The sequence below is a fragment of the Amphichorda felina genome, assembly GCF_050947745.1.
Source record: "Amphichorda felina strain 45539 chromosome Unknown scaffold_8, whole genome shotgun sequence".
Lineage (NCBI taxonomy): Eukaryota > Fungi > Ascomycota > Sordariomycetes > Hypocreales > Bionectriaceae > Amphichorda > Amphichorda felina.
The window spans coordinates 2,715,091-2,816,847 of record NW_028145042.1 but is presented as its reverse complement, the minus strand read 5'-3'; the positions used below and the strand labels follow the sequence as shown (position 1 = coordinate 2,816,847).

General features: G+C 50.5%; 19 protein-coding genes across 19 annotated transcripts; 9 read left to right on the top strand and 10 right to left on the bottom strand.

The window, feature by feature from the left end:
• Window positions 1-15,556: 15,556 nt before the first annotated feature.
• On the top strand, window positions 15,557-17,357 carry ACO1O0_008533 (acyclic terpene utilization AtuA family protein; the record flags this gene model as incomplete). The annotated part of the gene is given in 6 exon segments (XM_083197897.1): window positions 15,557-15,630; window positions 15,664-15,845; window positions 15,902-16,385; window positions 16,439-17,196; window positions 17,210-17,312; window positions 17,342-17,357. 6 exon segments carry the CDS (start codon window positions 15,557-15,559, stop codon window positions 17,355-17,357), a joined length of 1,617 nt encoding a protein of 538 aa, XP_083047365.1.
• Window positions 17,358-18,048: 691 nt separating this feature from the next.
• ACO1O0_008532 (flavin-containing monooxygenase) lies at window positions 18,049-19,710 on the bottom strand (the record flags this gene model as incomplete). The annotated part of the gene is made up of 4 exons (XM_083197896.1): window positions 18,049-18,529; window positions 18,598-19,516; window positions 19,575-19,669; window positions 19,706-19,710. 4 exons carry the CDS (start codon window positions 19,708-19,710, stop codon window positions 18,049-18,051), a joined length of 1,500 nt encoding a protein of 499 aa, XP_083047364.1.
• Window positions 19,711-29,786: 10,076 nt separating this feature from the next.
• ACO1O0_008531 (GNAT family N-acetyltransferase) lies at window positions 29,787-30,563 on the top strand (the record flags this gene model as incomplete). The annotated part of the gene is made up of 2 exons (XM_083197895.1): window positions 29,787-30,216; window positions 30,286-30,563. The coding sequence occupies 2 exons, from the start codon at window positions 29,787-29,789 to the stop codon at window positions 30,561-30,563; spliced, it is 708 nt and encodes a 235-aa protein (XP_083047363.1).
• An 851-nt stretch (window positions 30,564-31,414) lies between these two features.
• ACO1O0_008530 (uncharacterized protein) lies at window positions 31,415-34,199 on the top strand (the record flags this gene model as incomplete). Its single annotated transcript, XM_083197894.1, has 4 exons — window positions 31,415-33,211; window positions 33,290-33,796; window positions 33,904-33,943; window positions 34,138-34,199. The coding sequence occupies 4 exons, from the start codon at window positions 31,415-31,417 to the stop codon at window positions 34,197-34,199; spliced, it is 2,406 nt and encodes an 801-aa protein (XP_083047362.1).
• A 186-nt stretch (window positions 34,200-34,385) lies between these two features.
• ACO1O0_008529 (uncharacterized protein) lies at window positions 34,386-35,692 on the bottom strand (the record flags this gene model as incomplete). Its single annotated transcript, XM_083197893.1, has 2 exons — window positions 34,386-35,381; window positions 35,435-35,692. 2 exons carry the CDS (start codon window positions 35,690-35,692, stop codon window positions 34,386-34,388), a joined length of 1,254 nt encoding a protein of 417 aa, XP_083047361.1.
• A 4,651-nt stretch (window positions 35,693-40,343) lies between these two features.
• On the top strand, window positions 40,344-41,155 carry ACO1O0_008528 (cytochrome b5-like heme/steroid binding domain-containing protein; the record flags this gene model as incomplete). Its single annotated transcript, XM_083197892.1, is given in 2 exon segments — window positions 40,344-40,352; window positions 40,364-41,155. 2 exon segments carry the CDS (start codon window positions 40,344-40,346, stop codon window positions 41,153-41,155), a joined length of 801 nt encoding a protein of 266 aa, XP_083047360.1.
• Window positions 41,156-46,243: 5,088 nt separating this feature from the next.
• ACO1O0_008527 (type I polyketide synthase) lies at window positions 46,244-54,317 on the bottom strand (the record flags this gene model as incomplete). The annotated part of the gene is made up of 9 exons (XM_083197891.1): window positions 46,244-47,660; window positions 47,733-48,073; window positions 48,312-52,252; window positions 52,327-52,765; window positions 52,825-52,937; window positions 52,995-53,118; window positions 53,347-53,686; window positions 53,851-54,287; window positions 54,312-54,317. The coding sequence occupies 9 exons, from the start codon at window positions 54,315-54,317 to the stop codon at window positions 46,244-46,246; spliced, it is 7,158 nt and encodes a 2,385-aa protein (XP_083047359.1).
• A 2,165-nt stretch (window positions 54,318-56,482) lies between these two features.
• On the bottom strand, window positions 56,483-56,907 carry ACO1O0_008526 (uncharacterized protein; the record flags this gene model as incomplete). Its single annotated transcript, XM_083197890.1, has 2 exons — window positions 56,483-56,754; window positions 56,874-56,907. 2 exons carry the CDS (start codon window positions 56,905-56,907, stop codon window positions 56,483-56,485), a joined length of 306 nt encoding a protein of 101 aa, XP_083047358.1.
• Window positions 56,908-59,971: 3,064 nt separating this feature from the next.
• On the bottom strand, window positions 59,972-60,636 carry ACO1O0_008525 (FAD binding domain-containing protein; the record flags this gene model as incomplete). Its single annotated transcript, XM_083197889.1, has 2 exons — window positions 59,972-60,332; window positions 60,551-60,636. 2 exons carry the CDS (start codon window positions 60,634-60,636, stop codon window positions 59,972-59,974), a joined length of 447 nt encoding a protein of 148 aa, XP_083047357.1.
• A 54-nt stretch (window positions 60,637-60,690) lies between these two features.
• Window positions 60,691-61,159, top strand: ACO1O0_008524 (uncharacterized protein; the record flags this gene model as incomplete). Its single annotated transcript, XM_083197888.1, has 2 exons — window positions 60,691-60,963; window positions 61,034-61,159. 2 exons carry the CDS (start codon window positions 60,691-60,693, stop codon window positions 61,157-61,159), a joined length of 399 nt encoding a protein of 132 aa, XP_083047356.1.
• Window positions 61,160-61,705: 546 nt separating this feature from the next.
• ACO1O0_008523 (major facilitator superfamily domain-containing protein) lies at window positions 61,706-63,239 on the top strand (the record flags this gene model as incomplete). Its single annotated transcript, XM_083197887.1, has 2 exons — window positions 61,706-62,009; window positions 62,095-63,239. 2 exons carry the CDS (start codon window positions 61,706-61,708, stop codon window positions 63,237-63,239), a joined length of 1,449 nt encoding a protein of 482 aa, XP_083047355.1.
• A 3,759-nt stretch (window positions 63,240-66,998) lies between these two features.
• ACO1O0_008522 (cytochrome P450) lies at window positions 66,999-68,244 on the bottom strand (the record flags this gene model as incomplete). Its single annotated transcript, XM_083197886.1, has 3 exons — window positions 66,999-67,040; window positions 67,193-67,676; window positions 67,757-68,244. 3 exons carry the CDS (start codon window positions 68,242-68,244, stop codon window positions 66,999-67,001), a joined length of 1,014 nt encoding a protein of 337 aa, XP_083047354.1.
• Window positions 68,245-74,289: 6,045 nt separating this feature from the next.
• ACO1O0_008521 (amino acid permease-domain-containing protein) lies at window positions 74,290-76,349 on the bottom strand (the record flags this gene model as incomplete). Its single annotated transcript, XM_083197885.1, has 2 exons — window positions 74,290-75,410; window positions 75,743-76,349. 2 exons carry the CDS (start codon window positions 76,347-76,349, stop codon window positions 74,290-74,292), a joined length of 1,728 nt encoding a protein of 575 aa, XP_083047353.1.
• A 1,518-nt stretch (window positions 76,350-77,867) lies between these two features.
• On the top strand, window positions 77,868-78,271 carry ACO1O0_008520 (uncharacterized protein; the record flags this gene model as incomplete). Its single annotated transcript, XM_083197884.1, has 2 exons — window positions 77,868-77,874; window positions 77,934-78,271. 2 exons carry the CDS (start codon window positions 77,868-77,870, stop codon window positions 78,269-78,271), a joined length of 345 nt encoding a protein of 114 aa, XP_083047352.1.
• A 3,053-nt stretch (window positions 78,272-81,324) lies between these two features.
• Window positions 81,325-82,063, top strand: ACO1O0_008519 (uncharacterized protein; the record flags this gene model as incomplete). The annotated part of the gene is made up of 2 exons (XM_083197883.1): window positions 81,325-81,578; window positions 81,652-82,063. The coding sequence occupies 2 exons, from the start codon at window positions 81,325-81,327 to the stop codon at window positions 82,061-82,063; spliced, it is 666 nt and encodes a 221-aa protein (XP_083047351.1).
• Window positions 82,064-82,385: 322 nt separating this feature from the next.
• On the bottom strand, window positions 82,386-83,521 carry ACO1O0_008518 (SDR family NAD(P)-dependent oxidoreductase; the record flags this gene model as incomplete). Its single annotated transcript, XM_083197882.1, has 4 exons — window positions 82,386-82,597; window positions 82,655-83,156; window positions 83,260-83,363; window positions 83,518-83,521. The coding sequence occupies 4 exons, from the start codon at window positions 83,519-83,521 to the stop codon at window positions 82,386-82,388; spliced, it is 822 nt and encodes a 273-aa protein (XP_083047350.1).
• A 6,146-nt stretch (window positions 83,522-89,667) lies between these two features.
• ACO1O0_008517 (cytochrome P450) lies at window positions 89,668-91,000 on the top strand (the record flags this gene model as incomplete). The annotated part of the gene is made up of 3 exons (XM_083197881.1): window positions 89,668-89,672; window positions 89,770-90,001; window positions 90,167-91,000. 3 exons carry the CDS (start codon window positions 89,668-89,670, stop codon window positions 90,998-91,000), a joined length of 1,071 nt encoding a protein of 356 aa, XP_083047349.1.
• A 360-nt stretch (window positions 91,001-91,360) lies between these two features.
• ACO1O0_008516 (uncharacterized protein) lies at window positions 91,361-92,836 on the bottom strand (the record flags this gene model as incomplete). Its single annotated transcript, XM_083197880.1, has 3 exons — window positions 91,361-91,432; window positions 91,461-92,525; window positions 92,588-92,836. 3 exons carry the CDS (start codon window positions 92,834-92,836, stop codon window positions 91,361-91,363), a joined length of 1,386 nt encoding a protein of 461 aa, XP_083047348.1.
• A 667-nt stretch (window positions 92,837-93,503) lies between these two features.
• On the bottom strand, window positions 93,504-98,414 carry ACO1O0_008515 (putative NRPS-like protein biosynthetic cluster; the record flags this gene model as incomplete). Its single annotated transcript, XM_083197879.1, has 3 exons — window positions 93,504-94,505; window positions 94,869-97,666; window positions 98,156-98,414. 3 exons carry the CDS (start codon window positions 98,412-98,414, stop codon window positions 93,504-93,506), a joined length of 4,059 nt encoding a protein of 1,352 aa, XP_083047347.1.
• Between the last annotated feature and the right edge of the window lie 3,343 nt (window positions 98,415-101,757).

Here is a 101,757-nt window from a genome sequence, read left to right as displayed (position 1 = left end):
CCTAACCCTAACCCTAACCCTAACCCTAACCCTAACCCTAACCCTAACCCTAACCCTAACCCTAACCCTAACCCTAACCCTAACCCTAACCCTAACCCTAACCCTAACCCTAACCCTAACCCTAACCCTAACTATACCGCTCGTGGTTATGCCGTCTAGGGATAGGATTCTAGATTAAAGGCGCTAGAATTTTAATATATTTAATCTAGAATAGGCGCTCTCGTAACTACTAACCGATAGGAGTTAGGTCAGGTTAGGTTTATTTTTTAGACTAATCAATAGTAGAGGCTAACTAGAAAAGAACTTAACTAGAACGCACGGACCACGTACTAATTTCGCACTTTAGGGTCATAGGAATTCTAATCGAAAACCCGCCGAATAGAGAGCTAGGGTTATGGGAATTCTAGTCGAAAACCCGCCGAATAGAGAGCTAGGTTTATATAGATATCGCTACTTATATTTTACTTAATTAAGTAAGTTAGGAATATAAATACGGCTTAGTTTAATATACCTCTATCTAGGCTACTATCGTTACCCGTAGCCTCCTTATCCTTATCCTCCTCCTCTTCTATATTAACCTCCTAATCGCTAAAGAAGCCGCTATCTTAGCTACTACTCTTATTATCTAGCTTATACGCTATATCGCTTAATAAGCTCTACTACTTATCGGTAAATTATATAGCTAGCTACTCCTATGCCTCCTTTTACTTTAATCGGTAGGCTTATAGGTAGAATCCTAGGTAGCGGTAGCCGATAAATTAGTACTTACTTATCGATTACTTTATACTTTTACGCCCGAATAATATCTTAGCGAGCGCCGTAATCGATATACTACTAAGAAGCTATAACGTCTTAATAGGTATATTATCTAGCTACTAATAGTAGCGCTCTATCTTATAATCGAAGCTCTAGCCTAGCCAGATTAGTAATACCGCCTCCTCGGCCGCTATATTATCTAGCGGCTAATTATATACTTACTAATTCCTCTTAGCGCTTCTTATTTACTCGGCTACCTCTATAATCCTTAGCTTATTATATAAGCCGAAATATTATACCTATTATATCCTCTTAACCTACGATAAATCTTAGTTAATACCCTCCTTTATATCCCCCTTCTAGAGCTACTTAGTATCCTTAGTATCGATCTTAGTAATATACTTAGCTAATATAATATTAAATATATTATCGCTAGGTATATACTTAGTATCCTTATCCCTCCTTATACTATAACTATTATCGATAATCTAATACCGTGTAAACTTATTCCGGAGCTATATCTAGAGATATACTTCGCCGTCGTTTTAGCTAGGGCTAGCTAACGTATATTAAGCCTCTTAGTAGTATCGCTATAAGCTTTTCCGGGATATTATTAGAAAGCGGTAGCTTAGATACCTAAACCTATATAATACTAATAGCTAGGCGATTAACGATAACCTATCTTAAGGTAGCGGGCTATCGGATAGGTTTTAGAGCTTTATTAAGCTAGTATAATCCTTAATATTAGCTAGAAGCTACCCTTTTACCTTATAGCTATAGAAGTAATACTTAATACTATTATCGGGCCTAATACTATTATTATATAGCTAATATACTAGTATCTAATACTCTTCTACTAAGTATATATACTTTTCTATAGTTATTTCCTTAATCGCTATTACCTATACCTTAGCTATTAGGCTAATTAATAAGTACGTTAATTAATTAATAGTAAGGTCGTTATTAGATATACGCGCTATAACCTATTATACCGCTTATAGTTATATTATCTAAGGATAGGATTCTAGATTAAAGGCGCTAGAATTTTAATATATTTAATCTAGAATAGGCGCTCTTATAATTATTAACCGATAGGAGTTAAGTTAGGTTAGGTTTATTTTTTAGATTAATTAATAGTAGAGGCTAACTAGAAAAAAACTTAACTAGAATATATAGATTATATACTAATTTCGTACTTTAGGGTTATAGGAATTTTAATCGAAAACCCGCCGAATAAAGAGCTAGGGTTATAGGAATTCTAATCGAAAACCCGCCGAATAAAGAGCTAGGGTTATAGGAATTCTAGTTAAAAACCCGCTAAATAAAGAGCTAGGGTTATAGGAATTCTAATCGAAAACCCGCCGAATAAAGAGCTAGGCGCTCTTATAACTATTAACCGATAAGAGTTAAGTTAAGTTAGGTTTATTTTTTAGATTAATTAATAATAGAGGCTAATTAAAAAAGAACTTAACTAGAACGTATAGATTATATACTAATTTTATATTTTAGGGTTATAGGAATTCTAGTTAAAAACCCACTAAATAAAGAGCTAGGGTTATAGGAATTTTAATCGAAAACCCGCTAAATAAAGAGCTAAGCCTCTTAGTAATATCGCTATAAGCTTTTCCGGGATATCGTTAAAAAGCGGTAGCTTAGATACTTAAACCTATATAATATTAGTAGCTAGGCGATCGGCGATAACCTATCCTAAGGTAGCAGGCTATTAGATAAGTCTTAGAGCTTTATTAAGCTAATATAATCCTTAATATTAGCTAGAAGCCGCCCTTTTACCTTATAGCTATAGAAATAATACTCGATACTATTATTAGGCCTAATACTATTATTATATAGCTAATATACTAGTATCTAATACTCCTCTACTAAATATATATACTCTTTTATAGTTATTTCCTTAGTCGCTATTACCTATACCTTAGCTATTAGGCTAATTAATAGGTATATTAATTAATTAATAGTAAAGTCATTATCGGATATATATACTATAACCTATTATACCGCTTATAGTTATACTATCTAGGGATAGGATTCTAGATTAAAGGCGCTAGAATTTTAATATATTTAATCTAGAATAGGCGCTCTTATAACTATTAACCGATAGGAGTTAGGTTAGGTTAGGTTTATTTTTTAGACTAATTAGTAGTAGAGGCTAATTAGAAAAGAACTTAACTAGAATATATAGATTATATACTAATTTTATACTTTAGGGTTATAGGAATTCTAATCGAAAACCCGCTAAATAGAGAGCTAGGGTTATAAAAATTCTAGTTAAAAACCCGCTAAATAGAGAGCTAAGGTTATAGGAATTCTAATCGAAAACCCGCTAAATAGAGAGCTAGGCTACCTAAACCGCTACTATCGCCGCCCTTAGATACTATTGCGGGTAGCTTTACTTATACTATAACGCCTATAATAGCCCCGAACCTACGGGATAACGTAGGCGCGCTAGCTACCTTATAGCCCCGCTAACCTATAGCCGGCTTACGGGCGCCCTATAGTAGGTATATAACGCGACCTATAAGGCCCTTATATACGTAAACTATAAGGGTAGGGCGGCCCGGTCTATTTATAAGATTACTATAATCTTAACGTTAAATTATATACCTAAAGGAGGCTATATATTATAGGCCTTATAAGTATATCCGGGTTAGCTATATTAAGAGGGGGTATCCTATTAGAGGTAGAATAATAATATCGTATTAATCTACCTATAAGGGAATAAGGTTATATATAATAGATAATTAGGAGAGGTTATATAAAAGGAACTTATAAGAATAACCTTATACGATAATACCTTATTATCGTTAGAGATTAATATAGTTATTATATACCCCCTAACTATAATATCACCGTTATATAGTAGTTATCTTACCCTATTATACTTTATTATTCTCCTCCGTATATCTAATCCTAATAATTTTATCTATAAAATATTTAGCTAATTAACCTTATATCTATATTACTTATTATATATTTTTATAAAAGATAAGATAAATTTAAGCCTTAGATAAAATTATTATTAGTTAATATAAACGATCTAATTAAATTATCGCTTTAATTAATATAGCTAATTTAGATAGATTATATAAATAAAAAATCTAATTTTAATATAATTAATTAATTAATCTTTTACCTTTTATATACCTAGACTATAATATTATCTAATCTTATATTATATAAGCTATCTTATCTATTATAATAAATAATTATCCTTTAACCTATTATATTACCTTTTTAGTTATTTATCTAGCTTCTTTATATTTATAATAATCTCTTTATCTTATAAATACCTTATACTTATTAATTATAAGGGTAAGGTAACTTATTTTATTTATAAGATTTTTAATTTAAAATACTTTTCTTTTTTTATTTACTTTTTATTATATATATTTCTCTATTTAATTATAATAATACTTCGAGAATAAGATTTTAGTTAATAAAATAGCTTTTTAAGATAATAAGCCCTAATCTAGCTATAACCCTAAGTCTACCTTATTTAATAGCTACTTATAGCTTTGCCTCGTCTTTTACGAATCGTCTAGCTCCTCTTAAAAGGCTAAAGGCTTCGCTGACCATTTCTAAGATAATCTCATTAGCCGTCTGATTCTCCTTAGTAATCATTGCCGCGCAGCATCCCATCGGCCTATCGTCTCGTTAGAACGTGGAATACTTTCAGGTCAGGAATAGATAAATATACCGTTGCGTCGTTTGCTCCTCAATCTCTTCGGTTAGTAAACCCTCTTTGTCAAGCCTGTCTAATTCGTAGTCCAGCACAATCCGCCCTTGGTCTTGCAGCTTCTCAATCTCCTGACGGCGGTGAAGCTCCCAGTGGCGAATATAGGGCGTGGCGAGGGCCCGCAAGGGTCGACCAGTCCACATCGTACTCCTCATTGTCGAGTCGAACCCAGCATCAATAATTCTATGAAGGTAGCGAATGTCAGATTTGGCCAGGCAGAGCGAGCTGGGGGTATACATACGCCTTCTTACCCAATGTCGGAGCTGCTGATTCACGCGCTGTAACAAAGCGCGTACCCACCCATACAGCATCTGCCCCCATCATAAGGGCGGATGCAATGCCTCGCCCGTCGAAAATTCCTCCCGCCGCGACGAGCCGAACTGGTGCCCCTGTTAGGGGAGACTTGTACTGTCGACAGATATCGGCGCAAGCCGGCACGAGAATACTTGACGGGATTTCTCCCGTGTGACCGCCAGCCTCTCCGCCTTGAGCGCAAATGAGATCAGCGCCTATTTCGCAGGCTTTATGAACATGCTATCGACAAACGGGTCAGGTATTCAGCCCAGTAGTGAGCGGATGGGATGGGGGGATGAGGCCGTAGTTTTGCTCGGATGAACATACCTTTGGATGTCCGACCATGTTCTGAGACGCCAGATGATTAGCTTTGACATCAATTGACATAATCCGGCAAGATGCGGCGAGGGGCTCTGACTGACGTACCATGTACAAAATCCCAGCATTATGCAAACGGTCCACCACATGCTTTGGGGGAGTTCCCACCGCCGATACAAAGAGTGCTACCTTTTCATCGATAATTATATCAATAAGTTTATCGAGCGCACCCTTTGTGTAATCGGTATTGGTTTTGCGAGCGGAATTCCCCAGCTGGGGAAGAAGGAGATCTACCCCAAATGGCAGGGAGGGGGAACGGAGCTTCTGCTTAACCTCGTGGATGGCTTCGCGCAGCATCTCTGGAGTGTAACCAAGTCCGCCAAGCACCCCAAGGCCTCCAGCATTGGAAACGGCAGCCACGAGTTCAGACCCAGCTGTGTGCCCCATGCCCGCCAGGAGCACGGGGTGCTGGATGTTAAACAGCTGGGTGACGGCGGTTGAGACAAGAGCCATTGTATCGGTGTGGTATCTTCACGCAAAAAAGGTTCGACATTGCTTACGACTCGATATAAGTATTGATGGAACTTTCTTGAATTTAAGTCCCATAGTAACCGCGTACCGATGGACAACTATCGAATTCCGTCCAGGCGGGTACATGGTACCCTTGGCGTGGACAGGTGTCCGTCCTCGGTTTCTCCACCTCGGCATCTTCCATCCTTCTCCGCACACGGGGCCCCGGTCGCCAAGAGAGGGGATGCTGGCCTAGAAAACCGGCCGGAATCAAATGCCGGACAATCGGTCTAGACAACCGGCCGGACAACTGACCGGGTAATTGGCTGGACGCCCGAGATCGTGAACCCAGCCGAGGCCAGGAATTCCTCCCCGACATGACAAAAGATTGTATGAAGGACATAACAATCACATACACGCGAATCCATTTTAGACTCTAAGTCACAAATATTACAACCTGAGACTTGGTTATTTCCAGGACTCTAGGGATTGACCATGGCCGTTTACAAGGAGCCAGTCATTATTGGAGTTGGCGAGGTGAAGAACCCGTCACGTTCGATGGAAGATGCGATTGAGCCATTACACTTGATGATCTCCGCTATCAAAGCAGCAGCACAAGACGCGCTCCCAGACTGCCCGATGAAAATTATCAAGGGGGTGGATGGAGTCAGCGTCGTGGCCAGCTCGACATGGCCGTATCAGGACCTCCCCAAATCCATATCGGACGAGCTAGGGATCTTCCCGTCCCATCAAACGTATAGCGATTTATCCGGTAACTCACCGGTACAACTTCTCGACAACACGGCCCGTCTTATTGCAAAGGGTGAAATAGAAATGGGTATCATCACAGGTGGAGAGGCGCTGGCATCATGTATGTTATCCTGTATTTCTTACAGGTTTCGCAGCGGCATTTTACCTACGAATGTGAGCTTCAACACTGACCCTCGGATAGTAAAGACATATATGAAGACGGACAACTACCCTCCTCCGTGGACCGCGCCGCGTGAACACGACAGAGTATACTACGCCAATGATACCGATATGCTAGATGGTGCGTACCACTAGTGCTTTTGTTGTGACTATCCATATCTGACTGCGGTAGGGATTGGACGCGCGCATCGAGTTGGTGTTCCGATGCAAGTGTATGCCATGTACGAGAATGGCCTGCGTGCTCATCGACACCAGACGCCGACGCAGAATCTGCAAGAGTCTGCGGCACTATATGGACAGTGGGCGAAGGTTGCAGCCCGGCATCCTGTTGCATGGACCTCCGGCCGGCAGCCTGAGACGGCCGAGACCATTGGGACCATTACAAATCGCAATCGCATGATTTGCTTTCCCTGTTCGTCAACAACTCATCAACGGCTAACCCAATGATACAACGATCACTAACTGTTTACTTGTTACAGATCCCTTGTTGATGAATGCCTTCAATGACGTTAATCTCGCCGGGGCCTGCATCGTCACATCGACGGAATGTGCGCGGCGAATCGGAATCAAGCCCGAGAAATGGATATATCCATTGGGAGGTGGGAGGGGTAACGATTCTGCAGATTGTATGTCCTCTTCCAGACACACATGTGTTGTGTTAGCTAACCAGGCCGCCCTCATTCAGTTTGGAACCGCCCCAGTTTCCACACAAGCCGTGCCATTGCCACTGCCTTGGACATGTGTCTAAAGTCATCGGGCTTACGTTCCAGTGAGATCAACATGTTCGACCTCTATTCGTAAGCCGCTCCCTATCCGTCTCAATAAGATGCTACTTAGCAAATGCTAATCTAATTCGTGGTTGCAACAAAAGATGCTTCCCTGTTGTACCTAAACTAGCCTGCCGTCATCTTGGCATTCCGCTTCATAATCCTCCTGTGCCCATCACTCTTCTCGGTGGCTTGACCTCCTTTGGCGGTGCGGGGGCCAATTATTCAATGCATGTAAGGTGTCCGGAACCTTCGACAAGCTTTTCTTGTTATTTAGCTCTCATCTAATGTTATTGTCGCAGGCCATAGCAGAGATGGTGCGGCAGCTTAGGATGCGGCACCATGGTAGGAGCCCAGCGAGAGGCCTTATTCTAGCAAACGGGGGGACCTTGACGTGTGAGAATGCCATCTGCCTCTCTACTGAGCCACGGGAATCCCATACGGTATATCCTCTACTGGATATTCTCCCTGACACTAGCATTGAGCAACCTCCGCAGGTTGAGGCCGAAGCCGAGGGTGAGGCAGTGATAGAGGTATGTTTCTTGAAGGACCTGGGGATATCTAATGGCCATTTTGGCAAGTCGGAACTAACAGATATAGACATACACCGTGGAATATGAAAGAGAGAATAAGCCCCGTCTGGGTCACATTGTCTGTCGATTGAAATCTAACGGGCACCGCGTCATTGCGAACCATGGCGACCTGGCCACGCTGGAGCAGCTGGTCAGCTGGGTGCAGGAGCCCATTGGGCGCGCCGGCTACGTCCACAGGTCCTCGGTGGTAGACAAACAGAATTTATTTAGTTTTTCAAAGCCTTCTAAGCTATAACAATTTCAAAGAGAAGTTTTCGAATAAGAAGTGTACCAATTAGTCTATCAGACGATGTGTATTTATAAGAAAATATATGTGATTATTTACGTATAAGTTCCATGAATACTAGTACCTAGCTTCTAGAGTTTAGGGATATCTTCAAGTAATACACCCCGGGCATATGGAAAGGTGGCTGAGTGCCCGCGAGAGAGGATGAGGTATCAGCTGGCGGAAGGGTCTATGTATAGAGTTTTGCAACAATGCATAGCGTAATCAAATCAATATCTAGGCATAAATAGTCGCCTTTTACGATTTGTTAGAAAGGTAACTTCCCGCTTAATATAAAAATATAACAGGATGGCTCTATATCTATAAGACAGACTTGGTTACGGCTGGCACAAGCAAGGCTCTTCCATTGCCTAGGACAGTCTTCCCCATCCCATTGCTCGTCGAGAATCGCACCTCCTCTAGACCATCCACCATACCCATGCGCCACATCTGCGTAATGAGCTTGTCGCCTGGGAGAACGGGAGATGTGAATCTGGCTTGGAACTCTTTGAGCCTGCTGGCGTCGCTGTCGGCGATTTTTCGCAGGAGGCCATGGCACGCAGAGCTATACGTGAAGAGCCCATGCACAATGACACCCCCCATGCCCATTTCCCGGCCAACTTCTGGACTGGCATGCAAGGGATTGTAGTCGCCGTTGAGTCTGGTATGTGGGTCAGCAAGAACATGATCCTCAAGTTCTCGTGGCAAGCCGGCCAACGCACCGATAAAGGAACACTGTATTATCAGTGGTCTGCTCTTCGTAGACCTCGTCCGGGGTTCTATGCGGAGTGGGGTAGCTAGGGGATTTGGGACCTTCGAACTCGCCCAGTCAGTCCATAAATTCCGCCTTGTTATGATAGAGCACGCAGAGACTCACCACGCGGGCCGCCCCAGTTCCCTTGGCCGGGGACGAAATTCATTGTTCTCGTAGTTGCGTACACCTTTCCGGTGTCGGCATCTACAATCTGCTGTTCGGTATCAAAGGAGCTTCCTGAGCTTCCCTTATCGTATATGCCTATAAGCCGATTGCGGAGCTCAAATCGCTTCCCCGCACTCGTCGTGGGAAGGGGCTCGTGGATGGTGAGGCGCCGCTGCCCGTCAACTGCATGGCGTAGGTCTAATGCTGGTGCACCGGGGATAGTGTTGGCGGCATTCCGGCCGTAAAACTCGATGACCTCTTGGTCGGTTAATTTGAATGCTGCGTGAATGTAAGTCTATGCCTCTGACTCTCATTTGCTCAAAGAAACGCACGCAGAATCAGAGGATACGTCGGAAAGACCATGAACTTTGGGTGAAGCTCCTGAACAGGGGCCAAGTCAGAAACCGTCAATTTGGGGGGAAATAGTGATCACGCGCATAAAGAAAGTGGATCTCGTCCGCCCGAACCCCTATACTGTTGGCAAAGAGCAAGACGTCCCTCTTTAGCCAAGAGACCTCCTGAGAGGGGTAGGTATATCCATCTGCGGCAGACATGAGAAAGAATTTTTTTAGGTACGGAACGGGTGGTGACGGGAAACGTTGAGGTCACATAGGTACCCTGGTTCGGCGTTCCTATCTTGTATAACACCGTCCTTTGAGTACAGTCGCAGATACGTTGTTCTCGAGGCAGGCCTCGGTGCATCCCACTTCCTCCGCGGACGCTATTCCCGCACGATATCTATCGGGGCTGAGTACCAGAGGGGTTGCATGTTTTGCAGCTCCTCGGCGGTTACCGAGTTCTTTGTGCCGAGGGAGCTGTCCAAAAACAAAAACTCAGATCTGTCCGAAGGCCGGGGGTAGTCCACCCCACAGTAAGCGGGATTCGAACTCCGCACATCTCTCCACCGGCTCTCTTGGCACCTCGGCGGTGTGTCGCCGACTTCTAGTCCGGTCTTTTTTTGTGGGGCCGACCGTTCCCCCGAACTATCCTCTCACTTCTTAATACATGCACATGGACTTCGGCACTACGCCAGTCCTGCTGTGTTGTGACACCTGGCCTGCTGCGCGACAGTAATAGGGCCTTTTCCATGATGCATTACCTCCCAGAAATTGACTGCGACCTCCCGTCGCTGGACCTCCTTAGCTTGGTCTTCGGTATGTCTCTCTCCCACTACCCTAGACACACTGTGGCTTGAAAAACAATGAATGCTAAGCATGAAAGACTCGCCCTATCCTTGGGCGCACGGCGACACAGTAGTATACGCCGACGCGGGCAACCCAGACAACAGCTTGACTAGGGCGCAATTAGCCACAATCGTTAAGAGACTAGCATATAGCCTCCGGCATGAACTGTCGGTCGGGGCTTCCGGCCCCGAGAAGGATGTTGTCACTTGTTTCACCTCGAATCATCTTCTCCTTCCTGCCATCTTTTACTCCGTCATTGGGGCTGGGGGCATATATTCTGCTGCCTCTGTGGCGTTGACCGTCCCGGAACTAGCCCGTCAGATCCAGGGCAGCAACAGCACTCTTATTATCGCCAGCGAAGATGTTGCGGAGAAAGCTCTGGAAGCCGCCAAATTGTGCAAAATTTCGCCAGACAGGATCTTGATCCTTCGCTCCATGGGTCATAACCAAGCCCTGACTCCCTCGATTGACTCGAGTCGAGACTACTTCGCGCAAACCATGGAGCTCCCTTGGGAGAAAATTACAGACACACAGACCTTGGAGACAAGAGTCGTCGCTCTCCTCTTCTCGAGCGGTACCACAGGTGTCCCTAAAGGAGTGTGTCTGTCGCACAAAAACTTCGTCGCAGAAGCCATAATCACTCAGGCAGCCATTGGGACGTATCTCGATCGAGCAGGTCGCCGGATCCATGCTGATTTTGAATATCGCGCACTTGCCCATCTACCTGCTGCACATATCTCTGGCCTTCAAGGCTATTTCATCAACGGAATCATGGCCGGAGGGACCGTGTTCTGGATGGCCAAGTTCGTCTTCGAGGATCTTGTCCGCGCTGCGAAAGTACATCGCCCGACTTTTATCTCGACTGTTCCCTCCGTGTTTCTGCGCATCGCCAAGGACAATGCTGTTACCAATGAATTCGACAGCCTGGAGCATGCCCAGTCAGGAGCTGCACCCATGGGGCCTGAGCTTCAGAGGCTGGCAGAGTCCAAGCTGCGATGCAAAATCAGCCAAGCATGGGGCATGACGGAGACAACAGGAGCTGCGACCTGGCTTCCCTGGGATCGCGTCGACAACACAGGAAGTATCAGCCAACTGTTACCAAATATGCGTCTCAAAATTGTCGATGATGAGGGCAACGTTGTCCCCGATGGTCATCAAGGCGAGATTCTGATCCGAGGCCCAAACATCACCCAAGGATACTGGAATAACCCGAGCGCCACAGCTGAGGCAATTACTGCTGACGGTTGGCTGCGGACGGGGGACATTGGACTACACAGAGATGGCAAGTTTTACATTGTAGACCGCAAGAAGGTATGTCATTGGCTTAGAAGGCGTACTTGATATTGAGCTCACCGGAGGTACAGGAGTTGATAAAGTACAAGGGGCTCCAAATTTCCCCAGCGGAACTGGAGGCAGTTCTTGTGGCACATGAGCGGATTCACGATGCCGCGGTCGTTGGAGTGCCAGACCCCAAGATACCTGGCAACGAGCTTCCCAAAGCGTTCGTTGTTCCAGGCCCTGGAAGGGGCGGCATTACGGCTGATGAGGTGAGGGACCATGTTCAAAAGCACCTCGCTTCCCATAAACAGCTACGCGGTGGTGTCGAGTTCATCGAGCTCATCCCACGTAACCCATCTGGGAAGATTCTAAGGCGCATGCTGAGCAAAAAGGCGCCACCGCAGCGATTGGAGAGACTGTAAAAAAGAGAAGACTAGTTCATTATAGATTTTAATGAAGGTATCGCAGCCTAAATATCAGTGAAATCGTGATACCTGATCTCGGTCTGCCATTCAGGAACCTACGACTCGCACCCTGGGCCTATAAGTTTATCAAGATACACATATAGCCAGAGTTCACATTTCAAGTAAATAAAAGTTCCAGCCCGTGAACGCGGGGCTATAGTTGTCCTGGACTATACAATTGCATCAACACTCTTGCATTGCTCATAGATAATTATGTAGTTGATCCTTGAATAACTGCATGTCTCACCAGTGCTATATTTGCATCTCCTCGAAGGCAATGTACCCATGATATGGCATTTTAACTTATGCTTAAGCCAAAGAATCACATGATTTGTAGAGACCCGACCAAATGTCCTGGTGCGTAGACAAGGCAACACTTCCCAAGCCAACCACGATGTTTGACGCACTGAACACGGGAACCCGTATCGCTCTCCCCTCTCTGGCGTTTCGAGTGGTGGCCACGTGGGGTTCCAGACTGCCCAAAATCTAGACCAAGGATATGGCTCCTACCTGGGGTTTGGCGCCTCCCCGCATTATTGAGAATCTGGGGACCCCAGATGCTTGCCGAACCAGTGGGCCGGGTCGGTTCATTGCCATGCTTGGTCCTCTTTTCCACGGGATTTGGAATTCCGAGCTCGGAGACTGGTGCGGGGGAGGGCCCGATCCCTGACTTTTAGAGGCTGTGCCTTCATTTAAAACTTATTTTAGTGCTCTGTCCCCGTGACGCAGTGTTCGTGTACTCATCAGAGAGCAGTTTCCTAGTGATCACGAACCACAATGGCTGACTCTAATCAGAAATGGATAGTGGGAGACAGCTCTGAAGAGCCAGAAAAGACTGACCTTGCAATGCAAGAGGAGACTGTCGAGGTTAGTATCCTAACATCCTGCAGCCTCAGATGATAGAGAATGAAGAGCTAAAACACCTCGCAGAATGCATATGTTGAGCCTGATAGTCAGGAAGCTAAGAGGATCGCGCGAAAGATTGATTATAGGCTTTTGCCTGTACTCACAATTCTATATATCCTCTCCTTTGTCGATCGATCTAACATTGGGAATGCCAAAGTTGCTGGGATGAACGAGGATCTGGGTCTTACTGGACCACAGTATAACATGGCTTTGACCGTCTTCTTCTTCCCCTATGCGTTCTTCGAAATTCCTAGCAACGTGGTTCTCAAGCTTACCCGACCTTCACGATGGATGTGTGTCTTGGTCATATCGTGGGGAACAGTATGGCCCGTTCATTCACCATCGAATCCGGCGACAATGCTAATAGTTGGCCAGGTTGTAACACTCCAGGGACTTATCAAATCATACAAGCATCTCCTCGTTACCCGTGTCCTCTTGGGCGTGACCGAGGCAGGCTTCTTTCCGGCCGCAACCTTTCTCCTTACCACCTGGTACAGCCGTTGGCAACTACAAACCCGAATGTCGATCTTTTACTCGGCCGCATCTCTGGCAGGGAGCTTTTCCGGTCTGCTAGCCTTCGGAATTCAGCACATGGAAGGGGTAGCCGGTCTCGGCGGCTGGCGCTGGATATTCATACTCGAGGGCATCGTCACTGTTCTGGCTGGTTGTGCAATCCCCTGGGCCCTTCCGGATTCTCCGGAGCGCGCATCATTTTTAACTCCCACGGAGAAGGAGTTTATCAAGCGCCAACTTCAACGTGATCAGGGAGTTTCCGGAACAGAGGCAGCAGATGGCAAAGACGGATTCCGCTGGCAACACTTAAAAGAGACACTGGTCGACTGGAAAATCTATCTAGCAATTGTGATGTTTTGGGGAAACAGGTATGTGTCCTTGTTTTGTATACTCCCTAGGCGGTTCAGCTAATTTGCCATGGCTGTGTAGCATCAGCACGTATGCCTTCAACTTTGCTGCTCCAACTATTATCCGAAATCTTGGATACACAGCAGCTCAAGCCCAGCTAATGACAATCCCACCCTACTTTGCCGGAGCCTGTTCTACCATCTTTTTTGCCTGGTTATCCGATAGGTATAAGCGCCGCTGGGTCTTCATTGTTATTCCCTTCAGCATCGCGTTGATTGGGTACATAGCGATGCTCTCCATCCCGCACCCAAGGCTGCCCGGCTTAACCTACTTCTTCCTATTCTTTGTGACATCCGGCCTCTACGCGTCTATTATCGGCACAGTCTCCTGGGTCGGAAACAATCTTGCCCCCTCCTTCAAACGTGCCTTAGGGATGGCCTTCCTTATGGCCGTCGGCAATCTGGGCGGTACAGTTGGTTCAAATATCTTCCTGGAGGAGCAGGCTCCGCGCTACTGGCTGGGCTACGGAATCTCGATAGGCACTATTACAGCTGCGATACTGTCCACAGTTCTGATGAAACTTCTAACGCAAAGAATCAACAGACAGCGAGACAGACTGTCTGAGGATGACGTAAGGGCTCAGTACAGCGAAGGTCAGTACCGATGGAGATTCCTGCAGTCGTCCGGGAGAGCTACAAGCTAATACACTCAACAGAGCAGCTGCTTAGTATGGGTGACAAATCACCTCTTTTCCGCTATGCGTCCTGAGACGGCATGCCTCAGAGCCGGCTCAAGATAACTCTTGCCCTGCTATAGTCGGCTTTAGAGGTGGGAGCTTTGAGGCAAACGGTGTCTGGGGTTTTTTTTTGGCGGACTATAGTTGTTTGGCCACTAAAGTTAGCACGTTTAGTTTTATTGATGTGTTCGTGAAACTATTTCTCTTTCCCTACGCGCCATTCGTCCTTGCGCATAGCCCTTTGATAGGACACTCCAATGCTCTGTTCGATGAAAAATACTAAATGACCAATCTTAACATAATAGTTTACTATATGGTATTCATAAAAACGCCTTTTCCCCTACCCGGATTTACCATGAAGAATAGAGATTTAGGTAGATTCCGTGAGAAAACACCCGAGGCAATGATCTGTGTCAGCCATGAAGTCAGTATTGCAGTCATCAGCTATCGACTCTTGCTTGAAGATGAACTCGAATGAAACTCAGGTTGGCAGAAGTGATGGCTATCCTGCATCGCCACAAGAATCAACTAGCGGCTATTCGACACGCTAACTTCTTACTAGGACGGCCATCTTCATTCTTCTCCTTAACCAACTTCCCGCCTGTGAATCTCCGCGGATCTTGGATCCAAATGCATGAGCCCGAGTTAGTTGCGGAATCAATTTCCGTGGGCCCGCATCGACTTATTGGGATCTAGTGGCACTAGTGCTAGGCCAAGATTGCGGGAACAGCAGTGATAAAAACGTGAAGACGTTCGGGCAAGACTCATGGAACAAAGTAATGCACGAACCAAATAGGGTCACTCGGGCATTCAATTATCATTCCCACCACGAAGAACAAAGAAACAAAGAACACAGCTTATTATCCCGCTTCGACGAAGCTATCAAATTTTCGGCATGGTGGAGCACGTTCGCATCGCATCCGCCTCCGGCTCGGTGACGGATAGACGGCATGGCCTGGCTAATCTAGCAAAAAATGAAGACATCAAATTCATCGTCGGTGATTGGATGTCAGAGTACAACATGACGACAAGAGGCGGTGGCAAAGTGGACAGCCTCGGCTCCTCGGACGAGTTTGAGCATTCATTCCTAGAAGCGTTGGAGCCAGCCCTCCCCGACCTAGCAACCAGGGCCATCAAGATTGTTGTCAATGCAGGGGCCAGCGATACTAAAAAGTTGCACCAAGTCGTGTCTGAAAAGATCAAGGCGGCAGGACTCCACTTGCAAGTGGCCTGGGTCGGGGGAGACGAGGTGTTCGACACATTCCAGAGGTCCATCAAGAACGGGCAAGAATATAAGAGTCTCACTACCGGTAAGATAATACGATGTAGGGTGAGTCTATGGTTCAGAATTCTAATTTTATCTCAGGCAAGAATATTTCCGACTGGGGTTTCCAGCCTATTTACGCGCAGTGCTATCTGGGAGCCTGGGGCATTGTCGAAGCGCTCAACCATGGTGCCGACATAGTCCTCTGCGGGAGAGTAGCTGACGCCTGTCCTACCATGGCCTGTTCTGCTTACACCTTTGGCTGGGGTCGGCAAGATTACCATCAACTGGCAGCATCATTCGTTGCGGGTCACTTTATCGAATGCTCGACATATGTCACAGGAGGCAACTTCAGTGGCTTCAAAAGTTTGCCGGGCTCTAGTTTAGACCTTGGATTCCCAATCATTGAGATGCAGGCCAACGGGCAATTTATTGTCACTAAACAGAAGTCCGGCGACGGGGTGGTCACTATTGACACCTGCAGGGCTCAGCTGCTCTATGAGATACAGGGACCTCTGTACTATAACTCGGACGTGGTTGCCAAGTTGGACCAGATTAAGCTTGAACCCGCGGGAGAGAACCGGGTGTAAGTCCTCAGAATCCACCGTCCTTCTTTAGCTCAACTGACGCTGCACGCAGACTCGTGACCAACATCGGGGCCCTTAGGCCTCCGCCCACCACAAAGGTTGGTCTCACGGCCAAAGGCGGCTACCAGGCAGAAGTGCACTACTTTCTCTGCGGCCTTGACATTGAAGAGAAAGCAGCCCTCTTGGAACGTCAAGTGCGTGCCAGTCTTGACGTGTCCAAGTACCACTGCCTCAAGTTTCGCGTCAACGGCCGTTGCCCCAAAAACCCAGCCAACCAGGACGCTGCCACTGTCGACTTACGAATCTTTGCACAAGCGAGGAATGAAAAGGATCTGTCAACGGCGAAGTTCTTGCGGCCCGTGACTGACACCATTATGCAGTCCTACCCCGGAGCGACGTTTGCAGTGGACACTCGACAAGCTGAGTCAAAACCTTACTACGAGTATTGGGTCACAATCATTCCCCAGGAAAGCGCCAAGCATGTTTGCCATATTCCATGGAAGGACCTTGAAATTCCAATCTCGGCGCCCACTGACACTGAAGATTTTATTTTTGACCAAGAATCGCACGAGACGAGTTGTCCCATAGATATCTCTGGCCTCGGAGACACCACCAAGGCTCCGTTGGGCTACATCGTTCATGCTCGCTCAGGGGACAAGGGCTCAGATTGTAATGTGGGTTTCTTTGTCCGCAACCCCGATGAGTGGGATTGGTTGCGGAGCTTTCTCACAGTGGCAAAAATCCGAGAACTCCTCGGCGAAGACGATACGGGTAAGCCCATATTCCGCTTCGAGCTCCCGAATATCGCAGGTAAGCGCTCTAGGTCCCAAACGATTGGTCATAAGAGTGGAATCCTCACTGACGGTGCTAGCTGTGCACTTTCTGCTAAAGGACCACTTGGACCGCGGTGTTTCATCTAGCTCAACGTATGATGTGCTTGGCAAGAATCTTGCAGAATATCTGCGTTGTAAGTTAGTGGATATTCCCAATGCATTCCTCGAACGTGGGCGGATCTAGATTTTGTTATTTAGCCAATGCAGAAACCTATCTACATACCTAATCCTACGTCGTACATCAGGACTGGGGGGTCTTATTACTTGAGAAATGATAATTCTTGGTCGTTCCGCTCATCTTTCTAATGACTTTCGAGTCTGTCCTCTGTCGCCTCGCAAGCAACTATTGCGTGAAGTGGTTTATCAAAATATGAGACTTAAAACAAAGTCTAAGGTTTTGAATGAGAGGGTTTTATCTCATACTACGAAGTAGCTCTTGTTTAGAAACGACTATTTAAAGTTGGAATTGACAGGAATTGTTATAAGCCGCCAGGGGCTATACCCACAGTCATATTGTCCACAAGCACAAGAGCGAAGCCTGCGTGTTTTTATTGACATATTGCCTCGCATTAAAGAGGACATAGTATAATTCAAAACCTATGATGGCATTTGCGGTGTAGCCGCGTGATGACAGTCATGTAAACCGAAACAACTGTATCGGAGTGTTCGACTATATTGAGCTCTTATGGAAGTATTTAAATAGATTAGGATTTTAATCCAAAGCTTCCACACGCAAGAGCCTTCGAACTTACTGTATATCCATCCCAGCATATGTGCATCGGACCCGGTGTGCAAATCTCAAATGTATCTATCCCAATGGGCAGGTGGCTCACTGTCTTAGGAGCTCCAGGGTCTTGGAGATGTACTCCCTACCCAAAGATAAATCCGCTTCACCGGGAATTTGAGATAGGGCGATGGCGCCCAAAGCTAGGGCAACAGTGAGGGACCTAGCGGATCCATATCCTGCTAACCAGCGGAGCGGCCAAAGGTAGGACCCATCAGAAAACTCAAAGTCCTTCCACTTAGGCCAAAATGTTGCCTGCCAGTATGAGCTAGCCAACCCAGGCCAGGCCGCAGCATTTCGGCCGGCCTTGTTAATGTACCAGTTGCTGCACCCAGCTGAGAAAACGGTCTCATCAAGGACGCCATCCAGGTCTCTCACAAACTGTTCTTCCGCATCTGCCTTAACTTCCATAATACGGCCGCGGCCATTCATTATGGGCTCAACCAGGGCGTTTGCTATGTAGGCAACCTGAACCTCGATGGCGTAAATAACGGAGTTAAAGGCAGGAAAGGTGTTTGGTCCAAAGCTATTGTTGCTATGTTAGTATCATGGCAACGAGAGAGTGTGTAATTGTAGAGGGAGATGCAGACTTACAGGATAGCGAAGTTCGGAAGGTCATGGACAAAACTGCCCATGTATGCCTGTGCTCCTCGATGTCCATCCCACTGATCCTGCAAATCCCTGCCATTCTTGCCAATAATCTTTATGGATTTCAGAAAAGACGCCACTTCAAACCCAGTGGCAAAGATAATGGCATCAAAGTCTGCCTCTGCTCCACTCTCGCTAACAATTCCGGTTTCCGTCAGCCGCTGAATGCCCTCGGGGCGCAGCTCAACGTTATCGCGATGCAGAGATGCCAGATATCCCGGGTCATAGATTCGTCTCTTACATCCCAGAGGAAAGTCGGGTACAATGAACCCATGATACTTCTTGGGGGCCTCGCTGTATATGTACTGTCTCGCCTCCTCCTCTATGGCAAGCCTCTTACTCACCTGGCTCTCGTTGGGTCCATAGACAGAGGCCAGCTGATCTGTTTTGAGAAACAGGTCAAGCCGATGGTACCTCTGCCAGAAGGGAAAGTAGCGGAAGCAAAACTTGTCGAAGCGGGAGAAAATTTTGTTGGGTCGTGGGTGGTACCATTGGGCGCTCCGGGCGTACTGCGTCAACTGGTCAACGTCTGGAGCTATCGAGGGCACGACCTGTGCAGCGCTGCAGCCGTTTCCAATGACTGCAACCCTTTTTTTGGTGTAGTCAAAAGAGTGATCCCACTCGGCGGTATGAAAGACTCTGCCCTGGTAGTCGTCCATGCCTGGGAACCTGGGCCATCTTGGTTGTGAGAAACCGCCGACAGCTGACAGGAGAATATCGCAAGACTCGGTAAAGACCTTGTTGGATCCATCGGTAGTTGAGAATTGGACCTCCCAATGATCCTTTACCCACCGGGCCTCGCGACACTCTGAGTGGAACACAAAGTGCGGACGTATCTCGAACTTGTCAACGGTGGATTCGATGTCTTCAGCGCACTCTTGTTAGAAAAGAAAGGCAAGAGGATCAACGGAAAAGAGGTTTACATTCCAGGATCTCCTTCTGATCAGCCAGAGCCTGTGTCCAGTTGGGATTGAGGTTGAAGCTGAAGGAGTATAGATGGATCGGCACATCGGATCCGCTAGAAAGGTACCGTAGTCAATACCTATGGGTTAACGGCATGCATTTGGAGCTTGCCTACCATCCAGGATATGTGTTTGCCCTCCACGTCCCGCCCAGCCCTTCTCGCTTATCATAAATCTTCGAACCAGTCAGATTGGGGACGCGTGTCATTTTGTTCCGACCAAGGCCGAGAACCTACCACAAAGTTATGATGCCCAAGTTTCCATTTGAGAGTGTGGGCCATGGCAATGGCAGCCACGCCGCCCCCGACAATTATTATCTTTGGCTGAGGCATTGTGGACTTCCGGGGGTTCGAATTGTGAGGCAAGGGGTCCGCAATACGCGGAGCTAGGATGGTCTATAATCTACATGGAGGCACGAGTGACTTGGACGCATTGAAATATCGACATTGATTCAATCCCCTGTCCAACTTTGTCCAGCCCGAGTCGGCGAATGCCTTTCAAGCCGCGGAACGAGATCGTTACCGAATACAAGGACGTTGCGGGTCAATTGGTAGATGGATCGCGGAGCTGTGCGCCGGTAGCTCCGGCGCCGAGTTCCACGGAATTAAATTCCGGAGACAGGGGTGGGACAGGAGGCCACCCACGAGAAGAATTTGGGCCTGAGTGCAGATGACGCTATTATCAAGAGCTGATAAACCTTGTAGGACGAGGGTGTAATATATCAATTTATCGCCGTCGACGGCAGTGGTCTCGATTAACCCCATATCCAACAAAGTGAGCCGAAACGTCAGAACCTTTTAGCCAAACATTAGAAAAATAGTAGGCATGAAAATGTCAACTGAAAATTCAATGCAGTTAAAACGTTAGGCTTTAATACCTCTCTAAACTAGGGGACTATTGATATCGTACAACGGCGGGTTTAATTAGCTTTATCGTCCTGTTGACATAGCCAACAGCTATCTGGGAGAGCGGTGTCGGGTACGTAAGTAAAGGTGTGTTGGCCCCTGAGTACCTAGAGATACGTTGAGTCCTACTGGCCCCACTGTATGAACAGCGCCCCCATGGGGGGAATGCGGGGTAATACGTAGCGGAGTCTTGGCCACACAGGTTTGGACGAAAAAAAGGGTCGGAGAGAGGTCCGGCTCCGGAGCGCCAGCCCAGCGTTCAATGCTCCCCCCAACCAACTCCCGCGTCTTATGCTCCGTCACACCGGGATAGCAACTCACCCATCAATCTATTTCTGGTACCGTATCGTATGACTTTGGATGCTCCACGTAAAGCGTAGAGTCTACAAGGCCAGCAAAATGGCTCCCGCTAAGCATGTTACGACTGCATGCCTTAACTGCAGGCGACGCAAGGTCAAAGTAAGTTTACCGTTGGGGCTCTTTTGATTCCCAAATTCTTTCCCATTCATCTTCTCCGCGGCGATACCCATATCTTTAATGAAATATTATTCGCTCATTACTCATGTGTTCCCGCAGTGCGACGGCAACGAACCCTGTGCCAACTGCTCCACCTCAAGCTTGACTTGCGAGTACAATGCGGAGGGTGACTTGAGGAAGTAAGCCATCTTATCTTGACGCGAAGCTGCCATCTCTTCTCGGCTGACTGGAAGGGGGTCTAGGTATTCACCAAAGAAGATAATCTCCAGCCTGGAAGCCCGTGTGGCTCAATTAGAGAGTATGCTCCGTGATAACAACATCGAGCAGCTCCCTACAGGAGGCGACGTGCTCCAGGCCACACTCACCACGACTCCTCCGATAGATGATGAAGGGGGTGAGTCAAGGCAAAGTTCGACAGACTTGAACAGAATATTGTCTGCTGAGTCTGACTTCACTGAGCCAACTCCAACTTCAAGCCAAAGCCCACCAAGAAACACATCTCCCGCCGGGACCACCGAAGCTCCAGCACTCCATCCTTTACCCAGCAGCAAACCAACGGCGCCAGATGATGGAAACCTTCAGGAACCGGATTCAATAGCATCTGTGCGCTCTGGCAGCCGCCAACCCTCGCTAGGTGGCGCTCAGTCCCCAGGGTTGTGGCCCAGCTCTCCAATCCCAGCCGCCCCAGGCTCCGTATCGACGGATAGACAAAGTCAATCAGAAATCTCTGACGAGGGAAGTGATGTAACCAGTCAGTTGGCTGCGCGCATGGGCTCCTTGCGTATTGCAGAAGATGGACAGCTACGCTACTACGGATCAACCTCCAACCTACACCTGCATCCCAACGGCTATCCATCCTTGTCTCGCCCCTCCATACGCCACGTATCCACCGAAGGGGACGATGTGTTGAGACGCATGGGGCTGGACCGTGCTGTTCCTCTTGTGCTGCAGATACACCTGGCGAAGCTCTATTTCGCCTGGGAGGATCCCGCAATCCATGCCGTTGACGAAAAGGCCTACTTCCAAGAGAAACGAAAATGGGACGCGGATCGGGAGATGACCCCCTACTACTCCGAAACTCTGAACAATGCAGTGTGAGACGTCCAGCACTTGTATCGATACATGGAAAGAGTTCTTGGCTGATTCCCTGAGCAGATGCGCAATGGGTGCCTGCCTGGCTGACCGTGAGGATGCCGACCCTGAGCTATTAGATCCTGAGTTCTACTCGTCTAGGGCAAAAGCACTTCTAGATATCGAGATGGACAGTCCGACTGTTGCTACAGTACAGGCCCTTGTCATCATGAGCGCAACCGAGGCCGCATTTACACGGGACTCTCGCGGATGGCTTTACAGCGGTGGGTTAACGTTGCACGCCATTGGTTTTCTTCTAGTTGTGGGTTAATACTGATTTTCTCCGGTATCAAAGGGATGGCAGCACGGCTAAGCGCAGACCTTGGCCTTCACTTAGACATTGCCGAGCAAGCTCGGCATGGGCTTTTGAGTCCCCGAGACCTGCACATAAGACAAACAGCGTATCAGGGAGTCTACATTCATGAAAGGTTTTAACCCAATCCACCTAAAACCCTACCTGCAACTTTCCCCATGCTAATCTTCTAAATGAAGTATGTGGGGCTTGTATGTTGGACGGCCAGGATGGATAGGAACGGTCACGGTCCCCCGACCAACCCCCCAGTTTGACGCCATGGCGGAGAAGATCTGGACACCGTACAGTCTTGGGGTTGAGGGCCAAGCCACCAAAGTCCATAAGATCCCTTTCCAGGTCGAAGATTGTGCAGACGCCAATGTATCACTATGCGTCTTCATGCGCCGCATCAGTGCCGCGCTGTGAGTTCAAAGCCCCTTACTTCAGACCTAGACCCCCGACTACTAACACAGGCATAGATACTCAGGATCAAATGCGACCAACGCTTCGCTTGTCAACTTCCTCGGCGAAATATCCCAAGAGCTGCAGAATTGGCACGATGCGCTTTCGCCCTCGCTGCGTGTTGATCATCCCGAAGCCGTAGCAAAAAGATGTGCTCCTGCTGTCTTTCAGCTCCAGTAAGCAGTCTTGCAAGAAACCGTTTGTGATATCCAGCTATTGACAGACATTTAGTATGCAATATGAATCCATGATAATCACTCTTTTTCGGCCATTCATGTCCAGCTCCATTGCTCATGACGGGTTGTCCTCTACATCGACACATGCTCGCGATGCTGTGCACCAAGACGCTGGTAGTCGTTGCGTGTCTGCCGCCCTGCAAATAGCCAAGCTTCTTCGCCGTTACAAAATGCAGCATTCCCTGAAGAGGATCAATTTGCAGGCCGTTCACATCATATTCACTGCGGCGTTGGTACTCATTCATGATGTATGCGTTCGCCCACATGTGGAATCGAGGCAATCCCTCCAAGAATTACAATTTTGCTGCCACGCGCTCGGGGAGATTGGTCAGTATTATGGAAGCGCTACCAGGGCACTCGAGACAATCATCCTTGTCAAGAGTGAGTGGCAACGACTAGCCTCCGCCAGACGCATTGAGCAATCCAGGTTGAAAAGGGCGAGTGTGAGCGTTTCCGAATCGCAGCCCGGGACCACCAATGGCCACGGGATCCAGAGAAAGAGACGGAACACAAACACTATTTTGCGAGAGGGACATCTTGACATGGCTATGTTCTCGACGCCCACCTTGTACTCCCCGGTCTTTGACGCTGGCTATTACCTAGGCTCGCAAGGCGGTCTCTCTGCACCGGCCGAAGATCTTTTGGCGTTTAATACTTTGCCTGGGATTGCCGGGCCAAGCCCTGGATTTGACGATCTGGTCAATGGTTCCTGGTTTGATTTACAGCAAAGCATATCTAATGGGGACATTAACCTGGACCTAGATGAGGACGACCAAAACCCTCCAGGTCTCAACCAGGGCAAATTTTCACTTCTCTAAGAGCCATGGAGTTCATTCTCAGGAATAAACAATAACAAGATAGAAAAGGGGAATTTGTGTATAATAATCTAATAAAAATATTCCCGCGCCTTATATTTGCTGGCTCCTAGGGTCTTAAGTAGTATCTCATTTATAATTACCCACTATCATTTCATATACCTGCTAGACAGCCCCGGAGTCCATCCCCGCGGGCCTCGGCTAGTCCACTGACGGGCTCCTTATCCCATCCCCCATCCACCAGCTCTGTTGGCTCCTCCCGAGCCGCCTGCTGCGTCCTAAGTATCTACTACGCCATCACGACCAGTGCGATTGCGGCCACGCCGCCGATAGAACTTCCCATGGCCCTCTTCGGCACGCCGATTGAACTGCTGGCGTCGGTGGCACCGTGGGTCGCTGTCGCTTGTGTCGAGGACAGGCTTGTGTCATCATGGTTGCTTATAGATGGCGTCGGGGTGGACGTGTACGGTCGCACATTATACAAGGTCCACAAAGGATACATTTATGGAACATCACCGCATCACCGCACGGCGATATGTACTTGGGATTGGAGTAGATAGCAACTTACGAAAGGCAACCAAGGATCGGTGCTTATTGGTATAAGCATAAACGGCAGCCACGTTTAAAACGGAATAAACATCGCCTTTCATATTCCTTATAAGGGTCGACTTAGAACTCTTAACTTACTAATTAAGGAGTCTATTTTAAATATAATAGTGTGCAGACTACTTACATCTATAGGGAGATGATATTTGACCGAAAAATGTAATGTATAAATAACACACTATCACGCTTAACCTTGTTTTTAGTAGAGCTACCAGATAGCTAGTTCTTTCATCCTCCGTCAAAGAATAACAAATATCTAGCGCTTGAAATTGAGTAGAAGAAGTTGGTGCATAGTCTGTCTTAATTATACATCGAAAGGGACCGCATGAGTTTCCGAAGCACGCTTGGCTAATTAGACCATGGTGCGGAAGAAACAAAGATAATGAAATATGCGGGTACCCGGACTTTTCAGTATTCATTTTTATGCGAGAGTAAACATTAGTGGGCCGTGGTAGTGATAGCGAAATATGGGAACAACCCGGCCGTCATGTCTCGGGATTCGACTTCCGCCGCGCCATACACACAGGGAATATTTAGAACCTCGGCCCATCACACCACAACTTGCCAATCCGGCACTTGTGGTGTTATGATGCCGTGCTAATTTATGCCAAGCACAAGAATGGTAGACAAACTCGCAGACAGACCCGCCAGGGCCGGAGTCCGGAGAGCGGCCTGGGCATGCCTCAACTGCCGCCGCCGCAAGGTTAGGTGCGACGTGACAAGGACAGGCGAGGACCGGCCTTGCACAAATTGCCGACTCGACAAGGTGGCATGCAAAGTTATATGTCGTTCAAGACACCGGTAAGTATATGGCTATGTTCTTGCCCCGTACTGTCGTATCATTGACATGTAGGCCGTCTTACTTAGGAGCCTCAATGGAGATGATTTGGCTAGCCCGGCTGCTGAACCTGAAGTAATCCAACATTCGACGGTTACATCCATACCCCGGGGAGCCAGCGAGAAGTACAGGAGGATCGGGGCCGGGGAAGGTCATGGAACTCATGAGTTGATGAGAAAACGGCGTCCCACAGTTGCTAGTCGAAAGCCGGGCACAAGAGGGGCAACTCAACGTTCTACGAATAGGTCCTCAGGCTCTTCGTTTACGGCCAAAACGCAGGCATGGACTGAGCTGAGCCCGCCTGCAGCATGGCTGACTTCTAACAACGACGGTGCCATCACTATGCTTCGGTCGGAAGGATGCTTTAGTATTCCCAGTGCCCCGCTGCTGGCCGAGTTTCTGAAACAGTATCCTATTCACGTCCACCCAATGCTTCCAATATTAGATGAATCCACGTTCAGGAAATTGAAAGAGTCACACGATTCTTGTACATATCAGGATGACTTGGCGCTTCTCCTTCTCCAGGCATTGCTGCATGCCACGAGCACGGTAAGTACTTCATACTTCCACATGCTTTATGATATGTTAGACTTACACTCTGCATTAGTATGTTTCTACGAAAACACTCGACGTTCTGGGGTTTGGGAGTGCTCGCGCTGCAAGCGCGGCGTTCTACACAAGGGCCAAGGTTAGTTTGAACCTACAGCAGCATCCATGATCTCACGACTTACCCATTCATTGCCACAGATGCTCTACAATTATTCATCCACAGAGAACCATTTGCTTTTGTCACAAGCAGCGTTACTCCTGACCCACGGGTGCCCAGACGTCATCCCGGACCAGGAGAAACCTACCAATACCGCTTGGCTCCAGGTCGCCATCGGGCATGCCCGGGCAATTAGTGCAGACGCCTATGATGACGCTAGCAGTGAAGAAGGAGAAACGACTCGAGATGAGGAAGTATACCACGATAGCTTGTGCCTCAAGCGTCTGTGGTGGTGTTGCATAATTCGGGATCGAATCATCACTTTGTGTTTTCGACAACCCATCCAGATCTGTCAGGCTGACTTCGACTTCGTAAAGAAGAATCCTCTTGGATTAGCTGATTTGAAAGGTGATATGGACGGTGTAGAAGCCTATTCTGCCCAGTCCAAGAATGTTATTGTTGGCATTACTACCTTGCTCGCGGAATTATGCGTCCGTCTCACAGATACGCATGAGCTCGTATATGGCTACAGCGGAGAAGACGCATTATCAAACGCCTATGGAAATGTCTCCAAACGCATCGGTGCTGCCAAAATTCATCTGAGGAATTGGTACAAGACGGCGAGTTTGACTTTGTCAGGATGGGAAGATGAGATTCCGGGGATTCCAGAGGAGCAGCGCAATATGATCAGTCTATGGACCAACCTACTGTGGGTCTATTACGAGTAGGTCTCCCATGTTCCTTCTAATTAGCAAAGAAATAGGCTAATAAAACTGTACAGATCTGGACAATTGGCACTATGCAACTTCAGCCTTTGTTTGGCCGCCTCGCGAGCACCCACACCGGGCGCCTTGTCAACTCCTTTCGATTTGACCATCGGCCGAGATCATAATGATCTCTACGGTTCTATGGAACATATTATTTCCTGCTTGCGGAAGATATTGGAACGCCCCGTGTCCCACTGTCTCCCGAGTAGTGTTGTTTGGTGCTCAGCATTTCCCTTGGCTTTGCACATGCTCGCTGTAAAGCGACCCAAATCCGAGAAGGCCAACCACCCAACTCCAGGCTTGGCTACAACCGCGGCCAGTGTGCAAAGCCAACTTGACGTCCTCCTTCAAGTAATGAAGGTCTGTCGACCAATGCACGAGGGAGTCGACTGGATTTCGAGAACGATCATGTACTTTATGGAATGCACGTACTTTGACGATACCTTTTCCACCTCAGACAGTCTATCCCCCACCAGGACTGTGCCGTGCAGACCATTTGATACAAACAAAACACCCGTCGACATTTTTCTTAACAACCCTACCTACTATATTCGCATGGTATTGACCATCGACCTCAGCATCCGAGAGAATCGACTTCCCGAAGAAACGGACTTCCCAGCCAGCCTAAGGAGCCTCATATGCTCAACGGGATGTTTCATGCCAATAATTTTTGAGCAAAATGATGCGTCGTCAGGCGAGGAAGAAAGCTTGATGTCCCTAGATGGACAGGGCTCACAGGAGGTTGATGGCGAACAACTGCCTCCCGACAAGCACGTGGACTGGTGGGTGCAGCAGGACAGGGCGCTATTCTTTGGTTTTCAGATGGGATTAGGACATTGAAAGGCGCTCGCTGCAATAAATTCACTAGTTAAACATTCTTTTCTCAATTCTTCGTATTGACTCTTACTTGTTGGTGTTCCCAATTCCTCCGCAGAGCGCGTGGGTACGGAGCCACCATCGGAAATCAAATCCGAAAGCCAAACGCCTCATCCCAAAAGACATTGATATAATGAGGCCAACGCCATTTCACTGTACACATCTGCTTTTTCCCCGGGTAGGACCTCGAAATATTGAAACCATCACAGCGCAATAATGGACGAAGAAATCAAGCCATTGGAAGCCCCAGGCGTTCACCTTCCTCAGGGCTCAATATCATGCTCTGTCGCCGCCGTCAATACCACGTGCTATCTCACCGTACCAGGGAATACCCTCGTCGAGCCGGCAATCCGTGGCCATGAGTTCATGAATTTCCCGACCATTGCATTTCTCATCACACATTCTCCCACTGGCAGACGCCTCATGTTCGACCTCGGTTGTCGGAAAGATTTCTGGAACCTCCCGTCCATCATCTCGACTACTATTGATGAAAAGGTCCCTGGAATCAAGGTGGAAAAGAATGTTTCCGATGTCCTCCGTGATGGCGGCATCAGCCTGGAGTCCCTGGAGGCTGCCATCATCAGTCACCACCACTATGACCACATCGGCGATGTCACAGCCTTTCCCAAAAGCATGAATCTCGTGGTGGGGCCAGGTTTCCGAGACGCATTTCTCCCTGGATACCCAACGGCACAGCAGAGCCCTGTTTTTGAGGGAGCATTCGACGGACGCATTGTCCAGGAACTCGACTTTTCCAACTCGCCGAATGTGGCAGGATATCATGCCCACGACTACTTTGGCGACGGCAGTCTCTGGATTCTCAATACCCCAGGGCATGCCATAGGTCACATTTCCGCCTTAGTGAGAACGGATAGTGAACGGTTCATCTTTCTCGGAGGTGACATTTGCCACTTTGGCGGCTCTTTCAGACCGACGCCCTATGTTCCGATGCCGGCTGTTCTTCACCCGGATGATCTTGGCCTTTCCCTTACCAGCTCGTCCGGTTGCTTGTGCTCGGAATTCCTCGCATGCCATCCCCAGAATTCCAGAATTAAGCCATACTATCGGCCCTGCGGTCGCGAAGACTCATGGTATCATGACCCCCCTGCCGCCTCCCGCAGTATCGAGCACTTAAAGGCTCTTGATGCAAATGACAAGGTCTTTGTCTTGATTGCACACGACCCAGCAGCCTTGGACGTACTGCCATTTTTCCCGAATGGGAATCTGGATAACTGGTATCAAATGGGATGGAATAAACGTCTGCGCTGGAGGTTTTTGCTTGAGCTACCTATAGGCGGCAAGCCTCAGGAGTTCCTTGTCGCAGGTACCTTCAAAGATGGGAATCTAGTTAAACTAATTCAGCGAGCTGATTAATTGTATAATCACTATGAGGGATTATACTTTTTTTTTTTTAATACTAGACCGTATAAACGACCACTACCGACACTATAGGGGTACCTAGTAGGCAGAGCTGCGCAGGGTAGGCTGCACCGTCAGGTATATTTGTATGAAAATGCCTCGGCTGTGGCTAAGGGGTCTTAATCAAACCAACGAAAATCTACTAGAAATACTTTTTGCAGCCATACATCGATCAAGCTTTCAGATATAGGCTCTCGGATTGCCGAGCAGGTAGAAGATTACTAGTGCACTGTTAGGGAGTGGTGGGAGGCAGATCTAACATCGTAGTCTTTGCCGCCGCGATGACTATCACCTACCTAGGTATTGAAACAAATATACTAAGTTAGTCTAAGCTTCCCCTTTACGCTGAATCATTAGTTAAAGTATATTATTATACTAATATCTTCCTATATTTCTATATTATTATTATATATATATAACCACCTAAGTAAATCACTTTTATATTATCTATTATTGGGGTTTTGTAGAAGGTAGTCAGGTATATATTGTTAGCCTGGTCATTATGAGGCGGCACGTGACGCGGGCTACGGCCCCCTTACCCCGCCTTAATAATACCGGCCCTCTGGGATGCGACGGCCGGCCCGTATCTGTTTTAATATCGCTGCCCTAATTTTATACTTACGAAAGACTCGCAACTGCCAATATGCCATCGTATGAGGTACGCCCTCACTGCACCGTCGAGGATGGCAGGGCTGTGGCTGCCTGCAACGCCGCCGCCTTCTGGGGCGAGATATGGTGGAGACTCCTATGGCCTGGCCAGACGCTCGAGTCGGTGACTGCTGCTATTGCCGACCGCACCCCGCGCAATCTTCTCCAGATGCGAGGTGTCCGTCGGCATCAAACTGTCGTGGATACGGAATCTGGAGACATTGTAGGTTATGCACGATGGGTCCTACCGGACTCGCATAATGGGAGGTGGCTGGAGGCTCAGACCCCCGACGTGGACGCTACGGCAAAAGATGGGTTCAAGAAGGCTTTTGACGATGCTGCTTATGAGCCGCGGGATGATATGGATGATATGGATGATCACTTATGGGAGTGGCGAAGCAAATACGACCGCGAGGATTGTCTCGGTATGTAGGCATCTTTGACTTGACACTTGTATGAATTGGCATTGCTGATTAGACCTTGTCTCCTCACAGAACTTGATTATCTCGCTGTTCATCCTGATCATCACCGGAAAGGCATTGCTACGATGCTTGTGGAATCCGGCGCCAAGGTAGCAGCAGATCTCGGGCTTGATATCGTGGCCATAGCCATGGGCAAATCGGCTCACGACTTGTGTCTGAAGCTCGGTTTTGAGCAACTTGAACATGAGAGCCAAGATCTCTCGACGTATGGGGAAGAGGGCGTATATGATACCTATTATCTGCTGAAGCGCGCAACGAAGGAGGTCAAGGCTAGTGATTCCGAGCCGTAGCCTCGCAGGTACATGAATTCCGAGACAATCTGCTGCCAAGGTTCTTGTTTCATCTCACTGGTATCTGCTCTTGACTTGGCACGCCGGTTACCCGTAAAAGGGTGCAGCAAAACAGGGGTCTTATCTTCTTACCAGGATGAACGGCTCTCGCTGTTGGTTTTATCTCGAACTCGTTGGTAGGACCCCGGGTCCCCGGCTGTGATATTATGACATATCATTCTGGTATACTATTAGTCCATAGTAGTGCTGACGGCCTCAATTGGGTTTCCCAGGTGAAGCAGCATCGGGACCCTGGAAGCTTACGGCAATGTCCACCAATCTGGATGTTCCCATACCGAACTGCCAATATAACGCGCACATGGGCATAGTTTGCGGGGAAGTCTCGAAGGACTAGGGCGAGCCAACCAATACCAAGCCTGCCGGCCTTCCCAGCTTAAGGGTTCATCAGGTTTCGGGCGCATCCATTCATAGGCCACGCACCTTACCCCGCCTACTGGCAACACCATTATCTCGTTATCAATCAGGAGGTCAAGACCCCTTCTCTGCCTGATGTGTAACGTTTCTGGCTGGATCTTTTGCTAGCCCCTGCAATCTGCTGATTGCCTTGGTCTGGACTCTTGACCTGGTCTTTCGTCCGTCACGGGACCAAGCTGCGTACCCGTACAGCATAATATACCTATGCGCCCCACCGACAGAGCGCAGCCCAACTACAAGTAGTACGAGTACTCTGTACACCACGGACGTTGCTTGGGTCAACATTCTGTCTGTGCTTGAACAGGGGATGTACAACTTAATATACCCTGCTGCCCATTGAATATTTTTGTTCGCCACCTGGAACAGAGGCTGCAGAGATGGCTTCCGACAGCGTCGAGGCCGCGCCAGCGGAGAGACCAGCAGCCATTGACCAATCTCTGGAGAAGATGCAACACGACGTCGAGAAGCTCCGTGCAGCCCACCGATGGGATCCTAATCTGCCGCAGGAGAAGGCGGATGAGATTACGGCAGCAATCCAGACCGGCGAGCCGGAGACGATTGCCGAAGTCGAGAAGGACTTCGCAACCAAGTCGCCCTACGAGGAAGTCCGCGCCGCTGTCCGCGAAATTGACAACGAGGAGTACGCCAACACGCTCAGGGCATGGGTTATCGGCCTGCTCTTTGTCACCGGCGTTTCTGGCGTCAACATGTTTCTGAGCATGAGGAGCCCGGCCATCTCGATTCCGGCCGTCGTAGTTATTCTCGTCACGTACCCCGTCGGCCTTATCTGGGCCAAGGTGATGCCGACGCACAAGTTCAAGGTCTTTGGTCGCGAGTGGACTCTCAATCCGGGGCCCTTCAGCGTCAAGGAGCATGCAGTCATCACTCTCATGGCCAAGATCACGGCTGATTACCCCTACTCAACCAACGCGCTAGAAGCCCTACAGGCCCCATCCCTATACAATCACAGCCTTGGCTGGGGCTTCGCCCTCATGTTCACCCTCAGCAGCCAGATTATCGGCATTTCCATGTCGGGAATGTTCAGACGGTTCCTTGTCTGGCCGTCGGCCATGCTGTGGCCCGGGCAGTTTGCCACCACTTCGCTGCTCTACACGATGCACGACAAGACCAAGGCCGACAGCCCGAATGATGTAAACGGATGGAAGATGTCGCGCTATCGCTGGTTCTGCTACATTGCTCTGGGCTCTTTTGCCTACTACTGGCTACCTGGTGTTCTCTGGCAAGGTCTTTCTGTATTTGCATTCATCACCTGGATCAAGCCCAATAGCGTCGTCGTCAATCAGCTGTTTGGAGGAGTGACGGGACTGTCCCTACTGCCAATCACATTTGACTGGACTTACATCTCGGCCTATCTCGTCAACCCGCTGCTCTCGCCGTGGCACTCTCATTTCAACTGCATCATCGGGCTCGGCATCTTTGTTATTATCCCCACTATCGGCTTGGCCTACACCGGGGCTCTCTACTCGGATTACCTACCTATTAACACCTCACGAACTTTCGACAATACGGGCCAAAGGTATAACGTCTCGAGGATCCTCACGCCCGAATTTACGCTCGATGAGGAAGCTTACCGTGAGTATTCCCCCATGTTCCTCGCGCCGACCTTCTTCCTCAACTATGGCCTCTCCTTTGCAACACTGCTGGCCGCGCTTGTCCACACGTTTCTCAACCATAGCGGGGAAATCTGGTACCGTTTCAAGGCAGCCCGCAACCAGGAGCCGGACGTGCACATGACCATGATGAAGAAGTACAAGGAGGCACCCGACTGGTGGTACGCCTGCGTCTGGCTCTGCGCCATGGCCCTTGGTCTGGCCACCGTCCTCGCTTACCCGTCGCAGCTCCCCTGGTGGGGTTTCATCGTTTCGTGCATTATTGCCTTTGTTTTTATTATTCCCTTGAGCATGATCTACGGCATGACCAACATCATGATCTCTCTCAATGTCTTGTCCCCTTTCCTAGGAGGATATATCCTGCCGGGGCGTCCCATCGCCAATATGCTCTTCAAGGTCTTCAGCACCATTGTCCTGGGCCAGGCTCAGACTTTCAGTAGCGACCTCAAGTTTGCGCACTATATGAAGATTCCTCCGCGTACTACTTTCTTCTGCCAGATTGCCGCTGCCATCTGGTCAGTCTTTGTACAGATCTCTGTTATGGTAGGCTCTCCCCCTTCTTCTATATGTGACCCCCGAAACAACTCCGTGTATACTAATCCTCCTCTTCTTTGGAAATAGAACTGGGCCCTTGGGAACATCCCTGGAATCTGCGAAGCCGACCAACCTAGCAATTTTACCTGCCCTAACGGCAGCACCTTCTTCTCCTCAAGTATCGTCTGGGGAGTCATTGGGCCCGCCAAATTCCTCGGCGCGGGTACCATCTACGAGTCAATTCACTACTTCTGGATTCTCGGCGCCGCACTGCCCCTCATCTTCTACTTTGCCTCGCGGCGGTTCCCCAAGTCTATTGCGCGCTTCCTGCACGCGCCAGTCATGCTGGGATCCATGGCATGGCTCCCGCCCGCGACACCGCTCAACTTCTCAACATGGGCCTTTGTCGGGCTCACGTTCAACTGGTGGATCCGCCGCCGCTGGAACGGATGGTGGAAGACGTACAACTACATCACGGCTGCAGGCATCGACGTCGGATTGATTGTCTGCACTCTAATTATCTTCTTTGCGTTTACGCTCCCGGGGATAAGTGTGCCACAGTGGTGGGGCAATGTCAAGGTGTTCGAGACTTTGGTGAGTTGCCCAATCTTCCATTCCTCAATAAGTTTCTTGCAGTGGATTGTGAATGTGTCTGTGTGTCAGTCCCTGAAGGTTTCCCTAACTGAACGGTATGCATATAGGATGCCCTCGGAATTGCTATAAAGAAGGTTGTCCCAGAAGGTGAGACTTTTGGTCCAAAGAGCTGGTAGGAGTCTACTCAAGAGGACGATGAAGGTCTTCTTTATAATTACTGACTAACCGCCTATGGCTGCTCGCCTGTTCAATGTTCTTACAATTTCAGATAAGTGTTTTGTAAGGAAGCTTTCTAGTTAATGAAACATAATCATGTATGATTAAGGGTAATATTCTCGTAGGTCCAAAGACAGCCTACGTGTTCTACAAGGAGGCCCTCGAGAATCTCCACCCCCAAGTATGAGCTCTAATAGGAATTTTCTCAGTGATGTCGTGTCTCCACCCCATCTTGACTATGGAGGATGCTGCGAAGATGCAGACTGAGCTCTGTCTAAAGGTTCTCTACGAAGGAGCCAACGGGGTCAACATTGCTCTCAGTGATTTGGTAGGAGACGTCTTGTTTAGTATAGTTTGTCTCCTGGACTAGTTACTACAAATAAATGAAGGAGAGAAAAGCACTCCCGCTAGCAAATTCCAGAGTAAGTAATCCATCCGAGCCCTTATCGACAAGGTGTTTCCACTCATCTAGGCTCCGCTCTTTTGCGTTCAGCGCCGTCATCATATGTATATCGATTGACCGCCGACTACGCTGATCTACTATAGAGCCTTCATTGGGAGGCAGGAGAATGGTGTCGTTGATAACTAGACGGGCACCTTTTTTCATTGACGGGACGAGGTTAGCGAGGATCTTCACGCAGCTCTCGTCACTCCAGTCATGGAAGATGCGGGCAAAGAAAAACACATCGGCCGTGGTCTGAGGCTGCGGGGTGAAGAAATCATAGACCTGGAATGTGAAACGATCGCAGACATCCTGTGGCAGGGCCGGGGCTGATTTGATAGTCCCTTCGAGATCCTGCACAACACATCGTAGCTGTGGAGCAGTGCGAGCGATGCTAACCGCCTTATGGCCGTAGCCTCCGCCTACGTCGACGAGTATAGCGGGACCGAGTGAGTTCCAATCAAAGTCCAGAACTTCCTGCTCGTGCAGGCTTGAGTAGAACTTCATGGCGTTCCCGAAGCGCGCGACCAGTGATGGATGGTACGTCTCGAACCATTCAAAAAGACCCAAATCAGTCTTGTTCATGAGGTGAAATCCCGTGTGGTTTGGCGCATCGCTCCCCGGCCACTTCTGGAAGCCATCGACCATATGCGCACTGATCGGGAACATGTCCTCCATGATATGGCCCATCCAGTCTCTTTTCATATCATCCGACGCCAGGGCTCTGGAGAGGCTGGTATGGGCAACACCGTCCTCGGTTTCTTGGAATATATATATCGTCATGGCGTAGCGCAGCACGCGCTGAAGCCGACCGTGGTCGAGCCCGCACCTTTGCGATAGCTCTGCATAGGAGATGGCCCTGTCGATGGGGACATGCTCGGGCACATTGTACGTAGAAATGACACGGAGGACATTGGCGTCGTGTTGCTACAAACTTGTCATCAGCCTCCTGGCACCAAATCCCGGATAATCACGCTTACCGAGAGCATGCTGAGTTCGAACAGCGCCCGGTCCGTGCCGGCAGTCAGCAGATGCAGTTGGTTGGTAGCATCTCGGAGTTCAAGGCGGGCCTGCTGCATCTCCTTGTTTCCAGCTGGCAGAAAGTCGCTGGTTGTGCCGCCGCTCGCTCCTAGAGACGGTTGCGGGAGATTCTCCCTTGAGAGAAAGTCATTGATGTACTGTGTCCTTGAACTGATGATCTGCGACAGCTCAACCATCGATGCTGGTTTGTTGGTCATTTTGCGGGTGTTGAAAGCGGACGCTGCCCGTCATGCGCATACTCACCGCAGCTGAGTCTGTCTGTATCGGAGCCTGCATCGAAGCCGCATTCATCGACATTATAGGCACAGCTTGCGCGCGTTGGACCTCCATGGTCGAGACCGCCTTGTGCTTTCTCGGCGTCTTAAGCCCCCAGGGGGCCTCCGCCACTCCCCCACTCCTCCTCACCCATGCTAACTCCAGGGTCCTAAATAGCGCAGTTTGATGCGATTACTATCACACATTTCCGGACTAAGAGGCAGCATCTCGGAGGAAGGGGCGTGTGCATGATCGGCTCCCTATCCTTGCATTTGATGCACAGATTTCCCCCTTTTCAGCAATCTATGAGTATTGTATGATGATCCGCTAATCCTAATACGTATACGGATGCTACGGATGCTGCGCCTCAAGCGCCATGCCCCATCACATTTACCAGGATTACGCTCCATTGCACACTATTAGATCGCCAGGCGTCCGATCACTGCATGCACCTTTTTGGCGCCAGGCCTCTCTCGCGGCACAAAACGATCCATCCAGATCCCAACACTCTCCGGACCAACCCCCTCTGCTATGGCTATTCTTCCAGCAAACCGTCGCATCAGAGTAGCGAGCCCGATGTAGATCTCAGCGTCCGCAAGATGCATCCCGACACAGTTGCGCGGGCCCCGCGCAAAAGGGACCAGATACCGCGAAAGCAGCTTTCCTGAAGGTGCACGCGGTTGGTACGGCTGCTTAAGAGGGCAGCCATCGGGAACAAAGCCAGCAGGCAGCCATCGCGTCGGGAGGAATTCGTGAGGATTCGGGAAGATCAGGGGGTCGAAGTGGACGTCCCGAATAGACATGCTGAAAGCCTGGTTGAGCACCAGGGGATTGGCAGGGAAATGAGGCGTTGTAGATCGGAATACCCGGGGAGAACGTTGACTCGTGCCAATGCCAATACGCTCAACTGGGCGGAAATCCTTAGTCCTCGAACACGATAACTTCGTCACATAACAAAAGCCGGAGTATGAAGTTCGACTTACCCTCCTTGACACACGCCGAGAGGTACGGGAGCTGCATCAGAAATTCATAGCTCGGCATCTGGGATGGATTGGGGATTGCAGCCTTGAGCTCGAGCTCCAACTGCTGTTGGACAGAGCTGTCGGCGAGAATATGGTAGCTTCCAACGGTGAGAGCGCGATATATTGTTTCGACACCTGCTGCAACAACACCTATGGCTTCCTCGCGGAGCCTGTCGAGAGTAAGGTCGGCGGGAGGTAGGCCCGACTGGAGAATAGTGCTAAGCAGGGTATCGGGGAGGTCAGTTTTTGGGGTATCCAGAGGTTTCTCAGCAGCTTTCTTTATTTCCCGAACTTGGTCTGTAACTGCCTACCCCGTAATTGTTAGAGGAAGAGCATTCGAATTGGTATCAAAACCTACTGATTTAAAAAGTATGACGGCCTCCATCTCTGGTTGCAGCCTTATGTTCAGCCAGTCTGGTAAATGCATCAACAGGCTGCCGATCAATGGGAACTGAGTGACAATGTGAAGAGGCTCAAGGAGGTTTGCCATGCCTGTGACGAACATGGACTGGAAGTTTTCCGTCTCGATGAAGCTGAATGAAATCCCAAGAGCATACTTTGACACCACGTCGGAGGCAACACAACCCCACATCGCATTCAGGTTCAGAGTATTGCCGGTTCCGCCATACCTCGCGTCAATGATATCGCATACACGATCTATGGCCGCCTGGATTGATTCACTGGATGCAGCGACCTTTCGTTTGGAGAATACTGGGTTCATGGCCGCTCGACGTCTGCGGTGGGTGTGGTGATCACTAGTGAAATGAGAAGATTGAGGAATGCCGAAGCGGTTGGCAAGGACCGAGCGACGATCAGCAACATGAGTGCTCGAGTAGAATGCTTCATAAAGCTCAGAATCCCTAATATGCACCTCATGTGGGCTGATTCGTACAGCAGGGCCTTTAGTTGTTAGTTGGACAATGCCCCAGTTGGTCTCATAGGGTCATACTTGCCGTATTTCTCATGCCATTCATCGATTCTGAATATAAACTGACCGCCGTCTCCTCGTAGTTCGTAGTAGGTCTCGACCCATTGCGTGAGTGCTGCGAGCTTTGGCCCGGGGTACTGGCTCAGAGGGCTTAGCCAGAGGCGGTAGATGACAAGAGAGCCCAGGTATAAGCAGGATAGGCCGAGTGCAACCACTAAGCCGCTTGGCAGCGTTATGTCCATAGGCCGCGTGGCGCATCGGGTCGACCATATCTCGATCATGGTTAAAACTGGTGTTTAACAGAGTTCAGTGATGAACGCTGACGGCATGTGAGCCATGACTTTATCTTGGTGCCGTCAAGGGTAGCATCCGTATAACTCGGACATCTGGGACCGTGGGCCCTAGCAAATGTGGCGTAACCGATATCGGCAAGTGGGTAAGCGAGGGCCCAGAGCACCACATTTACCCGAGACAACAGTCAGCCCTAACCATTCTGGGCCTCCACCTGGATGTGACGAGAATCCCCTGCATCATACTAGCCATCCCTTACCCTGCACCCTCTACTCATACCAAGTTAGATCAAAGTTACCCGAGCAGAGCGAACTCTGGCCCTGGTAGCCTCAACACAGAGTTGATTCGGGAGAACGATCTGCTGCGGACAGGCATGTCAGCTGGACCCCGCGTCCGTAGATCTAATGTCGCATCCGCAAGGAACCAGCAATTGTCACAGAGACAGGGGTAAATAAATAATACCACATCTGATAGCTGTGGATGAGCCAGCACATTCCACTCACCAGCACATTTAGCGTTTCCTGAACCTCAGTTGGAGAGATTAACTAAAGGATTTGCAGGTGTCCCTTTAGAGGCCTTTGGCGATGAGATGTAAGGCTGCGGTGGGCGGTTAACACGGCACTGATCCTTCAGGTAGGGAGCAGTGAGGTCGGCCGCACCATGGCCGACCCACGCCTCCTCGGCGCATAATTAACATTGCCCACTTCTAAAAGTGTATTGTAGGAAACGTCCCTTGTCCCTAACCGGACCGGCTGACACCGACTGGGTTTGGAAGAGACCGGACTGCGGAGGCGGTGCGAGGATTTCAAGCGTCCCACGGATAGCATATAAAATTATGCTAGGGTGTCATGTTGCATTATGTTTGGTTTTTTTCTTGAGCCCTTTTAGCTGTCAAGTGCTGGCATCCCGTTGACTGGCCTCAAGCCTAGGATGTCAGATATGCTATTGTTTGTTTCCTCTGATTTCTGGGGATTCCACCTGGGGCTCGCAGGCGCCTTAGCATGCATTACGGCGACAATTCTGCTCCATATAGGAAGGGATAACAAGGTAAGTTGATGTCCAGTCGCAATGACAGATATTGCTAACTAACTCGGCAGAGTCAGCGTATATCTCCACCGTGCGAAATAGTCATTGAGCAGGCTGAGCATACGAATCGAAAAAACGGGCACGAAAATGCAGGCTTCTTGTCCAGAGCGGCCGCATTCTCTCCCTTGATATTGCCACGAAAGTCTCTTCCGCTATGCTACACAAGCTGGGACCAAACTGCTGCCGCGCTTCCTCATCTGATCCAAACAGGAGCCCTCCGGGCTACGCTGGATAGCATGCCCGTGTTGGACGCTTGTTCGAAGGAGGACCTGCCTGATCAGTATCTACAGCGAGCTGCCACAATATTGGGAATTCTGGCGCATGCATACGTCCGCTTGGAGGGAGAAACATCCTTGACCATCAAGTATAATAACCACGAGGAGCTTCTCCCAAAGGGTCTTTACGCGCCGTGGACTCAAGTATGCCAACGCCTCGGACGAATGGATTCGAATCCCTCCTTATCCTACATTGACCTGGTCGTTTATAATTTTACAGCGACCTGTAGCCCGGACAGTGACTTGTCCCTCGAGAGATTGGGGCTGCTCATCCCAACTGTCAATAACAAGGAGGAACGCACATTTTACGGAACCATGGTCGAAATCAACAGTAAGGTCATTCCGATATTCCACCAAATCATCGAAACCCAGAGATTCGTCCTTATGGAAGATGCCGCCATGGTGAAACATTCATTGCAAGCAATGATCCCACTCTTAAGGGAGATCACCAAAACCTTTCATAAGATCTCCATGAATGAAGCGTCAGGGTCCTATGTTGACCCAGTGGTATGGACGACAACTGTGGCGAATTTAGCCATCCCATGGTTGAAAGGAGTGACTGGAGCCGCCGGCACGGCGCATCCTTTTTTTCACATGATGGATGAGTTTATTGGCCGGAAAACCTACGAGTCGAAGATTGGAAAAGAAGCAATAGCTGTTCGGTCTACTTATCCAGTACACTGGCAGCGGTTTTTATATGCCCTGAGCCAAGTCTCTGTCCGGCGTTTCATTGACCAGTTGGGCCCTAAAGATAAGAGAGATTTGTCAAACTTATGGACTACTCTGGAGAGTGAATATGGAGGGAATTGGGGTCTACTAGGAATTCATCGACGCAAAGTATATGGGTTCCTCTCAGTATCATTTCGGCTTGGTCGAAACTCGACAATCAATGGACTCGGCCGCTCCACCCGGCGTGCGAAATGGACCGAGGCAGATCATGAGCTTGAGGAAGCTCGACGAGAACGAAAACCAGACGACCTGCCAAAACACAATGTCTGCTGTAGCCATCAGTTACAAGAAGCTTTGCACTTTTCCGACATCATCCAGCACAACACAGCCGCTCGAGGCTACTGGTTCGCTAGCGGCGATGACGTGTATGATGCTAGTGGTTTCATGGAGAAGCACCCCGGAGGAAAAACAGTCATTGCATTATGCAGCGGGCAAGATGCTACAACCGACTTGGCTGCCGTTGCTCACCTTTCAGAGCCTAAAATCCAAGCTGTACTGAAAAGATACCGCATTGGGAAGGTTCGCCGTGCCATATTTGAATCTCCAAGTCTGCAAATTCTCTACGAGGAAGCTGTTTGGCTAGGCCAAAAGGTTGCTGAGACGGAAAACATCTACCGAACGACTCTATCATCCCTCGTCAACGCCAAACTGACAGTTTTGGATAAACCAAACGAGATTACGCCGCACAAGCTCCACCATCTGCGCAAGACCAGGGAAAAGATGAGAGAAGGGCACTGTATTGCTCTGGCAGACCAAGTGGACGTGATACTGGCCTTGCTTGAAGGAATGAAGATTGATTTGGACGCAGGCAGGGCGCGTGCGGCTCTGGCCAAGGTCCGGCAAAGAACTTCCATTGACATCAGAAACATCGGTATTTCAAACCGTGCCAAGGCTTTGGCATGGTTTGAGCCTGATCTCCAGAGGCTGGGCGCGATGAATGGCCATGCCGTTGCCACATTAAAGACGTTGGAAAGCCTACCATTCCATGTCAAGTGTGTGGATATTTCTAGCGCGGATGCTGTGGTTGCGAGGATCACAGCGATCGCTGACAATATGCTTCATCTTGGGGCTTGATTATGGGCTGTGGGTATCCGTATACAGGTTCAAAACAAACATGTATATAGCAGCTCACTATAGTGCGTGCGACCTACCAGTAGTTAGAAATACATCGCATGTCCGCCAGATGTTTCAGGCGGGCGTCGTTGGGGCACCTTAATCTTGGCGCGCTGAAGGCGTCTAGACCTTTACCAGTGGACGGAGAGCGGTTTGCTAGACGGGATACATGCCCAACGGCGAGCAGCGCTGTACCCTAGACAGCTGGCATCTCCATGTATACCTCACGGAACAAATCTCGGCTTGAAAGGTGACGAAAAGCGACCGAGGCGCCCAACACGCCAGGGGCCAGGGAGGGGGCAGGGGGGAGTCAGGGAGTGCTACCAACCAACGCACCAACCTTTATCAGGTATTATGCGCACCCCTTCATGCAGTCTGGGCTTTACATCGGTGTTGTCTGCTCGGCGAGTGTGAGCAAGGATTGTCCGACTGCGCGATTTCCATCGACACCTACTTTGTGCTATGTAGCCGCTTCATCTCTTTTCTGCTTATTCACACTCCTGTACGGACCTGCGAGTCGCCGTATTCGCATCGTGGGGGCTATTTTAGATGAGATTCTTTTTTTCATCGGGTTTGAAAGCGAGATTCCCAAGCATCGCCACACCGGCCGCGTGTTGAACGAGTCAGTGATCCATCGTGCTAGATTTGGTATACTTTTATTATCGACGTTAATCTTTCTAATGTCGCCCGAGATTATAAGCGTCTATTTAGTATTATTCATTATTACATATTAGAAGGTTCCCGCCCCGGCGCTGGACCCACTTCTGTCTTGAACGATCGCTGTATATAGATTTCCTGGCCGAGACCTTTGTAATCTTCAGACCCGTAACCGGATGACTGTGGGAACTGGGATTCTAATTCCAACTCATCAGCATGATGTGATCGAGAAGTCCTGCAAGCTGTGAGTTTCAAATCCGATGCGGATCATGGACTGGTCCAATATGGCAGTGTCAAAACCTACGTGACAGTCCCTAGATGGGCATGGTTGCCAATCCCTAGCTGGCGATGATTTCCGGTCCCTAGGTCGCTATGATTACCAGCGAGGCCGGAATAGGTAGACCGCGAATACCAATCCTTGTGGCTTTTCTTCGCTGAACGGCCAAACCAAGATGGCACGAGTGGTCGCAAGAGCGGTAGGCACGCCGAAATTATCTGCAAACTCGACTCGATGAGACCCCAGTAGAGGACCGGAGTCATGAAGTCTTCCCATGTGTCAGCTCCCTATTATAAAGTATTGGTGTCATACCACAGGTAGGCTTACAAGAAAGATCGGGCATCTGAGCCATTTCTGTAGCAATGTTAGCGATTTGTGGTCACCATGGGGCATTCTACTTACGATCAGCCACCAAGTAGTATACAATCATTTTGGCGGAACTCGACACGGTAGTGCTAGAGCAATGTGTTAGCCATAGCAAGTCGTCTTTTGCCCGGTCCACCTTACATAAAACCCAGCAGAAACATGCAGCATACGGCCACCTTTTGCTTCGTAGGCAGTTGAAGTTTCCATACTGCCGCGAATAAGTACAGAGGCTTCAATCGCACCAATCTCGAAACTTACCAAGAGGAATAGGTAAAACGAGGATAAGAACATCCATAATGACGTCAGTGTAGACCTGGGCCATATACATTGGAATAGTGGCGATGCAATGTGTATTCGTCCCGAGACCCGGTGCGTTCTTCCAAGATTCCTCAATGGGCCAGCACTCGAACATGTTGGCAAAGAGGAAGGCGACGGTCCACGCAATCATAATACCTATCATAATATAGGTAATGATGTTGAAAGCTCTGCCAACGAAAATGCGTCGGTAGAAGACCAGGATAGCGATCTTGGTTGGCCCAATAGCCAACGTTTGCGTCATCTGTACTCCATATAACATCTACACAAGTCAGCGCTGGCGGGAAAGACTAGCGTGCATATCATGCCTTTAAGAACCAAGTCCATTTATCGTCGAGAACGGGACCCTCAGGCGTGATGGTCATGTGCGCGCCCAAGTTGCCACGAGCCGTAGCTGTCCCAATGTTAGAAGGATCGCAAATCAAGGCGAGTTCCACTAACCAATGATCATAAAAATACCGGTCAAGTATGTGAAAACCTCGTCAATGATCAGTTCGGTGTCCTCTAGGTCTGCTCAATGTCATTTACCAGTGAGAAGACGATGAGCCAGTCATCCCATTTGAATTCTGAGTGACTGATCCTTCGGGCCATAAATCGCATCACCACGAACCCTGTTGTGACCAAGGGCAGAAGTGTGGCCAGGACATACATCAACGCCGGGGACTGGTCTGGGGTTGATAGCAGCATGGTGCACTGTGGAGTATGAGACGAGGTCTCGTGATGGAGAAAATGATGCAATGATTAAGATCTGAGGCGTAAGTCCTAGAGTGCCACATCGAAGGGCTAAGTAAGTCTGAGTTGGCTCAGAGCAAGAAAATGCTGGTGCAGATGGGAGCGCGAATTGGGGGTTCCCACACTCCTTGCCGATCCCTGAACCTTCGCTGCTTCGTTTCTGATACCGGAGGCACCAGGGCCTTGCGTTCCGGGCGGATATTATTGTCAGCAAATGCACATTTCAAAGATCAAAGTTATTTCCGCAAACAAGATCAGGCTGTGGAATTACGCTAATGCATGCAACCACCCATGAGGGGCAGGAAAGTTGGATTCGTCCAGGCGTGCCGTGTGCCCGAGCCCTGCGGCTTATTTGCTTGGAAGTCTAGGACTGTGGACATGACAACCGCGGATTCACCCGGGCCAGCGGCCGAACGTGGCGTTGACTTTGGAGAACTGGGGTAGTTCTAACTTCTGATCGACAGGGTGGGCATGGAAATCCCTGACAGGGGGTAGTACAAGTACTAGATGGGAAGGGGACCCTTGCATGATCGGACCATGGAGTGTGCCCACGGCTGGCTGCTCTCCGGGGGATAGAGTGGTAGTAAGTACTAATACGAAAATACGGAAGTTGTTGGTTTGACATCTGCGTTGCGGGGTTTGGTATCACCGCCCAGGGGCAAGGGGACCCTTGTTATGTGAACCTCTGGCACACCATACGAACCTCTGACCCCTTTCTGCTGCATTTCAATCCAGAAGTTCATCACGGTCTCACGGTCTCTGGTCCTGTGTGGGGTTTGGTTGTGGGGGGCGGAGAACATGGATCGGTCTCGAGGCGACTAGCTGACACTTGTGAGAGCCTGAATCTATTATAAAATCCAAGAATCTCAATCCCCATTTGATTCATCCACCCCGAGCCCAATTATCCTTCACCAAGCAGCCGTGTAGTTATTCCACACACCCATTCCCATCCGCCCCAACTTTTGCGACTTTGACCTCGCTATTCGCTGATTGATCGGTGTTTCCCTCCCCGCCTATCCCTTGAATATGACGATGGCCTCGGCACCGACCATCGTTCCTGCGTTGATCGGGGGTGAGGAGGAATTCACCTCGTCTACTTTCGACGTCACGGATCCCTCAACCGGCGAGGTCTGCTGGCAGGTCTCGTCTGTTAGAGAACAGGATGCGCGACGGGTTGCCGATATAGCACACGCCGCTTTCCCCGCGTGGGCGGCCACCAACCCCCTTGCGCGTCAAGCAATTCTTTTCAAAGCTGCGGATCTGATGGAAGAGCGTGCCGATGAGCTGGTGACCATCATGCGCACCGAGATGGGGATCGATGTACCGACGGCCCGGGGGCTCATCGTGGGGCTAGGCATCTCTATGATGCGTGAAGTTGCCTCTCGCATCTGGGAGGTTTGTGGCAGAGTACCTATACCAGCAACTGAGGGCCAGGCCACCATGGTATGGAAAGAGCCGTATGGAGTGGTTCTCGGGATCGTGCCTTGGTAAGTCGCAAGTATCGCTCAACCCTAAAGGGGCGCCCACAAAATACTGAACGATGAAACAGGAATGCTCCTTATGTATTTGGAGTGAGGTCTGCAGCGACTGCCATTGCAACTGGCAACACGGCCATCTTGAAATCGTCCGAACTGTCCCCCCGCTGCTACTGGGCGCTTGGTAAAGTATTTCACGATGCCGGAGTACCTCCAGGTGTTGTGAATGTGATATGTTGCCCGCGGGCCGACGCACAGTCGGTGGTAAATGCCATGATCGAGCATCCCGCGGTTAAGAAAATCAACTTCACTGGCAGTGCCAATGTCGGTCGCCAGATTTCCCAGCATTGTGGTTTGCACCTTAAGCCTACCCTTATGGAGCTTGGTGGGAAAAACAGTGCCATCATCTTGCCTGACGCCGATTTGCAAAAAGCAGCTCAGTATTGCCTAATCGGGGCATTTGCAAATGTACGTTGTTGCAAGAATTATTCGGGGCATGGCATGTGACTGACTTAAATACATGTAGGCTGGCCAGATTTGTATGTCAACTGACGTGATAATGGTTCACACAGACATTGCCGACGAATTCCTTCAAGCTCTCAAGCAAACTGTCACGGCTATGCAGGCCTCTAGCGAGTCATTGCCTGTTGTTGTATCATCTGATTCAGTGTCCCGGATTGCAGCCTTGATTGGAGATGCCACAGAGAAGGGAGGTGAGGTGTTCCACGGAGGTTTGCCTCCACCTGGCAACAAGACTGCTCAGGTAATTCCGACCGTGATTGGCGGCCTTTCCGATGACATGAAGCTATGGAAGGAGGAGGCTTTTGGACCACTGGTAGGCTATAGGACATTCTCAGATGAGGCTGAGGCAGTAAAAACTGCCAATAGTCCAGGGTATGGCCTTTCAGCTTCGGTGTGGACGCGAGATCTTCGCAAGGCATTTGCACTAGCAAAACAGATACAGACAGGGTATGGCTCCGGAACTCTTATTATGGACTCTTTACTAATACTTTTATAGCCAGGTCCATATCAACTCCTTGACCGTAAATGGCGCGTCAGGTGTGCCCTTTGGGGGTGTTAATAATAGTGGCTGGGGTCGGTTTAATTCGATCGAGGGCATGGAGGAGTTCGTAGTCACGAAGACCGTAACCTGGGATGACTAGCTCCCATAAGTTTTTAGGATAGCCATAGGAGAGTATCCTTTTATTAAATTGCCGATGTGGAGTATCAACCTCTTTGCTTTAACGTCTTAGCAGCCATAGCGCCTAATGCTTTCAAAGTACCAGCAGCCATAATCTCCAATACGCTTATCTCGAGTCCGAAAACATGTCTCCACCACCGGCGTAGCGAAATGGCCATCAGCGAGTCGAGTCCAATCTGCTGTACCGTCAGGTCCGTATCCAGGTCCTCTTCCTCCTTGAGCATCATGCTGAAGATTTTCTTGCCTATCTCCTTCGCTAGGAACATCACACCGCCAGCTTCATCCAGAATTTGCGGGTTATCCACTACGCCGGCGAGGAACCGGGCTAGATCATCCGAGGAGCCTTTCTTCTTCGTACTCGTGGCATCATTAGCGTTATGATAAAAGCCCATACGGCGGTCGCGGCGCCAGTTAGTCTTCGTATTAGTATCGTTGAGGTTGCCGTCGGATCGCAGGCCCATCACTAGCTGTGCCGTGCTCGCCCATGGGCGATGGTGTTGCAGCTGACCCGAGTGGCCAACATCATTGTTGGAATCGATTGGGGAGATTGTGATTGGCGTTAGATGGGATGTGGAGGTAGCGGTAGCTGGAGACAGCCTGATGGCCAGCTCGAGGAAGTCGAGTAGCTCGGGCTCGCGGAGGAAGTATACACCCTGTGCCTTCATATTCTTACGAGCGAAGGGATTCTCGGCAACAAAGCCAATGCCGTCAATCGGTGCAATATTAAGCACAGAGGCAGGCAGCGACAGCGAGTGGCGGTATTGGGTAAACGCTTCGAGGAATGTGTTAGCCGCGCTGTAGTTGCCCTGGCCTGGCTGCTCGATGATAGTGACTACCGAGCTGGCCAGAACGAGGAAGTCAAGCTCGTGATTATGGAAGCTGTTGTGCAGGTTCCAGGCTCCCTGCACCTTGGGAGCGTTAGCAGCCACCCAGTCGATATGGGACATAGCGGCAACCGGAGAGTCGCGAAGCACCATGGCAAGATGGATCACTCCTTTGATGGGTTGCGGCGCTAGTGAGATGGCTAGTTGGATGTCCTGAGCCGATTCGGCATGTCCGGCAACCGTGATGACGGAGCATCCGGATGCCTCGAGCTCGCGAATGAATGCCTGGTCCTCCGGTTTCTGACCTGCGCTGCGAGACAGGAACACCAGAGACTTGGCTCCACGCTCAACCAGCCATGTGGAAATGGCGGTACCAAGGCCCCCCATACCACCAGTTAGGAGGTAGGAGGCATTTCTCTTTAAGCTGAGGACAGTGGCGAGTTCCTCGGCTTCCATCTGCTCCGTGTCCTCAGGCAGCCTCACAACGACCTTTCCGATGCGTTTGGCATCTTGCATGTGCCGGAAGGCAGCCTGGGCCGCATCGGCTTCGAAGATGGCGCTTGGGCTGAGAGGCTGGATATCGCCAGCTTCGTACAGATCTAGGCATTTCTGAAGAATTCTGTGACGGAGGTCAGCAAACAGAGTGGAATTTACTCTTGCTCTTCTCTATTTCTTGCTGGGACAGACTCACGCTCCCGCCCTATGCGGCTTCTTCTGCGCTAGATGCGTCACGTCGACACAGCAGTAAGATCGACTCTTCAAGAAGTTCTTCATGCCGAGATTTCCCCCATCAATAATGTCTCGTTTTCCTAGCTCAATCAGTTTTCCAAATTCGGCCACACAGTCCCACGAGGCGTGCAACAGTTCACCCGAGACTGAGTTCAGGACAACGTCGACTCCACGGCCGCCAGTCTCACGTTTCAGAGCGCTCGCGAAGGACTCGTCCCGGGAGTGAAAGATGTGATGTTCTGGGATATCGAAAGTCTTGACGAGATAATCTACCTTCTCTTCATTGCCAACGGTGGCAAATATCTGTATTGTGGCAACGAGCTCATGGTCAGCAAAAAGCTCACGTGCGGACAAGTAACACGCGGGTCCGGGGTACGCACTTCTGCTCCAACTCTCTGACAGATTTGAATGGCAGCATGTCCAACGCCACCAGCTGCTGAATGGATAAGAACAGACTATAAGTCTCATTTTAGTATTTCTCTTGAGTCATGTTCCAACTATTCTTCATCTGAGAGGCGGCCGTGTTTGGAGAACTACTCACCTGTCCCTTCCCAAGCTGCCCAATGTTGATCAACGCTTCGATAACTGTCGTATAACAGATCGGCATGGTTGCTGCATCCTCAAAGCTTAGGCCCCTAGGGATCTTCTTCACCAGAGACGCGGGACAAGTAAATTTGGTCTTGAAACAAGCGGTTGGGGGCATAGCCAAAACCCGATCACCAACAGCCAGATTCTGCACGGCATGCCCGACCTTGGACACTACACCGGCCATTTCAAAACCAAAAAGGTCTCTTTGTCCATTATCAGGCCTCAAGATGCCCAAGGCATATAGTATATCCTTAAAAATGAGACCTACGGCGCGTGTGTCGATGGTCACCTCGCCGTCTTCGGGTTGGGGGAGCAGATCGCTAACCCAGGTGAACTGTTCTAGGGACCCAGTCTTGGTAATGTGAAGAGTCTTGGTAGTATTGCCTTGGTCTTTGATAGCTGGGCTGGTCTCTCGCAGTTCTTTGCGGACGAGGAAGGGCTGGTACCGGCCAATCTTGACCAGGCCCTCGTCGACGACGTATTCCTTGTCTGGCGCCAGCAGATCCACGTCCTCGGTGCATTGAATTTTAGTCATTACCTGATGCACCAGCTCCACAAATTGAGGTTCCGTTGCACGAATCTCCAGCGTATAGAAGGGGATCATGGACTCGGCGCGGATGGAGCGTGCAACACCGAGGGTCTGGGCCGAGCGCGGGTCCTCGCAGTTGACCTGGGCGGGCTTGGTGAGCCATAAAATTCGCCCTGATTTATGTCGCTTCAAAATTTCCTGGAAGGCATTCAGGCGCTCCTCAGTAATGTTTTCGAAGAAGAACACCTCTAGATCAACTAGGCACACGATATCCACGTCGGCTGGGAGATTCGCGTCGCCCAGCCTGAACACATGTGTAGAGATACCGGACTGGGAGAACCTTGTCACCAGGCTCTTAGACAGGATACCTTCTGGATAGTCTGTGACAACTGAGACCTTTGCGGCATCATGGGCTATTGTTTGATTCACGACCTCTTTAACTTTAGTGCTAACAATGGCCGCAGAATAGAGGAACGGCTCCTCGGCATCCCTAACGGCCGTGTCAACCCCAGAGAAGCCAACCGCCTTGAGCTCAGAGTCCCACCTGTCAAGGGGGACATATGGTTCATTCGGGCGACCGTCAGCTTCGCCAAGCCACCAGCCGGAGAAGTTGCCGAAGATGTAGTTGAATGTACGCACCGCACCGCACAGCTCGGTCAGCACCAGGAGACCGCCGGGACGAAGAAGAGAATGCAAATTGGCCAGAGTGTCATGCAGAGATGCAGTTGCGTGGACAACATTTGGTGCTAGCACTACATCGTATGTGTTTGCCTGGAAACCCTGATCCAAGGGGTTCTGTGAGATGTCAAATACGCGGTAGTCCATGTTCGGCGCATAAGAGAAGCGCTCCCGTGCCTTCTGGAAGAAGCCAGCCGAAATATCGGTGAAGGTATAGACGCTGTATGCTGGTAGACCGGTTGGTCTCACGAGGCTCCGGAGGATCATCTCGGTTGTTCCGCCGGTGCCAGCGCCGACCTCGAGGACGCGTAGATCTGGCCGTGAGTGCGACAGCAGCTTGAAAAAGTTGCCTTTGCCAAAACTCATGGTGTTGTAGATTTCCGTCAACACCCCATCCCGCATCAAGGTGTCTAGTGTGTCTGACTCCCCCGTGAATAGAGCCTCGCAGTTGTCGTAAATGCGTTTGATGCCAATAGCCAAAGAGGACTTGGATGGGGTCTGGAGAAGTTTGTTATAACGCTCCTCAATCATCAAGTGCCGGGCTACTGGCGCCAAGTTAACATATGGCTTGCTGTCCTCGTGAAGGATCGGGTATGTCCCCTCCTTTGCTCGCTCGATCTCGAGGTTCAGCCAATCGCGGAACTTGCCAAAGTGCCAGTTGCAGGCCTTCAGCCCCCGAAGTCTATCAGCAGTCTCAAGTATGCACAGCAACGTCATTTCCTCATGTATCCTGGTTTCCTCGGGAATTGAGCGAGGAGGGGTGAACAGAGTAGAATGGTCGACCATGTCAAAGTCGGGCAGCCACTCCAGACGAGCGGCCGCGTGGGGTTCATCCGGAAAACTTTCATGTTGTTCAACACGCCCACTTTGTCCACTGTCATTTACCGTTGTGAACTGGACGCCAGAGAGTCTCAGGGCAACCTTTTCCCCAGTAGTAACCTCGACAGATAGGTCATCGAAATTACGGCCCACGGCGACGGCGCCCATAATGGGAGAGCTCCGGCGGACGAAGATATCCTCCATGACCGTCGGTAGCCGAAGTTGATCAAACTTCCTACCAATTCCCTTTGCCATGGACACAAAGAGGAGCTGGAAGCAGCTATCAATAGAGGCGGGATGAAAGAGAAAAGCAGGGTCATGGTGCCCAGTATCGTTTTCAATATTAGCCACTGCCAAATTCTCCGTCGTCGAGGAAAAGATATCCTGGAGACCCTGAAACTCGGGCCCATACACGAGACCGACCCTGGCCAGAGCAGTGTACCACCTCTGTGATGGGACCTCGCGGGGAAGACAATCAGTGCTTGGCTTCAGCGAGGGCTCCAATGACTCTGTGCATGCTTTGATCTGGCCCTCGCAGTGCTTGGTCCAGGACGAACCGCTGTTAGATGCGATGCAGAACTCGAACCAGCTCGAGTCAGCAGAGTCAGTCAGCTTCAGGGTTCTGAGTGTGGTCACGATTTCGACTGGTGCGTCCGACAGGACCAGAGCCAGACGTGCCATGGCATGACGTATCCGATAACCCTCCCCAATTCCAGTTACTTGCCGGATAGCCTCACCGGCCATGGCAATATAGCATCCGAAGGGAAAGACGGTATCTGTCCGAATTTTGTGGTCGGCCAGCCAAGGCTCGTCGACAAGAGTCAAGATGTTGCGCCATGCTGGCTCAAAACTCGAGCTCTCAGGGATGCGTACACCGAGGAGGCGATGGTGGCCAAACTTCCGCAACCGTGATTCCTTAGACAGACGCGACTCGTACCAGAATGATCCGCTGCTATGGTCCCAGGAATAGCGTGGAGCGTTGGTCAACACTCTGCCCAAGGGGACGACGTCTGGCCAATCCAGCGATACTCCGCTCTGGTAGAGCTGACCAAAGCAGCGGAGGATATCGTGGAACGAGTCACCGCCACGCACCAGGGTCGAGACGTAGCGGTATTCGGCCCCAGCTTCAGCAAAAATCTGGCGCAATGGGCCAGAAAGTGTAGAATGCGAGCCAATCTCAAGGAAAAGGCTACCGGAGCGCTCATCCAGAATTCTACGGACAGCATTGGTGAACCGCACGCGCGATGTCGCGTTCGCCATCCAGTAGGCCGGACCCAGGCTCGCGCCGGAGGTTATTATATCACCTGTTACAGACGAGAAGAGGGGAATATGGGTGGAAACAGGTCGCTTGACACATCTTCTTTCTAGCTCGCTCTGTATCAGTTCTAGGGAGCGGGCGGCAAGGGGCTTTATGTGATGGGAGTGGTAGGCCATGTCAACCTTGAGCCTCTTTGCCACCGTCCCCTCGTTGTCCGCTTTGATGGCACTAAGAGCCTCGTCGAGTGCATCTGCAGCGCCGGACAGCGTGACGCTGCTGGGACTATTGTCACAGGCAATCACCACGCCATCCTTGAGGTATGGTGTCACCTCGTCCACACCCAGCCCGACAGCACCCATTCCCCCAGGACGTGTCGGGTGTTTGGCCACATAGCCTCGGTAATATGCTGTTATCATGGCCTCTTCGAGCGATAGTCCACCAGCGGCATACGCTGCAGCAACCTCGCCACTAGAGTGACCAACAACAGCAGCTGGGCGGATACCTGCCCGGTACAGGCGGCGTACGAGCGCAAGTTGCAGTGCTATGCTGAGAGGCTGAGCCAGCTCTGCCTTATCGATTTGACTCTGCTCGGCGGAAGCAAACAATTCGTCTAGTAGACCCCGTCAGTATGATGTAGCCTTCACAAAAATTCAGTTTTTCGGATCCGATGCGCGTTTCGCTCACCTTGGAGATTCCAGTCCGGCGGGTGTGCCACAGATTTCAAAATAGCGTTCATATCTGCCATATCCTTCCTAAAGCCCTCGTCTAGCTCGAACAGTCGCTTGCCCATCCCTGGCCACTGGGCGCCTTGACCGCTGAACACTAGTATAATTCCGGGCTTAGAGCTGGGCACTTTAGTTGCAGTAGATGTCTCACCAAGACTACCATCGGGATTGGCTACTATGAAAGCGCGATATGGAAGATGCTCGCGGCGGTGCGCCAGATTATATGCTAGATCCGTGGTATTGTCGCGGTTTTGCTCTACGTAGTGCTTGACATCCTCTAGATATTTTTTCAGCGACTCATTTGTGTTCGCAGAGGCGACCACAAGGTTAGGACTCGTGGACGTCTCGTGCTGAGTGGAACCGTTGTTAAGAGCGCTTGGAGCCGCCTCAAGAATGACCTGGGACAGTCAGCGATGGTTTCATGCTAGTTCCATGTTTGATGTTTAAAGTATCCTACATGAGCATTAGATCCAGCGATGCCAAAGGAATTTATGCTAATCCGCTTGTCGCGGCCTGCTGGCCACGCCTGAGGCTGGACCGCAACCTTCAGCTTCTTAGACTCGAAGAGAACTATAATTTCGGTCAACAATCAGCTTAAGAAAACGAAGGTTGCGGAAATAAGCTCACTCTTAGGGTTTGGCTTGGAGAACTTAATGTTGGGAGGAATCGTATTCTTTTCCAAAGCTAGGACTCCCTTAATCAAGCTGGTAAGCCCCGACGCTCCCTCCGAGTGGCCCACATTAGGTTTGACCTATTTTCAATATTAGAACACCGGAAATTAGGGCTATTACGGTGTGTAAGGACTAACAGATCCAATATACACGCCGTGTTTTCCAAAAACGTTACCCACAGCGTTAGTTTCTAGGGGGTCGCCGGTTTGTGTTCCAGTGCCGTGACACTATCTGGCGTCAGTACCACACGCAATTTATTGCCGAGTTCAAGATCATATCCAGTTCAAGAGAAATTATGGGGAAGATACCTCGACATATGCCGTCTTGCCCGGGTCGAGATTGATGTCAGCGTAGACTTTACGCATCAAAGCCTCTTGAGCAGAGCTGTTGGGCGTCGACAGTCCCTGACTCTTGCCGTCGCTATTTGCGCCGGTGTTACGAATGATTGCACGTATAGGGTTTTTGTCGCGAATGGCTTCGTCAAGCAGCTTCATATAAATGGCGTTGATGGCCTCGCCGCGGGCATAGCCGTTGGCATCGGCGTCGAATGTCTTACACGAACCCTCCGGTGACAGTATGCCCTCTTCCGTCATAGCGGTCGATCTAGCTGGGTCCATAATCAGATTGGTGCCAGCGACAATAGCACTACTACAGTCGCCGTTGTAGATCGCGCGGCAAGCTTCATGTACGCCTGTCAATGACGCTGAGCATGCTGTCTTAATGACCATGCTGTATCACAGTGAGGTGTCACATCAGTTGCTGCCTTGTCCAATAACGTCTTTTACGAGGCTCATATCAGGCGCGAAACGTACCTAGGTCCTTTCAAGTCGTATTCAAACGAGAGGCGGTTGGCGAGCATGAAGTCTGCATGGCCAGTCATGGTGTAGACTCCAATATGTTGCTGTTCCTTGGCGCTCATCTGGAGCCAGTCGTCGCCGAAAGTTCCAACATAACATCCGATGGGCTTGCCCCGGTAGTCTGTCTCACCGGCGCTTTCCAGAACATCACGTGTTACCTCTAGGACCTGACGCTGTTGGGGATCGCTTCTCTCAAGCTCCAACTTGCTCGTGGAGAAAAATGATGTATCCAGTGCACCCAGGTCCTCGCTGAGAAAGTAACCATATTGTGCCTTAATAGCACCGCGCTTTCCCATCTTGTCTGTGTAGGCTTCTGCGTTGTACCGGTTGGATGGGATGGGCCCACGGAGGTCAATCTGATTCACAAGGACGTCCCAGAACGCCTCCGGGTCCTGAACTCCGCCAGGCAAACGGACTGCCATGCCACATATTGCGATCAACGGTCGACTAGGGCGCGCCTCACCGGGAGTGCTGTCTATAGGAAGTTGCGATATGGGCGATGTAGAGTAATCATTGTTGCCGGTGGGCGCTGAGACGGCAACCTCGGCATCTGGTGTCCTTGCCAAAGAAGCTTCTTTGATGCCAATAGAATAATCCATGATAGCATAAGGTTGAACGAATTGAACATAAGTAATGGGTGACGTTCAAGATAAAACTGGCGGCTTGAGAGGACATGAAGACCTTCTATAGTTATCTCGTTGTCTTTATATTTGCTACGTATCATGCAACCCAGAGACAATTAGCATGTTTACGCAGTTTTCTATGACAGTAGAGTAGCGGTGTGCTGCGGGCTATTACCCTTTGAGATTCCTTTTAGTCTTAGTCATTGAATAGGTCGTGCTGCAGACCCTAGGTCAAGTAGGTCACCTTGACTTTGCCACTCACCAAGGCAGTAAGCACAGAGGCTAGGCAAACGGCTATGTATACATAGTAGACGGACTTTATAAGGATGGATGGTGATTGTTACCTACCTTATACTTCGACCTATAGGTCCGAGCGGGGCTAGAAGTTGCTGGAAGAAAAGGATCTTATCCATTTGGGCCACTTCTTCCTCTAAACCATCTTGAGGGAAACTTGGATGAGCTTATTAGTAAGTGGTCCGCAGAGTGGAGTGTGACTGTAAAAAACAAACTCGTCCACAATATAGGAGTTATTACAAATCAACTTCAAATTATTTACAAAACTTATAGTTTGATATTAATTTTGTCGTTTTACAGTTAGCCCAGGTGTCCCAGCAAGGTTATCATGTACTTCGTATTCTCTACGGTAGGCTAGGATACGGGGCTTACCGGTGACCAAGCTATGGCTTACACATACATTAACTCAGCAGAGCTTGTCGGGATGCAGCTACGTTCTCCCGTGGTTGTGGCAATGCCGACAAAAGCTCGTTTTGTCTTTAAATGTTTAAGATGAGTGGCTATAAAATAGGGCGAGGGTCAAACAGTGATGTAACTTCCTGAACAAAATTGCATTTGCATATAGCTGACCTCGGGAACATAAGCTTTAGTGGACCCATTTCATGCGGTGTTGACAGGGATGATAAGCACGCCATCATTCCTATGACGAGATGACTTTAACACCGATTGGTGGTATCCGAGTAATTTTCAATAGTACTATATATCATAACTCCATCGGGCTAATATACCATCTATGACACGGCCCAACAGCAGTTTAAGCACATCAGTGACAACACTATCGCTACCAGTAGATTAATAGTATGTATCTCTTTGACTGTCGTAAGCTACTAGCCAAGCCATTTACATAAATTCTAACTAGTGAGATTAAGTGAAAAAGCAATCTCGCCAAAACAAAGTTGTTAGAGAGAGCTTTTGCCAAAGAGCGAAAGAAAATACCATGCTAGCAATGGCTTACGACAGTCAAAGAGATATGCGCGCAATTCGGCTGAAGTTTTGATGTCTACGTAATCAACATAGGCGCCGCCAAGGATTGAAACACTGCAGAAATAACTGCTCGAATATAACTGCTGCATGCCATAGTGACAGCTTTTTAGCTTCGGTGTTGTCTTAGCTACTCCACAATCTGTTCATTTGGCACCAAACGACGCGGCCACGTGGTCCACAACTGTGACTCTATGACGCTTGTCCTGTGCTGAATGAGTATACTCCCAGTATCCTGCCGGCATTGGAAGTATTCTCTCCCCTTATGCCGTGGTCAGGTGCTCCATGTTTGTGCGTCTATGACGTCTACCATGGGTTGATTCCGTTGATTCCCAGCACCCTTCCGGCATTAACATCTTTCTCTTCCCTTATAACGCTTGCAATGCGTTCCCCACCCTCCAACGGCTCTACAGCGCCCCTATCCCTCAAAGAGACTGCGTCTCCCGTGGGGTTTGTTGCGCAGAGGCCCGGGTCACCCCAGAGACCAAGAATACCTCAGGGTTCAGAACCGCATTATACATGGCCATGAGGAAGTTGAGAGCGGCCTTGCTGACACGATACTCGGTCGTGTAAAAGCCGAAGTACGACGAGCTAGGATTGGTGGCATGTCTGATGGACCCCATGCTGGAACTGACGAAAACCAGGCATAGTGGTTTTGCGCAGCAGACCTAGGAACGCCTCAGTCACGCCTAGGGTGCCGACAAAGTTCGTGTCCAGAACCCGGCGCAGAGCTTCCTTGCAGGTGGGCTGGCCATGGAGGCGAGTCCGGCATTGTTTACCAGAGTATTGAGTCTCCCGTACTCTGCGCCAACTCTCTCAGCGGCGGTGTCGGCGGATTCACCGTCCGTCACGTCGATTTGCGTGGATGATACGGTCCCCTTGATCCCTGGAACAGATTGCAGCTCCTTGACGGCCTCCTCAACTTTGGTAGTGTTACGGCTGCCAAGGACAATATGGTACTCTGCCGATGAGAGAGTTAGGGTTTTCGCTATCTCATATCCAACTCCCTGGTTGGCACCTAGTGCTCAAGTCTCAATGCTATATCCTTACAATTAACCCTTTGAGGATACCTTTACTTACCCGTAATGAGAGCGATCTTTCTGTCCGAAGCCATAGCGACTAATAGGGAGACAAGGCTTTCACATTTGCTGATAATGACGCTAGATTACCAGCTGCGGAAAATGAAAATGATACTACCTGTGACCCTACTTAGGGAACGCTACGGGGGAGGGGAGATTATAACATAATCTCAAGGTATGCTGGAGATTTTCGGGAGACGTATGACGGATTCTAGATGGTCTTAGATCAGTTTTACACAGGATGAATGAAGTTAAAAAAACACTATATCCCGGCCTTGGTCGGAGCCGAACGTAAAGTCTGTAGTGGTACTCAACCAACGGTTAAAGAGCCACAGCCATGATTAGATGTGAACAAGACTTTCGATTATGTGTTGGATATCCCCGGTATTCTCAGGCAATGGATGAAAACCTGTTTCGCCCAAATGCGATAGTCTCAATAGGTTTGTCCAGATGTCCACAGTGGGAACGTGAGTCTTATCCACGCTACGGAGCTCGCTGTCACCAGGAACAGCACGATTGCTGTAGTGAAAGTTTAAAGCTTATGCGGACCTGATCCTGTTAATAATCTAACTATCCCAGTTTCCAGGCCGGGTTCTGGAACCCACCAGTCACAATTGATGAACGGAGGATCATGGCAGCTTCCCGAAGTCGGGGTAACTGAGCATGGTTATATTAATTGCTATCCCTGACGTGTAACCTTGCATCGCCCGTAGTACATGTGGCAACTCAGTGCCCGATTCATTGTTTACTAATCACGCATGACGACTTCGAAAGGGATATAAGTACTCATTCACCTGATAGGCAATCCTAATCTATTAGGTGGTGGTGGCATTTCTCGCGCCAAAGGCGCGTAGATGGGTTTGAACTTACTCCCTCCCACTAATAAACAGCTATCTGCACAGAAATTTCGTCTGTAACTTTGGTATATGGGCATTGGCAATGCCTGCGATGAATGGACTGAGACTGCAGCTGTCAACTTCCCATGGGCGACCGTCCTACCCTAAATAGTTCAACAAGGCCAATTCACATTCACGCCTCCAACTGATCTCCTCGTTGAATCTTCTATTATCTAAGGCTTCAATATGATAATCAACCCTAAATCGATACTCTAGGCTGCAGGCTATTAATAACACTTCTAGCAAAGAATATTCTATCTATTGTAAAGCGTGAAGGTGTGTCTTTTTGGGGAGAGTATCACCATTGCTGTGTAATTCTGATCAAGATTTTACTATACAGATGTATAGACTCTAATACTATTTTAACAAGCGATATTACTACAAAGGATACGGACGCAGGACACAGCCAGCAAATCCGCGCTAGGATAGGTACATGTGTTCAACACTGGTGATATCGTAACTGTAGCCGTAGTCCTCAACCCTCGTCTCTCGGCTTCTTCCCTCGCAACCCCCAAACACGGCCGGGAATTGGTCGTCAATATTGAGGCAGCGGCTCCCCCTATGGCGGAACAAATTGAGCACTCACCGGCGAGACATCTCTAGTCCCCGATGTCCAGATGATATCGGCAGGGACGACTGCATCATGGGTTCCGCTAATCAACTCACTATACGGCGCGGAAGCCCCAGATGGAGCATATGGGTTGTAAGTGGGCAGTTGTCAGCTCTTATGGCTGTGTCCTGTGCGGCGTATCCCCGCTGGTCCCGGTGATACTAGCAGCTTTTCTATACTCGCTACCGATATCCACAACTTGTGCGCTTTCTCTAACTCCTTCAAAATAATCTCTTTGGTTGCGCATTGTTATTTCAGAGGATATTCTAGAAAAGCTCCGTCGATGTTTATTTATCGCTAGTCAAAATCAACTCACATAGCCTGGGATTCTTCATAGACGCTCCATTTAGCGCTAGTCTTGTGGGTTATCCTAAGTTTTAACACGCGTTCCAATTAGTTTAGCCTAAATTGTCGTGTTTATATCATACTACAATCCAAGAACTTACTATCACTGACACGAGATAATAACGAAGACGTGAGCTGAAGAAGGAGTCTATGATACTACATAATATTAATCGAACAACATGTCCGTCTATTCTCTACAAAATCAACACCAACTTAGTTAAAAATTGCCGAGATAATTATGCAAAGCGGTAATCATATCATCTCCAGAGGTCGTCTTGGTCACCTTAAGCAAGATATGCTGGTCTGGGCGGACCAGAAGCCCTCCACCCGCTAGACCCTCGGAGAACCAGGGCTGTCGTACCACGTTGAAGTCCTCGCCGAGACACCAGATACGCGAATGGACCCCTATAGAGTCACAATGCTTTTGAAATGACCAGAATCTAGACTTGCTTTCATCTCGTCTGATAAATATCGTCCAGGAATCAGGTCCGCATAGATCCAGAGTACTCCACTGGCGGGCTAACATTTCGTCGTCTCCCAGTTCAATCACATACGAGACGTCGACTGGCTTCAGACCAGTCAAAGCGGAGAAATCTGCGCCATTCATTCCCGGATGGGCATGGGAAAACGCAATCCAGGCATGGGGCAGGCGAGCCCCGGGTACAAATTTGGGATTGTAGTGTGACGCATGAGGAGGGGCTTTGCTCGCACCATATATAAAACCGATGTGAAGTTCCAGCTGCGAAGACCATTAGCATCCTTCCAAGCCCAGAATGCATCGGAAGATTTGGCGACAGTGAAAGCTCACATTATCAAAATGCTCCCTCTGCCCTTCGATACCTTCGTCAACCCTGGCTCGCTGCCTAGGATCTCCCAAGGCGACCATCATGTTCCTCCGCGCTTCGACGGGATCCACGATACCATTCATGTTCAGGCTTCGAAGAAGCGCAAATATCTGCCTTCCATTCTTGACACTCTGTTTTGAGTATATAGTGGCGACGTTGCGGCGCTCTGCGGTGTACGTGGAGAGGATGGATGGATTAGCCACGCCTCGGTGAACCAGTGCAATTTTGTAGGCGAGGTTATGGGCGTCAGCCATACCACAGTTTAATCCCAGGCCTCCGGTGGGAGGGAAGGAATGCGCAGCATCTCCAGCGCTAGAATACGTTCATCCAAGTCAGCCTCTCCGAATTAACACCCCCCCCTTAGCGCGTCACAAGAAGAGGAGCAGAGGGTGCGGGCCGCAACTTACAGAAACACTTTACCCTTCTGAAACGTATTTGCAATTTGGCGGCGGAAGATCCAGGGGCGAAAGCTCAAGATGTCGAACGGGATGTCCTGGCCGATGGCATGGCAGATCTTGGCCCGGCACATCTCCTCGGTCCATGATTCAACTGGCTGGCGCCCAACGTCCACCTCGCTGATGTGGATTTGGGTCCCGTCCAAGTCATAGGCAATGATGAAGCCCGCAGCGGCGGGGTCCATGATCCAGTAGAGCATGCCGACCCGGTCGCCGACCACCTGGCGCAAGGGGGCCTTGAAATGAATAGTCATCATGGTCTGCTCAGAACTCTCGCCTTCGGAGGCGATACCAAGTAATTCTCGCACCCTACTCTTGCGTCCGTCGCAGCCCACTACATGCCGGGCCCTCGTGCAATACAGGCGTCCACTTGAGCCTTCTTCAATGGTAGCAACGACTTCGTTGGCGGTCTGACGGGTCACTCGGTGTTAATCAACGGGGTCGATCGGACGATACTGCGTGTTGCACATGGAATCAATTACAGTAAAGAGGACGGACGTACTTGTTCAAGAGCATGAATGCTGTACCCTTTTCGGAAAGTGATATTTGGATCCTTGGCAATTTGGGCTGTGAGTTCCTGTTCGAGAACCGGCTGGGCAATGTTGTGTATCATCTTTTCACCTGGCATTAATATGCGCACGGAGTCTCATCCTTTACTCAAGCATGAATGTGTAGGTACCTGTGGCGTGTCATCCAGCACAGCGGCGTCCATCCGCTCATAGGGCAATCTCCCGACCGCATCGCCGCCAAGGCTGGTGACAAAGTTGACCCAGAAGGCATCTGCTCGTGGCGTTCCAAGCTGACGAATGCGTTCCTCCCCGAGGCCATATTGACGAAGAATCTCGAGACTTCGCGGGTTGATGGCATGAGCTTTGGGGGCTTCCAGACGTTTGTGATGGCGCTCTATGATGAGGGATTTGACTGTAGAATGAGCTTGTCAGTATAGGTATAGAAAGAGGCGATTGAGTTGGGAAATATCAGAGCTAGTAGACATGGACATCCCAAGGTAGGGGATCAACCTTACCCCCAAGTCGAGACAGCAGCAGCGCCTGGAGCAGACCGACGGGCCCCCCTCCAACAATAAGAACCGGGGTGGTATCGTTATGAGCCCCGTCAGAGACGCCCTTGCTGCGTAAGGAGTCCCGTGGAGGTGCCATACTCAACCAGTTCAGATACAAAGGGCGTCGCGGGATGGTTGTCAACTCACGATGCTAGTCTTGGGCCATTTTTCTTCTTGGTTTTATGCAGACCCTGTAAGAGGCGATACGGGTTGTCTCGCCGAAGAAAAGCGACAGGGAGAGGTGAGGTAACATGTTGCCAGTGCGGAGTAATTGCATGCAGGCATGATGCATGTAAATTGTACCCATTCCATCCCTGCTCGTACTGCTACATCGTTGGTCCGTGGTTCCCGGATCCTGGGTGACTGGGTCGACGAGACGTCGAGAAGTCAAAGATCAATACCCGCCAGCATAGCCCTCGGTAAAAACAAATTAACAATCGTTGCAACTCTCTCTCCCTTGATATCGTCTCCCTTCACACTCGAATAATCCCCTAGGACATCCATTTGCCCTTTGCCTCCCAACTCGGTGTCGCCTCCAGGGAGCCAGTTAGGCACTTCCAAAGTCCCGCCTCCCTCAACAGCCAATAGCTTCCCGCAGCGCTGCGCCCATTCAGCCTCGACCATGGCGGAACACAAGTCTCAGACCGATGATGAGATTGCTGACGGGATGGCAACCAACTTTGACGCCGCTCCAGGCACCGAGGTGCTCTTCGACCAAGGTTCTCAGGACGGCGAGCTCGCAGAACGTCTGCATCAATTGAAGCATCGTACCAAAGGTGATTCGCGAGTGTTGCTGGTGCCGCAACCGTCACTGAACGATCCCAATGACCCCTTGAGCTGGCCAGTCTGGAAGAAAGGCCTCACCTTTTTCAATGGCTGTTGGTTCGCATTCCTGGGCTCGGTGACAGGTCCCATAATGGCCGCTGGTACGTGTTTCGTCCCATTTAGCGACGACGCTTGGAGGCATGTGTCTGTATGAGATGAAGCTGACTATCGTGCGTCGTGCTCCAGGTATGATGCAGCTGGCAGAGACATTCGAGACGTCGTTGCAACGATTGACCTATGCAAACGGGGCCTGCCTAATCAACCAGGGAGTATGGAATATTGTCTGGATGCCCTTCGCCGTCAAGTACGGCCGCCGTCCTGTCTATCTGTTCTCCAGCTTTCTCATGGGTCTAGCCTGTGTCTGGCTGGCTATTGCCTCCAACAAGGACTACAACACCTTCATCATCGGACGCGCCTTTCTCGGTGCCTTTGAGGCTCCCATCGAATCCATCGTACCCTCTACCGTCACCGACATGTTCTTCCTCCACAACCGAGGTGAACTTGTCGCCGTCTACGGCTTGTCTATCCTAGGTGGCAACGAGCTTGGCCCCATGTTTTCAGGATTGATCGTTCAGGCTCTGGGAATGGACTGGGCTTTCTGGATAGTCGCCATCTTTATCCTGGCCAACGTCGTCGCAATATTTTTCTTTATGCCCGAGACTAAGTACACGGGCCCACGCCCGAGCATCCTGCCTCCCGCGAATCCGGTTGGTGGCGGTGGCGAGGGCAAGAGAGACAAGGAGAGTACCCAGATCTCTGCTGAGGATCATTGCGCCGATATTCCTAAGAAGACGTGGGCAGATGAGCTCAAGTTCTGGAGCCGCGGTGATCCCGATGTCAATCTCCTCCACGCCTTTGCCCGCCCCTTTGTGCTCCTGACTTATCCGACCGTTGTCTGGTCGTGCTTCGTCTACGGGCTGGCACTCAGCTGGAACGTGATACTCGGTGCCACCGTCGCCCAGCTCTTTGCTCCACCGCCTTACCTGTTCAACTCAAATGCTCAAGGCCTCTTCTTTCTGTCCCCGTTTGTCGGCTCGATCTTTGGCGTTTATTTCTCGGGGAAGGGGGGAGACTGGATCGCCAACTACTTCACCAAGCGCAACCACGGCATCCGCGAGCCTGAGATGCGTCTTCCCACTTGCCTCCTGGCCGCCTTCTTCACATTTTTCGGTGCCCTCTGGTTTGGGCTCGCCTACCAGCACCAGATGCACTGGGCTATGCCCGTTGTGGGGGCCGGGATCCTTTCCGTCGGTAGTCAGATGGGTACCACGCTTGGCATGAACTACGCTCTGGACTGCCACCAACAGGTACGGACACCATTCCTCCCTTAAATGCCATTGGTTGCTGACTTATTCTTCCTTAGCTCTCTGTCGAGATCATGGTCACAATTGCTGCCCTAAAGAGCGCCATCGCTTGGATTTGGACATGGGTTATCAATGACTTCGTCACATCCAGTGGCGTGCTGAGTGTGTTGATGACTGTGGCCACCATTAATGTGTTCATCTACCTGCTGTATATTCCGTTTTATTTCAAAGGCAAAGAAATGCGTCTCTGGATACACCGCAAAAATTACTTAGGGGCTCTTAACCTGCGATAGCTTCATCTATTTTTAGAGGCCAATCGAACACAATTTAAATCATAGAGAGCCTATTTAGAGATGAATGATCTGCTTTTGATATCTCCCCATCAATGCTATTTACCATTTTTGATATGTTTATCAGATTTCTTCTACTTGGGCCTCTCTGTAGAACGTCAATATTTGCCTGTATGTGTGTACCTCGTTCGCTTTCGGTTCATTCATGTTCCCTCCGAGGTGCGATTGTGAATCCCAAGTAGCCACGATAAGTGGGAAATGTCACTCCGTATGTAGCCGAACCAACAACATGTAGATAGCTAAATACGTAAATAGTGAGCATCAGCTGCTTCCTGATGTTGCATTTTCTTGTTCCAAAGTCCGTCGGATTTGTGTTCATCAGCTCATTTTGTTAGTCGATCCCTGCAGGTCTTGATACAAGACCAGGGTCAGGTGCGGACTCTGCATGAGATCAAGCTGAAGACTTTTTCCATACCAGAAAGAGTTTCCCATCTTGGTTACTGACGAGTGGGCGAGGACGAATGATTAGTTTCATGTTTACCGGCGCCAACCAACATGCATGAAACCAACACGCCACCTTTGAGTAGTCCTCCGTATTTATTTCCTGCTTGCATCTTCAGTCCCAATCCCTGAGAGCGGCCGTTACCAATCGGACTCTTGGGCGACAAGGGAAATTTTCGATCCCCAGGCCGGTTTCAATTCCTATTGGTACAACTACCATTGACCAAGTATGACCGTGAATGTTTTGTACATGTAGACATACGCGACCATGCGAGTACGAGTGCCAGGTAGTTTCGTCGCGTATATCAGGCAGTACATTAGTCCCATCATTATCTATTATGACGTTCAGGAGACTACTACACGAGATTACAAAGGTCAGTATGTCCCCTCCGCCGATTACATAAATGTCAAGTCTTGCAAAGTTGCTTGGCTGCTCAGTTAACAGTGGTGGGAGGGATCAATTCCGCAGTCACGCATGTTTCAAGTTGGGCGGGCAGCAAAGGCTCCGGAAGGTCCACATTGTTGGTCAACTCGTATGAAGTACTTCGTACCCTTGCATGTTCCCGGGATTCGAGGTACAGTCCCTTCGCTCATTGGCAGGATGGATTTAGATGATTCGGCAGAAGTTGGATCACGGTTGACTGGTCATAATCTCTAGACTCCCCCATCACCAGCCCGCGAGGATTTGCACAAGACCTGATCGACCCCAGTTTTCTAGACCAAACAAGACTATCGATAAACCTCCATAGTTCCAGCTTAATTACAATACGGAGCAGGAACTTCTGCACATCTATGCTCGCAACTTATTGGTTCCCTTTGTAGATACTAAACAAGACCCACATGAGCGTTCCAGAGCTCTGGTCGTGCTGACGGCTCTTTGGCCACGCCCTTCCGAATCCCAGGGATGCAGACACGGCTGAACCAAGACAAAAGCAATCATCAGCTGAAACACCGTCACAAGGATGTTTTTTTCACCATTGGATACGAGTAATACAGCTTCTGATCCATGAATACCTCGTGGGACCGAACCCATCCTTGCAAGTACTCGTAGTTCCAGCGTGGCGAGCGATGTACAGCCATGGATCGGGGAATCATGGCCCTTGAATTGGTGCGCCCAGTCGACTCACACTTGATAACAATCCAAGCTATGCCATACTCTTGATGGGTGAACCACTTATGAGCCTGCTCCTTGAGGACAGCCACTGGGCCAACCAGACACTGTCTGTACTTGGTAGCGGTAGGTCGCACTGACCAACACAAGAGAGAATTTCCCCAAAGCTACCGTCGTACCTGTCCCCATCCATTCTCGGCTTGAGACCAGCTGTCATGTATATCCATCGCCACATTCCCATTCTTTTTTGCCGTCACAATCGATTTCACCACTGTCGGATGCTCACCTCCAGCGGTGTTCCTCCAACATGGCTGGAGATGCGTCTGCATTGATCCTGTCCGTTTCCTGGACGGAAACTAGTGTTGGTATCTTGTTTTACATTCTTCGATTTGTGAGTTGCTGGAGGCTCGTGGGACGTTTCCGGTGGGATTTTACCATTGCCAGTGCAACAGTGGTAAGTATTAGCATCATTGCCCCTTTCACTTCGCTTCTCGGACCTGCCAGCCCATGCCATAACCCCATTTCATCCTGAGCTCATGGCTAACCAACAATTCAAACCAGGCCACACAGATCGCTGCTCAGGTTTTCCTCCAAATATCAGTTGACGCTGGAATGGGACAGAGCAAAGACAACCTGGAGTCCGAAGATATAGTTGCGGCCTTGAAATGGGGCTGGGTGTATCAGCTACTAGCTATCGGAGCCAGCATGCTAGGGAAGCTTGCCATCATGGCCTTCTTGATGCAAATTCGTGGTAGACACGAAGGGAGGCCGTGGCCCATGATGATCCTGGGTGGTCTCATTATAGCTGTCAACATTTCTGTCATGGGAACCATTCTAGGCCAATGCCAGCCAATGTCAAAGTTATGGGACGATAGCCTCGACGGGACTTGCGATCCGGGAAGAAGGTTGAATCAAAACTATTCCTTCTTCCAAGCCAGTGCGTACCTCTGACATCTCTCCCTTTCCATGGAAACCTGACTGACCCTTTTTCCCGCCAGGTTTCAACACACTCAGCGATGCTCTATTGGCATCATATCCGGCATGGTTTATCAGAAAGCTCCAGATGAAGCGGAGAGTTAAGATAGGTTTGTCCGTACTGATGGGGTTGGGATGGATGTGAGTACCCCCGGAAACACGATTCGCAAGGCTGTTTCTGTAAATGGACTTACATCATTTACAGCGCTGCGGCATGTTCTGCAGTCAAGTGCTACGAACTGGAAGCTCTCACGAAGACAGATGATATTACATGTATAGAAATCCCCCGCCCTCCGGCCCTTGCCAAGGTTTCAGACCAATGCTAATTCCAGTAGATGCACTCTCACATCTCCTTATATGGGCATCCACAGAAGCTTGGATTGTCATCATCGTCGGATGCGTCCCGCCATGTCGACCATTAATGGAAAGGGCCCTACAGATCCTCGGTCTTGCCTCTTCCAAGAAAAGCTCAGGCCCTTACCCGTCCGGAAGTCATGGACCCTATGCACAGTTTGGAACAGGAAGATCAAAGACGCAGCATTCAAACATGATGCCTGATAGTCAAGGGATTACCCCATTCGACCATAGCAAAGGTCTTACCTGGGTAGAGCTTACCACTGGTGGCGGGAACAGTAGTAAGGAGCGGATAGTCCCCGGGAACGATGTGATAGTCACCACTGATATCAGGACTCGCTTCGAGGATGCCAAGTATTGATAAGGCAACCATATTATATTTAAAATCACAAATCAACAACATATATTCGTATTAATCCTGAGCCTCTTGTTGTCGCTGGCTGATACCCTCGAAACTAGTACTTGGACCATAAAAACCCACCAACCCTGACGGAGTACCACAGTTTTACCGAGTTTGGCACACATCGCTAGAAGATCCTATATCGGAATGATTCCTCAAACACTCTCTCTCTTGAAGCCTCGGATCCAGTACTCATTCTGATGAAAAATGCCTATGCTAAGGGAGTGCCAAGGTTTGATGGGATTTAGCAAACCAAGGTCGAAGCGCCGAAAAAGCTGTTAACACGCGCAAACTCACATTAGTAAATGGCGTATACACTCCAATGGCGAATTCGGAAGAAGATTCTCACCTCTGGGATAACCTTATTGAGCTCCATCAGTGCTATGTTCTTGCCAAGGCACTGCCAACGCCCGTAGCCAAAGATGAACTCGAGTGCACCCTCCATGCGGCGCAGCTCATCTTCGGGGGCCTCCAGCCACCGCTCCGGCCGAAACTCTTCGGAGTCGTCGCCCCAAATGTCCTTTTTGCGAAAGATGCCCCAGGCGCAGTAGCCGATGTTGGTTCCCTCCGGCAAGTAATGGCCTTTAAAGGTGTCGCCACCCTTGGGAACTTCCTTGGACATGAGGCTAGCGACCGGGGGGTGAATACGGAGACCTTCCTTGATGACAGCCTGGAGGTACGGCATGGCACGAGCCTCACTATCACTGATGATGGGCCCAGAAAAGCTATTCCGGCTGATCTCCGCTCGTATCTTCTCAAGAACACGGGGATTGGAGATGATATAGAGAACGGTCGCTCTGATGGCGGTGGCGGTCGTGTCGGCGCCAGCCAGACTTGAATTAATTGAGTCAGTCGGGTGGTGCTGAACAGGATAATATGGTTCAATGATGGAAAAGGGGTGAGGTGGTCTTACAGTTGCAGCAGAATCTCGGATTCCAGCTCGCTTTGGTCCAGGCCCCGGGCGATGAAGGAGCCGATCATATCTCTTTGGGCCTTTGCACCCGGCCCAAAGCGCTCAGCAGCTACCCTTTTTGCAATTGCCATTGTCCTTCCCACGCCAACACTATCCTTCTCCGACGGTAGCAAGAAGCTAAAAATTGGCAGCTGCAGCAACTTCATAGTCCAGGGCATCACCCCCATTATGAGGGCCGGGGGTAAGGTCTCTTCCACAGAGCGGATGTAGCCGTGCACATCCGAGTCGGTCTCGATATCGCCAAAGGGCTCACCAAAGGCAAGAGAGGAAATAACGTCTATGGTAAGGTATTGAACCTTGTAGCCAAAGTCGAAGGGTTTGTTTTTAGAAATGTAGTTGGTCTCGAGGAGATCGACGAATCGCTGGACATTATCATTGACGTTGGACTCGATGTTGTCAACCTCTTTGCCCGAATAGGCGGGGGTCATAATGGAGCGTATTTTTCCATGAAGGGCATTGTCACGCTGGGACAGGATGTTATCCTTTCTTGGATCGAGGCGGAAGCCGGAGTACCAAGCCGACCGTATGTACGGAGTGCGGACGTGGAGCATGCGCTTCAACAGGTCCGGATCCGACGTGATGAGATCATTAGGTCCAATGCGTGCAATATCCCCTAATCACTCGAACCAAACACGGGTTAGCCACGGAGTCTATCGTATAGAGTCCTACGAGACTTGACGCTAGGAACAGCCTCTCTAGCAACAGGGCAGGTATTTGGTAAGCCAACTCACCATACTTCTGGCATACTTCATGGAGTTCCTCATGTGATCGATTGCCTCTTATGTTGCGGATCATCCAGAACTTTGTGAAACCAGCAATTGCGGGGCCCCCGAAGTGCCGGAGGTGAATATACTGCCTAATCGTCGACACTATATACCATATGGCAAGGAGGAGTGCGGAAGCTCCAATGATGACCTCCGGACGAGTGTGAAAGAGTAGTCTCGTCATTGTCGTTTGGTTGCTCTTGGTTTGGTGATGGACTTGGGTACTGGTTGGAGTGGCGAGGGAATGGGGGGGGCCTGGGTACTTGGATCTTGGAGGGAGCGGCCCCTGATATTTATCACAATAACCCTCCCAAGTCCTGAGTTCCAACTGGTGAGCCCCTTATCCCCTCTTTGAGTCTCGGCCCTCGACAGTGACGCTTCATCGCATGGGATTTGAGAAATGGGTGTGTGTGCCTGCTGCTGTTAACAGGCTCGGCAGACCGCAGTAGCAGTCGGCATCTACAACGGATGCTCCCCGGAGTCATAAAATGGCTGCTAATCGTGGCAAAAACTGGCCAGCTGGAGCTGTGATAGTTGGCTGGTGTGAGATGGCAAGGCATGATACAAACCAGGGTGTGGGAAGCGTAGAGGTTGAAGGGAAAAAGGGGGGGGGGGGGGAAACTACATCTATCTATTCGTCAAAGCGTCGCAACATGGTACTAAAGTAGGCTGCTACTAGGCCCACCAGATGCAGAGGGTTGCGCCTCTGCAGACGTATGCGTCGGATGGTGCACCCTAGTTGACCAATGCCTACGCCCCCTAGGAGGTATTGTTCAGCCTCCCCAGAGTAAACAACTTGGCAGATGGTTACCCATCCATCGTCTTCTTGAGGTGCCATTGTCTCAGGTTGGCCCATGTAGCCCTCCATCTCCAACACCCATCTTCGCTCGTCCTAGCATTGAATGCGAATGCATGTGTTGTGGCAGAAGACAAGGCTTGTCAAGGTAGCGCGCAGAATATTCGTACACCCAGAGTCAAATACTACCTGAGAAACCATGCTAAAGCTGTCTGCTTGATCAGACTCGATCGTAGTCATAGTCGAGTTTACGAGTCTCCTGGACGCCAACGCCAGCATCAGCATTATTGTCAGTACGACTATATTGGAGATATATGCACTTAGGCCTTCGGGTATAGATAAACCACATATATCGGACAACCGGAGACAACGACAAGGGTGTTCCCGTCTTTGCGGGGTTGCATCGCTCAGGGATCAGGCGAACCATGCTACGGCGGACGATAGGCGTGACTACGTCAGAATTCAAGTAGGCCTATCGTCCGGCGTACCATCCTGTGCTTGATCCTATTTGTCTGGCCAGAGCTGTGGTCGCCGGTCAAATGCTTAATTACGTCACCCACCCTCGCATCGATTCACGGTGCCTTTTGTTGTCCTCTCGATCGCTGATCGCTCACCAGAGGCAACCCACGCAAATAGAGGCATCAGTCGTAGCTAATAGTAGCACCCGTACTGAAGGTCCCGCGTTAATGCTGCGCGGAGGGTAGCGCTGTGGGATCATCTGCTGGTTTAATCAGACATCATTGGGTGTTGTCGGGTCGAAACAACCCTGGGAAACTTTGCGGGCGATTTGCGACTGGTTGACTCACGCATTGGCGGTCTCTGGGATGAGAACCCCAGTCTCAATGGTCGAATAGAGGCGGTACGGCAGCAATGCATCTTGTCAATTCTACCCTAGTTCTGGGAGCCTCTTCGGCGACTTTTCTACTTCCCGTTGTAAGCGGGTTGAGCAGTTCCTGAAAAATAATGCCAATGCCGTGCCTCAATCGCCAGTCATACAACCGACGGCATCATTAGAAAGGCCAAATTCTCCATTTAGCAGCTGAGTCACGGCATTACGACTGGTGACCAAACCAATGAATATCGCCAAATCCAAACTCAACTTGCTCTTTGCTATTTTCTGCAGGGAAAACGGAAGTTGACAGAGCCCGTGGCAAAAGCCCTTGCAGCATCAAGGGCTGATCAGGATTTGGTTGTGTGCAACCTGCTACATGCTCTGTCCCTCGGGTATCTATGCGAATACTCTTTGGAAAATGCCACTGCCACCTGCAAACAGGCTCTGCAGGGAAAGATAGGGCTCCTCAAGAAGCAAAATTCAGACACCAGAGATTATAACGAAGCACTCAGGCTGTTTGCTACCATTTACGATTTTAGAGAGAACTACATTCGAGCCTAAGTTTTTCGATGGTAGCTACCGAGTGAATTCACATACACTTACCTGGCAAATAAAATAGCCGTTATTAGTTTTCATTCCAAATTACTATTAGCCGTGGTAGGGGAAGGTGTTCGGGGTTTCCTCCATAAAGAATTTGGGATACCTGAGCTCAATGAAATTGACGGTTCGCCTGGCAGACGGACAACAGAATGCTCCAGACAGACGACTCCTTCAGTCAAGGGGGGGTTTTCTTTACGGATAAGGCTCTCGGAGCGTGAGAAATGGGAGCCTGATACTGCAAAAGAGGTCGTTATTACTCAGCCCGAGTACCCCAGCGGTGCTGATGACGAGGCCTCAGCTAGCCCGATAGGGCCCGAGTCGCCCCAGGGACAGCTTCTTGGCCATTTCTTTGTCACAATGTGACTCCGAACTACCGGCTCCAGGGATATCTATGGTAATTCACCTGGAGCAAAAACGTCTCTATTCAATTCTTCATTAGAGATCCTCTCACGGACGAGGCTAGGATTCCCAAAATGGAACACGGGCTTTCGGCTTCAAAATTCTAAGACCTTGCTAAGAAGTAAGACCCAGGGCAACAGAATATCTCAGGGGAATGGGGCTACCGATCCGTCGGAGAGGGGGTCTTTCAGGCTCTTACGCATGGAGCATGTCAAAACTCCCAGCTGCTCAGAGACGTGTAATGATGGACATTGGTCCTCCTTTGGTCTGATCACGTCCGCTAACCATGCTTCCCAAGCGCTCCCCGCCTCTAACGCTCCCCAAGAACTCCATGGCACCGGCCTCGACCACCTCGAGGTTGAACGACGCAAGAATCTAAACCACCAGGGCCGCACCAAAAGCTTTAATCCATACCGTCGGACGCCAGAACCTGCCAAATATGGTTCATATATTCCACATGGTGACAGTTCTCAAAGTTCTCCCCCATCTTCTGTTGAATCGGGTACTTCAGCGCTATACAGCCAACCGAGTCCACTATGGCTTAAACCCTCTCTATATGCAAAAAACTCCTCATCAGCACTACCTTTAGAATTAGGGGAAGATTTCTCCCGATTAGCCGCAATTATGGAATCGCTATCAGGATTGGAAGATTATATAGAGCGGCGGTCCAAACGGTCCTTGCTCAGGGCAATACTTCCGAGATTGAAGATCTCAAGTAACGATGACACTCTTATTAATGGCACTGAGAGAGTCATAAAGTCCTTGGAGTCTAGAATCCGCCAGACAAAAACAACGGGAAGCGACACCGGGTATGAATCTATGGCATACACTGACAGTGGCGATCAGGAATCATCACCCACGGTCTTGCCGAAGAAGCTGACAATTAAGACGACTCCCCCGTCGTCTTAGACGATCCCTATCTTGGATAAAAGCCTCCGACTAACGTTTCACCACATCTCCAGTTCAGAGCCCTCGGGTGGTAGAAGCAGGGAGAAACTTAGGGGATGCATCCACGGCAAGCACTAAGGATGGTGCAGCAGGGTCTCTATCTGGGCTCTGTTCCACACCATTTTTAGTCCTGTGTGTGACAAAACCTGCTTTGAATTCGTTCTAGTTTGGTCTCATGATCAAAGTCTAAATGATCAGTAATCACCTCGAAGGAGGGTGAACGTTAATAAAATGCCTATCCGTAGTGTTTATTGCATCGTCGCATGTATCACATTGGTCATCAACGTTTTTCCTCTCTCCATATTGCTACAGGTATTCAGATAGTTATTTTTGGATGTGCTGGTCGAAACAGAGGAGGCGCTCAATACATACCGTCCCTATAGGGTAGGAGGATACCATTGCATGACTAGGACAAGATGCCCTTGGGACAGGCTTTGGTGGGCTGGCCAGACGCGCCACAATCTGAATCAGCCTCACTCCTCAATACCCCGCATGATAGTGGTACTACGCCACAATTCACATACGGGCCGTGCCGCGCGGGAATCAGGGAACGTGGGAAATTGTCTCACTCTCAAGACGTCGGAGAGTCTGAGACACTGCTCCATTGACCACTATCACACAATCGATCTCATATGCTCGTCTCCGTATCGCCTTGTACATCGCCTGTCTAATCCGTTCAAACATTGTGTAACGACTTCCTACCTTCTGGTTTGCCAATGACTGAGCAGCCAGAGTTGCAAGAAGTGCGCAAGAGGCCATTGCCAGCCATTGATGCGGCATATGACCCAACAATACTGAACGGCGACCTCGATGAGCCATGCTGGACACCGCTTCAACTCGCAGCCAGACAAGGTCTGGCATCTAAGGTCAAGAAACTCCTTGAAGAAGATGCTTCAACTGTGAATGACGCCCCACAAGGTTACTATGGCCAGACAGCGCTCCAGGCTGCATGTATCCAGAACCATGAGGATGTCGTGGAACTGTTATTGAACGCAGGTGCTGATGTTAATTTTGCCGGAGGGAACAATATGCAAAGAACAGCCTTGCAATTTGCCTGCGGTCAGGGCAGTGAGGGGATTGTCGACATGCTGCTCAGCCATGGATCACAAATCAACATGGTGCACTTGGGTCATAACAATAAGAGGCATCCCACCTCTGTAACGAGATACAACGGAAGGACAGCTCTCCAAGCCGCAGCCGAAAGGGGGCACATTACCATTGTCAAGAAACTGCTTGAACTGGGTGCAGACGTCAACGCGCCGCCTTCTCCGAGTCATGGGAGAACTGCACTGCAGGCCGCGTCAGAGAATGGATTTTTAGACATTGTCAGGATCCTGTTGGATCGCGGAGCAGATGTTAATGCCCCCGCAGCTAGATACTCGGGGCTCACAGCCCTCCAAGCGGCAAGTCTCAACGGACATGTCACCGTTATTGATCTCCTGGTTGGTGGGGGAGCCAATGTCAATGCGCAAGGAGGAAGTAAATGTGATGGTACGGCGATGCATGCCGCTGCTGAAGGGGGGCAGACAGAAGCCATCAGGAAGCTTATGCAGTCAGGAGCGCACATCAATGCTGTCTCGGTTCGCAAGCATCAAACTCCAATTCAAGCCGCATTTTGGAAGGGTCAGGAATGTGCCGTTCAGGTTCTACGGGAATTAGGAGCGTAATGCTCATTTCTTTTTCTCGTTCATTGAAGGCAGGCTTTAACAATAGCTGCGCTTGTGGGTTTAAGATTCTACAATAGTTGCCTTCTAAAATATATCACAATGTTCCGCCGTAATGTAATGCCCTGATAACTCTCTAATCATACCCTAAATACGGGACCCTGAATTTTAGCGGCCTGGGGTGTAGAATTAAGGTGCTCCTTAGATCTCAACCCTATTTATCCCGTGTGCAATGTCCCAAGCGATAGGTGATACTCCAATGGGAAATATAATATGTTCCTATGAGCGGACGGAGCCAGAGATATTATAAACAATCACTCACAGATTAAGGAAGGAACTGTGTATTAATATTGCGACGAATAGTTTAGTAGGTGAGTGAAAGTTTAGACATCGCCATAACAGTAGTAGGCGCTCTGTTTTCATTTCCTACCAATGTTCTACATAGCTAACTACCCACGCGTAAATGTTTTCTATTGTCTAAACCGTGAAAAATCCGTATTTTCTAGTCCAGCGCCTGTCTGTCCATGTTGGTCCTCACTATTCGACTCCCGCTGTCCCGCAAAGACGGGACCTAGCGCATTATTATCACCCACGGCACGATTATGCAGGATTTCCATCTCGTCCCCCTGCCATCTCTTATAAATAGTCTCGTGGATAAGAATAAGCCCGCCGCGATTCGCCCCCGAGGTACCCTCTCCAGCCGGCAAGCCCTCACCAGCGCCGAGGTCCTGCTGGCTTTTCTGGGCCCAGTCAAACTCGGGCTCAGTAATGTACACGAACTTCTTGCGGCCGACCCGACTCCGATATGTGGCAATGGCTACAAATCCCAAGAACCATAAGGCTGAGAAGGCCAGCACGCACCACCCTGCGAGCGGCACGACGTACCAGGCAATCTTGTCCGCTGCTGTTAAGGGCAGGTTGGGCGGCACCCAGCCCATGATAACTGGGTAAAGGCTTCCAACAAGATAAAGCCCAGCACAGACGACGCCTATCTTCGGGTTGACTGTACCCTTGATCATTTGGTTCCAGCTCATTCGTATGGGCTGCTGGTCGGGGACATTTCTGTGCTTTGGTGTCTGGACTGGCTGCGTTGCGGGAGGGCCTCTAAAGTGAAGGATCAAGATACCGAGAGCGAGTAAGGTACCGAACCAAGCTGCCAGGATGTATGAGAATAGTTGGGAGAGTGCCTTGTAGGCGTTGATTCCCGAGGTGCTATAGGTAGCCATCATGAGAATGATGCATGTTATGAGGTGGAGGATGAGAGCGCCGACTGGTGTCTTCTCCCTGTGGTTGGCAGGGTTCAGAAACTTGATTCTTCGACCGCGAGGATTCCGGTCATTGCCACCTTCAAGCCACGTCAGAAGCCTGCCCAAACTAACGTCTTTGTTCTTGGCGAAAAAGCTGGCATATGGGAGAAAGCACTGTTTGGCAATCTCCTGCTTCATTCGAGCCGCTGTGAAGGTCCAGACGACGATGTTCCCGAAAGAAGAGATGGCTAGAAACGAGTTGAATGCCTGCTGGGCATGGTCGCTGCAGTTGGAGATCCTCCTGAAGAACTCCTGGGGCACGTCATTGTTCGCTTGTACATCTGCTGGAACAATGATCATCTGTAGCGCAAGCGAGTTAGTCACAGATACTATTATAATTCAACGACACTGGGACTGGAGGCCCTACATAACAGATGTTGACAGCCACGTAGAGCACGGACACGATGCTCATACCCCACCACATGGATCTGGCAAGGTTCTTTCGCGGGTGCTTGATTTCTCCTAAGACCTTGGGACTGGGTTAGTCGAGTCTGAAATCTATCGAAAGGTCAAGCTACGACTCACATAGCTTGGCTGATCAAACCCAAAAAAGGCGAACACTGAATGTTTCTAGTCAGTTTCCACTGTGGCTCGGGAACTAAACATCCCTGCTTACCGACAGAGAGGAAGGCCTGCGTATATCCGCTGGGCCCGCTCTGAGGATCGGGAGGACTGATCGAGTGGTGGCAATTGCCTTGCTCGAGGCCACCCAGACCAAACCGTCCACCAGCAACGACCCAAGTAGAGATGATGATGGAAATCAAGACACAGACTTTGATGACGGCAAGGATATTGTTGAGGAGGATGCCGCCACGTCTAGAGAAGGCGTGTATAAAACAGGTAACCGTCGCAATGGAGATGGCAATACCGTAAATGGTTCCCTTGCTGAACTCGTCTTCCCCTTTGTTGGGATTCGCCGCCTGCATGATGCGCAATGCGCAGTCAATGCAGTTGCTGGCCATGTTGCCAACACAAATGAAGCTGATGCCAAACAGGACACCGCTCAAAAGGACCGCTCCTTTCTTGTATCTAGGCCATGGGAACACATATTGAAGGTAGTGGAGTTCCCCACCGGATCGAGGAACGGACTGCTCGACTCCGTTGATTACATAGCGAGGGACGTTGAGCCCGTACTCGACGAAGACGTGTGCACCCGACAGACCGTAGATGCAACCAAGGATCCACATGAGAACAGCAATTCCAGGGCTCCGGACACCCTTCATCACTTCTGTAGGACCACGGAAGATCCCCGTTCCTGATTAACGGACTTTAGTATTAGACGCATAGGCTTGCGTACTGTCGTACTGATAGTTCTTGGTGAGGGGCTAGACATACCTATTGTTCGGTTTATCACGAGGCACGTAACATCGGTAAAGGTCAGACGAAATGGCTCTTCCGGTGCTCGTGTAACTATGAGGCTCCTGTCAATGGGAATGCGAAGGACATCGTCCAGGAAATTTTCGCCGTGCTGGTGGGCGTCCTCTGGTGCCTGCAATGCAGGGCGGCCATCATTGTTAGTCGGAGGTGGGCGATTCATTATCTAGTCTTTAGAAACGGGCAAGGCTAGACGACGGCGTGCTCTCAATCCTAATAACCTTAAACGGACAGGGTGGATGAAATCCACGATCAGTCTCGTCGAGGGTCGAGCGAGGACGGGATTGTGCCCATACATGTAGGCATGCACAAGATTCGGGGCATGCAACTAAATAACGTGAACTCTCCGCCACAGAAACTCCTGATGGAACACTAGTTACGGACACACCACACAAACAAGGCCCCGGATAGAAAAGCCGATGAACCCTTTGGTACACACAGGGAGCACCGCCACAGGATCTGCACTTTTGGGTGCAGCCTGGCTACTCGAGGTGAGGACAGGGCCAAGCTCGCCAGCCTCACTTATCACCATGAGTCCATAACACTCGGCCCAGAAAAGCAAGTCTTCGCTGCCTGGAGGCTGCTCCGCCTCCAACTATGCAAGCCATATTTCGCCCTTCCAGCCCTGTATTGATATTGGCGAGGCTATGCCAGCCTCCCACATTGCGTATCTCATCGCCGATTGGACCTTGGGCAATATGAGTAATATCCATGGACCATGCAAGTAATAACTTGCGTCACCAGCCCCCGGGAAGAAGCCAATTCCGACAGGTCTCCAGCCCCAATGTAGCCTGTCTGCCACCTGACACGCGTCCACTACTCGTGCTGCTGAGGCTCTGACTCTTCCCAGCTGAAAGCCACCTGGCCCCTGGGCGCCCTGGTGGTTAATAAGTACCTAGTTATAGGTAATGTGGCTCTGGACCTCCGGCTGTCTGGCCACAGGCAACGTGAATGGTGTACACACCCTCTTGGAGGCTCGTACATATGATGATAAGAACCTGCAAGTGCCCATTGTTCATGCCACCCCACTCAACTCGCACCTGTGCACATTTTGCCATCCGCTCAACCCTGGCAACACAAGACATAAAGTAGTTGCCATGGCCGGACCTATCCAAATCGGAGACATTATAAGGTTAACTGAGCTCGCCTGGACCGTTTGGAATTACGGCTGGGGATCCGAGCACAATGCAGGTTCGTTACCATCCGCCAAGTGCTTGCCTATGTGCGCAGTATTCGTGTAGGCTGCCCAAGGACGCCTGCGAGGCTGCGTGCCTCCATCCTAAGACATCGCAGCTGCCCCGCTCCTTGACCCAGACAAAGGCAAGGGATTCTCTTGCTAAGCCGCCCCCAATACTAACTACGCCATCATGACATGTAAATTACCATCCAGTTCTAGCCGTACTGATGATATTTACAAGGCTATAATTATAAAGCATTCGGCGACGATGTGTCCAGCCTGCACGATAGCCTAGTGAGGCTCGAAAGTACCATCACGAGGGCCCAGACGTCGCTGCGTTCACATGGAGCCCAGAGCACCGATATCCTCGGCGGCGACAGACGGTCGCTCACGGAAATTATTGGCGACTACGAGGCTACACTGGGCGAGTGTCACCAGCTCCTCGCCAACAATCACCGGTATGCACAGACAACGGGTCCTGCCAGGAACATCGACTGGAATCTCAACGTCATGCCCCAGGTCGAGCATCTGCGCGGCCGGATCAAGATGCACAACTCTCGCATCTTGCACCTACTGAAGCCTTTCGAGATGTGAGATCCTACCCCCATGACAAGAATCGGGCTCAAAGGCTGACATTTCATGCGTCCTAGTGACCTCATTAACAACTTCCACGGAGATCTGGCTCGGAGGATCACAGGACTGCACAGCGACGTCCAACGAATCGGCAGGAACATAAGCACGCTCATTGCGCAGAACTATCCAGAGGTCGCGCATGCAATCGATCAGCGTTTGGAGCAGGAATTATATTCTGTTAGCATCCCGGACCCGATGTGGGGAAGGTTGGAAGCAATGTTTGAGCGTGATGGACCAGAACAGCCTGCGACACTTGGAGAGATGACCGACTGTTTCCTGGTTCACTTTGAAAGTAGCACGTGGCTTTTACCACACGCCTCATACGGCCCACGGATACGGCCACCTGTCTCCCAGTATTTGGCCCTTCTCAAATGCCAATTTCTGATGGACAGGATAAAGAACACGACTGAGTTGCGGAACCCGCGGAGGATGTCACACTGGCCTGGTTATGTCAGTGCTCTCCAGGAGGTAAGTGCCGCATTTGATTGTTTCCTTATATGTACTCTTTCCATTCCCCGTTACGATGCTAAGCTGTCTTGAAGGACCTGTCACACCAGTGTTCTCGGTTTCAGGAAGAGCTCATGGCACCCGATATCCTAAACTGTGGAGATGAACTGCTGGAAATTTGGCCACCAACGCAACAAAATGTAACAATAGGCCCCCAAGTCGTAGGGCCGTCGTATTGTGATTTGTTAGAGGTGTAAGTAATTCGTCCCTCTTGGGTCTATAATAATGCTCATCTGAAGGCATAGATCATTGGCAACGGACCCGCAGACCCAAACCTGGAGGAAGATAAGATTATTAAGACAGGTTGGGTTTGGGCACCGGTTTCGAATAATCGACTGTTGGGGATATAATGAACAGCCGCCAGTTGAAGAACCAAGAGTGGTAGACTTTGATATTCGCACTGCTAGGCTCATCCCCATCTATGCAGACCCGGTGGGTAAGGGGGACACGCCTCCGCCGCTGGAGCTCGTTCTTGAAGAGAATCACAACCGTTATAGTTATGTATTTCTTGATACCAAAGGCCTTCTGTTATTCCAGCAGGCCGTAACAGGCTTCATGGTCGTGGATAACTACATGGAGTGGGTCTTCCTAACGCCCGGATGATGTGTTGATGCGTTCTAGCTAACTGAGATATTAACTAGACCCTCCGCGAACGTTGCCTTCATTAGGCCGAGAAAGGAAGAATTATTTGAATATGCAACTCTCCAGCTATGGATACCGTCACCTATCACGGAGCAGACTGAGGTTAGCGGAGAAGGAGAAGGTAGGCGACCCAGCTGGGAATCCCAGGAGTCCGCACCATCCAATCTCGACTGCAAGGGACGGACAAATAGCGTTTTTTCATACCAGTCCAGCGGCGATGCCTCTTGCACGAGCTGGAGCAGCTCAATGTCCAAAAATACCACTGCCGTCAGACTGCAAGCAAGGGCCGCCAGCACTGATTACGGCGTAATACGCCGGCGCCCGAGCAACCCGCTGCTTGTCTTGTTTACCAGGGACCCGGAGTCGTCGGAACGCTCGATTGTAAGCATAAAGATCGACGGCGAGACAAAGCCGAACCCGAAACGCTGCAACTGCCACAGGTCTTTGCACTGCGCCATCACCACCATTGAGCGGAGGGACGGAACGCCGCCGACTCTTTTCGCCAAGCGACTCGAAAATTCTCTTCGATGGGATCTACTGCGACTGCCCACGGCGCCCAGTAATTGGGACGGACTTCTGCGCGTCAGCATCCTGTTCCCCACTGTGGACGCACGGCACAGGTTTGGCGGAAGCCATTGCACGTGCAGGACGGTGACTGAAGGCGATGTCGATGTTTGTTTGTCGAAAGGGCATCAGGGAATGCTAGGAATGGTAAGGGTTTATTACCGGAGGCAGATGGTGCTGTGGCAACAACAGAGGGAGAACCAGCGGGAAGTAGACGACAGGCCAGGACAAATGGGACTGCGATTTTCTCCTGAAGATCGGCCTGGCAGTCGTTGAGAGAGTGTGGATATTATGTGCCCGTATGGTACCTTAGGTAGTATATGTAATCGTTCCCACGCCTTATAATAAACGCCGGCCTCTGCAATCCTTTGCGCCCTGGTAGCCCTGAGGAGCAGTCTTCCCACTCCCAGAGGAGCCAAGCACATGTTATTAGTTAACTCATGGGGTTCGGGTCTTGGGAGCTGCCACATGCCTAAATGGGATGTGACCCAGTTTAAGACGTGCGTCAGGGCAAACGGGGAATGGCATCCTTCCATGCCGGCATTTCGCTGTGCTGCACAGCGGAGGAATAATAAGAGATGAACGTACAGAGAATACTGCGTTCTACCGAGGGGCCCTTTGTCTTCTTGGTACCCCGATCTATTGGTCTTCAATTCTTCCCGGTCCAAGTTCACTTCCGACGAACAGCGACGCACCACCTGCCATGGCCGACACGGAGGCGCCACTCGTTCACCCACCTTTGCTTCCGAGCGTGACTGGCTACCTGGTATGTAACAGCATACTCGGGTTTGTGTCTCTGGTCATTCTGGCGTTGCGATTTTGGGGGCGCGTAATAGGCCTTGGCGTGGGTGTGGATGACTGGCTTATCCTGGTGGCAGAGGTACGTTAACATGCCGGCACCTAGATGGACTCGGTGCGTTTTATGATGCTAACCAGTTGGTCTTATTAGCCACTGGCTCTCTGCGGCGTGATATTTCAGGGCATACGTGAGAAATCCCCGTGTAAAGCGTGATCTCAACGGCTGGAATACTCATGCGACCTGAGGAGTAGACTCTAGCCTGGGCATTGGATATGATATGCCAAAGCACCCCGAACGTGAGCCTTTCCCTGATTCCCCTGGCTTACACAACATCTGCTAACGACAGAAAGTAATGGCAAATATGTCACATATGCTCAAGATAATATATGCTCAACAGATCGTGTACCTTGTTGCGCTGGGCACTATCAAGGCCAGCGTGTTGTTCTTTTATTTGCGTGTCTTCGGAGCCAGTGGACTCACGCGAACCTTGACTTACGCCACCATGGCCCTCGTGGGGATGTGGATGGTGTCTTATATCTTTGCGGCCAGCTTCCTTTGCAACCCTGTCAGGAAGTCATGGATGCCAGCCATCGATGGAAAGTGCGGCGACCAACTCGCCATGGACGAGAGCATGGTCATCACCAACATCGCCACGGATATTGTCATCATGGTGCTTCCCATGTATACTATTTGGAGACTCAAGCTGCGTATGGTGGAGCGGATGGGGCTGATGGCAGCCTTTTCGCTGGGACTCGCGTGAGTAACCCCTTTGGTTCCACGAGCTCTGCGCATGTTATCCATGAAAGCTGACACGACCGATACCCAACAGCGTCGTTGTCGTTAGCATTTTCCGAATCATCTACATCAGTTCGGCCGATCTAGAAACCAACCTGACGGGGACGCTGCCGCTGTCCATCTTCGTCTCGCAGATTGAGCCACTGCTGGCCATCATTTGTGTTAGCATCCCGATGCTGGGGCCCATCTACAAACGATACCGGCGACACAACGGCTCGTCGCGCCTGTATGATATGCGGGGCAGCTCGGGGCTCCCATCAGGGCCGTCAAGCAGCAAGAACAGGCGCCATTGGGAGATGGACACTATGCAGACGACGGCTGCAGCTGGGCGGCAGAACTCCGACTCGCAGAGCTATGATGCTGCGAGCTCGGATAGGGATCTGAGCAGGGCGGCTGCACCTCACGGGATCACGGTCCAGACTCGATATACTGTGACCAGGGACTAAGCATGGTACCTAGGGTGGTGCGACGTGATACGATAAAGAATTTCAACGTGACGGGCCACATTATGATGGCATGGGAATATGAGCTGAGAGGCGGATTCGTCAGCGAGTCAGCGTATATATGGGAATCTTGAGGAGCATGGTTACACACTATTACGACTAGCGGACACAAGGAACGTGGAGTCAATACGAACACGAACATTACCTATGTATACAGAAAGACATGGGTAGAAATTGATGCCAAATAATATCATTCATAAATAAGTAGTCATGTCATATTCCCTTTCTTGATGGCCGAGAGATGAAGGAGTATTTAATCGTTACTTTAGTATGAGGCATGGGTCGCGCTCAAAAGGCCGCCGTCCGCTAACATGATACTTCCCGAGACGTAGCCTCCAGCATGCGACGCAAGCCACAGAATAAGCCCGGCCATGTCCTCAACGGTCCCGGGTCGGCCCACTGGCAGAAGCGCCTTTGTTGCGTCCGGGTTGGAGTTTAGGAACTGAATGAGATGGTCCGTCATATCAGAGGGGAAGACTGCTTTTGTCAGAAACTGGTCTTGGAGAACAAAGCGAAATATAAGAGGACACTTACTTCCTGGTACAATCGAGTTCACCCGGATACGGTACGGCGCCAGGGTTGTCGACAACCTTCTGACCAAGTCATTGGTCCCGGCCTTGCTCGCGCCGTACGCAAATTTGCTTGACGCTGCTCGCGAATAAGCCGAAGCGCTGCCCGTAATAATGATCTGGCTCGCCTGCTTCACATTGCCGGCGGCATTGCCCGCATCCAGAAGCGGTAGGAACGCGACCGCGGTAAAGTAAGTTCCCGAAACATTGGTCGTGAACACGGCGTCGAAGTCGGCCACCTCGGGCGCCCACAGCAGATCGTACGCCTCCTTGAGAGACGGGCGCGCCGCAGCCGGCTGGCCCGGGTCGAGCGATGCCGGGGGCTCGGGGCCTATGACTCCCGCGTTGGCAACGACGAGATTGATGAAGCCGCCGGTGAGGGGGTGCTCTGCGATGGTGGAGACGATGCGGGCCAAGTCGGCCTTGGAGGTTACATCGCCTTGGATGGGGATAATTTTACCATGTCTCTAGAACAGGGTTTCCTTGTTAGCCTCATTCTTGCGAGGAAACGATCTGCAAGGCGGGAGAAAGGGGGAATCGATCCATTGAATCCAAACAAGGAAAGCATACCGCTTCATTCTTGGCCGCAGCCTCCAGTTTATCCTGTCGTCGGCCGATAATGAACACTGTGGCCCCATTCTCCTCCAACGCCTTGGCCATCATCAGGCCGACTCCTGCAGAGGCACCATTTGTGTTCAGTACACTGCTTTGCACAAAATGTAGTGCACGGAACTGTGGACGCACCGTTGTGGCCTCCAGTAACCACTGCGACAAGCCCGCTGACCCCGAATAGGTCCTGCGGGTTAAGAGATGGCTGCCAAGTCGAACCCATGGTGTCGGATAATCAGTTGCTAATACAGGTGGGATATGCAGTGACGAGGCGACTGGTTCTGGGCAATAGATTAGGTATGAACGATTCAAGCTCATACAGTGAAAAGAGTAAATGACGCAGTATATTCAAGCGGCCTTCCTTGAGGTACGGAGTACCCTTATTCTATTTAAGATAATCCCATAATGCCATTTCTAGTATTAAAAGCCGAGATTAATCCATCCGGGAAGCACGTTTGCTCATGCAGAACAGGAAGGATCCGATGGAATCATCACACCCTTGCAAGACACCTGCGTTATCTGGACATTGGCTGGGATGGTCAGGGAGCGCGACTAAAGATCAGCGTCATGGATGCCTATCTGCCCCGCGATTCAACTTGGCGAGCATTTCGCACTCCACTTCCGGTGGTTGCTAGAGACGTTGTTGCCGAGGGCATAAAGTACAAACAACCAAGTCGTGTGAGACGGAAATTTTGTATACCAAGCCCGATATTCATAGGATGCGACGTAATATGTGAGAAAGGTCTTGCCCGTGCCTTTGAATAAGTCTGATCATACTGGACAAATAAGTCTAGCGACATGATACTAATTATGGGAATAATGTTGTGGGGCTTGGGGGTGTTCGGCTGCTAAACGGTTTATAAGGTTACATATATAAAAGACCTCAACATTAATAGGAAAAATGATGCTATTCATAAGTCCTGCCCCTAGTTTATGGAAGACTTGAATATTCAGGAGCTCGGGAAAATGTGGCCGAATATCAAGAAGAAACTACTAGAGATTGCGAAATACCTAGTGCCATATGAACTGTGCATGCAGTATCTAGAGAATTATTCCTACTCTTATCGGCAAAGATCTTAGCGTAGTAATAATGTACTGGGGCTATAAACCAAACATTAGCTTCATATAACACCACGGGTATGTAGATTTCTTGAGCACTTCAGCAGAAGAGTGGCATCGAAGCGATACTACATCAAAATGGAGACAATCAGGAATAGAAATCAGTACTCCGTTCCTTTTCTAGTTGTCCACTTCCACATCGCCATCCATGTTGGTATTTCACACATCCAGTACTCTTATGACGTATTATAACATATCACTAATAAGATTTCCGCTTGCTGGGGCTCCAATAAGACGGAAGGCCGCCCTCTAAGGAAATCTAGGAGTCGGAGTACTAGAAAGCGGTGAGACTCGGCAGACCTAGGGGCGAAGAGATCATGTTCATAGTTAATATGTCGATTTTTTTTTACCGCAGGCTCTCAACAGTCTAGATGTAAGGCTGCGAGATGCTAGCGAGTCCGTTATGTTCAGAGTTAAAGCATGACCGCCTAGAAGCTCTTTAGGCTTAAAACATGTAGACATGGGGAGTTTGTTACAGTGACGAGAAGCACCAGACTGAGTGCCCTCCGTATAGCTCTGAGCACCACCTTAGGACATGATTTAGTGCATATTTGGAATAGGAAGGGACGAATGATGGGGACCTGGACAACCTCTCTTCCGGAACCATCCAAGTATCTACCACTTATATAACCTGGATATGTTGTGCGTATCCATCCAATATAGAGATCGCTGTGTAGCTTATGGAGGACTTGACCCGGCCCATCATTAACCATGTGATGGCCTCACTGCATGTCATTCTCATAGCTCACTGCCCATAGTATCAACATTGGAACGAGCTACAGGACAGGGTATTGCCACAACACATCATCCATATCCCCAGATAATATTCCCTCGCCGTGATGATGAGGGAATTCCCAAGTACCATGAGTCAGACAGCTTCCCCATTACAAATCTGCGTCATATTGGCGGGATGAGCTCGAATCGATAACCCCCGAGCCAAGCTCCATAGGTGCGATGCTTTCTAATTATGGAGTTTAATGATGTATAGAGGTAAGAGGTTTTATTTTCGTCTAATGGTTGGAATAATTTAGCAGAATAAGCATTCGCGGCTATTCACCTTGACTCCAGTCTATACGAAGGTTACGAGTTACAGGGATGTACTGCATCGGTACCTGTTGCTGCTCAACTCAAATTCAACAACAAATAATAAAGACGACCGCTACGGATAGAGAGTTAGAATTATTAAATATAGGATTTATAAAGGTATATGACTCGTGATGCCTATAGTAAAACTTCCAACGTGATTGAATGTCGCTGACTTGACCCTTGATTGCTAGGAGGAGGTCGACCAAGTGAAGGGCAGTGATGGATGTCTACATATCTAATTAAACCCTCCATAGGATACCCTGTCACATACCGTGTGCTTACTCCCCAGCTGGTACCTCGTTGTTCCGTACATCCTGTCCCATCAATCCGAATTCACACAATTTGATACCAGGGAGCCTGGAGCAGCTCCATCGATCCATGTCTAATCTACTACTTCAGTATAGTGAGTGAACCATAGGCGGAGACGGGCTTTACAGGTGATCAGACATCCCCGCAGCGAGCTTATTATACCTACCCATACGAATGAGCATATGAATGATGAGAGCAAAGCTCAGGGTAGAGGTCTGAACCTAGCAGAAATCGGCGCTCTCGACAGTGCTGTTGGTGTCAGGGTCCCAGAACACCATCATGAGATGTGTAGGAGCAAGTTTTATGATCTCGTTTGGCGTTGCATTCCCGCATTTACTCTCTCATTGGTCGTGAAATTGTTCAAGGGGTGATCAAGAGTGTGAAAGAGCTGCGCCAAGCGGTGCAAGGACAGAGAGGGGACGATATGTATATCCTGGGCAAAGCGCTCGTCTCTTTCATAACGACTCAATTAGGGCCAACACAGAAGCCGATTTTGACAATATGCTTAAATGTGAGTAAGGTCTCCGCGTGTGAGTTGACGGTAAGTTTGACCAAGGACTTGCAGGAGCTAGCCTAGCATGAATTGCACAGACATCAGGTGCAGGCTCCGTACCCCCGTTGGTCTGCGAAGTCTCAAGTGTCCCATGCCGATGTATAAGATGGATAATTAAAGCTATGCGAAAGTTGGATATCGATGATCTTGGCTGGAGGAACGCTGTGTGATGTGATGGGATGGGATTGAGGAGGAGCTCACCACGTCGCGGGGCGTAAAGAGTGAGAATACCACGATAACGCGACTGACCGTCTGCCAATCGACGGCAAAACAGCCCGCGTTTCGACTTGACGCGTTTAATTCTGAGAGGCCCCAGTTGTGTGTGGCGTCTTACCGTATTTCGTGAACCCGCTGGCAATCTCGAACGGGGTTAGCTTGGGGCCTCTTCAGTGTGGCAGGCCGCCTCGCAACCCTGGCGAGGCAGACTTGGACCATTGAAGATGCCAAACAGACGGCCCCTTTATGTGCGGCTGAGAAGTGTAATCAATCTTCCCTGCCCAAATTCAGGCCCATAAGCAGCCATCAACAGCATACAAATCACTCGCGCGCATCGAAGATGCCGCTCTTTAATTGACCCTAAGGGCGCGCGTTCCTCCGCCAAGGCTTCTCTAGAGGTCGCTCAACTTCAACATCTCGTGCGGCTTCAACATCAAGACACGATGGGCATTACCGAGCGACGCGGCAATTTAGGTGGCGCCTATGCGCCCGTCAATGGGTCTGGAGACCAGCGGTCTTCAGTCCAAACAACTCATACGACAACATTCGCCAACCCGGCCCAACCACATCCAGCCTTTCTCACTGATGGAGGGCCAACCCTCTTCCTGTCAAGCGTAGGGGAAATCATGACTCGACGAGCGGCGACAGTCAAGTTGATCTGTTCCATCTGTGCTGCCATAGTCACGCTTGAGTGCCTCACCGCAGGCCTCGCCGCCAATGCTTCAGCAAACATGAGCTCCTCAACACCCGACTATCCCCAAGGAATCATCATACTCGCGGTTGCAGGTTGCATAGAGATCATCCCGTTGCTCATTGCGGCTTTTTGTTTCCTTTTCTGCAATTACCACCTCGTCTTTTTCCTTAGCATCGCCCTCATCGCACTCTCAGCCATGGCCACCGGTGTATATGGGATGGTCATCATGATCATGGGCATGAATAGCTCCGTGTGCGAAGATTCTACCAGATGCAATGAAGCTCTCACAAAGGGCTTGGCCGGATCATGCTGTAGGACCTTCTTGACGTGAGTCTTGATACCACTGCCCCGTCTGTCGGCCGCTGCGTTGCTAACATCACATGCATACCGATAGTGCTCCCATTTGCCTGGGCCTTACAATCTGGTATTTCTGCAAGTCTCGAAAGGAGTTGAAGAGATCCCAAAGGCAGATGGGGCGCCAACTTCATCGACTGCGTGACACACCAGACTTGGACCTCACGTATGTACATGCACCGAGGGAGTGGCCATAAGTAATAACTTTTATGGCAGACGTCAAGGTGGAAGCTGAGGAAAGAATGAGCATCATGGGCCATATTGAATTTTTAATACCCTGCGTATTGGGGCCTATTTGGGTGTGTTTTAATTGTGAATTCGAGCGATATATACGTAGACTCGACTCCTATGGTGAGATGATGCAACTAAGCTCATGAGGAGGGAAGCAGAACATGGTAATGACAGCAATTTATTGACTCGCATAGCCCGGTGGAATAAAGTTCCCAGTATCAGAAGGTTCCTCATAAAGATATTAGTAGCATCGTGCCCTAATGAGCTGAGATTCAATTAAGATGCTGACGCGGGAACAATAAGCCGCGCTGATGGACAGGGGACACCCGCCGCGATGATACACTAGCCTAATAAGGCTCTACTAGCTCTCGCCACAGTCGTTAACAGCCGCCTGACCCTAGACTCCTCCCATGGCCCCCAACTGGTACTGGCTAGAGTCATCAGTGGCTCAAATCCCCTGCTTATTCTACCCCAACGACCAGAGTTTCGCCCGCCACGTCCGTAGGTTAGCTTTTTCTTATAGGGATTTGAAAAGGAGGGGGTGGGCAGGTACCGTAACAAGTTTGATCGCAGCACCCATGCCGCACTTTTACGTTGAGATTATGTTCATATTCGATTATGCATAATAGGACGCCTGATTACTACCAGCCCATTGACAGCTGGGATGTTTCTTGTCAGAGGAGATCAGACGCAAAAGTCGAACAGGCGCGAAAGCCCTGTCAGAGTCAAAAATATATTCAGAACCGGGAGATCGAGGAGAAATCACCTCCAATCCCCGGTCATTGTTGAGATACCTAAACCATCACGTTCATATTAGTCCAACACTCCAATTGGCGATCTCGCTCATATACTCAATCCCCTTGCTAGCAGTAGCGCACTCTCTACATAAGTATTAACAAGGAGGCTTTGGGTCGGGATAACTGTATGTCTTTTCATTAAATAAACTGACCATCGTGGAATGAATCCCGTGCGATAATACTACGCGAGAAAGCAAACCCAGGTCCCTCATTACGCGACGAATGCTGATTGCAGGGCCCACGCGACCAACAAGCCTTGACCGACGCCGGGGACGACTATCCTAGTTCCGCGCCTCGATTCTTTAGAGCTGATATTTTCCGCGGCGCGGGGACGACAAGGATAGGCATGCCACCAGTGCGGGCACTATTTCTTCTCTGAGTGATCATATCGCCCGGTCTCCCTGATTAAAGATCGTGTCGGTGGCTCTTCGAGCTATGGCTGACCTGTTGAGTTAATAGTATCCTGGTGATAGGGGCGATATTATAACCACGACAAGAAAAGGGCGGGCCCGAGACCCTGAGGGTGGGGACGACTCCGTCCAGACCCCTGAGAATTACACTGGGATGGCATTATCATCGATAAGGCGAGCGTCCCCTCTCTCGAGTCTTCATACTCGGCATTTTCACGGCCGCCATGATTGACACGATACCCGTCGTGATCCTTGCCCTAGTTACTCTCGCTACGGGATTTTACATCGCGAGGAGGAGCGGCGGCAAAGATGATGCCAAGTCAACGCTTCTCAAGATTCCCATCATCGGCGACTTGCACGGCTCGCCAATTGAAAAGGCCCTGCTGAGGTGGGATGCCTGAGCCAAGGAGAAGGGCGCCATTGCGACACCCAAGCTATTCGGCATCGTGCCCATTGTTGTTATCATCTCGAGCGAAGCGGTCACGGAGCTTCTAAGCAAAAGGAGCGCGTGGTATAGCAATCGGCCGAGCTCGGTGAGCGTCGAGATGATCACAGGTGCGGGGCCAGGACAGTCCAAGTTCACCCTGATGCATGATATGGATGATGTGAGTCCAAATGAAGATATATAGGCAGGGAAGTGGTATTAGGCATAGACTAACAATTGCAGCATCTTCATCTTCACCACTGCATACTGGCACCTAGTCTAGGCCCTGTCGCCGCACCAAAGTACCAAGCCGTCATGGAGCTAGAATCCAAGCAGCTCCTCGTCGACATCATGGGTCTCATCAAGACCGGCACAGTAGTCCACAGCTCAGACGTCTACTCTCTCCTCGAGCGCACACAGGCCAGCAACATTCTTGCACTTCACTATGGCATCCGCATCCCCGCCATCTCTGAGTCCCTGTACCACGAGGTGGTCGAAATCCAGAAGAAGGTCACTCACACGGCAGCCAATCCAGGTCTTCCAGATTTCATCCCCCTACTGCGCCATCTACCCGCTTCACTATCACCATGGAAGATGGCGGCGGACGCTCTGTTCGCCGAGCAGACGGAGCTATACATGCGATTATTGAGGACTTAAGATTTCTCGCCCAGGTAGAATGCGACAAAGCAGACAAGGACTGTGGCAACGAAGCACGCTCCCGAGGGCATCCCTGATATTGATCTGGCCTTCACCCTGGCGACGAGCATCCAGGGGGGTATGGAAACTAGCCCCCGTGCTCTGCTCTGGCTCTTTGTAGCTCCCATCGCTGCGAACAAGAACTTCATGGCCCGAGCCCATGATCTGCTAGACAAGATCGTCGGCCGAAACCGGCTGTCCACCTTTGCGGACCGGCCTAACCTGGGCTACCTCGACGCCATCGTCTCAGAGCTCATGCGCTGGAGGCCCATTTCCCCCGGCAGCATCCCCCGCCGTGCTGACAAGGCCAACGAATTCAAGGGCATCTCCATCACCAAGAATGCGACAGTGTTCGCCAATGCTTGGTCCATCGGTAGCGACCCGGAGGCCTTTACCCCCGAGTTCGGGCCGCTGGACGACTTCCTCCCAGAGCGCTGGCTCCAGGGCGAGCAGATGGCTCGGGATGTCACCAAGCAGGGTGAGCTACGCATGTCGCTCCCCCGACCGGTGTTTGGCCAGGGACGGAGAAGCTGCATGGGGAAGCGCGTGGCCCTGGATGGGAGCTTCATGCAGATCGCGGCCATGATCTGGTCGTTTGACTTTGAGCTTGTAGACCAGGTCAACCCCATGGATATGGTCGTCGTGGGCTTCATGACAGAGCCGGCGCCTTTCCGCTTCAGACTCAAGCCGAGGGGTCTGTGGGTGGCGGATGTCGTCGCGAGGGAGTTTGAGGCGGCAGACAAGGACCTGGGGAGGCTCATGGGGGGTGCGACGGACGTTGAGGCGGGAGTGCTAGGCACTTCGGTGTCGTAGTAGATATAAATGCATTGAAATAGATACAATTACATATTACTCTAACCAAGTCCTGTCGGTAGATGTGTAGCGCCTTGGTTAAGATGGAGCGACCATATCGGTGGTTGTGGGATGTCATGTCGACCAAAGTTGGAAATCACGTACCGAAATATGTGTTGGTACGACTAGCTTCTAATTTAGCCCAAACATTTCATTCATTATTGGATCAGAGAATAAATCAATCATAGAGTCATTATTCAACCTCATCCAAGTACTTCAGGAATCTCGACCATGTTTGCTCCGGCAGGACGCAGGACATCCATACATTTCCGTCGTGATCAGCCCCCATAACGACATGGAGATGCAGCATATAAGGCCCATCTACGCTTCCTGGATCTGCGGAATGATAATATGTCGGGTGCCCCCGCTTCCTCCCTGGAGTATTTGGCCCTTCTTCAACGATGGCAGGGCTAAAGTCAACCTTGTCAAAGAGACTGGCCTTCAGCCAGTTGGACATGAGTTGAAAGGACATATCCTTGTCTCCAAATAAGACGTTGCTGTTGCTCTTTCGCACCGATTCGGCAGACAGGACCGAGTAGGCCTTCATCTGCTCCTCGGTGGCTTGTGTCATGATGGACTTGCGCGATAGTAGGGCAAGGTCCCCCAGAGACATCTCGATGGCCCTGTCTGCGGCACACTCCAGGAAGACAGCAGTTGGCGAGTTGCCCGCATACGAGACACCCGTCTTGAATGCCGAGGGTGCGCGAGTTCGAGGATCGAGGGCCATCATGGTCATGATGGTGCGGGTGGATCCGGGAGGCTGGCTCTGCGCATTGAGGCGACAAGCCAAGGCGGCCAGGACGTCTCCTTCAGAAATGAACAAAGGGTCTCTGCCATCTTGAGATAGAGCGACGTCTCCATCGCGACCCGTCATCCCAGTTCTAGCATGGGCCATGAGTTTCTCCATCTTGCCCTTGGGGATGCAGAGGATGCGCGACTCAAGGGCCGTGCGCTTTGACTCTAACAGTGTCCACAGCCCCCAGTAGGCGAGTCGCCAGCCCGTCAGCTCCCTCCCGGCGAGTATATGCTTCTCCAGCGTCGGGGGATCATAAAGGCCCTTCATGCCATCTTCATGAACCCCTCCAAGCGGAGGCACGTAGTCCGACTTGCCCGCCAGTTCGAGGCACCAGGCGTTGATGACGGCTGTGAATCCGAGCAGGTCGGCTGTCATGTGGGAGTGGCTGACCCCGACGAGTGTGCCATCTTTGAAGGTGTTGACATGGAGCGAGAATTGTGGCCTATCGCCATTGATCAGGTCATCGAATGACGAGGGCGACCCCGGCCCCATGGCAAGGGAATTGAAAGCGCGTGGGCCCGGAAAGGTATCAACTTTGCCGGTAGCCCTGGGAAGCTTGGATGCTAGGGGATGCTCATCGAGGCGCATGTCAAACAACTGCTTGGTAAAGTGCACTGGCGACCTCTCGTTGGTGAAGGGGCGCGGGATACGAATCTCCAACTTGCCATCCTCTTCCTGTCCGTCGTCGTCCTAGTCAGTAAATAATAGCAGAAGGGGGGAGGGAGGAGATGAAGACTAAAGTGATTGCCTACACGACGTCTGTATCTGCCACCGAGCCTTTCCCAGCCCTCACGCTGGAAGACGCGAGACAGCGAGGTATGGAGCTTGTCAGGGTCCAGTATCTCGTCGAAACGGAACATCCACACCAGGATGCATCCGCGTAGCGCCGTTGTCCCGTCGAACAAATGCACTGGGACGATCTCATCTGTTGCGGCAACGGCTGCCGTCACCTGGAGAGGCGGGGCCTTGCAGAAAGGCAGACGTGATAACAGCCATGACATCTTCAACTGAAGTTTTGATGCAACTTTGCAGTGCGAGAATGGAGTGCTGTTGGACCAACGTTCCATGTGTCCAGGGATCCAGCCAACAGGGCACAGAAGGGGGGATTAAATGCAAAGCGCGGCGCACCCACCTCTGAAGTACATGTACCTAGCACCATGGCCTTCTTTTTTTCTCAAACGGCTCTAGTAGACACCTAGGCATCCGCTATGCAGTCACCTAGATCTGACATGCATAATTCACGGGTTGGATCCTTCAACGTCCTGACACCACCACTGGAGCACACCCCGCACTTTTCAACCAGGGAACTTCCAAGCTCTATGCCAGCACTGGGAAGGACCAGGCTTACAATAAGCCTGTATACGAGACCAAGGCGTGAGCAGCGGAAGATGATGACATTTTCAAAGCCCCAGCAATCGCTAATCTCTCGCGTAGTAGTGTTTACGAGCAACACTCTAGCCCATCGTCGTCTCACTTACATCCGACCATCAGTACCTACCCCCTACCCTAGGGTCGTATACTCCCACTGCGTGAACAAAGGGTCAGCACAGTTCACGTCAGTACAAGTAGTATCAGTGACTTTATTAGACAATCCTCATGCTTATCTGAGATATTTTATCTCAAAGTTGTTCTAGGATGAGTCTCAAGAATAACCCAACTAGACTCCTCCTACTTCTCCAACCTATTCATCTCCGGTTTCTTCAAATCTGCCAACCGAAGTTGCATCTTGTAGGTAGGATTCTCAACAATTTCCTTTGAGCTAATATTGTACCCACGGGAGCGGTAATTCTCGGACAGCAATAGAGCAGTGACAATATCTCCTCCAGAGTCCCACATGGAATAATCCCCGTCCTCCTTTGGACTCTCTGGCAGTAATTCAAGTTCTTTCCACGCTTCGAGCACCGTCTCCTTTGACTGTGCCGATACCGAATGCTGACAGTCATTCAAAGTCTCCGACGGAGGGTCCGAGGTGCCGACAAGGTCTTTGCAACGTCCGGTGACTGTGGGAATTATGTAGCGGGAGTCTAGAGTACTGCTAAGAGCGGCTTCCACTTGACCGAGATTCTGCTCCAAGGCAGAGGGGAAGAGCTCCAAGATTTTAGCAAAGGCCCGAGAGATCCAGCGAATCTGCTCAGCTGGAAAGGTCAAGGGAGAATAGCGCAGCGCAATCTCCAACTCCTCCCGGTCCGGATCGGGTGTTGCTATTAGATGTATATCGGTCGAGTCTCCCAGCTGCCCGTTGACCGACAGTTCACAGTCAGTGTCACCAATCTTGACTGTCTTTCCGATTGAGGCGTGGTTCTGATAGACAAGAGAAGTGCTGAACCGCGTCCAAGACGGCCACGCCGTGCAGTCCCTGATGATAGACCGGGTACCGAGATGATGATGCGGCATACCGGATGTGTGTAGATCGTGGATTTGACCAACCAGTGAGGCCAGCTCCATGCTGGGATCAAGGCGTGCTCGGACAGGCACCTGGTTTACGCAGGGTCCTCGCACTTGGTCGACCCCAGGAAGCGCCAGGTAGCGGTTGGCACTGACCTCCCCAAAGACGACGTCTCTTATGCCGAGGGCATATGAGAGGAGCAGGGCCCAAGCTGCCTTGACAACGCTCGAAGGCGTGGCCCAAGATACACATGTCATGTTCTTGAGTGGCACACGTAGCTCGATCTGTTCATCTAAGGGGTGGCCTCGCATCGCTCCGACGACGACAGGTACCAAGTAAGGCATCGAGGTGCCTTGTAAGACCACGCTCCAAAACTCGTGTGATTTAGACGCGTCTAAAGTGTTGGTGTGAGATACCCAGGAGTGAAACTGTAGCCCATGTGAGAGAGGTTCTCCTGTGAATGCTGCGTGGAGATCCCGAAACACCAACCCCAGAGACAATGCGTCATACAGAGCGTGATGTATCTCGAGACGCATACGCTTACATTTGTCGTGGGTATCAGAAACTAGATGGAAGCAGGCCAAAGGGTCCCCTTGGCGGAACGAAACCGCGTGTGAAAAATCCCCATCTCCTGTGTCGTCAATCACCGTGTTTGCAGGGCCGTCTTTTAGAACAACCTGGTAGAGGCGTGAACCATGTTGAACAAACTTTGTGCGCAGTATCGCATGGTGCTTGACAACTTGCTCACAGGCATTCCGGAGCCTTGCAGCATCAAGACTGGGGCTACACTGCAACACGAAGTCGATGTAATACCCTCTCCCACCCATCTCGCCCACAGCAAGCATGACAGCCTGTCCATCCGTGGCTGGAACAATGGCTTCTACATTATGCCTCTCCAAGGACTGGATATTCAAGGAACTGAACCGGTTCAGGATGGCTGCTGCTTGCTCACTGTCTAAATTTACTTGAGCTTCTGCAGGACCGAGCTTGGAAGTGCCGTTGTGAGACTCTGATTTGACTGCAGCATCTGCAATGGCCACCAGGGGCGTATTCTTGAGCAATGCTGCCGTGGTAGTTGCCACTCCGCGCTTTAGACACTGACTGGCTGCCTGCATTGCAAGAATGGAATCCCCCCCGAGTGAGATGAAGCAGCTTTCACATCCGATATGGGCCTCGGGAATATTGAGCACAGACGCCCATACTGACCGCAGCACCTTCTCCTCTGCCGTACGTGGTGGAATAAGTGCCTCGGCCAATGCTGCATCCATAGCGGCTCTCGCTGGCGACAGGTCTTTCTTGGTCTTCAGCCACTGGGTAACTGAGACTCGGTCCAGCTTGGCCGATGCTGTCTGGGGCATCTTCTCAACAGCTAGCCATACAGTAGGCACCATGTACGGGGGCAAGTTGAATCGTGCGTGGTCGCGGATGGTGCGGAGGTGGCGAGTGACAGTCTCTGCGTGTTCGCCTGGGATCTCTTGCAACAACCCCTCGCTTGGCAAATGTTCGTCAGCCAGGGAGACCACAGCAACTAGGTGCGTGCGGCCGTCTATGATCTTTGTTGTCGTGACGACATCTCTCACCTCGCCAAGGCTCCCAAGGACGCTCTCGAGTTCTCCAAGCTCCAGCCTCTGACCGCGAATCTTGACCTGGTTGTCCCGTCTGCCAATGAAACAGATGCTGCCGTCTGGATTATAGCGAGCTAGATCTCCGGTCCGGTAAAGACGCCTATTCTCATCTTCACGGCCCAAATACAAGGCCCAGGGAGGTGGCTTGATGAAGGAAGCTCTGATCTTCGCCTCATCGCCCAGATAACCCCGAGCAACGCCGGCGCCGTCAATCAAAATTTCACCAACAGCTCCAATGGGAACAAGCTCATCCGTTTTCTTTGGGTTGGCAATCCATAGGGAACCGTTGAGGGGTGTCCCAATGGTCTCTGGGTAGGGAGAGTCCGGTGTAAGTTCTGCCATGGCGCTGATGACGGAACCCTCACAGGGGCCCCAGCCGTTGATAAGACGCAGGCATTTCCCCCATGTCCTGGAGGCATCTGGAACAAGTGCTTCGCCGGCGGATATCAACATCTTGACGCCAGGCACGTCATTCGGCGAGAGGGTACGAATAACGGTAGGGGTCAGCCACATGCAATCGATCCGGCTGGAGTTTATAAACTGAGCCAGTCTCGAGTTTCTATCCTCATCCGACGGAATGCAGAGACATCCCCCAAATAGAATCGCCCCGAACGATTCCCCGATGTGGATGTCCCACACGTAAGAGGCAAATTGGAGCACGCGTTGGCCGGGCCGCCAGTCGAGCCGTCGAGCGATATCTCGCAGCGAGGATGCCAAGTTTCGATGCTCGAGCATCACACCCTTGGGTACCCCCGTGCTGCCGCTGGTAAAAATGACGAATGCTAGATTTCCTGGGTCGCCTAAATCCTTGACATCGAGCGGACTAGTGATATTAGGGAGTCCCGAGATGGAGGATTCGCTGACCTCAATGACATTTGGTGCAAGGCTAATCGAACTGTCATACTCGGCGGAAGAGGTCAAGATAATCTTTATTCCTGCTGCAGAAATTACTGCCGCCTTGCGTGTAAGTGGATCAGCTGTGGAAATGGGAACACAGGCACCCCCTGCCTTCATGATCCCCAGCAACGCCACTACCGTCCAGAAGGACTTTTCAAAAATGAATGCCACGAGGGACCCATTAGATATGCCCCGTTGGCGAAGAGTATGGGCTAGACGGTCTGATATGTCATCCAACTGGGCGTAGGTTGCACATCCATCCCAGGCTTCCACTGCGGCAGATGCAGGATGTGCTCTAGCCTGGGCACGGAAGAGGTCGTGGATACAGATCTCATCCAATTTTGGTAGGGCATGGTTCCATGACCGGATCTCGCTTAGATGGGAAGGGCTGAGTCGCGGTATCTTCTCGAGCTTCGTTTGGAGGGGAGCCTCTGTCAGGGACCGCAAGAGGTGCTCGAACTGATCCAAGATCCTTCTGAGCTGCTGCTCTGGGATGACTGTCGGATCAACCACAGCCTCGACCGAGACACCGCCATCCTCGAGATCAATACTTAGCGACAGGGCAAATGCTCCAGAGGGCTCTTTCATGTCATCGTATGTCACCTCAGATGCCTCTTTGGGGTCGTACCAACGCGGACGGATATTCATCAACGTCTGGAATCCCGAGGCAATCCGGGCGGCATCGCTGACGGCACGGATTCTTGTCAGTCCATATTGTAGAGAAGGTTCGATTTGGAGTTGTCGGCGAGCAGCCGCTCTGTCCTTTAGGATTGCTTCGATAGTCATGCTGCTCTGTAGATTGACTTGGACGGGTACAATGGCAATTGTTGGCCCTAGAGTAGTCTCAGCCGCAGGACAAGTGGATGTGCGGCCGGAGAGGACTACTCCAAAGGCATTGCTGTCGCTGCCAGTGTAACCAGACGCTGTCAATGCCCATGCTGCCTCTATAAAGGAGGGGACGTGAGCAGGAGAGACGTCTGTGCCGATCCTATCCAAGGTTATCCCCCGAGTGACTGTATGCGTTCCAAAAGGGACATGACCCGGATCAACTCTAGGAAAGATTGCAGGAGCACCCTTAAACCGAGAAGCCCAAAATTCCCTTGCTGCAGAATCGTCCACTCTCAGGCAGTGGGCAACAAATTCTTTGAATTCTGCACGCTTCTCCGGTTTGCGGCCATGGTATACACTCATAATATCATGGAACAATGGGGTCAGAGACGCGTGGTCCATGATTCCGTGGTGCATCGTCAGCACCAACTTGCATCCGATGAGTGCCGTCCGGAATAGGGGAGTTGCGAGGCCCAGCGGTTCCGCTTTATCTTGATGAAGGTACTGTTCCAAATTTTGACTAGCCGGTAGGGTCCGTGTATAGTGTTGTTCATTGGTGACAACTTGGACCAGCCCCTGAGCACTATCGACGAGCCGTGTGCGTAGGACGGCGTTGAGCGAGACAACATGCTGCAGCGACGAGCAGAACTGATCCTGGTCAACAGAAGGGGAGAGGTTCAGGATAAATTGGAATATGCTTGCGCCAGCGTGGATTGTAGACTCGGCCATTGTAGCAGTCTGGAGCGGTGTGCAGGCGTAAATGTCATCGATCTGCTCAGGGGACACATTACAAGCGGCCGCAATGTCGGCCAGCGACTGTTGGCCGATCTCATGGCGTGACATTATTGAGGGCACCACCATGTCGACAGTCTAATCGTTGGGAACAATATTTTGATAGATCTATGGTTCGTTTTCCACTTGAGTGGCACTGGGATAAGGTTTCCTCGGACATTGTCTGCCACTTCGAAGTTCAAACCCATCGCCCATACTCATCATTAGTTACATAAGAAATGCGTGACAGTCTGGGCACTGCGTGGATCCTTCCGAGCATGAAAATCGAGCACCTATACGGGATAGTTGTATATCTGTTGCAGCACAGCGCAGGTACATGTACCTGTCAGCATTAGCCCCGTTCATCATGACGATCCTCGATATCTCCCCCGCACAGCGAAAGATATCGCCAACCAGGCATGACACTGCAGCATTGAAGGATTGGCCATCCAGGCAACCACGACATGCACCATGAATTAAGAGGCATTTACGAGCACACAAGTCACCGTGCAGGATATACGGACACCATTTGGTATAGCATGTATGTCTTGGTGGTCAGACCGGCTGGGGGGTGCCGACGTCATCTCCGAGACCGCTCTCGTGAGCCTGCAGGCAAATGTTAGCAGCTAGATACCAAAAGTCTGTCGCGAGACGTGATGGTGCGGACAATCGAGCAACCGAAAGAAGATCAAGTGTCTTGGGAAGTTGAGAGGAGTGTTCTAGGCGAGTCCAACATCTGGGGACCGGGGCTCTCCACTAGTCCAGGCAACAGCCGATTGCACCTTGCAAGTTCCCAGGGCTAAAACAGGGAAACATGGTTTGTCTCGAGACTGTATTCTGTTGCAGCATGCTGGGGCGGACTCCGTTGACATGTTGGGAATGTTGATCACCATGTGCAGTCAGTCAGTATGGGCTGGGGGGACAAGCTGGGGGGACAAGCTGGGGGGACAAGCTGGGGGGACAAGCTGGGGGGACAAGCTGGGACCCCCACGAGCATGCATCATGGAGCTTAGCCGTTGGAGGATCTGAGTTACATAGTTCCTGACACAATATATAGTACAACATGCAACTGACGCAACAACAAGCAGGAGGGGTGCCCCAGACAAGACAAGGGGTCAAGTCAAGGAGACGAGGAGTCAAGGAGTTCAGGAGTCAAGAGACCCCGCTACCCCGCGCTGTGACCCTCGGGATCCGGAACGGAGGCCCCACCCCGAAAGGCCCGGTCCATGATACTTGCACTATTGAGCACCGAATATCACATCATGGCCTCGTCCGCGTACGTACCAGCGACTTGGGGTCCCAGCCGAAGGAAGCTATCAGGATTACCTGCGTCCTTAGCGTCTGGTCACGGGATCATGTGCGCTGACCTGCAGGACTAAGAGCGAATACCTCACCTCCAGACTGCCACATGTGTGACATGAAAGATTATCCCCCAAACGGCGAAGCTACGCCAGTGTTGATCGTGATGGGAGGCCTATATCTACCTCTGACCCGGGGTCAACTACAGCTCTGAAATCGCATCTAGTAGTAATCAAACCGTCTCGAGGAATTGAGCAACCAATCTTGATATTTGACATGCCAGACCGCACACCGATTGCCGTCGTGGGCCTTTCATACCGCGCTCCTGGCGTCGGACGCAAAGGCCTGTGGGAATATCTGGCAGAGGCCAAATCGGCCTGGTCCAAGGTTCCCGCTGACCGATTCGACTATGATGCCTTCCATCACCCAGACAAGGACAAGGCCGGGTGCATCGCCGCCGCCGGAGGTCACTTTCTGCCCGGCGATGTCTACAGCTTCGACGCCCCTTTCTTCAACCTCCGGACTGAGGAGGCTCGCGCCGTCGATCCCCACCATCGCATGCTGCTCGAGTGTGCCCTAGAGGCGGCTGAGAGCGCTGGAATTAGCTTGACAGACCTCGCTGGATCCAACACGGGTGTCTTCTCAGCCATTGGGTCCCCCGAGCATGGCCACATGCTTGGAGAGGACATGCCTGCCTCTTCAACGTGGACATGCGCGGGAGGGGCTCCTTGTATGTTCGCCAACCGTCTGTCCTACTTCTTTGATCTTTCCGGGCCAAGTATTGCCCTTGATGCCGCCTGTGCTAGCAGTACGTATGCCGTGCACATGGCCTGCCAGAGCCTACAGGCAGGAGAGTGCGACTCTGCCTTTGCGGGTGGTGCTGCTCTGCTACTTGGGCCGGGCCAGTGGAGCTTCCTCGACACAATGGGGTATAGTGGCCACTACCCCAATTTCTCTCCTTGTCTTTAAACTCACCATGTGCTGATAGGGCGCTCTCACCAGAGGGCAAGTCCTTCTCATACGATATCAAGGGCTCAGGCTTTGGCAGAGGTGAGGGTGGCGCGTGTTTGTTGCTGAAGCGCCTAGACGACGCAATAGCATCTGGCGACCCAATTCACGCCATCATCCGCAATTCTGCCTGCAATCATGGTGGCCGGTCGGATGGAATCACCATGCCAAGACGGTCCGCACAGGAGAAGCTGCTCCGACGGGTCCACCGAGAGGTGGGATTGAGCCCGAGCGAAACGCCCCTTGTTGAGGTATTGTCTCTACCCATGATAGGATGCTCTCATCATTTCTAAGCCATTATGCAGGGTCACGGAACAGGCACCAAAGTTGGGTATGTTGGTGAACGCACGCCCTGACAATGTCAGACTGACCAACTATTAGCGATCCTATCGAGGCTGGTTCGTTCACGACAGTCCTTGCTGGCCAGCGGACGCCCTCTAACCCTCTATACATTGGCTCATTAAAATCCAACTTTGGGTTAGTCTTATTAATTATTTCTCCTCTCCTCAGCATTCCCATCTGACAGGCACATATAGACATCTCGAAGGGGCCAGCGGCATCCTCGGTATGATCAAGGCCATTATGATGCTGCAGCACGGATACGTTCTGCCAAACGCCAATTTTGAGAGGTTCAATGAGAGTATTGAAGGAAGAGAACGCCTCAGAGTAGGTGATCTTGTTACAGCGTTCCCAGTGTCGATCCTATGAATGTTTATAGCGGATGCTAAACATGATTCAGGTGGCCCCTACAGTAATGCCATGGCCAGTTAATGAGCCAAGGCGAGTCTGCGTGACCAATTTCGGTGAGTATTTACCTTGAACAATAACCAAAGACTTGGAAGGTTTCAGGCAGCTGATGTGTTATATGCAGGCTTTGGTGGCAGCAACTCAGCCATCATTCTTGAAGAGAGCCCAACAGCCACCCGCAAACTCATCAATGGCAACAGCCATTCAAACAGCAATATCACCAATGGCACACACATTACCAGCGGCAACTCTGAAACCACAAATGGTACCCATTTCCCTACACATAACGGAAACGGGGTCCTTAACGGTGTTGGTGATCAACCACCAAAACGCGTCTATGTACTCTCGGCCAAGTCGGAGA